Here is a 101,074-nt window from a genome sequence, read left to right as displayed (position 1 = left end):
TAGTTCTATGGAGGAGGAGCTAGAGGCAAAAACAGACATTCCGCTGCAAGTTCAACTGAAACGACAGTTACACTTTAAAGTTAAAGGGGTATTCCCATCTCCAAGATCCTATCATGGATATCTAAGCTACTGCAATGCTCTGCACATGAGGTAAGCGACATAGCAAATCAGAAGAACTATTGTGTCACCCTGGCCTGGATGCCACAAAATCTAATAAAGCTGTGTCTGAGAGCAAGGGGGAGGTTCTCTAGTCAGGGGAACATTAGCATGCAATGCCTCTTGTCTCAGGCCAGTAGGGGGAGCAGGCTGCCCCTATAAAAGCTGGTGCTGGGGGCAGGGTTAGGGAGAACTGGATGACCTGTCTCAGTACTGAGACTTGTCCCGGAGCAGAGCAGGGACAGAAAGTTGTATTGCACCTAAGAGGAAGTGTGGCAGGAGGAGAGCCACAAGCCAGAGACAAGAGGCGAAGTGAGCCTGTCTTGGCAGATAAAGGACTTAATTTACCAGACTTTGGTGTCTGAGGCTGGGAGGATTCCACATCCCCCAGCAGATAACCAGTCTGCAGGGGACTGTATATTCCTTGGCCTAAGAAGCCTGGAGGCTCTGCCACAACAGAAGGGACCAGCAAAGCCGTACAAGGCTGGGAGCAGAAAGGAACCCACGTCGCAGGCCATACAGGCGAGAATACACAGAAAGCTCGGAAACGTGGGCTGTTATCCTATAAGGAGGAGATAGCCAGAAGGAGCGCAGAAAGCACGGTAGGCCTACACCCTCACCCTGACCAGGGCCAATTTCCCCGTTGCTCTCAGACATCCAGGTCCCCTCCTAGCCGGGACTGTTTGTGGGTCAGTTTATCTGATTTAGTAAAAACCCTGGACTGCAACCTGTTGTCTGTGTGCTCCTTGCTCCTCCAGCACTATCAGCACTGGGACTCTCACCACCATCACTCCCTTCATCCATTATACTGCCCTGGGGCCGCACTCTTCCCGTGGGGAGTCACACCATCCAAGCTGCATACATCATTAGCCCCAGCGGTCTGCCTTGCAGCGGCGGTTCCTAATGACCGCAAATCCACGGGTGGCGTAGTCGGACATAAACATCAGCACATAACGGACTACCACTGGCCTGACCACCCTGAGCCACGGAACCGGGTTGCCACCACTACTCCCACCGTTTCCCTAATTGCCCGGATCCGAGTGCCCCACGGCCCAGGGGGCGAGTCAGCTTTGGTGTAGTCGGCAGGATTGCAACCAACCCGCCACAAACGGGTATTGCGTGCCTGAAAAAGACTTTGCACTTACCTGAAAAGAGGTTTCCCGCCGTCCGGAGCCGTTTCCCGCCATTTCCAGCCGTCTCCCGCCATCTTCCATCGGTTCCCACCATCTTCAGCCGTTTTCCCGCCATCGGACGCCATCTTCAGGACCCCGCGCGGGAAGAAGAGGGGCGTGGACGTCCAAACCGCGCGAGACCCGAAGCTCCGCCCCACGCACCGACGCTGCGCAAGGTCCTGGAAGGGAGAGAGAGCAACGCTGACGTCACCAGGACGCGACGCAAGGTCCTCGTCCAGAGCAGCAGCAGCGGAGCCGCGGCCTACAGAAGAGGATCGTCGGAAGGTAGACCAGACTTAACTAGGGGGGAGGAAGATGTCGGATACAGAGGCGCCCACTACCACCAACGCAGCTGCAGCAGCGGTGATGCCATTTTCCCTGCCCTACATCCCTGGAGCGGCCTGGCTGCCCAAGTACTCAGGGGAGCCCCATGCCCTAACTGACTTTAAGGAAAGGCTGTACAGTTTGTTCCAAGTCTACCCCCTGACAGAGGAACAGAAGGTCAGCAGGGCAGTTAACTGGCGCAGCCCAAAGGGAGGTAAAATCATGGCCCACTGAGGAGAAAAGAACCGTGAAGGGTATTCTGGCCCGGCTGCGGGGTACCTTTGACACACGTACCTCCGCTGAGATTAAAATGAGGTTCTATGGATGCAAGCAGCGGGCACAGGACAGCATCAGAGACTATGCCCTAAATCTGCAGGAAGCCTTGAGGGCTATTCAACAAACTGACCCTGGCAGTGTGCAGGAAACGGATAAGCTGCTAACAGAACAATTCATAGAAGGTCTGCTGTCTAGCACCCACAGGGCCCAACTGCGCCTCATGTTCTTTGAGAACCCCGACCTGACCTTTGCCCAATTTAAGGACAGGGCCATAAGGGTGCTCCGTGAATCTGCAACCAGTGGCGCTATAAACCCCCGACGCCCTGCTCTCACCTACCACCAGGAGGCGGCGCCCTCCTCTATGGACCCCGTGGGGGCTGATGCACAGGCCCTGAACCAAGCCCCGTTGAAAGATCTGCACCACCAAGTCCAGGAGCTGACCAGGAGTGTCGCGGCGTTGACCAGGACTGTCCAGGTGTTACAAGTGGACCCGTCAAGACCCATCGAGCTGGCTTCAAGTCCGGAGGATGTCCCGTGGCGTCAACAGAGGAGGATCCCGTCGTTCCGAGGGAGGCCCACAGACCGCTACGCAGAGGATGGACAGCCCATTTGCCGCCGATGCAACCAGCCCGGACACATTTCCAGGTACTGTAATTTAAACGGGTCCAACCTGGGGCAGAGGGTCAACCCCCAGGCATAAGATCACCAGGCCCTTACAATTGGCGTAATAAGTACGTTGGGGGGCGCCCGGTTTTACCCGTGGTGCTGGACGGTATCCCCATGAGCGCCTTGCTGGATACTGGGTCGCAAGTAACCACTATCCCTTATGTACTTTTTAAGCAGTATTGGACTGATGCTGATATCACACGGTATCCAGACAGTAACTTGAGCATCATCGCCAGTAATGGCTTGCCCGTGCCGCAGATGGGGTTCAAGGAGATGACCATTAAAATTGGTAAAGTTGAACTGCCGGCACAGGGAGTGATTATTGTGGACATTGACCGTCGTGAAAGTCACCCTAAAATAACTGTGGGTACTAACGTGATTGAAAATTGTCTTTCAGAGGTAACTGTAATTCTACAACAGGTGGCGGTGAATGCTAGTTCCAGCCAACAGAGAGTCCTCAACAAGGATATAAAAGCCCTGATGAGACGGCAGCAGGTAGAACTGTCTGGTGGTGAGATCGGTAGCGTAAGACTGAGTGACCCATTCCCCATTTCCATGCCTCCCAAAAGTGAAATGATGATCTGGTGTCGGACTGCAATCGGGTTGAGAGGTAGAGACTACCAAGCCATGGTAGAACCCGTGTACTCAGACAGCAGGCCCATCATTTTGACAGCCCGGGGGGTGGTTGATGTCCGTCATGGGAGGGTGTCCGTCCGCATCCTCAACATTGGGGAGAGGGAAGTACACTTACCCAGGTACGCTACACTCGCCAAACTGTTTGTTGTCGAACACAAAGCTATCAGGGCCGTGGAACCCTTGCCTCCGTCTCCACAGGCGGAGGGTAATGGCTCCCAGAAACAAAAGGAGGACTGGTGCCAGAAACTCCATGTGGGTGCTGACTCCACTCCCCTGCACCAAAAACAAGGAGTCTACCGGGTGGTACAGGAGTACGAGAGAGTCTTTAGTAAGCACTCGCTAGACTTCGGCAGAGTAAAGGGGATAGAACACCACATCCCCACAGGGAGCCACCCACCGATAAAAGAAAGACACAGACCTGTACCCCCTGCACATTATCAGAATGCAAAGGGCTTGCTAAAAGAAATGAAAGGAGCTGGGGTCATTAGAGATAGCTGTAGCCTCTGGGCAGCCCCCTTGGTTCTGGTGAAAAATAAAGACGGCACCATGAGAATGTGCGTGGACTATAGACAAATCAACCGTATCACCCACAAAGACGCATATCCGCTGCCTAGAATAGAAGAGTATTTAGCCGCACTAAAATCAGCTAACTTCTTTTCTACTTTGGACCTTACTAGCGGGTACTGGCAGGTTCCTGTGGCAGAGGCTGACAAGGAGAAGACCGCCTTCACCACCCCGATGGGACTGAGCGAGTTCAACTGTATGCCTTTCGGGCTCTGCAATGCACCAGGGACCTTCCAGCGGCTGATGGAATGCTGTCTAGGGCACCAAAACTTCGAGACGGTCCTCCTTTACCTGGACGACGTGATCGTCTATTCGAAAACCTACGAGGACCATCTAAAGCACCTGGCCGAGGTGTTCGAAGCCCTGGCAGGCTATGGCCTGAAGGTGAAACCATCGAAGTGTGACCTGTTGAAACTAAAGGTCCAGTACCTAGGGCACGTGGTAAGCGCGGAAGGAGTGGCCCCTGACCCTGACAAGGTCACGGCAATCAAGAGCTGGCCAAGCCCCTCGAACATCAAAGAGGTGAGACAGTTTCTCGGGTTGGTAGGCTACTACCGAAGGTTCATCCCCGGGTTCACTAAGATGGCAGCTCCTATGCAGGACCTCCAGATCGGACAGTCTAAGTCCAGGAGCCAAAAGCCGCCCTTCAAGTGGGATAAACCGGAAGAGGAGGCCTTCCGCCAGTTGAGGATGGCCCTCACGGGGGATGAGATCCTGGCCTACCCTGATTATGGCAAGCCTTTTATTCTCCACACGGACGCCAGTAATGTGAGACTGGGAGCCGTACTGTCCCAAAACCAACAGGGCAGGGAAAGGGTGATCGCGTACGCCAGCCGGAAGCTGAGGCCCACCGAGAGGAACCCGGAGAATTACAGCTCCTTCAAGCTAGAATTCTTGGCGGTGGTGTGGGCCGTGACGGAACGCTTCAAGCATTACCTGGCCTCCGCAAAGTTCACCATGTACACGGACAACAACCCGTTGACACACCTGGACAATGCAAGACTGGGTGCCCTAGAACAGCGGTGGATGGCCCGTCTCTCCAACTATGACTTCGTGATCAAGTACCGGGCCGGCAAAACCAATGCCAACGCTGACGCCCTATCGAGGATGCCTCACTTACCTGAAGGTGACGAAGACCCAGAAGAGCTGGAGGAGGTAGAACTCCCCGGGTTTCACCGGTATGGAGCCGCTCAATACTCCCACCGCGTGAAGGAGGAGGATCTAACAACCGTGATGATCAATCCCCTACCTCACCACAGCTGGGCCGAGACCCAAGGTAGTGACCCTGCCATCCGCCTGGTGAAAGATCTGCTGACCCAGGAAGACGCCCGCATGGATCCGGATGCCCCAGAGGAAGCCAAGCAGCTGTGGAAGGAGAAGAGCAAGCTGTTCCTCTACGAAGGCAAGCTGTGCAGAAGGATTGTCAACCACCGGACGCACGAGCTGACCTGGCAATTCGTGGTCCCAAGGCGGCATGCAGCTATGGTCCTGGGGGCTTACCATGACAGAGCGGGACACTTCGGTTGGAAGAAACTGGAGTTCCTGCTAAGAGGAAGGTTCTTTTGGGTCGGCATGAGAGGAGCTGTAGAAAAATGGTGCAGAGACTGTGGACATGTTCACCTAAGGAGGAAGGACCGTACCAGCCAGAAGACACCCTTGAGGTCCATAGTCACCACGCAGTCTCTCGAGCTGGTAGCTCTGGACCACGTCAAATTGGCTCCAAGCCGGTCAGGATACATCTATGCCCTGACAATCGTGGACCACTATTCCCGTTTTCTCGTGGTGGTCCCGGTAAAAGACTTGACAGCCCAAACAGCAGCCAGAGCCTTCCAGCAATACTTCTGCCGTCCACACGGGTATCCGGAACAGGTCCTGACAGACCAGGGTCCAGCGTTCGAAGCTGAAATCTTCCAGGAGTTCTGCAACCTCTATGGCTGTAAGAAGATTCGTACAACGCCTTACCACCCCCAAACCAACGGGATGTGTGAGAAGATGAACAATATAGTCATTGATCTCCTGAAGACGTTGCCCCTGGAGGAACGCAGCCTGTGGCCAGAAAAACTGCCGGACCTGATAGACTTGTACAATCATATCCCGGTGAATGCTACCAACTGCACCCCGGCTTACCTGATGCGAGCCAGACCAGGTAAGCTGCCCGTAGACCTGGAGATGGGAGTCCTAACGCCTGAGGACACCTCCCCGGATGCGGACTGGGATACGGAAAGGCAACTGCAGTACAAGAAGGTACAGGAGAGTGTGGAGAAGAGCCTGGCCCAGGTGAGAGAGAGGCAAGAAAAACTCTTCAACCAACACGCCCCTGCTGGTACCCTAGAACCTGGTGAGCAGGTCCTAAAGCGAAAAAGAAGGCTACATAAGTTGGACGACCAGTGGGAAAGGGAACCCTACACCGTACTGCAGTCTGACCACGACAACCCAAAGGTGTGCGTAATCACCAAGGACGGAGGAGAAACCACTAGTGTCGTCTCCAGAGACCACCTCAAAAGGTGCCCCAAGCAACTCCGTAGTGCAGAAGAGGATCAGAGTGACCTTGAACCCGCAGAGGACAAGGAAGAAATGATCAGCACCGTTCTCGGAGAGTTCCCTCAGTCCTGGACTCGCATAAATGATGCCATAGTGGTACCCGTCCTGCATTTCCTGCAACCGGCACAGCAACAACCAACACCAGAGCTGGAAGGTGAAGAGGAGCGAACGGTTCCAGAGGCAGAAAAGCCTGTACCAGCAGCCCAGGAGAGTCAACCCTCTGCTGACAGTGAGCCTACCATGCCTGCGGTAAGCCAAAGGACCCGCAGACAGCTGCCTGCCCTACCTGTACACCCAGCTGGTAGCTGTACCCCTAACGCTAGTGGGGAAAGCCAGGTTGGTCCACCACCAGACAGTGGGCTATGTAGATCAACCAGGAGCACAAAGGGGCAGATACCCGCTCGCTGGAGAATATAGAGTGTACTAAAATTGTAAATAACCCTGTTGCCAAAAGTTGAAATGTTTGCAAAGTTACATGCATGTTTGGTAATTCTGTGTTTCAGTTTCTTGCAGCTACCATAAGGACTCAAAGGTTATGGACTTTTTTATAACCAGGACCTTGTATGGACTGCGTTCGGAGCCTAACCAAGAAATGAACTAAGACTGTAAAGGACTTGGGGTAGGACAGACCCCCACCTGGTTAAGGCTCCCCGTTGTATTGGTGATATGGACACCCGGTCACAGACCACACTGTGACCTAAAGAACTCAATCTGTGCGTCGTTTGTCTATTAATGTTTTATGGTCATGTATATTATCTTTATTTATTGTTTAGTCCCGGAGTACTAAATTTTACTAGGGGGGAATGTGTTACCCTGGCCTGGATGCCACAAAATCTAATAAAGCTGTGTCTGAGAGCAAGGGGGAGGTTCTCTAGTCAGGGGAACATTAGCATGCAATGCCTCCTGTCTCAGGCCAGTAGGGGGAGCTGGCTGCCCCTATAAAAGCTGGTACTGGGGGCAGGGTTAGAGAGAGCTGGACGGCCTGTCTCAGGATTCAGGTCCCAGAGCAGAGAGGGACAGTTGTATTGCACCTAAGAGGAAGTGTGGCAGGAGGAGAGCCACAAGCCAGAGACAAGAGGCGAAGTGAGCCTGTCTTGGCACATAAAGGACTTAATTTACCAGACTTTGGTGTCTGAGGCTGGGAGGATTCCACATCCCCCAGCAGATAACCAGTCCGCAGGGGACTGTATATTCCTTGGCCTAAGAAGCCTGGAGGCTCTGCCACAACAGAAGGGACCAGCAAAGCCGTACAAGGCTGGGAGCAGAAAGAAACCCACGTTGCAGGCCATACAGGCGAGAATACACGGAGAGCTCGGAAGCGTGGGCTGTTATCCTATAAGGAGGAGATAGCCAGAAGGAGCGCAGAAAGCACGGTAGGCCTACACCCTCACCCTGACCAGGGCCAATTTCCCCGTTGCTCTCAGACATCCAGGTCCCCTCCTAGCCGGGACTGTTTGTGGGTCAGTTCATCTGTTTTAGTAAAAACCCTGGACCGCAACCTGTTGTCTGTGTGCTCCTTGCTCCTCCAGCACTATCAGCACTGGGCCTCTCACCACCATCACTCCCTTCATCCATTATACTGCCCTGGGGCCGCACTCTTCCCGTGGGGAGTCACACCATCCCAGCTGCATACATCATTAGCCCCAGCGGTCTGCCTTGCAGCGGCGGTTCCTAATGACCGCAAATCCACGGGTGGCGTAGTCGGACATAAACATCAGCACATAACGGACTACCACTGGTCTGACCACCCTGAGCCACGGAACCGGGTTGCCACCACTACTCCCACCGTTTCCCTAATTGCCCGGATCCGAGTGCCCCACGGCCCAGGGGGCGAGTCACTATACTACACTGCTCAAAACAATAAAGGGAACACTCAAATAATACATCCTAGATCTGAACGAATGAAATATTCTCATTGAATACTTTGCTCTGTACAAAGTTGAATGTGCTGACAACAAAATCACACAAAAATCATCAATGGAAATCAAATTTATTAACCAATGGAGGCCTGGATTTGGAGTCATCCCCAAATTAAAGTGGAAAAACACACTACAGGCTTATCCACCTTTGATGTAATGTCCTTAAAACAAGTCAAAATGAGGCTCAGTATTGTGTGTGGCCTCCACGTGCCTGTATGACCTCCCCACAACGCCTGGGCATGCTCCTGATGAGGCTGCCGATGGTCTCCTATGGTATCTCCTTCCAGATCTGGACTAAAGAATTCGCCAACTCCTGGACAGCCTGTGGTGCAACATGACGTTGGTGAATGGAGCGAGACATGATGTCCCAGATGTGCTCAATCGGATTCAGGTCTGGGGAATGGGCAGGCCACTCCATAGCTTCAATGCCTTCATCTTACAGGAACTGCTGACACACTCCAGCCACATGAGGTCTGGCATTGTCCTGCATTAGGAGGAACCCAGGGCCAACCGCACCAGCATATGGTCTCACAAGGGGTCTGAGGATCTCCTCTCGGTACCTAATGGCAGTCAGACTACCTCTGGCGAGCACATGGAGGGCTGTGCGGCCCTCCAAAGAAATGCCACCCCACACCATTACTGATGCACTGCCAAACCGGTCATGCTGAAGGATGTTGTAGGCAGCAGATCGCTCTCCACGGCGTCTCAAGACTCTGTCACGTCTGTCACATGTGCTCAGTGTGAACCTGCTTTCATTTGTGAAGAGCACAGGGCGCCAGTGGCGACTTTGCCAATCCTGGTGTTCTGTGGCAAATGCCAAGCGTCCTGCACGGTGTTGGGCTGTGAGCATAACCCCCATCAGTGGACGTCAGGCCCTCATACCACCCTCATGGAGTCGTTTTCTAACCGTTTGTGCAGACACATGCACATTTGTGGCCTGCTGGAGGTCTTTTTGCAGGGCTCTGGCAGTGCTCCTCCTGTTCCTCCTTGCACAAAGGCGGAGGTAACGGTCCTGCTGCTGGGTGGTTGCCCTCCTACGGCCCCCTCCACGTCTCCTGGTGTACTGGCCTATCTCCTGGTAGTGCCTTCAGCCTCTGGACACTACGCTGACAGACACAGCTAACCGTCTTGCCACAGCTAGCATTGATGTGCCATCCTGGATGAGCTGCACTACCTGAGTAACTTCTGTGGGTTGTAGAGTCCATCTCATGCTACCACGAGTGTGAAAGCACAACCAACATTCAGAAGTGACCAAAACATCAGCCAGAAAGCATTGGTACTGAGATGTGGTCAGTGGTCCCCACCTGCAGAACCACTCCTTTATTGAGGGTGTCTTGATAATTGCCAATAATTTCCATCTATTGTCTCTTCCATTTGCACAACAGCATGTGAAATTGATTGTCAATCAGTGTTGCTTCCTAAGTGAACAGTTTGATTTCACAGAAGTTTGATTTACTTGGAGTTAACGGTCCTGCTGCTGGGTGGTTGCCCTCCTACGGCCCCCTCCACGTCTCCTGGTGTGCTGGCCTATCTCCTGGTAGTGCCTCCAGCCTCTGGACACTACGCTGACAGACACAGCTAACCGTCTTGCCACAGCTAGCATTGATGTGCCATCCTGGATGAGCTGCACTACCTGAGTAACTTCTGTGGGTTGTAGAGTCCATCTCATGCTACCACGAGTGTGAAAGCACAACCAACATTCAGAAGTGACCAAAACATCAGCCAGAAATCATTGGTACTGAGATGTGGTCAGTGGTCCCCACCTGCAGAACCACTCCTTTATTGAGGGTGTCTTGATAATTGCCAATAATTTCCATCTATTGTCTCTTCCATTTGCACAACAGCATGTGAAATTGATTGTCAATCAGTGTTGCTTCCTAAGTGAACAGTTTGATTTCACAGAAGTTTGATTTACTTGGAGTTATATTCTGTTGTTTAAGTGTTCCCTTTATTTTTTTGAGCAGTGTACATTTCTAATTGGAGGTATTTGCTAATATTATTATTATTACACCTACTACATATTGGGATAGGATCTTAGATATGGGAATATCCCTTTATGTTCTTAACAGTCGTCACTTCAGTAAAATCAGTGTGTATATATATTACTGAGGAAGCTGCCCTATAGCAGCGATACACGTGGGGTCTGCCTCCACCTGCATTCCTACCTTTATCCCGGTATTTGAATCCCATATTATGGACTTGTCTTAAGCACTATGCTATATTGGTCAGTCACTGTATATACATATATTCATGTTTATTTTCCAATATCTCTGGCCTTGCTGTCTTGTCAGTTATACCAGTATTTGTTATATATTGCACTAGCACTTTATAGATTATTATCATTTACAGTAATTATCTTTCTTGTCCTTCACTATATTGGTATTACATGTCTTATTTTTGTTACTTACTGACCTTGGGGTTTATTAGATGCCCCTTTATACATTTACATCTTATTGTTGTCATTTTTAATACTTTTGGGGGTCCACCCTTTGGGATGGTACTTTATTATTTCTGGATGCAGTTGTTGGGGGCTATTCTGGGTTTTTAATTGTAATTAATATGGCACTTTGTATCTAATAAAATTATACATGGAGTTGTGCTTATCATTATTGATTAGCCCTTTTCTTCTTTATTGTTGCAAAACCTAGACAGTGACACGTAGCGCCCATTCCCCTCTGTAGTGCAGATTTGACGTCACCCTTTGTGCCACCATTTGGTGCCTCCATAGCACCCTTCATTATTATGGTATTCTCAATAATACTTCACTTGATGGAATGAAAACTTGCTATGTCTCTGCTTGATATCAAAAGCATACACTGGTACTGTCTGGTCCTTTATGGTGATATGGGCATTGAATTTCACCTTTGTGCAACTCGGAGGTTTAAGTGACATTAGTCCTGCAGACAATAACAGACATCAGAAGTAGTGGTGGAGACTTAGCATTGGACCTGGGCAGGGAGAGTAAAGCAACGTTTTTTATTTTAAACAAACTACTGCTGGTGGACAGGGGTTTTCCTAAACTAGAAAAAACATATAAGATCTTTTAGGCATTGTATCCTAAGTGCAAGCTGCTTACCCCCTTATAGATGTGCCCCTGTGGCTCTAATATTGCAAAATGTCTAAGATTTGTGCCCTCCCTGTTTTTTAATAATAATAATCTTTATTTTTATATAGCGCTAACATATTCTGCAGCGCTTTACAGACATATCATGGCTGTCCCCATCAGGGCTCACAATCTAGATTCCCTATCAGTATGTCTTTGGACTGTGGGAGGAAACTGGAGAACCTGGAGGAAACCCATGCAAACACGGGGAGAACATACAAACTCCTTGCAGATGTTGTCCTTGGTGGGAGCTGAACGCAGGACCCCAGTGCTGCAAGGCTGCAATGCTTACCACTGAGCCACCATCGCTTTTTCCAGTGTACACATGTGAGAGAGACCTGTCAATCATCTAAGGCTGTGCAGGTAGGAGCCGGGCACCGGGGTAGCCCTATACTAGTCTCGTCTCTCCTATGGTCCCCGGCAGGATCTTTAAACTACAGCTTCTATGATATGGCACAGCGTTGTATAGAAAGACATGCCTGCCCGTAGTTGTGCAGCCAGGCTCTGATTAATACTGCCTGTGGTTTGGGTAGAATGAATTCAATAACAAGTTCCTTTAAAAGAAATTCATGTACTCTACTGACGGATCTTCGCGGGATGCACATGGAGTTTTAACCCCTTCATCACTGGACGATTTTCCGTTTTTGCTTTTCCTCCCCTTCTTCCAAGAGCCATAACTTTTTTTATTTTTCCGTCCATTTAGCCGTATGAGAGCTTATTCTTTGCTGGACAAGTTGTAATTTTGAATGACACCATCATTCATTTTATCATGTAATATCATGTAATGTACTGGAAAGTTCCAAGTCCGTTGAAATTGCAAAAAAAATGCAATTCCACAATTGTTTTTTGAGTTATTTACCATGTTCACTATATGGTAAAACCGATCTGCTATTATGATTCTCCAGACCAATTACGCAGATACCAAACATGTGGTAAAAAAAAATCATAAATTTCTAAAAAAAATATGTTTTGCTTGTGTTGTTCTTTTCAGAGACTCATAACATTTTCAATTTTCGGGATATGGTTCTGTGTGAGTGATTCTTCTTTGCACCCTGAGCTGACATTTTCACTGATAACATTTTGGTTGTAGATATGATGTTTTTATCTTCTCTTATTACATTTTATTCCAATGATGTGGCTGCCAAAAAAAATAATTCTGGCGTTTCAACTTTCTTTCTCATTACATCGTTTACCGATCGGATTAATTTATTTTATATTTTGATAGATTGGACTTTTACGAACGCAGCGATACCAAATATGTGTATATTCTACTTTTTCTAAATAGTTTTATTTTCAATGGGGTACAAGGGGGATGATTTGAACTTTTGTGTTTTTTTTTTATTTTTTACATATTTTTATAAACTTTTTTTTTACTTTTTACTGTATTTATTAGCCCTCTTAGGGAACTTGAAGCTGTGATCGCTTGAATGTGCACTGCTATGTATAGAGAAAATCCCGATGTCCTATGCTCCTATGCTCCTAAATGCTGGCTTTCACAAGAAGATCATCATGACAAGCATGGTGGTCTTCAGCAGAACCCCGCTGGCTGTCATGGCAAGCCATTGGTGCCCCGCAATCACATCTCAGATGCACCAATGGACATGTGGAATGACACCTTCATGCCTGGGCGTGTTAAATGTTGCTGTCAGAGATTGATGCAGGGGTTGCAATCGCACCCAGGTCCCGGTGCCTAAAAAGTTGCTTTGGCCCATATGAAAAGACCAATGCTATTGAAGACTTGCAAAAATTGTGGGCCCCATTGGAGCTTTGGCATTGGGGCCAATGAGCTTCAAGTTACGCCACTGAGAAAGAGTCCCATAAGATGATCTGGTTGTGTTTCCTGCTGTTGGCAGGTGACAGGGGTAAGACATAGCCCTTCTCACAAGTAGAGGCACAAGTAGAGTACATTGTACCCCCATCTTGTCCAGTTTAGAATTATAATGGCCCTTCGTACATTTTAGTCTCATGATTGAATGTCATAATAACTAAAACTGCATGCACATTTCAGTGCACTGGGGTCATTTCAGCTTAGATGATGGGCATTGTGCAGATTTGGCAACAGAAAGCTTACAAAATACATGCCAGAGAATGACGACTTATGGTTAGAATACTGCATGGAATTGTAATTGGTGCGGTCTAGACATAGTGACCCCAAGGATTGCAAGGGAGGAAGTTGCAGTGATGCTTTTGTCATCCTGGTGGTTGATCACCCACACTCACACCAATAGAAGACCATGTTGTGGGCTAGCAATTTTTATCACAGCATTTCTAGCAGACGACAGAGCAGAGGTACAATGAATGGACAGTGATGGCTTATCTTAGCAACATGCTTTTAACGTCTGCTTTAATGTTCTCAGCTGAGATTTTTTTTCTTAAGTTTCGGTGCAGATATTTCTGTTATGTCTGTGTTTTGAAAAGCTGAATGACATCCAATGTGGCTACTGATGTGGACACCTATATGGAAAGTTTTAGGAGAAACTCAAAAGGTTTCACATGTTTGCCAGTTTTCATTAAATCAGGGAGGCGATCAATCAGAGACAAGGGCACACAACTAGTTTCTGTCTGTGTACCAGGCTTGTCTGCTCTCAGATGCCCAGTCACAAGTCTTTATTTACTACCACAGTGATATGAAAAGGGGGATGGCTTTACATTACCTAACGGAGAAATGATGTAAATTGGGAATAACAAGGTCATAAATTATGAAAACTGTTGAATTCCTTGAGATCTGGCTCTACCCACCTTTTACTATGCCTTCTGTAACTAAGAAAACTTAACACAAAGACACTTCTTTATCAGAGACAACTCCCTGTGTTATTGCTTTTATGAATAACACTGATAAAGCTAATACTAAAATGCAAAATTATCAAATTATATGAATTGTCTAAATAATAACTAAAGCAAAGTATTAACCACAACACTACTATTTTTATAGCCTCCCTAGGGAATGCCACTGGCAGCTTTGACAGACCCTAGAATGGCTTATTTGCCTAATGATACAGTTAAATGGGAAAAGTACTGTGTCACTGCAATGTCTCCTGTGGGCACTGTACCGCCTGCCAACTTACCACCCAGTTTTCCTGGGACCTAAGAAATGGGTCAATATGGAAGACAATTTGTCATGGAGAAATTGACTGTATTTATTCAGAGAGCATCAGAAAAAGCTGCCTGGAAAGACGTAGGCACATAGGGGCTAAGCCTCCAGGAGTATTTCATGGCTTATTCATGGGCGGTTAGTCTTTTTCCAGTGATCGCTCTGTTTGTATCATTCCAGTTTGTATAGTGAAAGTTACAGAGTTTAGTTTTAATTGCATCGCGGAACGACCGGCTCCCCGGGTTACACCGTGCCCCACTTTAATTGCATTCCAAGGAATGTATTGGTAGATTACATTTCTAATTGGGGAGCGCTTTTTATGGAACGCAGGATATTACATTTCCTGAATATTTCGGAGAGATTATGAGCTCAGACCATGAACTGGCACAAAACTATGCAAAGTAGCAATGTTGTATGTGCATAATTAACGGCAAGTCGTTTAGACCCAGACAAGTAATGGCATGCATATTCCAGAACTCAGCCTATAAATCCGATGTTTTATGTCATCACATGAATGACATCACGGTCACCAGCAGTTTAGAAATCGTTTCCAGAAGCTATTAACTGCCGAGCTGCTGCTTCCCATGTGAGATGTAATCCTGGAGATTATGAAATACATGTTACATTAAAACAGGTTCTATATAATATTATGCAACTTTCCAGCATTTCTTTTTTACATTGTATTTCCTCACTATTTACACTATCTCAACTTGCTGTCAGCGATTATGAATGTTCTTGAGGTTGGACTTTATACAGCTGTGAGTTTCCTATTATTGTATCCCCTCTAGGCAATTCTCTGTGAGGTAAGAATCTTGGCCTCCAAACAGGTAAATGTTACCTAAACTGATACATTGTAACAAACTATCAAAGCAAATGTTAGCGCTGTTGATGTATGTAGCTCAGAGAAAATTACCTAAACTGAACATCACACAGAGCAATTATAATAATTGTATTATGTCAACTATGATTTGCTATTTAAAGGAGTTATCTCATGAAGCATTTTAATATCAAAAGTCCTTAAATTCAGTTAATAGCTGTTTTTGATGGGTTTTCTCAACATCATAAATGATTAAAATTGCAGAGGGCTTGAAAATCAAGCAACTTTGCTATTTACTTGTCCCTCCTTTTTCAAAAAGGGAGGGATTTTTAATTTAGTGTACTGCTCATTGCCTAAGTGACCGGCTACCTCAGAGGTGGCCGGTCTGCTTGTCAAGGAGTGCAGCACTCTTTTCTATAGAGCTTGTAAGCACTGCTCTGAAGTTAGGCAGATCACTGGATCAGCTTCATTGCCTCTGCTCTCCTACAAAGTTGTCTCTGCTTGCACCATGCATAGTTCGGGCCAATGGTGCAACCATGGCGCTTTTCCAAACTGTCAATCAATCAGGAGCACATTCTCCCCTCCCCACCACAGGGAGCAGAAGGTGGGAGGCTGGGGAGCAGTAGATTCTTGAGAATTGATGTGAGAAAGCCCCTTTAAAGTGAGTTACACTGATTTGGCATAAAAAAACCTTTTCAACAACTTTTTGCTTCCATGTTTCCCCGTTTAGTGCTGAGGATACTAATCTGTACTATTGGGGAAAGGCTTTTGGTTGAATTAGTCTCCTTCCCCCTCTGGCAGCTAACAATATAGTCCCAACTTACTTCACATGCAGAAGGAGTATTCTAAGCTATACTGCCATGTCACCAGAAACACTTTGTTCCATCCATAACTAGCAGGACAGAAAACTATTTCTATTGGCTACACCCAGTTATCTGAGGATTACTATGTACAGTACTGACTGTGGGTAGATGGGTAGAGTAACTGAGCTTGTGTGAACACCAACATACAGCTTAGTAGAGGAATGTGCACTTTAAACACCAGTAACCACTCCTTTCAATAATGAGTCCCTATTTAGCATCCTCTTCTATTAGCTAGAGCAAAGATTGGCTAAGAGAATCTGTAGCTCTGATGGGTCTGCCTTGTTAGTGCCGTATAATGAGACTGTGTAATACTTTATTTTTCCTGTGGAGGTGCTGCAGGGAAATAAACACTTGCAGCACAGATTACAGAAGAACAATAGCTCAGTGATGTTTGTAACCAAATTGCTGCCAGCATAAGCAAAACTGAAACGAGCCATAATTTAATCAATTATTATTATTTATTTTTTTAACGCTCTTTTTTGCTCAATCTTGAGCCATGGCGACTTGATTAATGAACGATCTGTAGGAAGATCGATCTTCTCTAAGCCTAGATAGGTCCACCAGGGCCTTCTCCACCGGTATCATAATAGTATCAAGACATCGGGTTGCTGGTCTTCCTCTTTGCCTTGTTCCTTCTATTCTTTCTACCATGATGTCCTTCTCCAGTGATTGCTGCCTTCGAATGAGGTGTCCAAAGTAGGCAAGTCGTAGGTTGATGATCTTTGCTTCAAGTGACATGTTTGGCTTGATTTGTTCCAAAATTGATTAGTTTAATCAATTACTATGGGTAATAGCTTTATTTTTTTTTAGATGCTTGTATACGGCTACACAGTAACACAACTTGATTGTGATCCTACATGGTGCCCACTGGCGGACACAGACAGAAGAGGCCCCTGTGCAAGAACAATACATGGGCCCTTTGCCGCCCAAGAGCTCCTAAAAATGCAAAATTGCACCTGCTTTGGAGGTAGAAATGGGCCCCCTTACCTCTTGGGCCCCTGTGCGGCCACACAGGTTGCACCAATGATATGTCCGCCCTTGATGGTGCCATATTGGATTGCCCACAGTATGTGACTCCTTGCTTCTCTAAGGCCTGTAGGGTGACTGGCTGTAGTTGCCATCTAACCCTGTGACTCGCCCCCTGGGCCGTGGGGCACTCGGATCCGGGCAGTAGGGGAAAGATGGGAGTAGTAGTGGCAACCCGGTTCCGTGGCTCAGGGTGGTCAGGCCAGTGGTAGTCCGTTATGCGCTATTGATTATGTCCGACTACGCCACCCATGGATTGCGGTTATTAGGAACCGCCGTTGCATGCAGACCGCTGGGGCTGATGAGGTGTGCAGCTAGGGTAGTGTGACTCCCCACGGGAAGAGTGCGGCCCCAGGGCAGTATAGTGGATGGTGGGAGTGATGGTAGTGAGAGTCCCAGTGCTGATAGTGCTGGAGGAGCAAGGAGCACACAGACAACAGGTTGCAGTCCAGGGTCTTTACTAGAACAGGTAAATTGACCCACCAACAGTCCCAGCTAGGAGGGGACCTGGATGTCTGAGAGCAACGGGGAAATTGGCCCTGGTCAGGGTGAGGGTGTAGGCCTACCGTGCTTTCTGCGCTCCTTCTGGCTATCTCCTCCTTATAGGATAACAGCCCACGTTTCCAAGCTTTCCGTGTATTCTCGCCTGTATGGCCTGCGACGTGGGTTCCTTTCTGCTTCCAGCCTTGTACGGCTTTACTGGTCCCCTCGGTTGTGGCAGGGCCTCCAGGCTTCTTAGGCCAAGGAATATACAGTCCCTTGCGGACTGGTTATCTGCTGGAGGATGTAGAATCCTCCCAGCCTCAGACACCAAAGTCTGGTAAAGTAAGTCTTTTATCTGCCAAAACAGGCTCTCTTCGCCTCTTGTCTCTGGCTTGTGGCTCTCCTCCTGCCACACTTCCTCTTAGGTGCAATACAACTGTCTGTCCCTGCTCTGCTCTGGGACAAGTCTCAGTCCTGAGACAGGCCATCAAGTTCTCCCTAACCCTGCTCTCAGTACCAGCTTTTATAGGGGCAGCCTGCTCCCCCTACTGGCCTGAGACAGGAGGTACTGCATGCTAATGTTCCCCTGACCAGAGAACCTCCCCCTTGCTCTCAGACACAGCTTTATTACATTTTGTAGCATCCAGGCCAGGGTGACACACCTGGACTTATTTTTTTTTTTTTCACTTGAGATAACAAGCAAGGAAAGATGTCAGGATGAGGAGTTTGTTTGTATCGCTGTTTGCTCTCATGGCTTTACAACGTCTCAGCAAGGACTTGCCACAATGGATGGAGACCTAATCAAGCTCTCCTGGGTCCGTCAACATGTTTGACCCGTAGGGTAAATATCATAGTGAAACCGCCGCTGGAACACATACACTGGGCTTTATATAACATGCAAGTTTATATATAAACATACCACAGATACTGTTCGAGTCAGAACGGAGTTCAGATGTAGCAGAGCTAAGTTTGTCGCTTGGCATAACTCTGTTGATATAATGATCTGTTCGGTGTGGTTTTACATGGGGCTAAGTATGGCTGTGTTCACACTTACATTTTTACATTCCTTTCATCTGCTCCGTTTTGAGAAATGTAAAAATGTAAAAAACTGATGCAAAGTGGAAACAGAGAGGCCATTTATTTATTGATTTTACTCACTTATATAGCGTCATTAATTCCACAGCGCTTTACAGACATCAGCCATATTGGTTATTATGGGGTTTGTCAGGGTTCCATTATGTGTTATAGAAAAAAATAAGTTCAGCATGATGCGCTTTGTCTTCCTTTCTCTAAGTGGATACATAACGGAGGTCAGATGGACCCCACAATGAGCAATGGGGTCCACCTTCATCCGCTTGCATCAGTTATGCAGCAGATGTTTTTTACATTAATTTAATTTCTCGGTTCGTCAAAACGTAACAGACTAACGTAATGTAAAAACGTAAGTGTGAACATAACCTAAGAGATATCGCACTGTAGTAACAATGCAGCCTCGGATACTGGATGCAGTCAACTCTGCTTCATCTGTATGCTAAATCTCTGCAGCTGGGACAAAGAGAACGTGATTCTGCGGAGGGTCCAACAGAACCGGTACACTGTCCAGCCCATCCGTCACTGCACACTGCACTTTAATCTCAGGGTGTGTGAATGGGTACAAGTCCCAGCAGGTGACTGTTGATACAACTGTTAGCTTGTGATCAGTGCCAGCAAGCTGTGGGGGAAGGGAGGGGGCTTCTATTAAAGTCTGACAGCCTGACACCAAGCTCTGTCTCCACATTCCTCTGTCTTTGGTGCAGCTAAATTCGGAACACAGCCCTCCAATCACATCAATGGAAGGCACAGGGAGGGGGTCCTTCAAGGGGAGGCTTGCTTGACTGTAGGTGCTGGGGTTTTGTCCCTTTTTTTTTTGTGGCAGGATCAGCTTGGTGACTGGAGGTGTGTAAGAAGCAAGTTGGAGCTGGCAGCCCCTCCTGAGAAGTGCAAGCAAGAAGTTTTGAAGCCGACTCGTGCAGGCGTCCATCACTGGAAGGTATTATGTACTTATTATGCTTCATTAGGTGCAGACTGGTGACGCGCGCTGTCGCTCATCACCACATGTACACTGGCTTTCCAGTAAGCTTCACTTTTTCCTTTTTGTGTAGTTGTCTTGCACTTCACGGCTGCTTTCCCAGAATGCACTTGGCTGCATTGTCAGCCATAATGGGGAGCCAGAGAATAGGGCTCCTATTACAAGGCAGCCCTGTACGAAGCACCTGTGACTACAGAGGGTCTATACGGTGCGGTTAATCAGACCCATAGCATCACTTTAGTGGAGCACAGCCGAAGTTGCTGGGGGGACATTTTTGTTTGAGTACGGTTACCCACATTGATCAAATTCCTATAAAAATATTCCACATCTTCGGACCGCCTAAATGAAATAATCAATATACCCCACAACTAAGTGCCTCGATATCACAAATGTTCCACTATTCAGATATTAATATTACGCTGCATGTCGAATGGTCATTCACTTTATTGTTTTTTTACGTCATTTTTACACCAAAAACTTTAGCCTCAGACAAATTCCCTCTCTTTTCACTAACTGCCCCAGTGCCTGGTACTGTTACATGTTGGCGCTTGGGTCCGAGGGGAGCAACATCTATTAGAGGTTGTATATTCTCAGTTGGTTTCCTCCCATAAGTTATAAAACATACTAGTAGGTTTATTGGCTTCTTATAAAATCAGAATAAATTAGATATTATAATTATATATTATATATTGAAGACTGGGCTAAATAGTGCCATGTGCATAGCTTTCTTTGACAACCTCCTCCCCTTTAAGAATCTGAGACAATCCCTTTAAGGGAATCTGTCACCATGTTTTTGCCTCCTAATCTGAGAACAACATAATGTTGCAGTAGAGAAAATGATTCCAGCAATGTGTCACTTACTGGGCTGCTTGCTGTAGTTTTAATAAAATCACTGTTTTATCAGAAGGTGATTATCACTAGAGGACTAGTAAACCTGCTACCATGTAGTCCTCCATGTTCATGAGCTGTGTATAACCCCAAACTCCACTACTGATTGGCAGCTTTCTATGTACACTGTGCATGGGCAGAAAGCTGCCAATCTGGTGTGGGCAGGGCTATACAGAGCTCAGCATTCAGAGAATTGCTATATCAGCAGCAGATAAAACAGTAATTTTATCAAAACTGCAGTAAGAAGCCCAGTAAGTGACACATCACTGGAAACTGGGGTTTCTGCCCCTACATCAGGCTACACTCAGATGGGGTAACAAAAACCTGGTGACAGATTCCCTTTAAAGGAACCTGTCACCAGCAAAAACGCTATTAACCTGCAGATATGGGGTTAATCTGAAGGTTAATAGTGTTACTAACCTGCCCGGTGCCTGCACGTAGCATTCAGTTTCAGTCATGAGGGCAGCACCGGCGCAGGTTTAGTCACCGTTTTGAGAATACAGAGTGGCGGCTGTAGCTGCGACCCCAATCCCCACTGACAGCCAGCACTAATACAGAGCCAGTGTCAGTCAGTGCCAGGGGCGGTCACAGCCGCCTCCTGTATACTCAGAATGGTGACTGAACCCACGCTGGCACCGCCCCCATGTCTAAAACCAAATGCTGCCAGGGAGAATAAAGTTAATTTTCTTCCTGGAGCATTTGGCTATGTGCGGGCGCCGGGCAGGTTAACCTGCAGATTAACCCCATATCTGCAGGTTAATAGGGTTTTTGCTGGTGACAGGTTCTCTTTAAATGGGAAAATATGCAAAGTGCTTGTAAAAGTAAGTAAGTTTGAAATTTGTCTCTTATTAAAAATCCTTTCCATTCTCAAACACTGATGGATATTTAATTTCTAAAGTATACAGCTCTTTGCCACTGGCTGATACAGACAGAAAAGGGCCCCTGTACAAGAATAATATATGGGCCCTTTGCAGTCCAATATCCCATCATAATGAACAATTCCACCTGCTTTGGAGGTAGAAGTGGGCACCTTACCGTTTGGGCCCATGTGCGGCTACACAAGTTGCCCCAATGATATGTCCGCCTCTGGTCCACCCTGCAGCCTCAGAGTAGTCGGTTACCTACGTAAGAGAGCAGGCTGATAGCAGGTTCTTTGCTTTGAAACTAAAAGTACTGCTCTGAAGATGGCTGGATCGTGACCATGCCACTGATCTGAACTGTTAATCGTCAGGATTGCGCCACCTCTGGCAAGTAGTGTCTTGAAGATGCTTAAAAAAAACCTTAAGGCTTACCATATAGTTCCCAAATAATACAGTCACATAATGTACTAATAACCATGTCATACAGAGTCTGATATCACTACTTTATAGTGCCAAAACAATATTGCCGCTAGGGGCCCAAATAGCACTACCTGACGCTTGCCTAAAGGTAGCTGCATATTGTCAGGTGAAAAGTGTGGGATCAGAAGTGCGAGCTCTCGGCATGAAGGCCGTTAGGCTATTCTGTATATAGCACTGCATTATATGTGGGAGCTATAAAAATATAATTAAATAAGTTCCTACTCTCAGAAGTGAAAAATGTCCCCTTTACACAGAGTAGCGATCATTGTGATGGTCTTTTTCATGCCAGATCGTAGGGAATCGTGATGTGTAAATATCTTGGCTGCATGTACTTGGTAGTCTGCTCTATTCATCTTTCTTTAGGTGGATAAATGCCAATGAACTCCTGCTAAACAAACATTTATTTTTGCCTCACCATGAAAAATAGGACAAGGCACACAGGAAAATGTAAACATACGGCAAGGGTTGTTGCCTGCGCAATTATTTATCACAGCCTTTGCTTTATTCCCTTGTATTTGGACACATCCTATGTCCATAAAGCATATTCCTAATTCAATTTCTATTCCTTCTGCAGGTCTCCTGGAAGCTGGTCGTGTTGCTTCATTACAGAGTGATTACAAGGCTGCTTAATGTACTGTTTAATTGCAGCCTCCATGCTGAGTGCTTGGTGGCCACAGCATGGCTGGTCCCCATATGGACTCATAACTGGAGACATGTACTGGAACACTGACTCTGCCCCATCTTCTTGGGAGTTGCTTGAGGATGGTAAGCCATGACAGGATCAGGCTGTTCATTAGTACACTGACATTTAAAGAGTGACGTGGATTTTTCCATTCATGCGGAGATCTCATTTAATTGAAATTTTTGACTGCCCGGTGTGGACACATTCCTGGAGATATTGGTGAACTTGTGAAAACTGGAAATCTGTAAAGAAACAAAATAACAAAATTGATTTGAAAGCGAAATTAAAATAAAATTGAGCTGAAAGGCAATTTTACATTTAAACATATCTAAAATGGTGTTGTCTACCTTGTCCCATCTCTGATATTATCACCGGCCACTACTGGAAATCTCATATCAACAAATAAGTTGAAGAGTAGATAAAAGATCATGTCATACTTCTTTGGAAATACAATACAAAGATGGGATTGATGTGACTCTAACGTCCATGCAGAACAAAACCTCATATTCCTTTATAGACTTTTCAGATCTTGAGGAACTTGTAGGTCAGACCAGCGATCTCATGACACCACAATTGGATGATACAACAGACAAAGATCTGGAAGGAGATTATGTAGACCTTTTAGAAACTGCTGTCACTGCAGAAAATAAACCATCCAATTCTTGCCACCAGGAAATGGGGGATTGTACCAGGGTTACAAAAGTCAACGGAGATCCTATTTCAAGTGTTGCTAATAATAAGTGGGTGTGTGGGAGAACTCAGACCAGTGAGGAAGGGGTGTGCACCCCATGCCTTAGGAGAAAACTCAATAAAGATTTGAATGTCAAGGAAACAAAGTGTCGTTTTCGACAGTCATACCTTGCTGCTCTTAAAAATCCAGTTAAGTTTATCTCAGCACCAATGGCTGGGATTTTGGAAGAGACAGTTAGTAGGTCCAGCACATTTGCTGCCTTAGAAAGCCCCATTTGTTCTCGTCGTAAACCTCAAAATCAAACATCTTCTTCATGGCTTTTCCTTGGAAAAACAGACTCAAAATCTGGAGACATTCAAGGACCAGGTACTTCAAGAAATCAAAAGGTGACTTCTTCACCTGGAACAGACTCTTCTTCTCCATCCCTTGTGCACAGATTTTCCTTCCTAAAAGGACAGCGTGGCTCTTCATCATCAGGAGATGGCCTTGCCTTGGATAGCAGTTCAAATCAGTATGGTGGAACTTGGAGACGAGTATCTGCGGTCTGTTCTCCTAGACTTAGCCGGGCTAAGTTCTCTGGAAAAGGTATCAGTAAGAGCATGAGAGTGTTCTTTGCTAGTAATAAGCCTTTTTAACTTATATGTATAGCTGAATTCAAAATATAGTTTGTGAATCATTTGTGAATTGCAGTATCATAACCAACCCCTAAAGCTATGGAAGAGTAGAGACTAGACACCCATAAAGATGCATGGTTCCAAATATTGATCAAGTACTTCTACTGACACAGGCAGAGATACTGATAGCATCAGCGTATCAAGGACTAGAAAAAGGGTTTGCAGTCAAAGTACCATTCTGTATCTGGTATTACTTCTCATTACTGGTTGGGTATGAGCTGCAATACAACATAAACAGCCTATTAAGAAAGGTGGTACTGTATTTGGACTTTTCTCTAATTTCGAGTAATGCCTTTTGGATCCAGTTGGATTAAACCAGCATCTACTCTGATGCTAGAGCTACTGTACTTTGACAAAACTCTTTGGTACCAGTATAAAATCCAAAAAGTTAAGTCCCAGTATAAAGTACGGTGTATTTGGCTACCAATGTTAGTTATTATGGACCTTTTATACAAGTATTACTTCATTATTTCCATATTTTTTAGTGAGTTAATGAAGTACAGTTCTCAGTTTTGACATGTCAGGAATGGTTGATCCTAAAAATTAAGTTTTTAGTTTGATTTTGCAAGATGATACTTGAGGGATAGTTAAACAGCTTTTAAGTTTTCATCCATTTGACAGCTTTGTGTTTGCATTCACAAAGGCTATGACCACAGCTGCAGATCAGCCATGCATGCAGTCCTCAAATAATACATCAATGACTAATGTGTCAACCACACGATTCTGACAGCTCAAAAGTTTTTGACCCACCATACCCACAGGCAGTCCATTTCAAAGGTAGGCATGTTTCATCAGTTGCTCTATTGTGTAGGTATTTTCTCCTGGAAGCATTCTGAAGAAGAAAATATTTAATGGAAAAGCATTTAGGTTAAGTTCCCAAGAGGAGTTTTTGGTGAGTTTCTGATGCTGCTTATTTTCATCTGCAGTTCCAGCAAAGTGGATTTAATGTATAGAAATCTTCTGCCATCTGTGCTTTTTTACTTACCCAGTGTAAACTGACCTGCAGTACGTGTCTGAAATCCTCAACATGTCAATTTCCATTGCAGGTACACTGAATTTTATGTACAGATTTTCCACATAGAATTAGATGTGGACAGTGTTGGACTGGAGTGCCAAAGGCCCACCAATAACATTGACTCTGGGGGCCTCCTGTTCAGCTACATGCACATATTCCATTACTCTCATTCATAATGCTTCAATATAATAATAAACTGGGTAGATTGTTGAATGAATGAATGATGAGATACTGGCTTGCTCTGTACATAATGAATCATGTGACAATTACTGCTCATTTAGGATGGTGGGGGCCCACCGGGAGATTCACTGGTTCCCCTGTGGGCCAGTCCGAGTCTGGATGTGGAAAATCCGAAGGTGAAAAGCGCATGTGCATTTTTATTACGTTTCTGCTGCAGAAATGCACTGAAAGCGGATAAAATCTGAACATGACTATATCAACAAAGTTTTGTCAAAGGCAAATATCAGGAAGTCCCAAAAACAAAGCAGCTTTCTTTAAAACATGACATATCAACAAGATACAAAAAATGCAGCTTCAAAACCTGAATAAAAACGCGCTCAAAATTGCAATGAAAAAAACACAAGGAACCTAATTTACCTAATAAGGGCAGAAAATTTGCAATATCAAAAACTTACCAAACGCTCATCATGTGAACGTAGCCTTAGACTCCCTAATAAAATTGGCAACACAAAGTCTCTTAGTCTTGTGGATGCCATTGTCTTGGTTATATTGTAGTTCATGAGCACTTTAGAGAAAGTATGATGGCGATTAAGACTAAATTATTTTTTGAATATTTATTTATAATAAGAACCTAAGATAAAACCAAAATGAGCAAATATTCTGTAGTAAGTAAATAGTAATAGTACATGTAAATATCATAGGGTACAGTTAACATTGTTTTGATAAAATAACTGGTTCCCTTTAATATATGTTTGTGAGTTGTACCATAACTGAGCAACATCTTGCTCTTCAGATGAAGACCTCTCCTCGACAAAAGGTTCACATCCTCATCAGGACACTAATTTCTAATACACTACTTAGTATTTCTAAGCCATAGACTTAGAGAATCTTCTAGGAAGTATCATCTCTAATAATGGATGCAGACAAGAAGATCTCTTGGGCATGGGGTCCAGGTCACAAGTACAAATGCTATGACCCCTATAGTTACACCGCTAATGGGAATCATTTGCATACAGTACTAGAAACAAGTCCAGAATTTCCAATCTGGAGCCAATGTCACATAGGGGCACATACTAATAATTATCCTATTAGACTTTGAGGCAGTCGTATAAACTAGTCCACTAGAATGCCACCCAAGTAATTCTATAAAATCACACCCAATTCTGATGATTGAAGAAAGGTCTTAAGTTTCAGTGACCCTTTTCCAGCGGACAGACATTTATTTCAATCAGCGTTGTTTCGTATGAGTTATTGCATTTTAGTAGATCCCTCTCATTATATGTGATCACTCACCCACCATGCAGGTCAGCCACACAGTCTATCAAAATGTAATTTGCAACCAGTAACCTGTGATTTCAGGAGGTAGTACTGGTATTCTGGCTTCACGTGAGAGGCACATCATTCTTCGGTGCACAGGTTACAATATATAGGGTGACATTTTCAATGGTTATAAATTAATATGAGAGGAATTTATTGTATTACTTAAGAACAAGGAAAAAGTGCACAAGGATATTGGCCCTATTATGGCTGCATATTGTGAAAGGTATACCGTTCAAAACCTTATTTCGGAAGTTCCGTGTTCATCACAATGGCTTTGAAATAATGTCACATATTATTCGGGACTACAAAGAGGTAAATCAGATCTATCACTTCTTTCACAAGGGGCCTGAAAGAAGAATTTATAAAAAAAAAATGATTTACAATTAATTCCCTATACTGTGGAGTAATCAAGAATTAGGAAAGTGTCCAAAGGACATACAGTACAGACCAAAAGTTTGGACACACCTTCTCATTTAAAGATTTTTCTGTATTTTCATAAATATGAAAATTGTACATTCACACTGAAGGCATCAAAACTATGAATTAACACATGTGGAATTATATACTTAACAAAAAAGTGTGAAACAACTGAAAATATGTCTTATATTCCAGGTTCTTCAAAGTAGCCACCTTTTGCTTTGATGACTGCTTTGCACACTCTTGGCATTCTCTTGATGAGCTTCAAGAGGTAGTCACCGGAAATGGTTTTCACTTCACAGGTGTGCCCTGTCAGGTTTAATAAGTGGGATTTCTTGCCTTATAAATGGGGTTGGGACCATCAGTTGTGTTGTGCAGAAGTCTGGTGGATACACAGCTGATAGTCCTACTGAATAGACTGATAGAATTTGTATTATGGCAAGAAAAAAGCAGCTAAGTAAAGAAAAACGATTGGCCATCATTACTTTGAGAAACGAAGGTCAGTCAGTGCGAAAAATTGGGAAAACTTTGAAAGTGTCCCCAAGTGCAGTTGTGAAAACCATCCAGCGCTGCAAAGAAATTGGCTCACTTGAGGACCACCCCAGGAAAGGAAGACCAAGAGTCACCTCTGCTTCTGAGGATAAGTTTATCCGAGTCACCAGCCTCAGAAATCGCAGGTTAACAGCAGCTCAGATTAGAGACCAGGTCAATGCCACACAGAGTTCTAGCAGCAGACACATCTCTTCAACAACTGTTAAGAGGAGACTTTGTGCAGCAGGCCTTCATGTTAAAATAGCTGCTAGGAAACCACTGCTAAGGACAGGCAACAAGCAGAAGAGACTTGTTTGGGCTAAAGAACACAAGAAATGGATATTAGACCAGTGGAAATCTGTGCTTTGGTCTGATGAGTCCAAATTTGAGATCTTTGGTTCCAACCACCGTGTCTTTGTGCGACGCAGAAAAGGTGAACGGATGGACTCTACATGCCTGGTTCCCACCGTGAAGCATGGAGGAGGAGGTGTGATGGTGTGGGGGTGCTATGCTGGTGACACTGTTGGGGATTTATTCAAAATTGAAGGCATACTGAACCAGCGTGGCTACCACAGCATCTTGCAGCGGCATGCTATTCCATCCGGTTTGCATTTAGTTGGACCATCATTTATTTTTCAACAGGACAATGACCCCAAACACACCTCCAGGCTGTGTAAGGGCTATTTGACCAAGAAAGAGAGTGATGGGGTGCTACGCCAGATTACCTGGCCTCCACAGTCACCAGACCTGAACCCAATCGAGATGGTTTGGGGTGAGCTGGGCCGCAGAGTGAAGGCAAAAGGGCCAACAAGTGCTAAGCATCTCTGGGAACTCCTTCAAGATTGTTGGAAGACCATTTCCGGTGACTACCTCTTGAAGCTCATCAAGAGAGTGCCAAGAGTGTGCAAAGCAGTCATCAAAGCAAAAGGTGGCTACTTTGAAGAACCTAGAATATAAGACATATTTTCAGTTGTTTCACACTTTTTTGTTAAGTATATAATTCCACATGTGTTAATTCATAGTTTTGATGCCTTCAGTGTGAATGTACAATTTTCATAGTCATGAAAATACAGAAAAATCTTTAAATGAGAAGGTGTGTCCAAACTTTTGGTCTGTACTGTATATCCAGAGGGTGCCAATATATATTAAAAGGGTATTTCCATCACATACATTTATGGCGACCACAGGATAGAACATACAGTAAATATGTAATGGATGTTCACGCCACCTACGGGACCTGCACCTATGTGGATAGCAGTATCTCAGTGAGGTGACAAAGAATTAATAGAGAGGGGGCATACTGTATATGGGGCTCTCCTCATTCACTACTAAGCAAACTTGTGATCTATAAATCCCAGATCACTAGTTTGATCAGTAGTGAATGAGGAGACCTCATATACATGATGCCCCCTCTCTATTCATTCTTTGTCACCTCACCGAGATACTGCTATGTAGATAGGTGCAGATCCCATATGCAGCGTGAGCATCCATAAGATATCCTTACCTATTGCATCAAGATTTCACCAGGATGTAGGAATGCGAAATATGGGATTTTCACACTAGATTAAACCAATTTCCTACTTGGACAATGCCCAAGAACTGAAGGGAGTTGTTCTTGTGGGGACTTCAACTAAAAAGGATTTATCACTATGTCAAAAAGTGGCCAGTTTTTGCTGTTATTTTTATTTTTGCCGCTCCCCTGAGTATCGATTTTTTTTTTTTTTTTTTAAATCCATCATACTGTTCCAGAGATATGGGCCTCTTTATTTAAAATCATTTTTTTATGGTCTTTACTAAGTCAGCATTGCTCACAGTGTAATAATACGAGCAGACTAAAGACATGCCCCAAATGCTGTGAGCCGCACCTGCTTGTTAAAGACCATAAAAAATAACACTAAATCAAAATGGCCAAATCTCTGGAACTGCATGACGGATTTAAGAAAAACAAAAAAACAGAATACTCGGGGGAGCAGCGGGAATAAAATAAGTTCAGAAACTAGCCACTTTTGACCTAATGACAGATCCACTTTAGGTTTCCTCAGTGTCCGATTACTCCTACATCTCACTCAAAAAGATGAGGTATGGTGGTTACTTGGTAGGGTCTAGTGACCTATAGACGCACTATCACTATTTTATATTTAGTGACTCTCTTTTCAGAGAGAGAAAAGTGTCCGTGCCTACAGTGTTCCCAATAGTTAGAACTTATAGTTCAAGGATCCACTGTACTCGCAGTGGTTCTCTTGGATCCACTCTCTCGCCGAGCGCTCAGGATCACAATCTTGCTCTGTACAAGCTGTGTACTGTGTATTTTTTCAGGAATCTGATCTCTTCAGGATATAAAATTAGTCTTTGACCTCATGTGCCCCCTTCAAAAGCACAACATACTTCAGTGACACACAGAACCATAGGCTCCTCTTTGGAATTGGGGTTCACACGATGTCACATGCTTTTAATTGCATTTAACCAAATTAGAAGTCTTGCAGCTTAATGCAATATATAGGTTAGTAAGGTCCTGAATTAAACAATCAGCATTGTTTTTGTCTGTCTTCTGATTATTTTTTTACAAAAATGTTGTTTTTTTTCTTAAGCAGGATCAGTCGCAAATACAAGTCCAGGTATTGAAGTGACATCTTCTGTCCAAAAAGTGCCATCCAAGACTGGACTATGGGTATCCATTGTAGGATCTCCATCAAGAGGATCCATTCCCTGGGAGACCATTACTGATCTTCCAATCCAGTGCCAAGATCTCAGCGCCAAGTTATTATATTCTGGAATTGCTTGTCTTCCAGGTTTGTTCAACTGCTGATTTTCAGTTTCCTCCTCATATACGGTCATTTAGTGTCACAGGGTGCGGCCTCCAGTTCTCTAGCTGGGTATTATTTAGGCAGTGGCCAGGTGGTGATATATGGATGCTTTATTGCAATGTTTTTAGTGTGCTCTATGACGGTACTATTTGAATACTCTGTTGTACGTCACAAGGAGAATAATGATTTTTTTCCTTACTTTTTATATTTATTGTTTTCCTTTTACACCTACATCCTGCCTATAATATAAACCATAATATGCCAAAGATACAGAGATTTTGGTGGCTTTCCATACAGAAGTCATCTCTTCATTCTGCTGGTTATCCACATAGCATTACTAGGATTTATGTCAGATCCCACACTAAGTCGTGATAGTCCTGAATATGGGCAAATGATTTGGTGACACATCTATGTAATTATGAAAAATTCTTCTCTCTAAAATTGATTAAACCCCCCCCCCATGCCACTAATAAATGATTAACTAAGAATAAAGAGTAAGAAAAAAATAAGGAAAAAGAGAAAAAAGTAGAAAAGTCAGAATCACTATCCATTAGATATATTAGACAGTTTAATAAGTACTTGCTGATTCGTTTCATTTAAGTAATGGTTATCGTATACCCATCGGAAACACAAACTCTGAGTCCACCACTTCTGTCAAAATTGTTTATGATGGCTTAGCTGCATTTCAGAATTCTCCTGTGGAAGCCATATTTGAGGAGGAAGAATATAAAGGCACCCCAACCTTTGAGGACTGTAATTATTAGGTGACAATTGATGTTCCCTCATTTAAACTTCCCTGATATAAGGCCAGGTTCAGACGAGAGTGTGAAAAATTGTCCAATTGTCCAATTTTCATCCAGAAAAAAAACAGACGATTCTCATCCAAATTGTCATTCATATTCCCTCTGTTTTTCATCCATATGTCCGTATTTTACATCCATAAGACATCCATGTAGCATCCAATTTTATACATAACCAGTTAATAAAATTTAGAAGGCCCAGTACAGTTTACTATGTTAATAACTGCAATGTATCCTTAAAATACCTCCTTGCAGATGTTCTCCTTAGTGGGATTTGAACCTAGGACCTCAGTGCTGCAAGGCTGCAGTGCTAACCACTGAGCCACCATGCTGCCCACATTGTAAATAAATGTTCACATTGTTATGTACCACATGGATTTTGGTGGACACCCATACTAAAGCTATTTCTTTTAGGCAGGACATAAGATTCTGCTAGTTACCTATGTAGAATTACTAGAATTTGTGTCAACTGTCAATTTAGGGCTAGATTGGGACATGGATGAATGACTTGGTGACATATTTTTGTAATTATGAAATAGACTTCTCTCTAGAATTGATTGGCCTTGCAGTACTATTAATTATGAATGAAGTCCCCTGTTTGCCCACAACCTTCCACATAAGTCAGAATAATTTGGTATACACTTGGCCAGCTCAGCTTGGCAGTGGTGCCACCATAGCTGGATTGTCCTAGTAACTTCTATGTGATTATGCTATGCGTATATTGAACTGAGCACCATACTGCTTTGCCCCATTCTTCCTCTGTAATCTTCCGGTTCCAATTCTTCTCCTTTTTTTCATTTATGATCATCCCTTTATACATGTACTATAATGCTTACTTTTGTGTATTTTTCTCATTTCATTATACTGTACTTCTAAAGTGCAATCCTCATGTGCAAATAGAAAAGAAGAACTACCTCTTTGAGGCCACATATATTTCTCAGGTCCTCAAGCAGCCAAAGAAGAAAGTCTGAACAGCGGTCTCCCTTCTTTTGATTCCCCTTTGGCTTGCCATTTCCAAAAAGGAAAGTCCATAATGATATAGCGAATATATATATATAGCGAATATATTGTATCTCGAAATCTTTGTAACTTTGTATCCAACAATTCCTCTGTTCTAAGCTACAGCAGACCTTCAAGTGGTTGTCTGTGACTGGGAACATTTGACCTCATATATACTTATAGACATTCAAATGTTTAACCAGGTTCTCCATTTTTAATACTTTCTGATCTCTCACCTTTAGTGTCCGCCACACTGTGGACACTAGAGGAGTTCTGCTCTATTGGGATATCAGTAATTTAGCCATTGTAAGCCATAGGAGACAGTACACACATATCTGTTTGTAAAAAGGTGGGGACCAGGATACTATGAACGCAATGTAAATGTTGATTTGTAGATTCAGATGCTTTCTTGTACGGCTGTGAAGATCTAAGTCATGCTCTTACCTTTGCTAGGCTCCGTGCACAGGTACATGGAGTCTGTGTAGTGAAGCATGGAGTTAGTTACTACCCCTCTATGGTGTAAAGACATAGACCCTCTATGTGCTACTGTATGATGCCTCTGAACAGAACTGTATTATGGAATTGTATTGGTTCTGTGGCAGGATACCTTTATAGTTTTCAATGGAGATGGCCACAATTTTTAGGGGGAAAATTAAGTGATCTTATTAAAGGAAATCAGTCAGTAGGTTTTTGTTTGTAATCTTTGAACAGCATGATGTAGGGGCTGAGAACCTGATTCCAGCTATGTATTATTTAGTATGATGTGTGTTGCTGTTTCAATAAAATCAGTGTTTAATCAGCAGGAGATTATCACTACAGGACTATGTGCCTCATGCCTCCTAGTCAACTGCTCTGTGAAACTCCGCCCCCTTCACTGATTAGTAGCTCTCTGTTAACCAACAGTGTACACAGCGGTGAGGGTGGGGTTATACAGGGATCAGCATTCTAAGTACTGCTAGATCTACAGTAGAGGAAACAGTGAATGTATCAAAATGACAGCATGCAGTCCGAAAAATGACACATTGCTAGAATCAGGGTGTCAGCCCCTACATCATGCTGCTCTCAGATTACATAACATAAAGTTGATGGTTACATTCCCTGTGAACAAGTTTGTGTACACCTTTATGTATAGTAGGGCCATGTTGTGACTATATAATACCCAATGATTGTATGCCACCATTACATAACTCCCCCATTGAATATAAATTGGTGGAAAGTGTTTCATAGGCAAAAGCTGAAGGATTACGAAGGAACCAGTCTCTGTACCACAGCAGACAACACCATGACTGTGTAGGGGTTAAAACATCCTGGAAAAGTGGCTTTTATGTTTCCAGTTTTGATACCTCCACAGTTATGATATCGAAATCCTTTTATTGCTGCTGTGGTTGAAACTTGGCTTACCTCACCTAGTGAATGAGTTATCCACAAATGAAGAATTGTGCTAATTGTAGAAGTACATTACTTACATGCTGGCTTCATTTTTGTGTATAAATGTGATAATTATAATTTTAGGAAGTCGAGATAAACTGGGGAGAGCCATAATCCAAGTGACTACAGACAGCACAGCATGGGATGCTGCATGGTGCTCAGTAAGAGAAGTGGCTCGGCTGTTCCTCTATCTTTTTTCAGTGGCCAGGTGAGATATGACATCTTCAAAATCTTTGGGCTTTACAAAACTACTATAACTACAAGTACTACTACCATGACAAGTCTTAATATGATGATCACAAGGATGAAAGGAGGAAGATGACTTTAAAGGGAAACTGTCAGCTGGTTTTGCTATTTAATCTGTGAGCAGCATAATGTAGGTGTTTTGGGCAGTAGTTCCAATCAGTGTTTTATCAGCAGGAGATTATCACTACAGGACTATATCTCACATGCAGATCAGTCAGACTAATCTGTGTAATCCCACCCCAGCACTGATTGGCATCTTTTTGATGATGCACAGTGTACACAGGGACCTGCCAATCAGTGGTGTGGATGGTGATATACACAGCCCATCTATATCTGCTACATCTACAACAGAGAAAACAAGGATTCTAGCAAAACTGCACCAAGCAGTTCAGTAAGTGAATCATGTTGCTATCAAATTACATAGCAAAAATATATTAACGTGTTCCCTTTAAAACCAGAACATCTTCTAACACAAAGAAAGAGCCCAATATATATTAGTATACATGTCTTGACAGGGCTATCAAAAACATTGTAACATAGTAACGTAGGTTGAATAAAAACCTAGGTCTATCAAGTTCAACCTTTCTCCCCCAATTGTACTCCCTACACTAACATACCAACTTACTGGTACTAGGCCTCACAAATGTATTACCCTTTTTTTCATGAACAAATCTCTTGCTGTAACATCTCTCAAATGCTGTGCCTTTTGTCTTATGTATTCATTTGTAATCTGCCTGAAGAAGGAGCCTCTGTGCTCTGAAAGCTTGCATATATATATTTTCTGGTTAGCCAATAAAGGTATCACCCCAAGAATACTTTTGTCATTTTTGGCATAAAAGTATTTATATCAATATGACCGAAATTCTGTTTTATGTAACTGCTCTGGAAAAGTGACACAATTGCAAAAATAGATGCCCTCTATGTGTTAAAATGATTGGAATTTATTAATAAATATATAAAAATACACGGAGCTGTGATGCATAGAAGACATAGGAGAAACATACTATAAGCTTAGACACTGCAAACAATATTAGTACCAGGTCTTTGCACATTAATATACACCATGGAAAAAATAAATGTAAAAATATGACTGCCATTCTGTTTTATGTAACTGCTCTGGAAAAGCGACATAATTGCATTAATAAATGCAATCTATGTTTTAAAATGATTGGAATTTATTAATAAAAATATAAAAATACACAGAACTGTGATGCATAGAAGACATAGGAAAAGCATACTATAATCTTAGACACTGCAAACAATATTAGTACCAGGTCTTTGCACACCTTATAAAAAAAATGCAAATATATTAGTTACTATTTCAACAACATTCTAAGTTATTTTCTGGAATCTTCTTTTTTCAGAAAGGAGATAAGAGACCTGGGACTAATGTTTTTAGTGGATGCCAGAAAGCACCCTCCTTCCCCATGCCTCCACGCGGCACTGCAGTGCGCCCAGGTGAGTATATAGCAGAATGGAGGCTCATGATCATGGCGGCGATACATGGAGTCTCTTCAGCTCTGTACTACCCTGTATAGTTTTTCTACATGCCATCATACATCAGTTATTCTCTTCTAGAATCATATCCTCTAGAAGAGAATTCTTCTCTAACATGGCATCTGATATTTTTTCCTCTGATTTCATACAATATGACCCCATGTAATATTATTCACACAGCTCATAACATGTACAAAGCGGTGACAAGACCACGCGCTTAACGCTGCAGGGCAGATGTAAGAGAGGTTGAGTCCTGCAGCTTCTAGACATGTTTTCACCCATACAACACTCTGCAGTAATATGATTCAGGCCATTAGCCATGAGGACTGAGCCAAAAGATTCAGTGCTCCAATTACTCAATCACACTTGATGAACTCTCTACAGATTGTCCAAAAAGAAGCTGGAATTCTCCAACTTTCCTAATTCTGATGTTACATAAGACTCATTCAGCGCGCGAGCAGTTAATGTTGAGTTATTTTAAAGCAGAGTGCCCAGCCCAAAAATGACATTTGAAGATGAATTGTCCCATTAGGCAGGAGGGTTCCATAAAGTTTATTAGGTGGTAATAACTGAGGCTGCCTGGTAAAGCGAGACTGCTCTATAATGAGTTTAGACTGCTCCTTTAATGATGTTCCCAGTGATTCTATATATAGAAGATGGAAACACTTATATCGAAACTGCATCTATTAATTCCCTGCTAAATGATAAATGTGGATTAATTATCTCCCTCCATCAGCCTGGCTGGCTAGGAGTCGCCATGATGAACACGCTCATATCCGAAAGCGGCAATATCTAAGCACTGCTTTGTAATAGTATGCTTCAGTACTAGTGGGACCACTTTCCTGGAGATGGGGGAAGGGGACACTAACGTTGCGGCCATGATCTGTTACTTAAAGGAATCCTTGCAGAAAGAGATTATTTAAATGAAATTTCAACAATGAAGGAATTTGTAGTGGGCGACGGCCATTGTTTTCTGAGCTCATGGTGCTCCTTTAATGAGATGCTCTTTGTATTTTTTTTACTCTGTCAGTAAAAAGTTGCACTATATAAGCAAGCATAATAAATAAATAGATAAAAACTGCATGTTGTATTACCACAATGCAATATAATACCTTACCAGCCATGCAAAGCACAACATAATCAACCTCCACAAATACTGTATCCAGGGATGTAGGAATAGCTACAGGGGGTCTATAGGAAGCTGTCACACCCAGGCACTGGTCCCTGCTCCACCACACTATACACCAATATTACTAATTATACATGGACCCAGTTTCAGATTTGCATTAAAGGGGTTTCCCACTAAGAAAGAACATTTTAATCAATAGGTCTTGGAATAATAATATCCACAACTGGATGCTTTAAATAAAATGTTCCTGTGCTGAGATAATCTTATAAATGTGCTCCTGCTGTGTTCTGTGTAATGGCTGTGTCTGACTGTGCAGGAACATGGTCTGATCATACCACAGCTCCTGGGCAGAGGAGGAAGCAAAAGAGTATACAGACAGGACAGCAGAGGACTACAGATGCCGCTTTCTGTGAGGTAAAACATGTTCAAAAACAGGAAGGGAAATGTTTTACCTCACAAAAAGCAGCTGCTGCGATCCCATGCTGTACTTTTTTTTATACACCCAACAGTGGAACTTATATTAATACCAAAATCTATTGATTCAAATGCAGTTTGTTTATGAGACAACCCCTTTAAAGGCCCAGTTACACCTCTGATGCAATGATCCCAGTCAGTAGTAATAACCAAAGAGCAAATATGGCATCTGGTGATGCACTGGATATGGATGAATATATAAACGTGTAAAAATAAAATGTACAGCATATGAGCAATGCTGACTTAAAAGGGTTATGGTCCATATTCAAACACATAACATCTTAGGAAGTCTAGGCGTGAACACAGTTCAGGCTCTTGCATGTACTATATATAGTATCCCCATAGGACTCTAATATGGATTCTTATCAAGGCATACTCAGTGGAGCGTCACATGGATGGCCAATGGCTTCATACCACAAGTGGGCATACAATTGGTGCAACCTGTGCAGCCACACAAGGGCCCAGGGTAAGGGGGACAATTCCACCTCCAAAGCAGTAAACTGCTTCTGTCACAGACACATTATTGGTTGGAAAGGCCCATGTACCATTCTTGTACATGAGCCTCTTCTGTCTATGTCCGCCACTGCTTCATAATAGGGAGCCTCAGACTCTAAGCTTCAATACAAGCTGAATAGTATAAAGGAGGCCACTGTGTACCCTAGTACTAGCTCTATGCACACGGCCTTGTGTTCTAGGACTGTATTTTCCCTAAAAGTTAACCAGGCACATATCTAACTTTTCCATTTTTTCTACCCTTTTCCTATTCATCATCAGTAGTAAATGGTAGCTGACCATAAGAAAACTGATAGGAACAAGTACTTTATTTTCGTGTGCTCACTATAGTTTAGCATTCAAGTAAATCTGAGAAATCACAGCAAAAACATTTCCTAAAACTTCAGTTTTAATAAATATGCATTAAAAACGTCTTTTTTTCTAAAGTAATCACAACACATTAGGTAATGCATATATACCGGCTATTACCCTGCCACAGCCAACCTTGCATAATTTCAATATTAATGAAAGCACATCAGTGTAAAACATTAGAAAAATGAAGTTCCTTCTCACTCATTCAGATGTCTCCAAAGATTGAGTGGATTTGTAGGTAAATCCAAGAGTAATCTGCACATAGCAGCAATAAGACCAAAGAAATGTAAAATTAGACCATACTAGTGTAAGATTTAAAGAGTAACCATTTTCTTATTTTACCCAAGAAAATAAGAAACTTTATAATCTATCTTATCAGAGAAAGCTGCTTCTTTCTCCACCTGGACTGATTGATTATTCATTCTCAAAATTCTCATTTCACAGGTAAAATTTGTATTGGGGGAACATATATATTCTTGTACCGTGTTAGCCAGTAGATAGAAAAATATTTAGATTTGAGAGTCCTCAGTGGTTGATACGTTTTAATGGCTAACCGAAAAGATGGTAACAAATTGCAAGCTTTCGAGACTACTCAGGTCTCTTCATCAGGCTCAGTATAGCACAAAATCTGAAGAGTCACATATTTATACACAATAAGACACAAAAATAATGCAATAGGTAAGACAGGTGATGGAAAGCAGAGTTATTATGGAAGAGATAAACAGTTCTGGCTATAAATATTTTAGCAGTTAATAGATAAGGAGTGTGAAGGTTTTATTGTCCTGTGACTAGGTCCAGTGTTATGATGACCTCACAAGTCTGAGGGGCACATTCCTTAGTTGATGTAGAATGACATAAATCCATGCGACACATTCATTCCTGCTTTGAAAGTGTTAAAGGTCACCATCAGTTTATATTCTGAGATTCTTCTTTCTCTTCTAGATTTGAAGTTACCTTTTAATACCAGTAATTTCATGTCTTTTATGCTGTGATCAGGGGAACAAAAATGCTTGGCTACAGGTAGATCTATTCTTTTTTTCTTTTATTGTGTGGCGATGATGATTCATCCTTGTCCTAAGTTTTTGCCCTGTCTCTCCTACATACAGACCCCCAGCTGGACATTTGGTACATATAATTAAGTACACTACGTTAGATGTGATACATCTGAACTTACCTGGGATCTTATAGTCCTGATGTGAATTGGGGATCTTTATCTTATCTGTGGTCGTTATACATGGACAGGTTTTACATTTTTTCTGGTTGCAGGGAAACGTTCCTGTAGCTGGAGGAGATGACAGGGAGCTTCTGACAATGATGCTTCTTAGATTTGGGGGCTGCCTGAAACCCAGAAGTGGGGGGTCTGGAAATATGGATTGTAATCGGGCATCTTTTTGTAGTAAGGGTTGTAGTTTCCGTGCAGCTTTCCTTAGCGCCTCCAGATTTGGATTGTAGGTGACTACTAGAGGCACCCGGCTGCTTTCTTGTTTGGTTTTGTAATGTAGGAGATGATTCCTTGATATTCTGGTGGCTCTTGTAATCTGGTTCTCAATTGTTCTTGGATGGTAGCCCTGATTCAAAAAGGTCTTTCTGAGGCCATCAAGGTGTTTGTCGCTATCCATAGGGTTGGAACATATCCTATTGTATCTGATAGCTTGGCTGTAAACAATAGACTCTGTCCTACTAAGGCCCTAGATAAAACTGAACTCTGTAGTGATATGGAAAATTATTTTAGGAGACTGCGCCTGAGAGAATACTTCAATGCTACAGAAGATTCAGAACCCACCTGAACTGAAGGAAAAGGGATCTCGACAACCAAGAAGAGGCCAGATTGGACACCTCCAGCTGGAAGCAACCCTTATTTGGATACATATATAGACTCCTTCAGACATGTGATAAAATCCACCATCCTAGACACAAACAGGAGACAAGCATCCAACATCAGTGCCCAGGAGAGAAAGGCCATACAATCTTGTATTCTAATGTCCCACACCAGGATGGATTAAATGCCTGCAAAATCTTCATGGAAAATACAGGAATTGTTGCTGATTCTGTGGACAAACTTACAGAATTCATCCTCACCCACAATTACTTTGAATTTGATAACAACATACTGTATATCTACAGGAAACTGGTACAGCGATGTAAAGTAAAATGGCTCCACAGTACGCAAATCTTTTCATGGCCAAGCTTGAAAGTGACTTTTTGTCCTCATGTCCCATCAGGCCTCTGGCCTACTATTGCTTCATTGATGATATTTTAATCATCTGGACGGGGTCTGAGCAACAGCTGAAGACGTTCCATGAACACCATCAATCTAACACTCAACTACTCCTGTACTGAAATTAACTTTTTGGACACCATCATCAAGCTACAGAACAATGAAATAGAGACATCCTTGTACTGGAAACCAATAGACCGTCCTACATACCTAAATTGGGACAGTTTCCATCCAAAACACATAAAAAACTCTATTGTTTACAGCCAAGCCATCAGATACAATCAGATATGTTCCAGCCCTATGGATAGAGACAAACACTTTGATGGTCTCAGAAAGACCTTTTTGAATCAGGGCTACAAAAAGATGCCCGATTACAATCCATATTTCCAGACCCCCCACTTCTGTGTTTGAGGCAGCCCCCAAATCTAAGAAGCATCATTGTCAGATGCTCCCTGTCATCTCCTCCAGCTACAGGAACGTTTCCCTGCAACCAGAAAAAATGTAAAACCTGTCCATTTATAATGACCACAGACAAGATAAAGATCCCCAACTCATATTAGGACTATGAGATCCCAGGTACGTTCAGATGTATCACATCTAACGTAGTGTACTTAGTTATATGTACCAAATGTCCAGCTGGGGGTCTGTATGTAGGGGAGACAGGGCAAAAACTTAGGACAAGGATGAATCATCATCGCCACACAATAAAAGAAAAAAGAATTGATCTACCTGTAGCCAAGCATTTTTGTTCCCCTGATCACAGCATAGAAGACATGAAATTACTGGTATTAAAAGGTAACTTCAAATCTCAAAGAGAAAGAAGAATCTCAGAATATAAACTGATGGTGACCTTTAACACTTTCAGAGCAGGAATGAATGTGTCGCATGGATTTATGTCATTCTACATCAACTAAGGAATGTGCCCCTCAGACTTGTGAGGCCATCATAACACTGGACCTAGTCACAGGACAATAAAACCTTCACACTCCTTCTCTATTAACTACTAAAATATTTATAGCCAGAACTGTTTATCTCTTCCATAATAACTCTGCTTTCCATCACCTGTCTTACCTATTGCATTATTTTTGTGTCTTATTGTGTATAAATATGTGACTCTTCAGATTTTGTGCTATACTGAGCCTGATGAAGAGACCTGAGTAGTCTCGAAAGCTTGCAATTTGTTACCATCTTTTCGGTTAGCCATTAAAAGGTATCAACCACTGAGGACTCTCAAATCTAAATATTTTTCTATTGGGGGAAGAGAGACTTTCCCTTTACTGAGATCAGAGATGACAGTTGGTGCTTATAAAGTTCTATGGAGAACTGTAACTGTCATTTCAGGAGAACTTGCAGCAGAATGTCTTTGTCTACCTCTAGCTCCCAATCCCCACTCCACAGAATTGTAAAAACACCAGCTGACATCTCCTATCTAAAACAAATTGTACAGATTTTATTCCTGAGTTGAAGATCAGTCCAGAAGGAGAAAGAAGCAGACTTCTCTGATAAGATATATTACAAAGTTTCGTATTTTCATGTGTTTTATTCATTTATGAAATAAAAATTAAACAATGGTTATTCTTGAATTATTGTTATCAATGAGTTAATGCTCAGTCACATGTAGCAGTTGTCTGCATTGAATATGACAAGTAACTTGTCACAAGTATATAAGACCCTAATGGGACTTGAATCATATGTATCAATAAATGCAACAGAAACAATTGCATTTATTTGTAGAAATCTATTATACCTTAAGTGGCTAATTAGTCTACTGAGTGAATTATGAGATAAGTACTTTTCAATATATTTGTCTTTCACTCTGTGGTGTAATCTTGGTCATAAGTGCTAATCGGCCCACTTTATACAAGTCCATTTATTTAAAGATGTTTGACCAATTAAAGTTGATATTAATATTCTTCAATTAAATGGTAAAGATGTTGATGGAACATAACTCCCATAATCATGAATTGCTCTCTCCTAGGCTCTTTGTCGCCCCCTGCTGAGTAAAAAAGTGAATAGCGATCTGAGCATGTTTAGCACTAACATGACAAATTAAATTTTTAAAGAGCTTTATTAAATGAATTGCGACAGTTTTCCAGGGAAGAAAGGCAGATTTTGATGCACATCTATTTTTATTAAGTCTCTCTCTGCAATTTCACAAGAATGGATGGGCTTAGTGATAAAGAGACAGGGCCACTAGCCATCTCTCAGTTTTAATATAATTTACATAATTTAATTTGCTGACAGCAGGTGTAGATTTGATTTTTTGGCACATGGACGGGCAAAGATACCATTTAATAAAATTTACTGCAAAGTTTCCAGGCAGTCTATCCCATGCCACTCATTGGCATAACTTGCTGTTGGCATTATACAGAAAGACAATCTGTGCTGTCATTGATAGACAAGCTGACATTAGAAATAGTTTAGAATGGGAGGGATTATCCACTAATGAGGATCACTTCTTTTATTAACAAATAAAAGGGATTTTATTGAGGAAGACTACTTTTAATTCCAAACCAGGGCTGTTAATGACAGCCGCATTGCGGTTAGCATGGCTGATCCTGTCTAGCATTGATCGCATGCTAGCAATAGTGATGGGTAATTACTGCTTAATAATTTCATCAGATGAGACTATTGTCTGCTTGGTTTGACTGATTGAGGAACTAAGAGACCACCTCTTCCAATAGAATGTAATAGGCTATGTTCTCACAATGAAGCTATTGGTGAGGGTTTTTTTGGGGGTATTTTCGAAAAAATCTATTTTACTTAATAGGTGCAGAAATACTGCAGAAAATCTGCATCATCAAAAACTCCCCAAAAGCTCATCATGGGAACATAGCCTTAGAAGGGTTTTTTTTAATCAGCCCTTTATTTCTTGTTTTTTTTATATCTGTGGTCGTTTTAAAATGTACATATAAATTGAGCAAGCATTGCACTTATTGCCCATATGTATCTTTAAGAAGCAATAGAAGACTACTATTATAAGAACAAAGGTTAGGTATTAGAATAGTTGACCATTGCCCTCATTCAGTTGGCTGTTTTGAGTTACATGCTCCACACCATATTATGGCTTAATGTATTAAAGGCCTGTGCAATCTTTTCCACCTTATTCTATACGCAAATGTACAGATGTAGCGTTTCTTAAAGAGGACCTATCACTCACTCAGAAAAAGATTCAGTAAAATGCCTTGTAAAAATCCCTGAGCTCCCCTGATTTTGACACTTTTTTCTGTTATGTGCTGCGTCGCTCCATTGCAGAGATATTCACGTGATGCTTTTGGAGTGCAGTATGTGAAATCTTTGCTTGCAGTCCAATTTGACATTTCTTCAGAGTCTTCTCTGGACGCATGCGCTTCAACCCTCCCTCCTAAGACGCTGCCAATCACAGCTCAGCAATGTATGAGACTGCTAAACTGTTAGATCAGCTATTGACCTGTAAATGGCAGCATCTGGGAGGGATTGGTATAAGCGAACCCCTTCTCCCCCAGAGAAGACTAAAGAAACACCCAGTTGGACTGCAAACAGAGATTTGACATGCTGCGCTCCAAAAGTAACAAATGTGAATATCTCTGCAATGGAATAACGCAGGGCAAAATGAAAAAAAAGTGGCAGAATCAGGGAAGCTCAGGGATTTTTACAAGGTATTTAACTCATTTTTTTCAGCAAGTAACAGGCCCGCTTTAAATTAACACACAAAAAAGATATCACAATATCACAAGTCAACACTTAACACATCAAAAGCCATTGAATCGTTAGGTGTCAAATTACACTTTTTTTATTGTTTTTTTTAGGAACGGTTACATTACATCTGTATTGTATGTTAAGAAAATACTGATCTAATAATATTTTGTCTTTTGCCGCTTTAGTTTTTTTCTGCATTTTGCTGAAACCAGTAATAAAAAGAACAGTTATACCTTGTTATAATTTTTTCGTTTTTATTACATTTTTAATGCAATTATTTATGTAAGTAGCCCTATTCATATTAAACATAGCGATAAACCAAGCCCTAACCCTAGCTCTAATCCTAACCCTAGCCTTAGGTCTAACAATAGGCCTAATTCTAACAGTAGCCCTAAGCCTACTTAAAGGGAATCTTTTGTCATATAACAGCTAAGACTATCACCTTATTCATTGCCTGTGCTGCATTTCATAAATGCTTATATAACCTTCTGACTCCCCCTGTATAACCCCCCCAAAAAACTTTTTAAGTTCTCCCATGCTGTATGGAAATCGGGTTGGTCTGGTCCAATACGCGTGGTTTCGGGCCTCTCCATCCCTCCCCTTGGCTGCTGTTCACCGTCCTCCTTCCTTAATTGACTGCGGGCGCATGCGCACTTATGTTTTCGGCTCTGCCTGCAGTAGGGCAAGGCATAGTGCTCAGGCACGAGCCGCGATTTCTGTACGCAGGCACAAGATTTCGCCCAGCAATGAGGATGACGCGAGGAGTCATCAACGTAAATTAAAGGAGGAGGATGGCGAGCAGCAGCCAGTGGGAGGGATGGAGAGGCCAGAAACCACAACCATCAAACCGGACCGGCACGATTTCCATACAGAGCTGGGGAACTTAAAAAGGTTTTTGGTTGAGTATACAGAGGGAATCAGGGGGTTATATAAGCATTTATGGAATGCAGCACTGGCACTGAATAAGGTTATAGTTTTAGTTGTTATATGACAAAACTGGGAGAAGTTCCCTTTAAGGTTTGAAAAAGTATAAAAATGTAAAAGCTTCTCTTAGTAATGAATGAAGGCAGCATTGGGACATGTGCCGTGCACTGCTTTTACATTTTTATATGTTTTCATATGTAGTGCACTTGATTCAATACTGTCTTCATTCATTACCTGTTCAGCTTGTTACCTCAGTCACTGCCTATGCAGAGCACAGCAGTTGAGATGACTTTGTCAAATACTGCTGCACCCTGCAAAGACAGGTCACCAGCGATCACATAGCGACGCAGCAACGATCCCTGACAGGTCGTATCGTTGTCGGGATCGCTGCAGCGTCGCTAAGTGTGATGGGGCCTTTAGGTATAAAAAGTCTGCAAAATGGACCTAATAAAGGTTGAACACAGCCGAACTGTGGTTACTCCTGACTGTCTCACTTCACTCTGCAGGCTTCTTCTCCTGGTTCTATCCAGAGCACTATCGTTCTTGTAGATAAGGAGTCAGCTCCCCAGCTAGACAGGATGTCTGGACTTCAGGTAAATCCTTATTGTCCTCATTTTGTCTCTCCCATCTATATCTCTGCATTCTGATCATAAACAATTAAAAATTGGTTGTGTACCATTCGCATCCCAAGGTCAGGTTACTGTTTCTGAAAGTTAACAACCATTTTTCTTCTTTATCCTCATCCACTACCTTTAAGCCAATCTGTACCTTGGTTATAGACAATATATACAGTATGCAACAATGAAAAAGTTCATTTATTTCACTCTAACAATGTGCTTGCTTTTTCTGAATGTTTACATCTATAGGTGGAAGTCCTGACTTCATTGAAATCTTTAGGCAGATATGTAGACATTGGACAGCTGACCTGGGACCTTGGAGGCACCTACCCCTACTGCCACAGCGAGTGGGTCCAATTTTATCAGGTGCTACTGCCCGCTAACACTAAATAAGCTTCGGCTTATTATTTTTTTTGTAGCATCTGATGTCTTGAGTTCCTCAGTGTGTCTCTCTTGTGTGAATGTCCAGGACCTTGATCAGTAAGACAGCGGCCAGGAGTACGCTTGTCATCCTGCATTTACTTTGCAGTACATGTTTTCAAACCTCAATAACTCTCACATGTTCTTTTCTGTGTGATTTTATACAAGCAGAAAACTTGTAGCTAAGGATATACGAGAGACCTTGGCAAGAGACCTTGTAGTAAGGAGAAAAACCTTTACAGTTCTGCTGCTTTATGCTAAGGTAGACAATGGTTAAAAAAAATACATAGACCCTGGCCAGGAAAAACATGAAAAATTCAATCCAATCCCAGATCAGACAAACTATTTCTGAAAATATAGCCTTTTATGGCTTCCTCTATCTCTGTGCTCCTCTGTACTATGTCCTGATGCTGTTCTGAACTGGAGCAGAAGAGCAGCTAAAAGGCTAAGGGGTCCCGTAGACCAGTGGTCCCCAACCTTTTTTGCACCAGGGACCGGCTTGAAGCAAGATCATTTTTCCATGGCCCAGCAAGGAGGGGGTGGGGTGGGCGGGGCTTTGGTCATATGGGGGCGGGGTAATGGAGGGATTTGGAGTTTAGTGCATACTTATCATATAGTGTAGACCAGGTCCCTGCCAGGAGCCCCACATAATGTGCTGTGCCAGGAGCCGCATCACTGAGGCCCCATCACGCCCTGCAGCAGGACAGGGCAGCTGTCCTGACAGCTGCTATTCAGCTGCATTTACTTCATCCCAGGGGCGGACACAGACTGTAGTGGGCGCCTGTGCAAGAAATTTTTGGGGGCCCCCCCCGCCCTTCATAAGGCAACAAAGTTATGTAAACATAACCCCCCCATGTGCATCTCTCACCCCCCCATGTGCAGCTCACCCCCGTGCATCTCTCATCCCCCTCCGTGCATCTCTCACCCCCCCCGTGCATCTCTCACCCCCCCGTGCATCTCTCATCCCCCCCGTGCATCTCTCATCCCCCCCGTGCATCTCTCATCCCCCCCGTGCATCTCTCATCCCCCCCGTGCATCTCTCACCCCCCCATGCATCTCTCATCTCTCCCCTCCCCCCCATGTGCATCTCTCATCTCTCCCCTCCCCCCATGTGCATCTCTCATCTCTCCCCTCCCCCCCCATGTGCATCTCTCATATCTCCCCTCCCCCCATGTGCATCTCTCCCCTGCCCCCCATGTGCATCTCTCATCTCTCCCCTCCCCCCATGTGCATCTCTCATCTCTCCCCTCCCCCATGTGCATCTCTCATCTCTCCCCCCCCATGTGCATCTCTCATCTCTCCTCTCCCCCCCATGTGCATTTCTCATCTCTCCCCTCCCCCCCATGTGCATCTCTCATCTCTCCCCTCCCCCCCATGTGCAGCTCTCATCTCTCCCCTCCCCCCCATGTGCATCTCTCATCTCTCCCCTCCCCCCCATGTGCATCTCTCATCTCTCCCCTCCCCCATGTGCATCTCTCATCTCTCCCCTCCCCCCATGTGCATCTCCCATTCCCCCCACTCCTAGTTAATTGTATTTAAAAAAAAATAAAACTTGTTATACTTACCCCCATGCGATCCCTGCAGAATCCTGGCGCTCGTCCAAATCGCTGACACCAGGTTCTCCTGCCTTCCGGTCATGTGACGGCGCCGTCACATGACCGGAAGTCAGAGGAATTATGAGATGTCCTGGACCCGGCGCTTTGCATGGGGCCGGGGGCCCCATGAGGAGAGAGACGCACAAGAGGGAGGCTCCGAGGGGGCTCCTACCGGCCGGGCCCCATACTGGAGTCAGGGCAGTCATGCCCTGATGGCGGCCCTGCTGGTGTGGCCCCCTCTCCCTCGGGGCCCCCGTTCAATGAACCGGCTGCACAGGCGGTAGTTCTGCCCCTGCTTCATCCTGCTTCAGGACCTGTGGTGACATCACAGTTATGTACCTTGATGTCATCACAGGTCCTCTACAGGTCTACCCTGCGGGAGTCTAGAACAGCGGGCAGCATCCACCCCACACAGTGTGCTCTGAGCCACCGCAGACCAGAGCACACTGTCAATGTTTAGTGATTGTCTGTGGCGGTGCCGCGGACCGGCTGAAAAACCCCAACGGCCCGGTCCTGGTCCGCGGACCGGCGGTTGGGGACCTCTGCCGTAGACAATAGATAGCTTTCAGACAGATGTTGGCCGAACGATGGTTGGTATGGATGGTATTGTCTTCTGAGTGGGTTTGGCCAATGTTAAGGCCCCGTCACACATAGCGACGCTACAGCGATCCCGACAACGATACGACCTGTCAGGGATCGTTGCTGCGTCGCTATGTGGTCGCTGGTGAGCTGTCAAACAGGCAGGCTCACCAGCGATCAGGGGAGCAGCGACATCGTGGAAAAAATCTTTCCACGATGTCCTGCTCCTGGTTACGAGCCTGCTGAAGCAGGAGCAGGCTGGTAACCATGATAAACAGCGGGTTACTAGGGGCACACGCGCACCTAGTAACCCGCTGTTTATCATGGTTACCACTCTGCTACGGTGAGCGGGAGGTTACCGCTCACCGTAGCAGCGTGGTAACCATGATAAACAGCTGTTTATCATGGTTACCAGCCTGATCGCTGGTCCCGCTGGTCACACACAGCGATGTGTGCTGACCAGCGGGAGGGCAACGACCAAAAAATGGTCCAGGACATTTTGCAGCGATCAGCGACCTCACAGCAGGGGCCTGATCTCTGCAAAGTGTCACACATAGCGACATCGCTGGTGAGGTCGCTGTTGCGTCACCAAAACCGTGACTCAGCAGCGATCTCGCTAGCGATCTCGCTATGTGAGACGGGGGCTTTAGTCTAATGTGTATGGGTGCCTTAAGTATACCAGTACCACACAGAAGCCTGGAGGAAAAGTAAACCAACACTGGTAATAAGTCCCCACTTCCTTCCTTGTTACATTCACCATGAGGTCGATATGCACTATAACATTTATCCTATAGTGGTCTCTGTCATGGAAATATAAAGCTACATGAAACTCCTTCCAGTAATAATAGCTGACTACTGAAGGTTCCTGTATTCAAATCCATAATTTTTTTAAGAAGGCGTTATCATGTGGAGATAACTCCCTTTAATTACATAAACTGAGATCAATGTTAAATTAAAGTCGTCTCACACTGATAAATAATACTTCTATCACACTTGGTAGTTTTGATATAAAATAGTAAAACCTTATTATGTACAAATCTTTGTGATTCTTCCCCTTTTCCTCTTTATCTTGTTTTATTCTCATTCTGCATGATTACTTGTGCCATCCTTTCAGGCTTCCTTTTAAAAGGACATAATCAGGCCTGTGCTACATTGAGAGGCAGTATATTGTAGAACAAATGTTCTGACAGTCTCTGCACCAGGCTTTGCTACATTTTATAAAATACGGTAATTTATTTATTTTTCTTATAGAAAAACTTGCTTTATGTATTTCAGAAGCTTGATGCTTTCTCAGCAGACCTCCGAAAAGCCTCTGACTTACTGCAGCATGCCATTCAAGAACTGGGTGAAGGCGGCACTCTACAGGATTCAAAGGTAATAGTCATGGCCAAAAGGTTCAGTAGTGCCTGTGACCTAAATGTATGTCATAGGCTGAACAAATATGTCATCATATATCTCCATAGGAAGCAGAAGAGAAAATGGGTCAGTACCGGGAGCTGATGAAGGTGGTTCTAAGTGACTCCCGTTTAGTTTCCTTACAGCGGGAAGGAGGGACAACACTGGCCAGACTTCGCAAAGAGGCAACTCGTTTCTACTGTTCCCAAGATGTCAGGTAACTTTAAATCAGCCAACTTTGTTAATGTGCCAAGTAAACACAAAAATAATATCTTACTTATTTCATGTTACATAGAAGCCTATAGACAAGAAATAATGTTTTATTTATTTTTTATTTAAAAATGTTCTTCCAATCAGCCATATTAGAGACAAACACATTTTTCCTTTACATGGCATGTGTGCTTTATTGCAACTGGCATTAAATATTTGTCCACTACCTGGACAACTACTTTGTAAATGAATTTGTCCTCATTGCAAAGTAAAAAACACTATTACTCATCTCCGAGACTGGCTGTGTAATATTAAAAATTCATACAAGTGAGGCTTGCAAAGGACGTCAGTCATACAGGTATATATGATGCACAGTGTCTGGCTTACAGCCTAATGATGATGCCCATACTATTAGATCAGGTGGGTAGCCCAGCACTATATAAGTGCACCCCACAAGACAGACACCCCAATTCACCTAACCAACACTAAAGGGCCTGTCTGCATCCTGCATAAAAATGGAAAAATGTGCAATAAAAAGATGAAAAATAATGTATAAAATAAATAGATTATATAAGGTATTGGCTGATACTTTGGCCAAGATACACAATCTCGCAACCCATGAGCCAAACTATATCAGTAATCCCTTCGTTCTTTGACCTCGGTCTACCAGGGCATGATGGGAGTTGTAGATTCATAAGAGCCATAGAGCCAGTGGAGAACACTGGCATAGATTAATAAAACAGACACCTACTAACAGTTAATGCTCCTAACACCATATGGAGAAGCAGAGAGTGATAGTTACAGACTGAGAAAATGATATGTCGCAGGTGTTTCACAGTGTGCAACTGCAAAACACAGTTGCTTTGATGAGCTAAATCAGGGGGTCTTAAAAAAAAGTTCTGATATTCTTTCCATAATACCAGCTAATAAGTACAGTTTTTACCTAATATTAGGGACCTGAGGATTCAATTAGTGCATAATATATGCAGTTAGAGAAAAATTCAGTTTTTGTCTAAAGCAAAATTCCCACATTTCAAAATACCAAGAAACAGAAACTTGTTCTACCAAAATGGTAAAAAATAGAAGTTCACAAAGGCCTTCTTTCCACCTACTGTATCTGGCCATTTGGCCTTGCTTCCCTTCAGTATGGCCAAGATACGCCGGAGGGGATATGATGCGAGAACGAATCCCATAGTTTCCCATACATTCGGGGCTTTAGTTGTAGCATTTTATGATCTGGCTCCTTCAAAGGTCACCATATTGAGTTTTTGGTCCAGCTCAAAAGGCTGATTAAAATGCCATTTTGCCATCAATTGCCATCATTTGATGCACAAGAATAGTGATCCGGGTGGCCTGTATATTATGGAAACCCACTGATGGTAAAAACGGACCAAACACTGATGTCACACTGATCCAGAACACTGACGACACCGCTGTAAGAAGTATTCAAAATGCTATAAACCCGCATTTCTATATTTCATATCTGTATATCTTACACCGGTACCAGGGTTGCCAACTTGACTTTTTATTTTTTCTGGACAGCTTATCAAAAACTCACCGACAGACAATATTTTTTACGGACATATTGGAAAACAATAATAAATCACTATGATTATAAGTGATCCATGATATAAATAAAATGAAAAAATTGAGTGCTGACTTTATGTGTACAATAAATTTAGACTAAGTTTATTAATCACATAATTGAACTTAAAATAATTATTGAGGTCTACAAACAATTAATAAAAGGAGGTGAACATAAAGAAGAATTGATGTTCCACTGGGAGAAGATCTGGGTAAGGTTCTAAATTTGAATACATGATTTAAGGTTCAAAGGACAAGAAAAAATGAAGGATAGTTTAATGTATCCTAGTAATCAAAGTCACTAATCTTGTGCAACCTCTACGTGTATATATTTATCAAAAAAAGAGAAGACCAGGGGAATAAAGTGCGAGTGCTTCTAGCAAGGCTCGTGTCCTATATTACTACCTAACAATCAAAAGATAGTATCACAGCAATGTAATATATGTATCATAATTAGTCAAACTCACCCATATCCAAGTGCTACTGCAAGTGCAATCTCCCAGGGGCTGCCCTGACGCGCGTTTCGCGTTTGCTTTCTCACAGGGGAATCATGTTTGCAGCCCAAAAATTCTGATACGAACACATTAGCTGCATTCAGTGTGAACAGTAAAATGATGGTAATGACAGTGAAAATAACCTGTTACAGTGCTTACAAGTAGTATTCAACCCCCTGCAGATTTAGCTGGTTTGATAAGATGCAAATAAGTTAGAGCCTTCAAACTGCAAACGAGAGTAGGTTTTATGAACAGAAGCATAAATCTTACAAACCAAAAAGTTATGTTGCTCAGTTGAATTTTATAAAATTTTAAATATAAAAGTGTGGGTCAATTATTATACAACCCCTATGTTTAATATTTTGTGGAATAACCCTTGTTTGCAATTACAGCTAATAATCGTCTTTTATAAGACCTGATCAGGCCGGCACAGGTCTGTGGAGTTATCTTGGCCCACTCCTCCATGCAGATCTTCTCCAAGTTATCTAGGTTCTTTGGGTGTCTCATGTGGACTTTATTCTTGAGCTCCTTCCACAAGTTTTCAATTGGGTTAAGGTCAGGAGACTGACTAGGCCACTCCAACACCTTGACTTTTTCCCTATTGAACCAGGCCTTGGTTTTCTTGGCTGTGTGCTTTGGGTCGTTGTCTTGTTGGAAGATGAAATTACGACCCATCTTAAGATCCTTGATGGAGGAGCGGAGGTTCTTGGCCAAAATCTCCAGGTGGGCCGTGCTATCCATCTTCCCATGGATGCGGACCAGATGGCCAGGCCCCTTGGCAGAGAAACAGCCCCACAGCATGATGCTGCCACCACCATGCTTGACTGTAGGGATGGTATTCTTGGGGTCATATGCAGTGCCATCCAGTCTCCAAACGTCACGTGTGTGGTTGGCACCAAAGATCTCGATCTTGGTCTCATCAGACCATAGAACCTTGAACCAGTCTGTCTCAGAGTCCTCCAAGTGATCATGAGCAAACTGTAGACGAGCCTTGACATGACGCTTTGAAAGTAAAGGTACCTTACGGGCTCGTCTGGAACGGAGACCATTGCGGTGGAGTACGTTACTTATGGTATTGACTGAAACCAATGTCCCCACTGCCATGAGATCTTCCCGGAGCTCCTTCCTTGTTGTCCTTGGGTTAGCCTTGACTCTTCGGACAAGCCTGGCCTCGGCACGGGAGGACACTTTCAAAGGCTGTCCTGGCCGTGGAAGGCTAACAGTAGTTCCATAAGCCTTCCACTTACGGATGATGCTCTCAACAGTGGAGACAGGTAGGCCCAACTCCTTGGAAAGGGTTTTGTACCCCTTGCCAGCCTTGTGACCCTCCACGATCTTGTCTCTGATGGCCTTGGAATGCTCCTTTGTCTTTCCCATGTTGACCATGTCTGAGTGCTGTTCACAAGTTTGGGGAGGGTCTTAAATAGTCAGAAAAGGCTGGCAAAAGAGATCTTTAATCCACACATGTGAAGCTCATTATTCTTGGTGCCTGAACTACTTCTTAATACTTTAGGGAGACCAAACAGAATTCTTGTGGTTTGAGGGGTTGAATAATAAATGACACTCTGAATTAACTTTTTACGTTTTAAAAAAAACAAAACAAAAAAAACAAAAACAAAATTTGCTGCAGTGCATTTCCCACTTCCAGGCTGATCTACAGTGCAAATGTCACAATGCCAAGTTAATTCCGCATGTGTCAACCAGCTAAATCTGCAGGGGGTTGAATACTACTTGTAGGCACTGTATGTCTCTTCAGCTTTAGAAAATCACAGACGCCTTAATTATTTTATGGGCTGGGCAAAAAAGTGTCCTATTTTTACGGACTGTCCTGGAATTTCAGGACCAATACCAAGGTGGGACATTGGAATAAGCTTCAGTCAATGGAGTCCCGTACTTAAGCTCAATAGGCTTACATTGAAGGTGGTATCTCCATCCCACTCAACACTGTGCATGCCAAAGAAGAGGAGCTAGAAACCGGAAATGATGGCCATTGTTAAAGGGGTTGCCCACTACTAGGACAACCCCTTCTTGATCTAAATGTTTGGCCCCGATAAAATAAAAAAGCTTATACTCACCTCCCGTGCTGTCGCCATTCCAGCAGTGTCGGCACTCGCAGTCTGGGGGCTTTCAAGCGGTTGTTGTGACACATGAGTCTGGTGCCAAATCAACGCTGGTGCCAAATCAACGCTGGCGTCACTGTCCCCTCCTTTGTACGAATTGAACATGAAGAGGGAGTCCGGGCAACAGCTGATCTCTGACTTCCTCTTCATGTTCAATTCATTCGAAGGCGAAGACAGTGACGCAAGCTCTGATTGGGCGCCAGGCTCACTTGTCACAACAACCGCACGAGAGCCCTGGGACCACAAGTGAAGACACTGCTGGAATGGCGCCGACATGGGAGGTGAGCATGAGCTTTTTTATTATATTGGGGCCAAACATTTAGATCAAGAATTGTTTGTCCTAGTAGTTGACAACCCCTTTAAGCCTAGTAGTTGACAACCCCTTTAAGTATAGCACTTACACATCATTAATTATAGAAGTAATTAGGACAGATTATGAAATAAAAATTTTGCAAAGCTTTTCCTATGCATTGCAATGTTAAAAACAGCCAGCAAATGGATTTCACATGGATGGCAATGTATGCTGTCCGTGATTACCACAGACCCATACACTTGTATGGATGATTCTGATCCATGACTCAGATCAAATATAGACACGTAGCAGTAATCTATTTTTTTGCGGACACACAGTCCCCATTAAAGTATAGACATGTGGACAGTAAAAACACAGGCAGAACACAGTTGTGAAAAAAGAACCCCTTAATGAAGTCTAAGTTAATAAACTTGTGTTGCGTTGCACATATCTAGAAAAATCTGCAATCCGCCGCTGACTTTTTGCAGATTTGCAGAGAAGTTGGTTCCCAAGGAATAGTCAGCTGTTAGATATTAGGGGAAAGTAATGAAGACCGGCGTATTATATGTCAGTCTTTATCCAGGATCTGCTGGAGTAAGATGCGCCACATTCATTTAGAGATGTGCACCTTTTATTGCAAAATTTATCAGGTCTGATGTTTCATGTCTTGATCCAGGTCCACTGGAGTTATATGAGCCAATTTCAATAAGGCCACGTGCACACGTTATTTGGTGAGTTTTTACCTCAGCGTTTGAAAGCCAAAATCAGGAGTGGGTGATAAATACAGAATTGGTGACTTGTTTCTATTATACTTTTCCTCTGATTGTCCCACTCCTGGTTTTGCCTTATAAATACTGAGGTAAAATACTGACCGACTACTCAATGTGTGCACGTGGCCTAATAGAAACACGTCACCACTTCTGTATTTATCACCCTCTCCTGGTTTTGCCTTATAAATACTGAGGTAAAATACTGACCAAATACGCAATATGTGCATGTGGCCTAAGAACCAAAATCATTTGGTGCATTTTTCACCTGCCAGAGTCAGAAATGTACTCCAGTCATGACCTCGTCCCCTCCTGCTAAGCTCTACTCAGTTTTGAAAAAGTTGGCAAAGCTGGAGTAAAAAGTCCCAATATTTTTAGGCAATTACATGTTGCACAAAAAATGTCCACTTTTCAATGCCAACTTTCTAATGAAAAGAATGAATTTCCCTAAACTTTTTCCTAAAAAAAATCCCTCATTGAGCAGCACCACTTGATGTATGAGTGCATGAATGAGGTACCAATTAGATGTAATCTGTGGGAAAGCTCCAGTAAGGGTGTATTCACATGCAGCACATTGGTTGCAGAAATTTCCAATCATTTTTTGCCACCAATCCCCTCCATGGAGATATTTTTTTCTTGCACTTCTGTCACAGGTGACGTGTCCATAAGAATCAATGGATTGTCTGTGTACCACGTATTGCTGATTTGGGAATAAGACGGTTTTTCTTTTTTTAATGTTTCCATCTGGCTCCACTTGGTGGCACTGCAGCCCAGTTGTGCTCGGTATTAGCTAGGCGTTGCAATAAGCGGTGCGTGCTCTCACTGGGGAGACACCGGTGTTAAATACTGCTTATTACATGTCCTCAGAACACGCCGCTCTTGTCAACAACCAGGCCTTTAGCACAAGCAGGCCTGGAGGAGCGCACATAAAATTCTGCTCCTGAAATAGACTTGCACAGCCCTGGGTTAGGAGTCAGGAAAAGAGTAGTAAAATTCAGTATTAACCTTTAAGGGCAAGTTAATATATACTCTACTGTCCATATTAAGCCTCATCTTACCATCAGATCCATATTAAAGAGGTATTCCAGTCTGCAAAAAGATCACCTATCTAGTATGGTACTGGCAAAGATAGACCAGTGATGAGCTCGGCTGCTATTCCTATAGACATGTAATGAGTGACCTGCCGTTCCATTCATCTTCTCCTGTCTGCAGTCTCGTGGCCAACGGAGAACCAGACGAGAGTCTGGTGATCAGTGGGGGTCCCACCAGTAGGGGATAGGTAATGATTTTTGCATGCTGTGATACCCCTTTAACATCAAATGTTTCTGTTCTGCTTTCATTTATTTCAAAAGATGGAACAAGGCAATAGATTTCCAAATTGAAGGGTTAGGATTGTTTTATTTTACTCCAGGTATTATGATGAGGGGTTGTTTGTTTCCCCCGCCATGCTCTTTCTATGAAATTTGGGCTTACTCCCCAACATATAGTTTGAAACAAAGAAATTGCTTTCAAGAGGAGTCCTGCATGGGTATTCACCATCCAGAAAAGGGGAATACATGCCACTAAAGGCCCCATCGTAACTATAAGTGATGCCCTTCAGGCTTGGTGAGAATGGAGCCTACTAATGGTACCGGCTGTCCATGTCAGGTCCATTGACTGCTGCTCTATTCGAAATTCTCTGTGCAGTCTTAGGGTATGTGCACATGATGCATTTTTGATGCGGTAAATCCGCATGGAATTGGCCCCAAAAATGCATTGTAAACCTTATCCCAGCTTTTTCTTTGAGAATTTGGAAGTTCTGTGCACATGATCAGGAATTTTCCTGACAGGATTTCTTGTGCGTTTTAAGAAGCAGCATGTCCATTCTTTGTGCGTTTTTGCCTGCGTTTTTCCTATACAATATTAGTCACATTAGGGACATTGAAAAGGGATTTTATAGTAATGGATAACCCCTTTAATAGTTTAAAACTATTTAAGTACCGTATTTTTCGGACTATAAGACGCACGGGACCATAAGATGCACCTAGGTTTTAGAGGAGTAAAATAAAAATTTAAGCAAAAAATGTGGTCATGATGCACTTTTAAGGGGGAGGGGGTCTTCTGCTGACACTGGTATAGGGGTAATGTCCCCCAATTCTGACAATATCCCCCATCCTGGTATATATGCCCCCCCCCTTCCTTTTATACGTGGTCCCCATCTCCATCCTGGTATGCCTGGCATCCCTCCAACCTGGTATGCATGGCACCCCTCATCCTTATCCTGATATGCATGGCACCCCTCATCCCTGTCCTAGTATGCATGGTACCCCTCATCCCTGTCCTGGTATGCATGGCACCCCTCATCCCTGTCCTGGTATGCATGGCACCCCTAATCCCTATCCTGGTATGCATGGCACCCCTAATCCCTGTCCTGGTATGCATGGCACCCCTCATCCCTGTCCTGGTATGCATGCCACCCCTCATCCCTGTCCTGGTATGCATGGCACCCCTCATCCCTGTCCTGGTATGCATGGCACCCCTAATCCCTATCCTGGTATGCATGGCACGCATCATCCCTATCCTGGTATGCATGGCACCCCTCATCCCTGTCCTGGTATGCATGGAACCCCTCATCCCTGTCCAGGTATGCATGGCACCCCTAATACCTATCCTGGTATGCATGGCACCCCTAATCCCTGTCCTGGTATGCTTGGCACCCCTCATCCCTGTCCTGGTATGCATGGCACCCCTAATCCCTGTCCTGGTATGCTTGGCACCCCTAATCCCTGTCTTGGTATGCTTGGCACCCCTAATCCCTGTCCTGGTATGCATGGCACCCCTAATCCCTGTCCTGGTATGCATGGCACCCCTAATCCCTGTCCTGGTATGCATGGCACCCCTAATCCCTGTCCTAGTATGCATGGTCCCTCTAATCCCCATCATGCTGCACATTAAAAAAAAATAAACACTCCTACTCACCTTTCTTCTCTCCTCCAGTGCTGCGTCCGGTCTGTCTGCACTGATCTCTCCATGTGAGCCGCGCATGACGTCACTGCCATGTGCGGCTCACATGGAGAGATCAGCTGCCGGAAGTCACTGCTCCCCACGCCGGGACTGTGTGCGCAGGGAGCAGTGACTTCACTCTCCTTCATAGCCGGCACACATGGTCCCCATGGGCGTGGAGAGAGGTTGAATATTCATGCCCTTTAACAGCGGGCACAGGAGATAGCCGGCAGCAGCAGGAGCCGCAGCGCGGCTACACTGTATACTGCTATTAAGGAGCATGAATATTCAGTGCTCCCCACGCCCCATTCATTTTCTGTAGCAGTGGGGACAGTGTAGGCTGCAGTAGGCGGCTGCTGCCTCCTGTGCCCCGCTCCTCCACCGCTACCACTCCCCCACACCCTACATATATATACACCCCACCCCCAACATTCGGACTAAAAGACGCACCCACCAAAAGTGCGTCTTATAGTCTGAAAAATACGGTATATAGATTTTTATGACAAATTCATCTTTCATACAATAAATCACAAGTGTCTCTCCTTGACCATCCTTGATCACATGACATTTGAAGGAGTTATTTGGGAATAGGAAAAAACAAATAACTAAAGGAAATGACATCATAAATAATTTCCTAAATACATTTAATTAGCAAATTACTATTGTTTTGTCTAGGGAGGTAATCGATAGAATGAAAATGGCCGCCGCCTTGTTACACTGCCAGAAACCTGACCTAGAATGTTAGTAGGGGTGTCTGTGAGCATGTGCAGTAGAAGCTCCTCTGCTGTGACCTGGAGATAATCTATACAATGTATCGTCATTCAGAAAGACATGGCGCTCAGAAGATCAAGCGGCCACGTCTTATCTCAGAACATCTGGAATCTCAGCAGTATTAACTATTAGCTTGTAATTTTTTCTCTTCCTGGAGAACCCCTTTAAGCTCCACCCTGTTCTGTGTGAGAACATCCCATATTTTATGCAAAGTTGCATGAGCCACACCTATTATGTTGGGATGGTTCTCGCATCAGGCCCGTGAAAAAACTAGGCTGTTGGCATGTATGTAAAAAAGTCTAAAATGTATTAAACCTTTTAAATAAATTGACTGAGTACATTTAATTGATTGGGAATATATTTCCAGTGGATCTAAACACTGGAAAACACAAAATGAAGTGTCTCTACTGTGTAATACGACAAAACTATAAAACTGAATCTAAAAATTCTCTATGGAGAGGTTTATAGTGGTTTACAAGCTTGGCAGAGGCCCCACATTCATGAGCCATTGAAAAGGAAGAATCCATAAACCTCTATATTATGTACTTAAAAGGGATAGTAAAGAAAGGCGGGAGTCCTTGGATCTAAAGCAAGGACAATTAGGCTAATCAATCTAGATCACAACATTCACATTGAAGGTCAACTTATAATTTTATGAAGAGAAGGATGGTGCTTGTTATTTAATGGTAGGAGACCTGCAGGTAAATACAGAGGTTCTGAGAGCCCATAAATAGAGCCGAAGTAACCAAACACAACATTCATCTTGCATTCTAGTGGTGCTATCTCTGAGCTTCCTGTGCACATTGATGAAATGCAAAGAATCATAAATGCGCATCCCTAAACACAGCCGCAGGCTACTAAACAAGAACTTAGGACTGCATTGTAACAGAATATATGCTCAGTTATAGTAACTGTTCTTACCTTAAGTCCAGTATCAGACTGGGGTAGCAAGAGTCCACCAGTAACATTGACTCTGGGGGACCACTGTCACATTCAAATATTATATTACCCCCCTTTCACAAATTTACCTATGCGCGTATTTAATAATAATAATAATAATAATTAATAATAATAAACTGGGTAGTTTGTTGAATGAATGATGAGATGATGGGAGGTAAGTGGCCTCCTGTACAGGGGCCCACAGGGGTATTCACCTGTCCTACTGTGGGCCAGTCTGAGCCCGCTTATGCGCATTTAGCCTATGTTCACACGTTGCGTTTTTGGGCCGCATTTTTTTTATGCAACTTAAAAGCTGCTTTTTACTGTACCAGCAATAGCTATGAGATTTCAGAAATCTCATGCGCATACATTGTTTTTTTTCCTGACTGAATTGGAAAACTGCTGATTTCTTTAAAACTGCAGAATGTCAATTCTTTCAGCGTTTTTGCAGCATTTTTTCACCTGTAGAAAGCAGTGAGTAAGTGCAAAAATGCAGCAAAAAACATTGACGGCAGTTTTTACTGTGTTTTTAGTGAAAAAAAGCTAGTACAGCAGGATGTGAAACCCATCTATTTTTGTGATTTTCTCAAGTTTAAACCAAAATGTCTTGGTGTCCTCACCTGAGCATGGCAGTTAGGATTAGTACAGTTTAAATTAGTGATATATGTTAACATAAACATTGCCTGACCAATGTGTGAAATTGAACAGTACCTGACCAACTCCATGGCTCTGACCACTGTGTGAAGTACACAGTGCCTGACCTACCTCTGCTAATGTCTTAGGTAAGCTATTCTCCACCAATTCAACTCCCCCCCCACTGTTTTGTTCAGAATAGTCACTATTTTTTCAGACATAAAAATCTTTTTTCCACTAAATCAAATTGGCTTTTTTTTCAAAAAATGTTTTATATTTTCACATGTCTTGCATTGGTAATCTAATACCTCGTATTGTTCATGCTTGTATGGTGGAAGCAAAGCTGAAATTTGGAATCCTGAAAAACACAGCAAAAAACCGCAGGAAAAACGCAGCAAGAAAAGCAGCAAAAAAGCCAGCAAAACCAGCTTTTTGTCTGCAATTTTTTTTCTGACAAGAGATCAGGTTTTGGCTGCAGAAAAAAGCAGCAAAAAAGCGAAGCATGTGAACAAAGCATTACTGTCATCTTTTTTGCCAAGCTCTTATCAGTTTCCTCTTTACTTTACCTAGGAGCCTTTGTCACTCTATGTACCGAACATAGGGTGCCTTAATTAATTACATATGCAAAAAGCCTTTTCAGAGAGGAAGAGAACAGGAATTCTAGTGTCATCTGCTGGATATATCAATCCAATTAATATCGACCATTTTAAGGGCAATTCTTTCATTAGGTGTGGGCGACTAAGTATAAGGGTTTATGTGCATTGCCGTACCATAATTTGGTAGCCATAGAAGTTCATTGGTCAGACTATACATTTGATATCAAAGGGATATGTTTTTTTTTTCTTATAGACTCTTAGGGTATTTTAACATAACATAACCTTTTTTTTCAGACAGGTTTGGAGTGGGTCTGCTCTGAAAAAGCACTAACAAAATACTCAAAAGATTAAACATATTTATATACCATATATACTCGAGTATAAGTCGACCCGAGTATAAGCCGAATTTTACCACAAAGAACTGGGAAAACTTATTGACTTGAGTATAAGCGTAGGGTGGGAAATGCAGCAGCTACTCTTAAATTTCCCCATCCTGGTAAGTATTGGCCACTCATCCCCAATCCTGGTATATATGGCCCCCTCATCCCAATCCTGGTATACTGTACATGGCCACCTCATCCTCAATCCTGGTATGCATGGCCACCTCATCCCCAATCCTGGTATGCATGGCCCCCTCATCCCCAATCCTGGTATGCATGGCACCCTCATCCCGAATCCTGGTATGCATGGCACCCTCATCCCCAATTCTGGTATGCATGGCACCCTCATTCCCAATCCTGGTATGCATGGCCCCCTCATCCCCCAATCCTGGTATGCATGGCCCCCTCATCCCCCAATCCTGGTATGCATGCCCCCCTCATCCCCAATCCTGGTATGCATGGCACCCTCATCCCCAATCCTGGTATGCATGGCACCCTCATCCCCAATATTGGTATGCATGGCCCCCTCATCCCCAATCCTGGTATGCATGGCCCCCTCATCGCCAATCCTGGTATGCATGGCCCCCTCATCCACCAATCCTGGTATGCATGGCCTCCTCATCCCCCAATCCTGGTATGCATGGCCTTCTCATCCCCCAATCCCAGTATGTATGGCACCCCTCATCCCCCAATCCTGGTATGCATGGCCTCCTCATCCCCCAATCCTGGTATGTATGGCACCCCTCATCCCAATCCTGGTGTGTATGGCACCCCTCATCCCCCAATCCTGGTATGCATGGCCTCCTCATTCCCCAATCCTGGTATGCATGGCACCCTCATCACCAATCCTGGTATGCATGACCTCCTCATCCCCAATCCTGGTATGCATGGGCGTGGAGAAGGGTGAATATTCAAGTCCCTTTAGCAGCGGGCACACGTGGTAGCTGCAGCAGCGGCTTCTGCGTGTGCCCCGCTCCTCCGCCAACGCAACCCCCCCATGCCTACTATCCACCAATGGAATTTCTATATACTCGAGTAAATACCCGAGTATAAGCCGAGGGGGGCTTTTTCAGCAAAAAAAAAACTTGGCTTATTTTCGAGAATATACGGTATACAGTATGTAAAAGCAACTTGTTAGTCATTCGTTCAGTCTTTTATTTATTTATTTATTTTACTCACTTATATAGTGCCATTAATTCCACAGCGCTTTACATTTATCTTTTGAGGATCTTTTAACCACTTTAGGCTTCCAAAGATGCCAAAAGAAGTAACCTGACCAATCTTCAGGCATATTTTGCTCTGAAGATGCTCAATACTTTCCAATACTAGTCAATGGGAAGGCTCAAGAGATGCCCCGAAAACACCTGGTATTTTATTAAGCATTTTGTTAGTGTTTTTGCATGAAAAACCACTAGAAGTTACTTCATTGTTCAATGGATTAATAAAAAAAAACCCCGAAAATGCAAGTAAATAAGACGTCCCCAAAACGCTGGAAAAAAATGCTCAAAAACCACCAGAGGTCAAAGAACAATGAAAAACGCTGAGGAAACAACCAGAACTGCAAAAAAGACACTTCAGATTTACAAAACGCAAGAGAAGTGGAAAGTTTCCTAGAGTCTTTTGCTTGAAAAATAGATGTACAGTTCGGTTCAAGTATTATGTACCATTTGATACTGTATGACAGACCAAGTATTACTGTATATACCCTCTGATACTGCATGATAGACCAAGTATTACTGTATATACCATCTGATACTGCATGATAGACCAAGTATTACTGTATATACCATTTCATACTGTATGATAGACTAAGTATTACTTTATATACCATTTGATAATGTATGATAGACTAAGTATTACTTTATATACCATTTGATAATGTATGATAGACTAAATATTACTGTACAGTCATGGCCAAAAGTTTTGAGAATGACACCAAAATTATATTTTCACATGATCTGCTGGCCTCTGGTTTTTATTAGTGTTTGTCTGATGTTTATATCACATACAGAAATATAATTGCAATCATATTATGAGTATCCATAGGTTATATTGACAGTTAGAATGAGTTAATGCAGCAAGTCAATATTTGCAGTGTTGCCCCTTCTTCTTCAAGACCTCTGTAATTCTCCCTGGTATGCTCTCAATCAACTTTTGGACCAAATCCTGACTGATAGCAGTCCATTCTTGCATAATCAATGCTTGCATTTTGCCAGAATTTGTTGGTTTTTGTTTGTCCACCCGTCTCTTGATGATTGACCACAAGTTCTCAATGGGATTAAGATCTGGGGAGTTTCCAGGCCATGGACCCAAAATCTCTATGTTTTGTTCCATGAGCCATTTAGTTATCACCTTTGCTTTATGGCAAGGTGCTCCATCATGCTGGAAAAGGCATTGTTGGGCGCCAAACTGCTCTTGGAAGGTTGGGAGAAGTTGCTCTTGGAGGACATTCTGGTACCATTCTTTATTCATGGCTGTGTTTTTAGGCAAGACTGTGAGTGAGCCAATTCCCTTGGCTGAGAAGCAACCCCACACATGAATGGTTTCAGGATGCTTTACAGTTGGCATGAGACAAGACTGGTGGTAGCGCTCACCTCTTCTTCTCCGAATAAGCTGTTTTCCAGATGTCCCAAACAATCGAAAAGGGGATTCATCAGAGAAAATGACTTTGCCCCAGTCCTCAGCAGTCCACTCCTTGTACCTTTTGCAGAATATCAGTCGGTCCCTGATGTTTTTTCTGGAGAGAAGTGGCTTCTTTGCTGCCCTCCTTGAAACCAGCCCTTGCTCAAAGAGTCTCCGCCTCACAGTGCGTGCAGAAGCACTCACACCAGCCTGCTGCCATTCCTGAGCAAGCTCGGCACTGCTGGTAGTCCGATCCCGCAGCTGAAACAGTTTTAAGATGCGGTCCTGGCGCTTGCTGGTCTTTCTTGGGCGCCCTGGAGCCTTTTTGACAACAATGGAAGCTCTCTCCTTGAAGTTCTTGATGATGCGATAGATTGTTGACTGAGGTGCAATCTTTGTAGCTGCGATACTCTTCCCTGTTAGGCCATTTTTGTGCAGTGCAATAATGGCTGCACGTGTTTCTTTTTAGATAACCATGGCTAACTGAAGAGAAACAATGATACCAAGAACCAGCCTCCTTTTAAAGTGTCCAGTGATGTCATTCTTACTTAATCATGACTGATTGATCGCCAGCCCTGTCCTCATCAACACCCACACCTGTGTTAATGGATCAATCACTAAAACGATGTTAGCTGCTCCTTTTAAGGCAGGACTGCAATGATGTTGAAATGTGTTTTGGGGGTTAAAGTTCATTTTCTGGGCAAATATTGACTTTGCAAGTACAGTAATTGCTGTTAAGCTGATCACTCTTTGACATTCAGGAGTATATGCAAATTGCCATTACAAAAAATGAAGCAGTAAACTTTGGAAAAATTACTATTTGTCTCATTCTCAATATTTTTGGCCATGACTGTATATATCATTTCATACTGTATGATAGACCATATGATACTGTATGATAGACCAAGTATTACTGTATATACCATTTCATACTATATGATAGACCAAATATTACTGTATATACCATTTCATACTATATGATAGACCATCTGATACTGTATGACAGACCAAGTATTACTGCATATACCATTTGATACTTTATGATAGACCAAATATTACATACCATATGGTACTGTATGATAGAAATACACATTTAGTATAATTTTACTTGAAAATTTGAATTGTTCTCCATCTATAAGGAGTGCAGTGGAGTCAGCTGTGCAGATGTACAATCACTTGGAAGAACGAGTGCATGCTCTAGTTACGAAGTCCAACCGTAGACTGGAACTTTTAGAATCAATGTTGAAGATCCAGGAGTTGGAGAAACAGTTTAACCAGGTAAAAACTACTATAAATAAGTGAATTACATCAATAAATAGATAATCATGCACCCATAAGGAAATAAAAGGCAGGGTTGATCTTGAAATATCATAAAAAACATGGCAGTGTTCTCCAAGAAACAGTGCCACCACTGTCCATGAGTTGTGCCTAATAATGCAGCTCCGGTCCAGGAGCTTCAAATTCCACTTCTGCATGCAACCTATTGACAAGTGTGGCAATGTTTTTGAAGGAAAGCAGACATGATTTCTTATGCTGTACATCCTCTTTAAAGGGAATCTGTAACCCCCTGGGACTTATCTGACCTCTAATATGGACATACAGGCGATAGAAATGTAAATCTATACCTACCTGTATGCCTCTTATTAGAGGTCTTGTTGCTGTGAAATGTCTTTTTATTCAATCAAGTTTCTGATGCTTGCAGGCCTAGGGCCCTAATGAAATCCCCACCTTCTGTGGTAATTATAATCTTCCCCCCCTCCCCTGAATGTCACAGTGCCTGGATTTGGCTACTGCAACTGCACATCACAGGGCACTGTCACATGCAGGGGAGGGGGGAAACATTAGAATTACCACAGGAGGCGGGATTTCTTCCAGTCCCCGGGACTGGAACACATCAGAAAGTTGTATGAATGAAAATACATTTCACAGCAACAAGACCTCTAATATGAGGCATACAGGTAGGTATAGATTTACATTTCTATCACCTGTATTCCCATATTATAGGTTAAATAAGTGTCAGGGGGTGACAGATTCCCTTTAACTTCATATTTGCCCCCACAGCTTACCTCATGGATGGATGGAGATGGAGAAAATCAGCTTCATGAGATGGACACTATGGAATGGGCATTAGAATCTTTGGAGAAGTATCACAAGAAGTTTAAAGAATTCTTCCTCCAAGCAACAGTAAGTATTCCATATACATATTGAAAAATTAGATTGCGTATCCATCACACTCGTACCACACTTCACTATGATCATTATATCAATAAAGTGGTTTTGAAATTTGTATTATTTTTTTTGTGAAAACAGATTGCTTTACTTACCCTCCTTTGCTCCAGTGCTGAGTTTCTGCATCTTCTCCCTGTGTCTGTTTTTGTACTGTATTATTGTCTAAAGTGCTTATGTCAATCAGTGATCTCAGCAGCTCACTGTAGCACTGTTGACTTGACGGCAGCTCTGCAGACCATAACACACATTGGTAGCAATGTCCAGACTCATCGATGAACCCGGGGAGGGTGAGTCAAATGCACTTTGTTATTTTAAAACAAATTGCACCAGAGAAGGTTTCCAAAACTGGAAACACTCGTTAATCCCAAAATTGTTGTAGTTTGGTTTGAGCTGCAGAGGCTTGTATGATTTGTGACTCTATGTGCCCATTTTTGTGATTAACTCTTATTATTTATAGGTGCATTATAACCATGGGCTGGTCCTGCTGGATGATGCAAATAAGTTCAGTGGCTCCATGTTTCCAGAGATGGATTCTTTCAAAGTTACAAGAGGAGCCTTCCAGACCAAACTAAGTAGCTTCTACATGAACGTTGAAAAGCAAAGGGAAGAACTGGAGAAGCTGCTGAGTCTGTACCGGTTTTGTGACAAGGTATACCATAAAATATCATATTTTCACGCATTAGTGTTTATTGTGGTCATAAGAAATTAACTGAATAAATATGTTAATTGTAACTACCTGGTGATCTGTCTCTTCTACTAGATCACACAGCTCACCATGAGCTGCAGCCGCTATGTAGGACAACTGAAGATGGCTGAACAAAGGTTTTGCCTACCAGAGACTCAGCAATGCCTGGAGAGCTATCTCCAAAGACTAACCGAGGAACTGTCCAATGACAAATTTCAAGAGATGAAAGAAGAATCCTATAAACTAAGCAGTTGTAGAGGACTAGCTGTTTGGAATGAGACCTGGCTCAAATGTCAGGAAGCAAAGCAACTTATAGAAGAAACTTTAGAGAAGTGTAAAGATGAGCAAACTGCAGCCCTAGCTTGGCACAAGGACACCACATTGTCTTCCAGCGTTAGCAAAGGGGAAGACACTGTGGTCAACTTCTCAAGTGAAGTCACACAAGCAAGCCGAAAGGAAGAAGATGAATTTCGACATCGGGGTAGCATGAGATCGGCAGAATCAACAGTTATTAACTGCTGTAGTTTTGGTCTCCATGCTGGTTCAATGGGTCTGTTTCTTAAAGCTTCTAGGAATCAAAGAAACGTAAGAACTGCAAGAGAAACTATGATTTCCCAGGGATGTTCTACAAGTGAAGAAACCAAAACCAGCAATGGGTCTGACCCAGAGAGCACTGAACTGATGGCTCAGAACTCCAACAATGAGGCTCTAGAGATTTTGCATACTCCCAGTCCAAAGCTTTCTAGGCCAGCCCCAGTACAGCCAGCTTCTGCAACAAATACAGACCATTTTACATGGATATCCTATGGCAGGACCAATAGTGATGACTCAAGCATTCTAACTCAGAGTGACAGTAGCAAAATAAAGCAGTCAGGTAGAAGATGCCTTTTATCTAGGCATGCCAGCTTCTCCACAGGGGACTCTAGTTCCCAATACTCCTCCGAAAGTTCTTCAGCCATTTCTCCCTTACTACCAATGGAACCACTTACCTCCCGCCTGCCTTGGATGAGAAGAGCCATGACTGAATCATCCAGGGAAAATGATTGGACAGCAAAGTTCAATTTTGCGTAAGTTAGCCTTGTGAAGCTTTTCTGGTCAGATACATCCCATCAATAGATATATTTAACCAAATTAAGTCACTTCTCCTCAATCGAGGCAAAGAATTTAGTACAAGTGCTTCTCACTAAATTAGAATATCATCAAAAAGTTAATTTATTTCAGTTCTTCAATACAAATAGTGAAACTCATATATTATATAGAGTCATTACAAACCGAGTGTTATATTTCAAGTGTTTATTTCTGTTAATGTTGATGATTATGGCTTACAGCCAATGAAAACACAAAAATCATTATCTCAGTAAATTAGAATAATTAACAAAAAACACCTGCAAAGGCTTCCTAAGCATTTAAAAAGGTCCCTTAGTCTGTTTCAATAGGCTCAACAATCATGGGGAAGACTGCTGACTTGACAGGTGCCTAGAAGGTAGTCATTGACACACTCCCCGAGGAGGGTAAGCCACAAAAGGTCATTGCTAAAGAAGCTGGCTGTTCACAGAGTGATGCATCCAAGCATATTAATGGAAAGTTGAGTGGAAGGAAAAAGTGTGGTAGAAAAAGGTGCAAGAAGCACCCAGGATTACTGCAGCCTTGATAGGATTGTTAAGAAAAGGACATTCAAAAATTTGGGGGAGATTCACAAGGAGTGGACTGCTCCTGGAGCCATTGCTTCAAGAGCCACCACACACACACACACGTATCCAGGACATGGGCTACAAGTGTCGCATTCCTTGTGTCAAGCCACTCATGACCAATAAACAATGCCAGAAGCGTCTTACCTGGGCCAAGGAGAAAAAGACCTGGACTGATGATCAGGGGTCCAAGGTGTTGTTTTCAGATGAAAGTAAATTTTGCATTTCGTTTGGAAATCAAGGTCCCAGAATCTGGAGGAAGAGTGGAGAGGCCACAATCCAAGCTGCTTGAGGTCTAGTGTGAAGTTTCCACAATCAGTGATGGTTTGGGGAGCCATGTCATCTGCTGGTGTAGGTCCACTGTGTTTTATCAAGACCAAAGTCAGCGCAGCCGTCTACCAGGAAATTTTAGAGCACTTCATGCTTCTCTCTGCCGACAATCTTTTTGGAGATGGAAATTTCATTCTCCAGCAGGACTTTGCACCTGTCCACACTGCCAAAAGTACCAATACCTGGTTTAAAAACAAGAGTATCACTGTGCTTGATTGGCAGCAAACCCGCCTGACCTTAACCCCATAGAGAATCTATGGGGTATTGTCAAGAGGAATATGAGAGACACCAGACCCAACAATGCAAATGGGCTGAAGGCTGCTATCAAAGCAACCTGGGCTTCCATAACACCTCAGCAGTGCCACAGGCTGATCGCCTCCATGCCACATTGCCGCATTGATGCAGTAATTGATGCAAAAGGAGCCCCGCCCAAGTATTGAGCGCATTTTCTAAACATACATTTCAGTAGGCCAACATTTTGAATTTTAAAAACATTTTTCAAACTGTTGTTATAAAGTATTCTAATTTACTGAGATAATGACGTTTGTGTTTTCATTGGCTGTAAGCCATAATCATCAACATTAACAGAAATAAACACTTGAAATAGATCACTCTGTTTGTAATGACTCTATATAATATATGAGTTTCACTTTTTGTATTGAAGAACTGAAATAAATTAACTTTTTGATGATATTGTAATTTAGTGAGATGCACCTGTTGATTCTAAAATATTTTTTTGTCTCATTCAACTAAAGCTGAAGTTTATTTTGTGCTGTGGATAAAATAATGCTCGGACTTGTGCACATGGTGGTATTACAGATATATAATATATTGATGCAGAATATATAAACAGTTGAAACCAGAAGTTTACATACACTATATATAAAAAACACATAAGCATTTTTTTCTCAATATCTGACATGAAATCAGAATAAACCTTTCCCGTTTTAGGTCAATTAGGATTACCATAATTTTTAATATGTGCCAAATGCCAGAATAATGAGAGACTGAGAATGTTTTAAGGCATTTTTATTACTTACTGCTAAGTCAAAATTTTACATACATTTCATTAGTATTTGGTACCATTGCCCTTAAACTGAATGACTTGGGTCAAACTTTTGGGATATCCTTCAACAAGCTTCTCATAATAGTTAGTCAGAATTTGGGCCCATTCCTCCTGACAAAACTGGTGTAACTGATCCAGGTTTGTACGTCACCTTGCTCGCACCTGTCTTTTCAACTTTGCCGATAAATTTTCAATTGGATTGAGATCAGGGCTTTGTGATGGCCACTCCAAAACATTGACTTTGTTATCCTTAAGCCACTTTGTTACCATTTTGGCAGTATGCTTCAGGTCATTGTCCATTTGGAAGACCCATTTCCACCTCAAGCTTTAACTTCCTGGATGATGTCTTGAGATGTTGCTTCAGTATTGCCACATAATCTTCTTTTCTCATGATGCCATCTATTTTGTGAAGTGCACAAGTCCATCCTGCGGCAAAACAACCCCACAACATGATGCTGCCAACCCCGTATTTCACAGCTGGGATGGTGTTCTTAGGCTTCCAAGTTTCTCCCTTTTTTCTCCAAACGTAACGATGGTCATTATGCCCAAAAAGTTCAATTTTAGTTTCATCAGACCACAGGACATGTCTCCAAAAACTAAGGTCTTTGTTCCTGTGTGCATTTGCAAACATTATTCTGGCTTTTTTATGTTTCTTTTGGAGTAATGGCTTCTTCCTGGCAGAGTGGCCTTTCAGCTCATGTTGATACAGTAATCATTTTACTGTGGATATTAACACAATCTTACCAGCTTCCGCCATCATCTTCACAAAGTCTTTTGCCTTTGTCCTTGGGTTGATATGCACTTGTCAGACCAAAGCACTTTCTTCTCTGGGACACAGAACACATCTCCTTCCCGAGCGGTATGATGGCTGGACATTCCCATCTTGTTTGTACTTGCATATAATTGTTTGTACAGATGAATGAGGCACCTTCAGGTATCTTGAAATTGTACCCAAGGATGAGCCAGACTTGTGCAAGTCCACAATTCTCTCCCTGATATCTTGGCTGATTTCTTTAGACTTTCCCATGATGCTACACAAAGAAGCAGTGTGTTTCAGGTGTGCATTAAAATACATCCACAGGTGTGTCTCTAATTAAGTCAGATGTTGCAAAAAAAAAACTATCAGAAGCTTCCAAACACATGACATCATCTTATGGGCAGTCCAGAATTGTTTAAAGGCATAGTAATCTTAGTGTATGTAAACTTTTGAATTTGCAGTAAATAATAAAAAATATTCTCTCTCTTTCATTATTCTGTCATTTGGCAAATATTAAAAATGATGGTAATCCTAATTGACCTAAAACAGGAAAGGTTTATTCTGATTTCATGTCAGATATTGAGAAAAACATGCATATGTGTCTTTTTACATAGTGTATGTAAACTTCTGGTTTCAACTGTACATCTATGTTTAATAGTTTCATAATCTTTAAGGTTATCATAGTACACACAGCACATATCATCAATAAGCTGTATGCGAATCATAGTCTTTAATTGCCAAGTCATTGGTTCCAAATTTGTCTTCCTACTGTCTTCTGTTGGACCTTCGGGGCACATTATTATAAAATATCTTGGGACCACCAAAGGATGCTCTTGTACTGTGGTGGGTCAGTCCAACCCTTCTAGAAGAGAATAGGATGCCTCACAGTCATTTTACAGGGGGCACACTGAGTACCTGCAAGTCACAAATTTGAGTCTATATGGGATCCCATTTTGAATTGCACCTGGTCCTACACCTGACTTTGTCATAGGTAGTTCTAATGATGGCTTTTTCCACAGTTGATTGTGCACATATGAACATAACATATGACCATAGTTCTGGAGTAACAGTGAATGTGTTTGTAATGTTTTCATGCCAATAAACTCTGAATTTTTTCTTTAATTCCTGACCAGTAAACTCCATCGAATAATGGAAGAGCTGCTTGCCACAGAGAGAGACTATGTATGTTCCCTGGGTTATGTTCTTTCCCACTACCTGAGTGAGATGGATCAACCAGATCTCCCACCCACCCTACGTGGACAGCATGCTGCCATATTTGGAAACTTGGAAAAACTCTATGAATTCCATAGCCATATTTTCCTACAGGAACTTACAAGCTGCAGAAGAGACCCAAGTCACGTAGGGCGTTGTTTTCTGAAACATGTGAGTATATTTCAGAAAGAATTTTTTTTTTTACTGATTTGTTTAAAGAGAAGCTGTCACTGTTTAGTAAGAAGTCTTTTTCACCATAAAGTAACAGACACTGCATTGGTCTGGTCTTCTGTACTTCTGGAAATTTATGATAAACAAGAGTTGCTGTTAATTTGTCAAGGGTATTTGATACTGTTAAATTAGTGCTGCAGTTGGTAGGTTCTTTAACGACACGCCTTATTGACAAGGGTAATGGTAACGCCCAGCTGTCAATGTATCTGTACATATCCAGGGAGAATAACAGAGGAATTCAGTAACTCAAAGTTCAAAGAAAAGATGCTCCAAAGTTGTTACTTCATCGCAATATGAATATCTAGTAAGATGGATAACATCTCTGGGCGTTGACATATCTGTGTAAATAAATGGAATTAGATCTTGATTAATTCTACTTATTGATTTCAGATATTTAATCTGAATTTAATAACATATATCTGTATTGTACGGTACATTTGTTTGTGTATTGATAGATATCTTAGGCTTGAAATTTGTTTTACTCTTTCATTTCAACTTAAAGGTCGATCCATCAGCAGGTAAAAAGTGTCCATTATTGCTATCATTTTGTTCTCTTCAATGTTCATTTTTTATATATAATTTTTTTAATCTGCCATAGAGTTGCAGAGATATGTTTTTATTATTTATATGCTCATTTTGCTGGTCTACACCAAGAAGGCGGTGCTCTCATTGTAATTCTGTAGAGCAGCCTAAATACACGATCCTGTGAGCCACGCCACCTGGTAAAGTCTATAAAAGCGCTAAATTAAAAAGCTCATATCTCTGGAAATGATTGGCTATGTTCCCAACATGACTATTTAGTGAGTTACCTATTACCTATTTTTACTTGCATTTTTGAGTGGCTCTTTTTACATGCCTTTTAGCGCGTTTCTGATCATCGTGGGAACTTAATCTATGGCAGATTTAAAAAAAAAAATTAAAAAGTAAATGTTGAAGAGAGCAGCTGGAATAAAATAAGAGCAGAAATTTGCCGTGTTTGACCTAGTGGTGAGTCTTTTTTAAACTATATGTAAACCTGAATATCTGATCACCACCAAACTGTATGTTCTATTGCAGAACATAATATTGGCTATGCTTTAATATGAATAACAACATTATGTTGTTTTATGTTTGGGTTTGTGCACATTTGTAAATTCCATTATTTCCTTTTAGAAGTAAATTGATTTGTTTTACTTTACAGAAGGAACAGTTTGGTCTTTATGCTTTTTATAGCAAGAACAAACCCCAGTCTGACCGACTACTACAAGAACATGGAGCAACGTTTTTTAAGGTAAGGGCAAGACAAACTCATTGATAAAATCGAAAATAGAAACCTCAAGTATCAGCTGCAATATAACTTATTTTTCATTGTTTTACCTCCTAAAAGCAACAGATAAAGAAAGGTGAGATGTTGCTGTGTTTTTTCCTACTCTAACCTCAGTCAGTTGATAGTTTGGCACTGAGCGGAAGAAATATAGACTGATTACTAGGTAAAGGTACCCATACACCTTAGATAACTGTAGGTCACACGTGTCAAAACTCCGGCCTGTGGACCAAATCTGGTGGTTATATTTGGCCCGCAACACCAGAACCGCCACCCCTATGTGGGGCCATTATTCTGTATGGAGGACTGTGTGGGGCCCATTATTCTGTTATTCTGTATGGAGCACTATGTGGGGCCCATTATACTGTATGGAGCACTATGTGGGGCCCATTATTCTGTATGGATGACTATGGGGGACCCATTATTCTGTATGGAGGACTATGCGAGGCACCATTATTCTGTATGGAGGACTATGAGGGGCCCATTATTCTGTACGGAGGACTATGTGGGGCCATTATTCTGTAAGGAGGACTATGTGGGGCCCATTATTCTGTAAGGAGGAGTATGTGGGGCCCATTATTCTGTAAGGAGGACTATGGGGGGCCATTATTCTGTATGGAGGACTATGTGGGGCCCATTATGCTATATGGAGCACTATGTGAAGCCCATTCTACTGTATGGAGGACTATGTGGGGCCCATTATACTGTATGGAGCACTATGTGGGGCACATTATTCTGTATGGAGGACTATGTGGGGCCCATTATTCTGTATGGAGGATTATGGGGGGCCAATTATTCTGTAAGGAGGACTATGTGAGGCCCATTATTCTGTAAGGAGGACTATGTGGGGCCTATTATTTTGTATGGAGGACTATGTGGAGCCCATTATTATGTATGGTGGACTATGTGAGGCCCATTATTCTGCATGGAGGACTATGTGGGGCCCATTATACTGTATGGAAAGCTATGTAAGGCCGATTATTCTGTAAGGAGGACTATGTAAGGCCCATTATTCTGTAAGGAGGATTATGTGAGGCCCATTATACTGTATGGAGTACTATGTGACGCCCATTATACTGTATAGAGGACTATGTAGAACCATTATTCTGTATGGAGGACTATGTGAGGTCCATTATACTGTATGGAGGACTATGTGTGGCCTATTATTCTGTATGGAGGACTATAGGGGGGCATTATTCTGTATGGAGGACTATGTGGGGCCTATTATTCTACATGGAGGACTATGTGGAGCCCATTATTCTGTACGGAGGACTATGTGGGGCCCACTGTATACTGGTTGGCCCGCGACTTTTTCCAAGTTTTTCAGTTTGGCCCAATGTGTGTGTAAGTTTGACATTCCTGCTACAGGTTGAATGATTGTTTGGCCGGCGGCTACATATGTAGCAAAGGTTATCATGACTCACAAGGCACCATCTTGATAACTTGACACAGAAGTTCATCTCACTTAAGAGAATTAAGAGAGAACTTAATGACGCGCCCCCTAGGACCGTGGGGTACTCGCCACCGGGTCGGTTGGTTCCTTCGGATAGTCACGGGGGCGTGACCCGGTCCGGGGCCCTGGGCGGTCAATAAAAAGGACAGTTTATTCTGGGGAAAAGTTTTGTGATGCCACCAATGGTATGCGGCTATAGAAGGCTGCTGCTGCTGAATGAGACCGCTGGGGCTGTTGGTGATGCAGCTGGGATGGATTTGCTCCCCACGAGTAGAGCGGGGCCCCAGGGCTACCGGTACGGTTTATGTAGGGGATTGTGGATGTTGGGGTGCAGGACTGAGGGTGCAGATAATGACCAGACGACAAAGGAATGGTGGTTTCCTCTACCTTTACTTGATCTTTGATGGTGCAGACCGGGGCACTGGTAACATAAGGTAATGGAGATCCGGGCAGCCTAGAAGCAATTTGGGATCCACCTCGCCAAGTGGGGTTGTAGGCCTTCCTTCTGCGCTGTCCTCTTTGGCCCTGCTGCCTAAATCTATGCTGCGGCCCTCTTTCCTGAGTGATTGTTAAATCCTAACTAGTATGGCAGGCAGCTCGAGCCTTTTACAGGTGTCGCTCCTTCGTGGCTGTTCCGGGCTGTAGTATGCTACTGAGCCGCCGGGTGTTTGGTGGGGCCAGGAGACCTGCAGTCTCCTGCCCTCCGGATTTAGCTGCCGAGACTTCAGTACCTGAGCAACCAAGGACTCCGGTGTCCGGTTTCTGGCGCTTTTCTCTGGGGCGAGCTTGGTCACAGCTCCCCTCCCCAGGTTCTCCCTCTTCTCTCTCTCACTCTCCTCCGTCCCCAACTGACTCTCCTTCATCTCCAACTGACTCTCCTAACCCCCGCTTCCGGGCCCCAATTTAAAGGGGAAGCTCCCCTGAAACCGGGTTAGAGCTCCCCCTTCTGGTCTGGAGCCAGGAAAAGTGTTGAATGCTGGAGTTACCTGATAAGGGGACCCCTCCTTGCTTCCAGGCATGGCATCACCCCCTGTGAGGGAGGCAATGCCAATGTGGCAACCGGACTCCTGGGGTGCTACATTCCCCCCTAGTTAAATTCAGTACTCCCAGACTGAGAACACCTTTAGAGTTAAACAATTAACAACAATAACGATTTATATTATCAAAAATTTACCAAGTCTCAAAAAGGCAAAAATTACAGGACACAAAAAAAATAAAAAAAATTGGGAGCAGTCATTGCGGCGCTTATTCTTTACGCCGCTATCCGGGAATTGGTTGGTTGGTGGGAACCGCCTTAACCCACTTCGTGTATCATTCCTGGGCGTGGCTTCAGGTCACTCTGTTGGTGGGCCTGGTTTTCAGCCATGCCAGTGGTTTATTTTCAAGGCTAACAATTAACTTTACTCAATATTGTTCTGACCACATCTAGTCCTGTGGTCCATTTGTCCATAAATATAATAACTATAAGTACTCACGATTGCTTAAAAGTTCTTACAGGAAGTCTCTGTAGGCTCTCATGCTTAATGGTTGAATTTATATACTTTACACTATTATCTTATTACACCTTAGTTCCTATAACGGGCAGGGAGCTGACCTCTGGCACTATGGGTTGATCTACGCTGTACAGTTATTGCTAATGACCTACCCGGGTCTCTAGTGTCTACCGCTGGTGTGGTGGGTGCACAATTCACTACGCTACTTGTGGACCTACGTAGTACTGGTATACCAGATTGCCTTCTGCGAACTCCTAAACTCACCATGGGACTGACAGATTCACCGCTAGCAGGGGGTAGATTTACTCGTTCCACTGCGGATGTGGCATCTGTTGCTGGGGCCATCTGGTTTCCCAGCTGTTCTAGAGTCTCTGCAGCTTCTGGTAAGGCTACCTGTGGAAAGGTCACGACAGGTACCACGATTGCTTGGTTCACCTGCGTCCAAGACCGGGGAAATTCTCCAAGGTTGGTTTGGACCGTCTCTTCCACCTTTTCTGTGTGCTGGGGGTCTGTTTTAGTCTTCCTCTTGGTGTCTCAATTGATCAGGGCATATCTATAGGTGGTCTCTTGAGACTGCCGCCGAGGTCTCTCCTCCATCTTTACTGATGAGGCATACCTTGGTGTTGTCGAAATTTGAAGGTAAGACGGTGTATGGCTCAACCTCCCACTGATCGTCTAATTTGTGAACTCGTCTCTTCCTTTTGAGTACCTGTTCTCCAGGTGACAAGGGAACTGCAGGTGCGTGCTGATTATAAGTTCTTTCCTGCCTCTGTCTTGCCTGGGACAAACTTCTCTCTACACATTCTTGCACCTTGCGGTATTGTTGCTGCCACTCCATATCCCAGTCTGCATCTGGTGATGTCGTCTCAGGTGTTAAAACTCCCATGTCTAAGTCAATGGGTAACTTGCCAGGTCTTGCCCTCATCAGGTAGGCGGGTGTACAGTTGGTGGAGTTCACCGGCATGTGGTTATATAGGTCTACCAAATCCGGTAACTTCTCTGGCCACAGGCTACGCTCTTCAAAAGGGTGCATCTTCAACTGGTCTATTACTACCTGGTTCATTTTCTCACATAACCCCTTGGTCTGGGGATGATACGGCGTCGTCCTTATTTTCTTGCAGCCGTACAAGTTACAGAACTCCTGAAACACTTCTGCTATCACAGTCTTTCCGTCTCAGGTTGCATGGACCACATTCTTCACACCATCTCTCGATTGCTTTCCTCATGCCAACCCAGTAGAATCGCTCACATAGCAGGACTTCCAACTTCTTCCACCCGAAACGTCCTGCTCCATCGTGGTACTCCTCTAAGACCATTGGCGCATCCCGCTTTGGGACTACCACCTGCCAGACCAGTTCGTGTGTCTGGGAGTTGATGCTTCTCCGACACAGCTTTCCCTCATAGATGAACAGCTTGCCCTTCTCCTTCCACAACTGTTGGGTCTCCTGTGGAGCATCTGGACCAGGGTGTGAGTCAGCTTGTGTCAGCAACTCCTTTACTAGGCGGACAGCCAGGTCGCTATCCTGCGTCTCTGCCCATCCATGGTGGGGCAATGGGTTAAACGTGGCCTCTCTGTTGGCAGAGTGCTTGTCCCTCACACAGTGGGAGCACTGGGTCACCCCGTTACGATGGAAAGCGAGTAGTTCTATCTCCTCCAGCTCGTCCGGGTCTTCTCCCCCATCTGGCAAGTCGGGCATCCTGGACAGCGCATCAGCATTAGCGTTTTTATGCCCCACCTGATACTTGATGGTAAACTCTTAGTTGGACAGCCGGGCCATCCATCGCTTCTCCAGCGCACCTAGCTTCGCCATTTCAAGGTGGGTCAGCGGATTATTGTCTGTGAAAATGGTAAACTTCACTGAAGCCAGGTAGCGTTTGAAGTTGGCCATAGTCGGGGTAGGCCAGGACTTCGTCTCCCGTAAGAGCCACCTTCAGCGAAGTGAAGGATTCTTTTTCTTTTTTACCACACTGGAACGGAGGATTTGGGTTCTTCGCTTCTTGGACTGGCCCACTAAGAGGTCCTGCATGGGTGCCGCTATCTTGGTGAAACCCTTGATGAATCTCCTGTAGTAGCCTACCAGCAAGAGGAACTGCTGCACTTCATTGATCGTGGAGGGTCTTGGTCAGTCCTTGATAACAGTGACTTTTTCAGGGTCTGGTGCTACACCTTCAGCGCTTACCACATGGCCTAGGTACTGCACCTTGGGCTTCAACAGGTGGCACTTGGACGGCTTTACTTTCAGGCCAAAACCGGATAACGCCTCGAACACCTCGGCCAGGTGCTTTGTACGTGTTTGAGTAGACGATTACGTCGTCCAGGTACAGCAGAACGGTTTCGAAGTTTTTGTGTCCTAGGCAACACTCTATTAACCGCTGGAATGTTCCCAGGGCGTTGCAGAGCCCGAATGGCATGCAGTTGAACTCGCAGAGACCCATTGGTGTCGTAAACGCGGTCTTCTCTCTGTCCGCCTCTGCCACAGGAACCTGCCAATACCCACTGGTAAGATCTAAAGTGGAAAAATAGTTAGCGGATCTCAGTGCAGCTGGGTAAAGGGTAGGCGTCCTTATGTGTACTGCGGTTAATCTGCCTATAATCAACACACATCCTCATTGTACCATCTTTCTTTCTAACGAGGACTAATGGAGCTGCCCAGGGGCTACTATCTCTGATCACCCCAGCCTCCTTCATCTCCCGTAACATTCCCTTGGCACATTGATAGTGAGCTGGGAGTACAAGCCGGTACCTCTCTTTAACCCCTTTCTGACCCAGGGCGTATTAGTACGTATCTGTGCCCTGGGCCTTATGGGCCTGATACGTATTAATACGCCCTGGCGATTTCGCCCGCACACAAGCGGTGTGGGCAAGATCGCCGCCAGGTGTCAGCTGATTGTCACAGCTGACACCCTGCGCTATGTGCAGGGAGCGGTCCCGCACCGCTCCCAGCACATTAACCCCCGAAATACTGCGATCGAAATCGATCGCAGCATTCCGATGGCAAGAGGAGGTAAGCGCGATACTTACCTTCTCTGCCGGCGTCCAGCGGCGTCTGAATCCGGTCCCGGATGTTGCCATGGTGACCCGACGTCATCATGACAACATCCGGGTCACCAGGAGGCAGGAAGTTGCTTTGGTCATGCGCAGTGCACGACCAAAGTAACTTCTCCCTGTGCAGCGCTGACAGGCTGCATGGCATAGGGAGCTGCTGCTCTCTATGCCATGCAGGCCATCAGGCTGCAAAAAGTGAAAGTCCCATAGTGGGACAATGTGAACAAGTAATAAAAATGTCAGAAAGTGAAAAAAAATAAAAAAAAAATTATAAAAATATTTTTTTAAAAAATGAAAAAAATAATAATAAAAAAATATATATATTGTACCCATAAATAAATAATGTTATGAAAAAAAAAAACAATAAAAGTACACATATTTGGTATCGCCGTGTCCGGAACAACCTGACCTATAAAACTGTCCCACTAGTTAACCCCTTTAGTGAACACGGTAAAAAAAAAAAAAAAAAAAAAACGAAACATAAAAAGATGTTTTATCATCATACCGCCAAACAAAAAATGGAATAAAACGCGATCAAAAAGGCGCAAAAAACAAGCCATCACATGACTCTGTCGGCCGAAATATGGAAAAATTATAGCTCTCAAAATATGGCGATGCAAAAACTAGTCTTTGCAAAAAAATGCGTCTTTTAGTGTGTGACAGCTGTGTCAGTCATAAAAACCCGATATGAATCTGGCATAGCTGTAATTGCACCGACCCGAAGAATAACGTTGTCTAATCACTTATACCACACGAGGAACGGCGTAAAAAATAAACTTTAGGGTTAGGGTTGTGCTAGGGTTAGGGTTGTGCTAGGGTTTGGGTTAACGTTGGGCTAGGGTTGGGCTAGGGTTGGGGTTAGGGTTGGGCTACGGTTAGGGTTGGGCTAGGGTTGGGGTTAGGTTTGGGCTAGGGTTAGGGTTGGGCTAGGGTTAGGGTTAGGCTAGGGTTAGGCTAAGGTTAGGGTTAGGCTAGGGTTAGGGTTGGGCTAAAGTTCGGGTTGGGGTTTTTTCAGAAGTAAAGAAAAAAAAAATGACAACGATATGGCAACTAGTGAGCGCAAGTACTCGTTACTTGAGTTTGTATCGGGTGCTTGGGTATGCACAGAGTATGGCGGGTGCTCGAGTGACATGCTCAAGTCTCCTCCCCAAATGTTTTGCAGCTGTTATACAGCCAAAAAAACCTTGCGAGGATTGCCTGCCATGCATGAGCGATCCCCGCATGTTTTTTTTTGGGTGTCTAATAAAAAAAACATGCGGGGCAGGGACTCGAGCATGTCACTTGAGCACCCAAAATACTTGGTGCATACCCTAGTGCCTGATGCAAACTCAAATAGCGAGCACTTGCACTCAAGACTAATGACAACTTATTCAATATGATGACCTAATGTTATCAAATTCTGTGTCGTACCTCTGGATTCAAAATGTTCACTATACCCTTTGATAAAATCCTGGAGGGGTGTAGCTTCAAAAATAGAGTCACTGGGGGGAGGGTGGGTTGGTTTCCACTATTTAGGCACATCAGGGACTCCCCAAACGCAACTTGTTACCCTTGTGAAAATGCAAAATTGGGGGCTGAAAAACATTTTTGTTGAAAAAATGTGAAAATTTTATTTTTACGGTTCAATGTTATAAACTTCTGTGAAGCACCTGGGGGTTCAGGGTGCTCACCACACATCTAGATAAGTTCCCTAAGGGGTCTAGTTTCCAAAATGGTGTCAATTGTGGGGGATTTCCACTGTTTAGGCACATCAGGGGCACATCCGCTAATTATTCAAGCAAATTTTACATAAAAAAGTCAAATGGTGCTCCTACCCTTCCTAACTCTGCCATGCGTCCAAACAGTGGTTTTCCCCCACATATGGGGTATCGGCTTACTCAGGAGAAATTGCACAATTAACTGCATGGTGCAATTTCTCCTGTTACCCTTATGAAAATGCAAAATGGGGGCTGAAAAACATTTTTGTTGGAAAAATGTGAAAATTTTATTTTTACGGCTCAATGTTATAAACTTCTGTGAAACACCTGGGGGTTCAAGGTGCACACCACACATCTAGATAAGTTCCCTAAGGGGTCTAGTTTCCAAAATGATGTCACTTGTGGGGGGTTTCCACTGTTTAGGCACATCAGGGGCTCCCCAAACGCAACATGGCATCCACTAATTATTCAAGCAAATTTTACATTCAAAAAGTCAAATGGTGCTCCTTCCCTTCCGAACCCTGCCGTGCGCCCAAACAGTGGTTTTCCCCCACATATGGGGTATCGGCTTACTCAGGAGAAATTGCACAACAAATTGCATGGTGCAATTTCTCCTGTTACCATTATGAAAATGCAAAATTGGGGGCTGACAAACATTTTTGTTGGAAAAATGTGAAAATTTTATTTTTACGGCTCAATGTTATAAACTTCTGTGAAGCACCTGGGGGTTCAAGGTGCTCACCACACATCTAAATAAGTTCCCTAAGGGGTCTAGTTTCCTAAATGGGGTCACTTGTGGGGGGTTTCCACTGTTTAGGCACATCAGGGGCTCCCCAAACGCAACATGGTGTCAGCTAATTATTCAAGCAAATTTTAGATTCAAAAAGTCAAATGGCGCTCCTTCCCTTCCAAACCCTGCCGTGCGCCCAAACAGTGGTTTTTCCTCACATATGGGGTATCTGCATGCTCAGGGGAAATTGCACAACAAATTTTGGGGTACATTTTTTCCTGTTACCCCTGCGAAAATAAAAAAAATTTGGGTCTAAAGTAACATTTTTGTGAAAAAAGTTAAATGTTCATTTTTTTCTTCCACATTCCAAAAATTCCTGTGAAGCACCTGAAGGGTTAATAAATTTCTTGAATGTGGTTTTGAGCACCTTGAGGGGTGCAGTTTTTAGAATGGTGTCACTTTTGGGTATTTCTGTCATAAAGGTCCCCCCAAAGTCACATCAAATGTGATGTAGTCTCTAAAAAAATGGTTTCGTAAATTTTGTTGTTAAAATGAGAAATCGCTGGTCAACTTTTAACCCTTATAGCTCCCTACTAAAAAAATATTTTTGTTCCAAAATTGTGGGAAATGTTATTTATTAACTATTTTGTGTGACATATCTCTTTGATTTAAGTTTATAAAAATTAAAGTTTTGAAAATTGCAAAATTTTCAAAATATTCCCCAAATTTCCAATTTTTTCACAAATAAACGCAAGTGATATCGAAGAAATTTTACCACTATCATGAAGTACAGTATGTCACGAAAAAACAATCACAGAATCAGGGGGATCCGTTGAAGCGTTCCAGAGTAATTACCTCATAAAGTGATGGTGGTCAGAATTGTAAAAATTGGCCTGGTCATTAACGTGCAAACCACCCTTGGGGGTAAAGGGGTTAATGGGCGGATGATCTCCTGTGGGGATATGATGTTGGACCCCTTTTACCTGCCCAAAGTCTAGTGGGTGTTTGCTAAAGACTCGCTCATATTCTTGGTACACCCCATGCTTTTGGTGCGAAGGGGTGCGAAGGGGTGGAGTCAGTGCCTACTTGTAGCTTCTGACACCAATCCTCCATCTGCCCCTTGGAGCCATTGTCCTCCGCCTGTTCGGACGGAGGCAAGGGTTCCACTGCCTTTATTGCGTTGTTACCGACAGTGAACAGTTTAGCAAGGGTGGCATACCGGGGTAAATGGACCTCTTTCTCCAAACAATTCAGAATGCGTATCGATACTCCCCCCTTGCGGACATCGACTACCCCCCTGGCCGTCAAGATGGTGGACATACTATCAGAGTACACGGGTTCTACCAGGGCCTGATAATCTTGACTTCTGAGACCTATGGCTGCCCGACACCATATTAACATTTCACTCCTAGGGGGTATTGCAATGGGGAATGGATCACTCACTCTGACACTGCTGACTTCTCCACCAGACAGCTCTACCTGTTGTCTCTGCATCAGGGCTTTGATCTCCTTCTGCAGAACTCGCTGCTGACTAGAACTGGCAGTCTCTGCGACCTGTTGCACCAAAACAATAATTTCCCCAAGACAATTCTCTATCACATTGGAGCCTAAGGTTATCATAGGATGGCTTTCTCAGCGATCAATATCTACAATTATCAACCCTTGTGATGGAAATTCTACTCGGCCAACCTTTATGGTCACCTCTTTATACCCCACCTGAGGCAAGGGCTGACCATTGCTGGCAAAGATGTTAAAGTGTTCATCTGGACTGCGGGTAATGTTTGAATCAGCCCAGTACCGTTTAACAAGGATATATGGCATCGTTGTCACCTGGGAACCGGTGTCTAGTAGCGCGTTCACCGGGATGCCATCAAGCACGACAGGCAGGACCGGTCGTCCTCCCACGTACTTGTCTCGCCAGCTTTGTGGGCCTGGTCGTCTTACTCCTGGGGGTTGACCCTCTGCCCCAGGGGTTGCTCGTTTAAATTGCAGAATCTTGCAATGTGCCCCGCCTTTTGACAGCGGTGGCAGATGGGTTGTCCGTTCTGGTCGTAGCGATCGCTGTCTCTCCCTCTGGATTCTTCTCTGCCATCAACATGGGACCTCATCTGGACTGGAAGCCAGCTGGATCCTTTCCTTTGGAGACACTTGCATGGCCTGCACGATTTTGGTTAGTGTAGCCACACTTTTGGTCAGCTCCTGGACCTGAAGGCGTAGGTCTGCAGAGGGGTCATTATCTAAAGGATGCCGCCTCCTGGTGGTATGTGATAGCTGGACGCCGGAGGGGTGCAGTGCCACTTGGGGTTGATTCTCGCAGCACCCGGATGGCCCGGTCTTTAAATTGCGCAAAGTCTAGATCAGGGTTTTGCAGAGCCATAATGCGCAGCTGTGTCCAATCAGCGTTAGACAGGAGCCCCTCAATAAACTGTTCGGTTAGCAATCTGTCCTCGTCTCGCACACTGTCGGGGTCTACATATTTAATGGCCCCCAGTGCCTCCTGCAGGTTTAGAGCATAGTCCTGTACACTGTCCTGCACCCTTTGTTTGCACCCGTAGAACTTCATTTTAATCTCCGCTTGGTGTCAAAGGTATCCTTCAACCTGGCCAGAATTTGCTTGACAGTTCTTTTGACTCTGCCCGTCCAGGACTTCACCTCCCTCTTGGCTGCACCGATTAGCTGGCCTATAAGGATGCTGACTTTTTCCTTTTCAGACAGGGGGTACACTTCGAACAAACTATGCAGTCTCTTCTCAAATTCGCTCAGGGTGTGCGACTCCCCTGAGTACTGAGGCAACCACGCCGACCTTGGGATATACGGCATGGATAAAGGCATTACAGTTGCTGCGTCTGCTCCTGCAGCTGGACCCTCTTCTAGGTTGGGCATTTTCCTCCCCCCCTAGTGAACCTCATCCGGGTCCTGGGTTTCTGCTGGCGTACCAGTCTGCTGCTCTGCAGGCGAGAGGAATCGCTTACCCGGCGGTTCCAAATCGGGGCCTCCTGCCTCCCCCCGACTGACGTCAAATGACGCGATTATACAGTTCAACAAAGTCTATGGCACACAGTACCCGGTTATACCAGACTATGACAATCCTGTTCATGACGCCAAAAATGACGTGCCCCCTAGGACCGTGGGGTACTCGCCACCAGGTCAGTTAGTTCCTTGGGATAGTCACGGGGGCGTGACCTGTTCCGGGGCCCTGAGCGGTCAATAAAAAGGACAGTTTATTTAGGGGAAAAGTTTTGTGACGCCACCAGTGGTATGCGGCTATAGGTGGCCGCCGCTGCTGAAAGAGACTGCTGGGGCCGTTGGTGATGCAGCTGGGATGAATTTGCTCCCCATGTGTAGAGAGGGGCCCCAGGGTTACTGGTATCGTTTATATAGGGGATTGTGGGTGTTAGGGTGCAGGACTGAGGGTGCAGATAATGACCAGACGACACAGAAATGGTGGTTTCCTCTACCTTTACTTGATCTTTGATGGTGCAGACCGGGGCACTGGTAACAGAAGGTAATGGAGATCCGGGCAGCCTAGAAGCAATTTGGGATCTACCTCGCCAAGTGGGGTTGTAGGCCTTCCTTCTGCGCTGTCCTCTTTGGCCCTGCTGCCTAAAGCTATGCTGCTGCCCTCTTTCCTGAGTGATCGTTAAATCCTAGCTCATATGGCAGGCAGCTCGAGCCTTTTATAGGTGTCGCTCCTTCGTGGTGGCTCTGGGCTCTAGCATGCTGCTGAGCCGCAGGGTTGTTTGGTGGGGCCAGGAGACCTGCAGTCTCCTGCCCTCCGTATTTAGCTGCCGGGACTTCAGTACCCGAGCAACCTCGGACTCCGGTGTCCGGTTTCTGGCGCTTTTCTCTGGGGTGAGCTTGGTCACAGCTCCCCTCCCCAGGTTCTCCCTCATCTTTCTCTCACTCTTCTCCGTCTCCAACTGTCTCTCCTCCGTCTCCAACTCACTCTCCTAACCCCCACCTCCGGGCCCCAATTTAAAGGGGAAGCTCCCCTGAAACCGGGTTAGAGCTCTCCCTTCTGGTCTGGAGCCAGGAGAAGTGTTGGATGCTGGTGTTACCTGATAAGGGGAACCCTCCTTGCTTCCATGCATGACATCACCCCCTGTGAGGGAGGCAATGCCAATGTGGCAACCGGACTCCTGGGGTGCCACATTTACATTTCACAAGCCATTGACCGATGATAAATTAAGTCTCAAATTACACTTTTTTGTGCCATGATATCCGAGTGCTGGTTTATCTGAGTCAAGGTAACCTTACTAGATCTGTATATCTTGGATCTCTTGGCTCAGCTATGGAAACAAAAGGCATTGGAATTCAAATTGGCCAAACTTTCTCTTCCCTGACGTCCTCTATCAGAATAGTCGAGAGGCCTCCATACACATTAGATGGTTATCAGGTCCCACCTATATTGGCAGGTTTGGCCAACCTTAATATGCACGGGGGCCTTAAAATCTACTGTACCTCACACCAAATAAACAAAACTGTAGCCATGAGCAGCAAGACTGCCTCAACTTTCCAGCTGAAGCTCACTGTTCAGTGAAGGAGAAAAGAAGATGTCAGCAGTGAAGGCATGGCAATTTATCAGGTTATTCTAAGAAAAGAAAAAAGATTTCTGGGATATAGCATTAAGAGAAAAGGGACAACAGAGTTACCACTGCCCCTTCGCTCTACTTTATAACACTGTGTTGCTTTAGCTCTGTTCATACTGTCTTAGAGCCTTCCATTCACGATCTATGATGGGAAGATACCCTGACTGCAAAAGCATACCGTGGTATATATTGCTTATTTTTTCCCATTAGAAAACATATGCCAGCTGGTGTTCACGTTTTACAGGATTATTTTGCAAAGAATAGTGTTATCTACTACAGTATACAGTGGGGGAAATACGTCTTTGATCCCTTGCTGTTTTTGTAAGTTTGCTCACTGACAAAGACATGAACAGTCTATAATTTTAAGGGTTGGTTAATTTTAACATTGAGAGATAGAATATCCAAAAAAAATCGAGAAATTCACATTGTATAAATTAGATAAATTTATTTGCATTTTGCAGTGAGAAATAAGTATTTGCTATCTCTGCCAAACAACACTTAATACTTGGTGGCAAAATCCTTGTTGGCAAGCACAGCAGTCAGACGTTTTTGTAGTTGATGATGAGGTTTGCGTACATATCAGGAGGCATTTTGGTCCACTTCTCTTTGCAGATCATCTCTAAATCATTAAGATTTTGAGGCTGTCGCTTGGCAACTCGGAGCTTCAACTCCCTCCATAAGTTTTCTATGGGATTAAGGTCTGGAGACTGGCTAGGCCACTCCATGACCTTACTGTGCTTCTTTTTGAGACACTCCTTTGTTGCCTTGGCTGTATGTTTTGGGTCATTGTCTTGCTGGAAGACCCAGCCACGACCCATCTTCAATGTTCTTACTGAGGGAAGGAGGTTGTTGGCCAAAATCTCATGATACATGACCCCATCCATCTTCCCTTCAGTACGGTGCAGTCGTCCCCTTTGCAGAAAAGCACCCCCAAAGTTTAATGTTACCCCCACCATGCTTCACGGTTGGGACGATGTTCTTAGGGTTGTACGCCTACTTCTTCTTCCTCCAAACACGGCGAGTTGAGTCAATGCCAAAGAGCTCAATTTTTGTCTCATCTGACCACAGCACCTTCTCCCAATAACTCACAGAATCATCCAGGTGTTCATTGGCAAACTTCAGATGGGCCTGCACATGTGCCTTCTTGAGCGGGCACTGCAAGATTTTAAACCTTTAACCTAGAACGCATGACCATAAAAATCTACTTTTTCACATACCTGGGGCCTTTTAGGCAAATAACATGGAATAACTCAAACAAAAATGACAAACAACTATATACCTGAGGAATACCTAGAGTTTCAAAATTCTAACTAAAGTAAGCTTGCAGAAAATAGAAAACAATTAACAGGGCGGGCCTGCGAGGCCCCGGGTATGCATTCTAGGGTTAAGGCGTAATGTGTTACCAATGGTTTTCTTGGTGACTGTGGTCCCAGCTGCCATGAGATCATTAACAAGTTCCCCCCGTGTAGTTTTAGGCTGATCTCTCACCTTCCTCATGATCCAGGATACCCCATGAGGAGAGATTTTGCATGGTGCCCCAAATCGATATCGATTGACAGTCATTTTATATTTCTTGAATTTTCTTACTATTGCACCAACAGGTGTCTCCTTCCCACCCAGCATCTTACTTATGGTTTTGTCCCTGACATCCTTAGAAAGCTCTTTGGTCTTTCCCATGTTGTACAGGTTAGAGTCTGACTGATTCAGCGTCTAACTGGTCTGTGGGAGCCAGAACTCATAATGGTTTGTAGGGGATCAAATACTTATTTCTCACTGCAAAATGCAAATAAATGTATCTAATTTATACAATGTGATTTTCTTGATTTTTTTGGGATATTCTATCTCTCAATGTTAACCTACCCTTAAAATTATAGACTGTTCATGTCTTTTGTCAGTGGGCAAACGTACAAAAACAGCAAGGGATCAAATACTTATTTCCCCCACTGTATAATACAGCAAAAAAAAGAGGGATGACAACAGGATCTTTCCCAGTGCATTCAGTGAACGTATTTTACAAATTTCAATGCAGCTATTCCTATACGTATATGGCTGTGTCAGTGGCGTAATATGAGATGGCCATGGGGGTGGTTTCCGCTGGTACTAAATACCATGGAGGTTTAAAATATTATCTCCCAATGTAAATATGATGCAAGACCAGCCCCTATCAGAAACTTCACTGACCGCTCCTACTAGCAGGTCACCAGGATCTCCGCAAGTCAAAACTCCATTAAGGCATCCTGCTCACTTCCAACTGCAATACCTACACAGAGAACAGCAATAAAGATTACTTTGTAATGACTCTGAGCTATAGTCATTATAGTGAGCGCTTTGTCGTCTCGGTCACTGCCTATGTGGAGTGAAGAGGTCGATGACAAAGTTATCTCGACTGCTGCACTGCTGCATAGGAAGCAATAGAGAAACTGTAAAACAGAGCAGCACGGTGGTTCAGTGGTTACCACTGCAACCTTGCAGCATTGGGAACCTGGGATCAAATCCCACTAAGGACAACTTCTGAAGGAATTTATATGTTCTCCCCATGGTTGTGTGGGTTTCCTCCAAGTACTCCAGTTTCCTCCCACACTCCAAAGACATACAGATAGGGAATTTAGATTGTGAGCCCCCATGAGACAGGGATCTGTAAAATGCTGTGGAAGTTAATGGTTGTATGTGAGTAAAATAAATAAACAGGATGAGCAGCTCATAATAGTTAAAACTTTAAGGTGCATTTGCACTCCAAAATGTCAATTCATCGCATGAAATGATTTTTAAGCTTATATAAAAGTCTTCGTTCTTGGCAGTATATGTCCTATGTAAAAACTGACCTATAACTGAACCCAAGCAGACCCCATAATAATCAAGGAGCGTAACTGATGCTATTGGATACTTTTGCTCAAGTCCCTCTAAGTGGAAAAGACAAGTGGAATCAATGTAGCCTTACTTTAATTGCATCAGCATGTGTTTGTGGAATAAGGTGTTCAATACTGGACTGGATATACTGGAAGGGACTCGAGGAGTGTTAACGGTCTACAGATTTAGGTGCGCAAAATACTTGCCTTACCCCGGGCACTGGCAATCCACGCTACGCCAATGGGCTGTGTCTTCTACCACAGTTCAGTCCCAGTGAATAGTACTGAGGTGCAGAACCAGACATAAAAATAAAAGCACTGATGGGGCTGTGCCAGTCCCACAATAGGTGCTATGCCAGTACCACAGCAGATTCAAAGACCCATGCGCTTTGCTGAAGAAGTTCCATTAAAGATAGATAATGGAAAGCTTTGGAGAGCATCATTTTATGTATTGTTATTTTGTACTTGATGCTTCATCTTTGTGTTGTTCCCACAGAGAAAGCAGCAGGATTTGGGAGACAAGATGGATCTCTCTTCCTATCTACTAAAGCCCATCCAGCGAATCAGCAAGTACAGTCTGCTCCTGCAGGACATGGAGTGGGAGTGCAAAGGACAGAGTACCAGGGAGGCCGAGCTGAAAGCTGCGCGCGAGGTTGTCAGATTCCAGCTACGTCACGGGAATGATCTCCTTGCCATGGATGACATCCAGGATTGTGACGTAAGAAATTAAAGATCTATACCGATTCACTACTGGGGTGTGGGGTCTTCAGTGAGTACCTATTATCAGCTAGAGTTAAAAGCTTGTGTCCAGGAGTGCTGGATGGATCTAGCTTTTTGGCTGCCTGAACATAAGTTAATATGGCACAACTTTCCTTCCTAAAATTAGAAACAAGCAATAGCAGCAATGAACTGTATAAATGCCAAATTTAGTCTAATTAGGGTGCTGCTGAGGTGTGGTTCTCACTCTAGCTCATAAGGAGCACCCACGCCAGCACTAGCCTAGAGGTCCATGGCATCTATATACTTTTCTATGATCTCTGCTGCAATGTTTTCTCTTGTATTTTCTGTGTTTTAACATAAGTGCCTGGAAAAATGGGAGAATTTCCAATTCTCTTTATCATGAAGTTTATGGGTGTTCTACACTCATTGTGTCACATTATGTCACCGTAAGAGGATTGGTACTATCACATGATGTAGCTTTTAGGCAATAGGGATAGTGCTGTATTGTAATTCATAGCAAATGGACATTTGTAATAGAGATGCTAAAGTCCCGTCCCCGGTTGAGCCTGGGAACGCCCCCTATATAAGCACCGCCCCTTTTCAAATTTGCCAGTATTGTATCAGAAAAATTGGGAAAATCCCAGTAAATTTGGAAACATTGGCACCTATGCTGATACGGTGATAATCTGTTTGCTGCATAACAATTCTGCAGCCTTTGTGGGCGGTGAACACTGTATATCTGTGATCCAGCTTCCTAGAAGCTGCTGGGTTACAAATATCCTGATTTCTTCTGCAGTCTGCATGCAAGTATTTTTGTTAATTAGAATTTTTGTGTGAAAGTTTACTTAGGCAGGATTTGCTACTTACATCCCCTTGAAAGATGGCAGGGGAAAGGTGACAGACAGGTTTTAAATTCCCCGTGAAATGTAGCAGGGAAGATGTAATATCAAGAACGTCAAAGCATTTATGGCTATTAGAGCAAAAGTGGATTACCAGTGTGTGAGAGGGGACATTAGGGAGAGCGAGACGTATTGAGCAGTGAGAGTAACTGCTCGGAACACAGCGGAGGGAAGACAGGAGGAGGAGTGAGATTAATCACATACATGCAGCAATGGACTGGGGCGCAGCGGAGACACCACACAGGGACAGAGACAAAGTACAGGATTAGATAGAGGCTGCTGTGGAAGAGCATCATTTACAATAGGAAGAAATCCCAGGCAGGAGATAGAGGAACCGAGGTCAACAGGGGGTAACCAGGCTACTGATTCTAATACAAACAGCTCCGAGAGTCTTCTGTCCCTCAACAGACTGAACTACACATGTCAAATATGCTACACCTGTGCCCAGTGTGCCCCCGTCACTGACTTCATATCACTTGTCACTAAATCTGAACATCAGCATCTTCTGCGGCTGAATGGGTTTTGTGTGAAGCGCAGTCCCATAAGCCCTGGCCTTTAACTGCGCAGCATGCTACCAATTCTGCTCTGCCTCCATGATATGAGATTGCAGATATATTGCTTTAATTTAGAAATGTAATAAGTACAGCTCGGTGCATGGGCCGTTCTCCCCCTCCTCCTGTCAGACGGACAACTGGAAATTAATTATTGGGATGTTGTGAGCAATGCAGAGATATTTTACCAGGGTAGGAAAAACAACAAAAATGTCAGCTCCCAAGCAAAGTAAAGCTCCCCTAAAAGCACCCTCCATTCATCACAAATCCACAAGGCCGTAACTGTGATCGGTGCAGGGGTTGCAATCGCACCCGGGCCCTGTAGCTTAGGAAGCCCAAACACCTGCAATAGTTGGGGGCCCTGTAGGAGATTTTGCATTGGGGCCCCACAGCTTCAAGTTAGGCCACTGAGGCATGTACATGATCATACTATAGAAATGTTCATATATTTGACAGGTAATAGTCATATCTGACAGATCTGGGACCGCTGAAGCAAAAATCTTCCCACCCCTCATCCAATTTTTAGGTTGAGTACTTCTCCTTAGACAGCACCCTTTCTTGAATGCAGGGGGCAGCATCTTTGCAACAATACTTTTTACATTTAAGAACTTCCTAACAGACAAATGACTGTTGTATGGTCTTGACCCAAGGCAGAAGAATGTGTGGCATGCCTTACCATGGTGCTAATATCTAGTACTACTGTAACATCCATTGTATCATTAGTGAACGATAGTATCTACAGCTGGAGAGCCACAAGAGGCTGACAAGACCCAACCCAAACCAATTCTCTTACTTTTGGGGATCTATCAGAAGGTTTTTGCTTCCTAATCTGAGGGCAGCACAAATAGTAATCAAGACCCTCATTCCAACAATGTTTCACTTACTGGGCTCCTTCCTGTAGTCTTGATGACGTTTTATTCTGCAGCTCTGCTAGTTCTTTTAGTGATGAGTTTTATCTATCACCACACACACCACTGTGCATAGGCAGAAAGCAACCAATCAATGGTAGGGGTGGGGATAGCCAGAGGTGATGAATATCAAAGACTACATAGCAGAAGCATGGACAACTATCTCAAACACTGTACCATCCCATGCTGCCTACATATCTGCATTCATGATAACCCAATGCATGAATGTCTATTGTGTTTTCATGGAGTCAGGTTTAAGATCTGAACATGAAGTCATGATCATAAATAAGCCTTATCTAAATTTGGAACCAAAATTTGATATCCTGTAAAGAGGAAAGGACACTGGAGGTAACCAATAATGAACAGGCCAATCCCAAATCTGATGTGATGTACATGGTGGGAGGGTTTTGCGGTCTTGATAAAATGTCATTTTGCTGTAGTTAACCAGTGATGCCAAAGCAAAGACAGAGTATGCATTAGAAATTCATGGTTTCCTATGAGGGGAACTTGCTTGCTGCATAGCTCTTGATGCCATGTTTAATAAGTATGACCCAAGTGCTGTCAGAAATGATGGGTAATTATATTCACCCATCTCTTCCCAGTGGGTATGTACGGATATTTGCATGACATATTTGTGTATAATTATAATTTTTGGCGTAACTCTGTCTACATAATTATTTGTCCATGGGCCAAACCGAAGCACACTGAAACCATTAGGAGGATTCCAGTCCTTCAATATAAATATGACAGCTGTATGTCGTAAGGTCAATTTCTTGGAATATAGCTAAAGATGGGGCATATTTCCTATTTCTCTGAAATGTACTGTTCTTCCAGACTTATACGTGTAGATGACCTTAGTGTTGTAGAATCTTAGTTGTACATTTACTGTCACTGCTTTATCCTATTTACCTCCTGTTCGTCTTCTTCACATGTATTTCAGGTTAACCTTAAGGAACAAGGGCGACTACTGCGCCAAGGGGAGTTTGTGATCTGCTACAGGAAGAGAAAGTGCCTCAGAAGGGTTTTTCTGTTTGAGGACCTAGTTCTTTTCAGCAAAACCAAAAAGGCTACATCGGGAAAAGAGATCTATGTGTACAAGCAGTCCTTCAAGGTAATCTTAATTGTGTATCACATATTACATGGCATACAAATCCCAAAGATCTCAGACACTTCATTTTCATAATACATAGAGCATAATTTTTCCATTATCTTAAATGGGAATATTTTAGCCACTAAGGTTAAAATCTGAAGACAAGTGGCCGAAAATGATTGTAGACTAGTCTTGACCTCAGTTTCACTAAACACATAATGGCCATCAAACTGAATGATCAATATCACTTTAACTCCTTCCTTCATTAAGAGATGACAGCGGCATTTAAATGAAACATGCGCCACTGCTCATATGCTCACACTCCCCTTACTGCGACCGCAGGATTATCATGGCAGACGGAGCCTGCTGAAGACCCCTGTGACTGCCATCTTGGAACTTCTGTGAAGCTCAGCCACAGAGACCATTATTTTCAGTATAAACTGCGATACTGGGGATCTGCACAATATATCTGAGTGATCAAACTGGTTCAAGTCCCTTAAAGGACTAAAAAATATTGTCAAAACTAAAAAAAATATATAAAAAAGTTAAAAAAAATTAAAATTTTCCCCCCTTTCTCAGTGATAAAAAAGAAGGAAAAAAATAAACATATCTGATGTTGCCACGTTGGTTAGAGTCCAATCTATTAGATATTTGGATCATACTCAGCCATGCAGGTAAATGAGTGCGTGGAAACCGTCGGACTGCACTCTGATTACATCTGAGTGCAGTCCGATTTCCATAGACTGACAGAATGGATTCTGTCAATCTCATTCGAGAGAATTAGATCACACTATGATCACACTCAGAGTTTGATCAGTTGTGACATTTGGATGAGAGAATATATGATTGTCTGCACCTGCCCAAATAAAAATAAAATTGATGCAAGTTTAGTATCATTGTAGTCGCATTGGTTTGGGCAATCATGTTTCCTGGTTTATTTTTACCACACAATGAATGCCGTAAAAACAAAACCCCCCAAAAAATGGCAGAATCACATTTTATTCATAATTACATGCCATTTGAAATTGTTTGCCATATTTCAGTACATTGTTTGATAAAATGAATGGTGTCATTCAAAATTACTGCTTGTCCAAAAAAAAACCCTCATCCATCTACCACGGGAAAATAAAAAATTATAGCTCTTGGAAAAAGGTGAGGAAAAAATGAAAACGAAAAAACAATTCCCTGGTCCTTAAATCCTTCAACATGGTGCTACAAACAAAATCAAATTCTACCATCATTTTTTTATTATTAATTTTTAAGACAAATTCCTTTATCCGTAGCTAATTATAAAAGTTTTTATTATCTCCATAGTTACATGTTCAAATTTAAAGAGCAGTAATGTAAAAAATAGGAACAGTAAAAGTCGGTAAAAAGTAAGTAAATGGTGAAATCAGGTAAAAGGGGATGAAAAGAAGCAGCAAAAAAAAAAACATAAAAAAACTAGAAATTTATCTTTCACATATCTCTCTCAAGGCGTCAGAGAGTTAAGCCACCGTCTCACATAGCGAGATCGCTAGCGATATCGCTGCTGAGTCACGGTTTTGGTGACTCACCAGCGACCTCACCAGCGATGTCGCTATGTGTGACACTTTGCAGTGATCAGGCCCCTGCTGTGAGGTCGCTGATCGCTGCAAAGTGTCCTGGACCATTTTTTGGTCGTTGCCCTCCCGCTGGTCAGCACACATCGCTGTGTGTGACCAGAGTGAACAGCGATCAGGCTGGTAACCATGATAAACAGCGGGTTACTAGGGACACACGCGCACTTAGTAACCCACTGTTTATCATGGTTACGAGCCTGCTAAAGTGAGCGGTAACCTCCCGCTCACTGTAGCAGAGTGGTAACCACGATAAACAACGGGTTACTAGGAGCGCGTGTGCCCCTAGTAACCCGATGTTTACCATAGTTACCAGCCTGCTCCTGCTTCAGCAGGCTCGTAACCAGGAGCAGGACATTGTGGAAAGATTCTTTCCACGATGTCGCTGCTCCCCTGATCGTTGGTGAGCCTGCCTGTTTGACAGCTCACCAGCGACCACATAGCGACACAGCAACGACAGGTCGTATCGTTGTCGGGATCGTTGCAGCGTCGCTAAGTGTGACGGGGCCTTTGTCAACAATTTGGAAAAGTACAAGAAAAAGAAGAAATAAAGGAAAGCTTGGTGATCAAGACTAGTCCAGTAGCAGACAGCCTCCAGCCTCTTTTTATAGCACCCCATGCAAGAATGCTGGATCCCCTTCCAACACTGAGTTTTACCTTTTATGTAGCCTTTTATATAGCCTCTTCTATTGTGGGTCAGTAAGTTGATTTCTACCATAATAGTAGACCTCTCACTGCATTTAGGATGCAAGCTCCCATCTAGATCCTTTCGGATATTATCCATCTAAAATTAACAGTGACATCTATGGGGAAGGAGCCACCGAGTTGCATCCTGAAGGAATGGCAACCTTTCCAACATAGTGAAGAAGATCGATGGTTAAATTTGATTATCTTCACTAACATGAGATAGTAACCTTTATGATTTTGTAATAGTGGATGCTCTATTGTAACAGCAGGTATCTTATAGACCTATACTATCCTTCCTGACTCAATTTTTTCCATTCCAGCATGTAAGGTGACCATTCTTCTTTGAAAACTCTTTATAGACTATGAAAATGCCACCTTTTATTACCTGGAGGGTTATCAGATATCTTGAGATGCTGAATTCATCATGTTAGTAAGTAATTTATTGAATGACTTGATGTTATCATATTTGTTTAATGCTTAGACTTCTGAGATTGGCCTCACTCACACTTTGGGAGGCAGTGGACTCTGTTTTGAGATCTGGTTTCGAAGAAGAAAATTGGAGGACACGTATACTTTTCAAGCTCCTTCCCCTGATGTTAAGGAGGCTTGGACTGGGGACCTGCAGAAGATTCTTTGGGACCAGGCTATTAAAAATCGAGGTAATCCAAGTGATGTGTATGTCATGTAGCCATAACTGTTCATTCTTAAAATCAGTTGAGCTCCTAGATGATGGATCCCACCACCTCCATTCATTCCCAAAGCAGTCAAGGAATCTACTAGGGTGTACAAACCCTTGCAAATGTGTTGGGCATTTCTTGTATATCAGTATTGGCCATGTTATTTTGACATATCCCATTTCCTAATTTTTTTGAACCAGGCGTCACTATTGCTCTTGGATGTTACCCTCTCCCCTTAAGCTGAACTCTGATGAGATACATCTATTCAGAAACACCTCAGTAATTTGTTCTACCAGTCAAGCTGGGCTTCAAGCTAACAAATTATTTTGTTGTCAACGTAATTGGGCTTTGACATTTTGGCTTATACTGGGGGTTGCTGTTTTACGATGTGTGTTGCTTTCCCGGGAGTTCGAGGATTATATTGAAGACATTTGAAAGTACACAGTCCATCTAACTAGAATAAATATAACTTGTCAAATGAGCAAGTGACACTAATGTCAGAAAACTACTACCTGACATGTCAGAGTGTATTTATCATATAACAAACCAAGCCTATTCTACTGGAGAAGGGCATGGAAAAGAGAACAAAATGATGTTCTCTTCCTACTGATGTAATGGCGATAAAATGCGGATGGAAAGATTATGATGTGCCGATATTTATATTGTGTAATAAGCTATAAAAATATAACCTGCTCACCGTAAAAAAAACTCCTAGTAAATGTTTTATACACTTTGATTAATTTCACATCTGTCAGCAAAGGGGAAGAATACCACCAGGGCAGCATAGATATAACAGTCCTTCACTGGATACAACCTGTACTGAACCCTAAGGCTATGTGCCCACGATGCAGAAATGAAGCAGAAATTTTCCTGAACATTTCTGCATCTCTTTGGCATAAAAACGAGTGCGGTTTTTACATGCGTTTTTAACTCGTTTTTGACGCTTTTTTGATGCATTTTTGCATGCGGATATGCCATGTGTTTTTCTAATGCATTGTATAGGCAAATCCGCATGCAAAAACGCACAAAAATTGGTCATGTCCGGATTTTTTCTGCAACTAAAATCCGCACAGAAAAAATCCTGACCATGTGCACAGAACTTGAAGAATGTCATAGGAAGTCATGGGATAAGGTATGCAATGCGTTTCTGGTGCGTTTCCGCGCTGCAAATCCGCACAAAAAATGCACCAAAAACGCATCGTGGGCACACAGCCTTATAGTACCTAATGCGGTGATGTAATCTTGGTATGTTTTTGGAAATGTGAACATTCCTTGTACAGCAAAGGTGGGAGGACATGAGCCATCACTTAGCTCAACAAACTGTTATACCACTGTCATGTCTTGTGGTCTCCATGTGAGTAGGTCTTCTATAATTTGTCCTCAGAAATGCGCAGGCAGGAAAGAGCATTCTCTGGTTTGGGATGCAAGCCATTCACTGACATCCAGCCGAGTGAGGCAGCAATCAGCAGTAGAGCCATCCCTCTCACTGGCAATGGAGGTAAAGAAATTTAGTATGGCTTTGGATTTTACTATTTGTGTGAATTTCATGTACACTTGAAGCAGTGTAAAGTATAATTCAGATTAATTGATTGAATGTGGATTCCTTAAAGTATTCTTAAGTTTGGAAGTTATCCCCCCTATGCATGGGATAGGGGATAACTTCCCAATTTCTGAGAGTCCAACTGCTGGACCCTCCTTGCCACGATCCTGAGAACCCTGCTTTCTGAAGAGCATGCGCACTGCAACTCCATTAATTCTTATCGGAACCGCCATAAATAGCCGAGTGCAGCGCTCTGGTGTTCTTCATCACTCCCATAAGAATGAATGGAGTGGCATTGCGCATTATCACCCACCACTCCATTCACACATGGTTCTTCAGAGCTCCGGTTCTCAGGATTTGTAAAGTCCCAGTGGTTGGACCTCCAGGTATCACAAAGTTATCCCATGTCCCATTTATAAGGGATAACTCCCAAACTTGAGAATACCTTTTTAATATTTCTTCCTCTTACTCTTTCTACACTAGATAATAACCTTCGTTCTTCACCTTCTGTTGCTCTACCATTCCCAACGTCCCCTCCACCACTTCGTTCTATGTCAGTAGGCTCTCGAAGTAGTGCTAGCAGTGCTGTATCACTTGGAGGATGCTCCTCCACCTCTTCTGGTCGGGGTTCTCTCAGCCCTCTCCATGGATGTCCTGGGACTGAGCAGCAGTGGAGATGCTGTCGGACAGAACCCTCCCAGGATAAGGAACCCAACGTTTTCCTGAGTGAGTCTGAAAAACTCTTATAGTGAAACTATCTACACCTTATGGTATAGGAGAACCATTTTGTAAACTATATGGAAATTAGGTAAAAACTATGCTGCTTTGGTGTGCTCTTATACTATCTCAACAAATTTCTGAAAAGTATATGGTGAAAAGATAGGCCTACATGAGTGAGTTTGTTGCCATGTTGCATTTTCCTCTAAAAATTATAAACAGTGTGGTGGGCTGAGCCATTAAACAGGGTGTCGGCGCTAGACTAAAAAGCTTCCTGTCACTCTTTGTGATTGCAGACTGCCAAATCATGACAGTGTGCAATGATCACACTGTCACAAATCATGTCCCCTGTATTCCCTGTGTGGGTGGTCACGTCACAGCATTTAAGTGATTCCCATACTTGTGGTCACGTGCCGATTAGTCTCATCTGACTTCTCTCAATTGAAGAGAATTGAAAACATTACATGAGTCTACTTGGCACATAACTGCAAGTATGCAACTCGTAAAGATGTGGTCACTTCACCCCCCACCCACAAGGGGGATACACGGGAATCTTCACAGTGTGCACATTTCACACTGTTACAATTTGTCCTGCTCCAGGTACATACATTGACTGCAGACTTTTTTACTGAGGTTTGTCAACCCCTTTAATCTTGATCGGCAGCTTCAAATGCCGAAACATGGATGGGAGATCCCACCAAACCAAGTGATGGAAGCACAATATAATAGGGGTCAAAACTCACAATACACATACAAAGATAATGTCACCCCCATTATAGTAGAAGATATGACTCTAATGTCACCTTGTTCTCATTTTCAGCTTCTACAGCTTTAACTATTCTTCTTTCTTGTTTATTTCAGCTGCCAGTTCTGGTTCCTCTGAAGGAAGTGTCAGTGGATTTAGCTCCCCTGAGACAAGTCAAATACCTGTACCTCATATAAACACATGTTATCCCCTGGAGTGCTGGCGCCCCCTACATGTTACAGACAAGCCCCCAGAAAACATCCCATGAAAATATTGGGTACAGAATGTACACAAACTTGTCTACTGAATGAAATATCTATATTTATGTGCCATTTATATATGTAAATATATTACATTCTAGTGAACATTAAAATATTCTAATGCTGTTATACATTTATGTTTCACAAAGAATGAAAGTGATAGGACCACTATACCAAATATGCTTTATTGGAGGACACTGCAGACTTTCTGATGGTCATTTATTAAAAGTAAAATTGAAAAATTGAGACACAAAGTGCATGTGTTTTATATGCCAATTTAACTACATGGGAGTGTATGTACATTTATTTCTTTTTACATAGAATAAACTTCAATTTCTTGAGGTGTTATATTAATAATTTATTTATGAGGATTAGGACTATGACTTGCTTTATTCACATGACTCTGAAATGGGATTTCTGCAGATATTATTCAATGTTTAGAGCACAAGTAGTCAGAAACTGTAAAGTACAAGGTGCAATTTGGTTCTGAACAGTATATTATAGAGACGATCAACTTCAGTACCCAGGAGCCATTCTCACATTGATGAGTGGATATTTTAGATGGGTCACTGATTCCATCTTTAGAACTAACAAATGCCAATGGATGGTATGGTTAAGAGAATAATGATCATTTAAAGAGCACGTCACCAGATCAATTGTGGCCAGTTTTTGCTTTCATTTTATTCCCATTGCTCCCCTGAGTATTCTGTAATTTGTTTTTCTTTAATCAGCCATATGGTTCCAGAGATATGGACCTTTTTATTTAGTAGAAATTTTTATGGTCTTTACAAAGGGGTGTGGCTCACAGGGTAGTAATACAGAGCAGCCAAAGAACACACCCCAGAGAATCCTGTGAGCCGCGCCCCAGAGAATCCTGTGAGCCACGCCCCGGAGAATCCTGTGAGCCAAGCCCTGGAGAATCCTGTGAGCCACACCCCAGAGAATTCTGTGAGCCACGTCCCAGAGAATCCTGTGAGCCAAGCCCTGGAGAATCCTGTGAGCCACACCCCAGAGAATTCTGTGAGCCACGCCCCGGAGAATCCTGTGAGCCAAGCCCTGGAGAATCCTGTGAGCCACACCCCAGAGAATTCTGTGAGCCACGTCCCAGAGAATCCTGTGAGCCAAGCCCTGGAGAATCCTGTGAGCCACACCCCAGAGAATTCTGTGAGCCACGTCCCAGAGAATCCTGTGAGCCAAGCCCTGGAGAATCCTGTGAGCCACACCCCAGAGAATTCTGTGAGCCACGCCCCAGAGAATCCTGTGAGCCACGCCCCGGAGAATCCTGTGAGCCAAGCCCTGGAGAATCCTGTGAGCCACACCCCAGAGAATTCTGTGAGCCACGTCCCAGAGAATCCTGTGAGCCAAGCCCTGGAGAATCCTGTGAGCCACACCCCAGAGAATCCTGTGAGCCACGCCCCAGAGAATCCTGTGAGCCACGCCTCAGAGAATCCTGTGAGCCACGCCTCAGAGAATCCTGTGAGCCACACCCCAGAGAATCCTGTGAGCCACTCCCCAGAGAATCCTGTGAGCCATGCCCCAGAGAATCCTGTGAGCCAGCCATGCCCCAGAGAATCCTGTGAGACAGCCATGCCCCAGAGAATCTTGTGAGCCAGCCATGCCCCAGAGAATCCTGTGAGCCACACCCCAGAGAATCCTGTGAGCCACACCCCAGAGAATCCTGTGAGCCAGCCATGCCCTAGAGAATCCTGTGAGCCACGCCCCAGAGAATCCTGTGAGCCACACCCCAGAGAATCCTGTGAGCCACACCCCAGAGAATTCTGTGAGCCACACCCCAGAGAATTCTGTGAGCCACGCCCCAGAGAATCC

General features: G+C 43.4%; 1 protein-coding gene across 2 annotated transcripts; it reads left to right on the top strand.

Moving 5' to 3' along the window:
- The first annotated feature begins 19,360 nt into the window (after positions 1 to 19,360).
- Positions 19,361 to 100,116, top strand: KIAA1755 (KIAA1755 ortholog). Of its 2 annotated transcripts, none has more exons than XM_073683854.1 (21): positions 19,361 to 19,666; positions 22,508 to 23,891; positions 30,035 to 30,232; positions 33,559 to 33,682; positions 35,085 to 35,178; positions 45,011 to 45,097; positions 45,371 to 45,487; positions 48,991 to 49,089; positions 49,179 to 49,327; positions 64,640 to 64,778; positions 65,562 to 65,684; positions 66,187 to 66,378; positions 66,490 to 67,481; positions 71,389 to 71,638; positions 72,879 to 72,968; positions 89,352 to 89,573; positions 92,874 to 93,044; positions 95,790 to 95,967; positions 97,370 to 97,483; positions 98,009 to 98,251; positions 99,104 to 100,116. In XM_073683854.1, exons 2-21 carry the CDS (start codon positions 23,102 to 23,104, stop codon positions 99,253 to 99,255), a joined length of 4,524 nt encoding a protein of 1,507 aa, XP_073539955.1. In that variant the 5' UTR covers positions 19,361 to 19,666; positions 22,508 to 23,101; the 3' UTR covers positions 99,256 to 100,116. The 2 variants fall into 2 exon arrangements, with proteins under 2 accessions (XP_073539955.1, XP_073539954.1); XM_073683853.1 differs by having other exon boundaries at positions 30,032 to 30,232; positions 99,104 to 100,115.
- The last annotated feature ends 958 nt before the right edge of the window (positions 100,117 to 101,074 follow it).

Source organism: Phyllobates terribilis, unplaced genomic scaffold (assembly GCF_046119375.1).
Source record: "Phyllobates terribilis strain yellow unplaced genomic scaffold, ASM4611937v1 Scaffold_5__5_contigs__length_657084704, whole genome shotgun sequence".
NCBI classification, from domain to species: Eukaryota; Metazoa; Chordata; class Amphibia; order Anura; family Dendrobatidae; genus Phyllobates; species Phyllobates terribilis.
This window is presented reverse-complemented; position numbering and strand designations above follow the sequence as displayed.

What these genes read in the sequence shown, in the direction of transcription:
- KIAA1755 (XM_073683853.1), top strand. Translation starts at nt 23,102, where the DNA reads ATGCAGAACAAAACCTCATATTCCTTTATAGACTTTTCAGATCTTGAG. An exon ending in CGGCACTGCAGTGCGCCCAG is followed by an intron (nt 35,179 to 45,010) that starts GTGAGTATATAG and finishes TTCACTCTGCAG; the next exon opens with GCTTCTTCTCCTGGTTCTAT. An exon ending in CCAGGCTATTAAAAATCGAG is followed by an intron (nt 95,968 to 97,369) that starts GTAATCCAAGTG and finishes ATTTGTCCTCAG; the next exon opens with AAATGCGCAGGCAGGAAAGA.